Genomic DNA, 110,000 nt, shown 5'->3' on the forward strand with positions numbered 1-110,000 from the left:
TCTCTTATCATCTAGGAGAAGACACAGAGATCTTTTTTTCACTCTATGACGCAAAACAGAGTAGATTTATCAGGTAAGAAATTTTAGATATCATTATCTTATATCTTTCAGCAATTTTCTTATTTTGAGAAATTACCCATGTCTGGGGTATTGGCTGCATGTCATTGTGGGATTAAAAGCTGCTCAGTAGCATGCAGCTGATATTTTAAGGTCTGTATGAGGTGCCCCTATGGACCAGAGCCACACATCATTTTGTCTGTGATAGAGGAAATCTCTATCCATGGAGAAATGATGATACTTTATTATAATGTGACTGTCCCTCCATTATGCTGTCCCCCAACTCTTAATACTGTAATTGGTGAGGAACAGTGTGGATTTAGGACAGGTAGAGGTTGTGTAGATCAGATCTTTGTGGTAAGACAGATATGTGAGAAAGCTATAGGAAAGGGGAAGGATGCTTTTTGGGCTTTTATGGATCTGGAAAAGGCTTATGATAGGGTAGACAGAAAGGCACTGTGGGAGGTTATGCAGATTTATGGGATAGGAGGAAAGCTTTTGGGAGCTGTCAAGAGTTTTTATGCGAGTAGTAGAGCTTGTGTCAGGATTAGAAATGGAGAGAGTGAGTGGTTTGAAGTAAAGGTGGGACTTCGTCAAGGATGCGTTATGTCGCCCTGGCTGTTCAACTTATACATGGATGGGGTGGTGCGAGAGGTGAATGCTAGGGTAGTGGGTCAGGGATTGGAGATGGTTAAAGAAAATGGAGAAAAGTGGGAGGTGAGCCAGCTGTTGTTTGCGGACGACACTGCGCTTGTGGCAGGGTCGGAGGAGGGATTGAGGAAGCTGGTGGCAGAGTTTGGGAGAGTATGTGATAGAAGAAAGCTAAAGATAAATGTGGGTAAAAGTAAGGTGATGAGATGTTCAAGGGGTGAAAGTGGCAGTAGACTGGAAGTGAACATTAAGGGAGAGCGACTGGAGGAAGTGGATAGTTTTAGATACTTGGGTGCAAGTACATACATACATACATATACCAAGGCTTTTCCCCCCTTCCAAGGGAGGTAGCCAAAAAGGGAAAGGCATAAAAACACTCCCACCCATTTCATCCCTAAATACACTCCACACCCCTCCCACCCTTCCTCTCATCTGAGCACCTCCTGGATGACGGGTCATCCCTGCACCCTGCCCACCGCCCTGGGTCAGAAGCAGTGTCGCAAGACACAGTACATCCACAGCAAGGCCGCTTCATTTAATCGGCGACCCCCCCTCTCCGTCCCCCTTTGCATATAAGGAGAGGACGGGGAGAAATCCCTTCGGGCTGCGTCAAAATTTACTCACACATACTACCCCACCCCCCACCCCCCCGCCCATTCCTCCTCATGCAATCACAACATCATCCATATACAACCATTCTCCACTCACCTCTGTCTTCCGTCCTCTCCCTTCCTTCCTCAACAGACATTCCCCTCTTCCCCAAAGCCCCCTTCACCCCATCCATCCACCTCATCCTAGGACGTCCCCTCATGTTCACTCCCTCCACATCTGCCTTCCATACCTCTTTTACTAGTCTTTCTTCACTCATTCTTTCCATGTGTCCAAACCATCCTAATATTCTTTCATCAACCCTATCTCCCAAATCCTTTTTCACCCCTGTTCTACTCCTCACCTCCTCACCAAGTGTAGCAGGAAAAGGTGGAGTGAAGGTGGAGGTAGAATGTAGATTGAGAGAAGCGAGTAAATGCCTTGGTGGATTAAAGAGTGTAATGAGGAATAGACATTTAGGAATGGATGCGAAGAGGAGACTGTATGAAGGAGTGATTGTGCCAACAGCACTGTATGGGGCAGAAACGTGGAACATAAGAGAAGAAGAGAGAAGGAGTTTGAATGTGTTTGAGATGAGGTGTCTGAGAAGTATGGTGGGGGTTACTAGGCTGGATAGAGTGAGAAATGAGGAGGTGAGGAGGAGAACAGGGGTGAAAAAGGAGCTGGGAGATAGGGTTGATGAAAGAATATTAGGATGGTTTGGACACATGGAAAGAATGAGTGAAGAAAGACTAGTAAAAGAGGTATGGAAGGCAGATGTGGAGGGAGTGAACATGAGGGGACGTCCTAGGATGAGGTGGATGGATGGGGTGACGGGGGCTTGGGGGAAGAGGGGAATGTCTGTTGAGGAAGGAAGGGAGAGGACGGAAGACAGAGGTGAGTGGAGAATGGTTGTATATGGATGATGTTGTGATTGCATGAGGAGGAATGGGCGGGGGGTGGGGGGTGGGGTAGTATGTGTGAGTAAATTGTGACGCAGCCCGAAGGGATTTCTCCCCGTCCTCTCCTTATATGCAAGGGGGGACGGAGAGGGGGGGTCGCCGATTAAATGAAGCGGCCTTGCTGTGGATGTGCTGTGTCTTGCGACACTGCTTCTGACCCAGGGCGGTGGGCAAGGTGCAGGGATGACCCGTCATCCAGGAGGTGCTCAGATGAGAGGGAGGGTGTGGAGTGTATTTAGGGATGAAATGGGTGGGAGTGTTTTTATGCCTTTCCCTTTTTGGCTACCTCCCTTGAAAGGGGGAAAAAGCCTTGGTATATGTATGTATGTACCACTTCTCTGAATATTCATTCTATTCTTTCACTGAACCCTATGGTAGGGGAAAAGAATACTGCCACCAAGTGTTCCCACTTGAGTCATAAAAGGTGACAAAACTAGGATAGGGGTAGGGTTAGGCATCCTACTCTGTAGCCCAAAAGGGGATATTTCTAAAAAAAAAAAAAAAAAAAAAAAGCAAAGGCATAAGAGGGTCTGGGAGGAGTTTTCAAACCAGAACCCTAAGGTTTGGGTCTTTTAATGTGTGTGGGTGTGGTACAGATGAGAGTAAAAGGAAGGGATAGGCAGTATGTTTGTGAGAAGATGGATGTGTTGACATTGAATGAAACTCAAGTTGAAGGGGAGGGGTGAGTTAGAGTTTGGAAGTGTAGTTGGGTGTCAGGAGTAGGTGTGGTGGAGTGGAAGGAGGTTGCTTCAAGGTTAATGTGGATAAAGGTAAAACTGGGAAGGGAGATGTGGGTCTTTGTAGGTTTATACTGGCCTGGTAGTTAGAAGAGTGTAGTGGAAAGGGAGGATTTTTGGATAGATTTAAATGAGTGCATAGAGGATCAGGGAGAAATGTCAATAAAATAGTATTGGGAGATATTAATGCTAGGGTAGGAAATGAACCAATAGACAGAGTGGTTGGAGGTAGAGTGTAGATTGAGATAAGCAAGTAAATGCCTTGGGGGATTAAGAAGAGTTATGAGAAATAGACATTTGGGAATGGATGCTAAGAAGAAATTACTTGAAGAGGTGATTGTGTTAACAGCACTGTATGAGATAGAAACATGGAACATAAGAGACGAAGAGTTTAAATGTGTTTGAGATGAAATGCATGAGAAGTATGGTATGGGTTACTAGGCTGGATAGAGTAAGAAATGAGGAGGTGAGGAGGAGAGCAGGGTTGGAAAAGGAGTTTTGAGATTGGGTTGATGAGAGTGTATTGAGATGGTTTGGACACATGGAAAGATTAATAAAAGAGGTGTGTAAGGCAGAGGACATAATGGACATAAATTCATTAGAATCAGTACAGAGAAGAATGACCAAAATGATACATGGACTCGGAGATTTGCCATACGAAGAGAGGCTTAGGCACCTAAACTTACACTCTCTGGAAAGACGCAGAGTGCGGGGTGATCTAATAGAAGTGTTCAAGTGGATCAAAGGCTATAACAAGGGTGATGCAAACAAGGTCATCATAATAAAACAACAGGGTAGGACTCACAGTAATGGGTATAAACTGGACAAAATTTGATTTAAGAAGGAAATAGGCAAGAATTGGTTTACTAATAGGGTGGTCGATGAATGGAATAAACTTAGTAACCATGTAGTAAGCGCTGAAACTATCAGTTGTTTTAAAAAACGATTAGACAACTTTATGGATAGGGATGACAGGTGGTGATGGATACGGAGCTGCCTAGTGTAGGCCTTATGGTCTCTTGCAGTCTCCTTTATTCTTATGTTCTTTTGAGGTGGATGGAGTGAACAGGAAGGGGTTACTGAGGATGGGATGGATGGATGGGGTAAAAGGGGCATTGGGAAAGAAGGTAATGTCTGTTGAGGAAGGAAGGGAGAAGACAGAAAATAGGGATGAGTGGAGAGTGGTTGTGTACAGATATTCCTGTGATGCATGGAAGGGAGTGGCTGGGGGATGGGGGGGAGGGGTTAAGGGAGTATGTGTGAATGAAATTTTGATGCAGCCCAAAGGAATTTCTCCCAGTCTTCTCTTTTTCTGTATGAGGGGACAGAGAGGGGAGGGGGTCACTGATTAAATGAAGCGGCCTTGCTGTGGATGTGCTGTGTCTTGTGACACAGCTTCTGACCCAGGGCAGTGGGTGAGATGCAAGGATAACCCATCATCTAGGAGGAGCCAAGATAAAAGGGAGGGAGGTGGGTGAGTGGGAGTGGAGTTTGTGGGGATGGAATGGTTGGGAATGGATTTTATGCCTTTGTTTTTGGCTACCTCCCTTGTAAGGGGGAAAAACCCATTGGTATATGTATGTACAATTGGAAAAAATAATCATTCATACATGTATATGTATATATTTTTTCTGTTCTCTTCCTCCACATTAGTGAAAGGTTTCTAGTCAAACTTTCCAAAGAGGGCTTCTCCAACTACATTGACTGCATCAATAGCAATTGCACTGTCTTCACAGTAAGTATTTTTCTCAGAATTTTTAAGTTCCAAAGAATACTTGGTCCCAGAAGGACTTGAACTATATTGTTAAAATTTCTATTAGGCTTATTGTAATGGTTGTTCAATATATATATGGATGGAGTGGCAGTGAGGGTAAACATGAGTGCTAGGCAAATGTTTGGAATTGGTGGATAATGGCAGAGGGATGTGGAAGGTGAGTCAGTTGTTGCCTCCAATGAGGCAAAGGCCAGGGATGATTCTTCATCCATGAGTTACTAAAATGATAGGAGCAATGAATGGAAGTTGATGGGCGCTGGGCAGGTGTATGCTTAGGCTTAACCTCCCTGAAAAAGGAGAGAAAGCACCTTTTTTTTTATTATTAAATTATGTACCTTTGCTGCATTCACTGTTGAGTTGTTCTGAAAATATTCTATATATAAGAATTTAGAGATTGTGTGAAAACAATTTGCCTTTTTAATATGGTTTGAATCATGATTGTTTTAGTATATTTTTCCTTCCCCATATAGGATCTAGGTAGTGCAGATCTTGATTCAGAGTTATATATTGTCACTCAAGTTATACGTATTGGAAGGATGATGTTCTCAGAATCTGGCAAGAAAACATCTGTGCAAAACTTCCGAAGACCTTATGGAGTTGCCCTTTTTAAACTAACAAGTTCCTTGCTTAAAGGAAGTGATGGAGAGGTGAGAAGTATTAACTCTTGTAGCTGTGAATATAAACTTTCTGTTTAAAAATGCAACACCACAGGCATGATAAGTGGAACTTATTCATAGGTTAGCCTTTGTCTTTTTCGCAGGTGGAGTTGTCTGGAAAGCTCTTCAGTTCTGATGAAAAAGATTTTTGGCAACTACATGAACTCATACTAAAGAAGCAGTCTAATAAGTATTCCATTCTATCAAATACCAGCTATGGTAAGAGAGAAATAGTTATGATCAATGTTGATCTAGAAATTATTTATGCATATGTGTGGTTTGTTTATATGTAGTCTCATAATAGACTTGTACAGTATTTTGTGTGTGGGTATGGGTAAGTGGGTAAGTGCGTTAATGGATGGGTGAATATGTGGACAAGTGGGTGGTATAATTTCCATGAAGGTTTTTTTTTACAGAAAACAGTAAGAATGGATAAGAAGGCTGACATCACATAAATTCCAATGATAAGGAAACATAACTGTCACATTGAAGAACAGTGTAGTAGAAGATAAGAGTTAGTATATAGACTTGGTATACATACACAATAATTACCCACCACCACAACTATATACAGCAGCCAAACACACAAGTATACCACACTAAACTGAAAATTTACATTCTCTCAGAAATCCACAGTGATACTGCTTACACCAGAAATATCCAACAGTTCAAATTGATGGACAAAACCTTCTCATCTATCTATATACCAAGGGCCTCTTCCCCCCTAATAATGGAGGTAGCCTAATCAAAGGCATACACCCACTCCCACCCATTCCACTCCCAACCACCACCCTTGTTTCCCTCTTATCTTAGCTCCTCATGGATGAAGAGTCACCCCTGTCTCCGGGGCACTGCTCAAAATCTTCCACTGGTCAAAAATCTGAAAATACTGGGACTCCCGTTTGACACCCATAACCTTTACCCCACATATAAAAGACCTTATAATGAAACCAAATAAGAAACTGAATATAATGAGAGCTGTTGGACACATGCACACAATATATATATATATATATTGTCACATATATTCCCATATATGTAAGGTGGGAATAGTTTATTACTTTGGATAATGGCACTTCACGATTACGTGGGGTGTCAAATTACAGGACGAGTACGGGAGGACGCGTGGGAAGGAAAACCTACTCAATGGAGTATTTGTTCTAACACTCAGCCTAGAACGAAGGAGAACGTTTTTAGTTAATTGACCAATGAGATTCAACCACCATAGATGCAATTCCTATGGGCCAATCAGAGGATTTTGTAGAGAAGAACCAGAGCGCCTTGGGCGTGTCAGAATCAGTTTTAGAGTAGAGGGTATGATGTAAAGGTGTCACCTCGAAGGGGTCGTCGGCTGAAGTAAGTCCTCTGTACTCCCCCTGTATTAGTCGTAAGACAATAACTCAGCTATTTTAATCTAGTGTTTCAAGTAGTGGTGTGAAATGTTTATGGTAGTGACTTAGACAGTGTTTTTCGTTGGTAAAGTATTAATTAATTAATTAATCTTCTTTCACCCCCGTTAAAAGTTTTCGAGCGAGAATCTTCTGTTTTGAAACCTATTTACCCATTTGACTGGAAACTTATTTACTTGAATATTCAGTGATTGTAATCCTTCATGTAATCCTATTAACTTTGATAAATGCACAGAATAACGTTTAACACTATTCATTAAAGTTAATAGGATTACATACATACATATACCAAGGCTTTTTCCCCCTTCCAAGGGAGGTAGCCAAAAAGGGAAAGGCATAAAAACACTCCCACCCATTTCATCCCTAAATACACTCCACACCCCTCCCACCCTTCCTCTCATCTGAGCACCTCCTGGATGACGGGTCATCCCTGCACCCTGCCCACCGCCCTGGGTCAGAAGCAGTGTCGCAAGACACAGTACATCCACATCGAGGCCGCTTCATTTAATCGGCGACCCCCCCTCTCCGTCCCCCTTTGCATATAAGGCGAGGACGGGGAGAAATCCCTTCGGGCTGCGTCAAAATTTACTCACACATACTACCCCACCCCACACTTCCCCGCCCATTCCTCCTCATGCAGTCACAACATCATCCATATACAACCATTCTCCACTCACCTCTGTCTTCCGTCCTCTCCCTTCCTTCCTCAACAGACATTCCCCTCTTCCCCAAAGCCCCCTTCACCCCATCCATCCACCTCATCCTAGGACGTCCCCTCATGTTCACTCCCTCCACATCTGCCTTCCATACCTCTTTTACTAGTCTTTCTTCACTCATTCTTTCCATGTGTCCAAACCATCCTAATATTCTTTCATCAACCCTCTCTCCCAAATCCTTTTTCACCCCTGTTCTCCTCCTCACCTCCTCATTTCTCACTCTATCTAGCCTAGTAACCCCCACCATACTTCTCAGACACCTCATCTCAAACACATTCAAACTCCATCTCTCTTCTTCTCTTATGTTCCACGTTTCTGCCCCATACAGTGCTGTTGGCACAATCACTCCTTCATACAGTCTCCTCTTCGCATCCATTCCCAAATGTCTATTCCTCATTACACTCTTTAAACCACCAAGGCATTTACTCGCTTCTCTCAATCTACATTCTACCTCCACCTTCACTCCACCTTTTCCTGCTACACTTGCACCCAAGTATCTAAAACTATCCACTTCCTCCAGTCGCTCTCCCTTAATGTTCACTTCCAGTCTACTGCCACTTTCACCCCTTGTACATCTCATCACCTTACTTTTACCCACATTTATCTTTAGCTTTCTTCTATCACATACTCTCCCAAACTCTGCCACCAGCTTCCTCAATCCCTCCTCTGACCCTGCCACAAGCGCAGTGTCGTCCGCAAACAACAGCTGGCTCACCTCCCACTTTTCTCCATTTTCTTTAACCATCTCCAATCCCTGACTCACTACCCTAGCATTCACCTCTTGCACCACCCCATCCATGTATAAGTTGAACAGCCAGGGATTACAATCACTGAATATTCAAGTGAATAAGTTTCCAGTCAAATGGGTAAATAGGTTTCAAAACAGAAGATTCTCAGGCCTGATGGAGACGGCATGCACACTACCGCCAGACACACCCACATCACTCTTGTCCCTCTCCTGGTACGCTTTCCACACACCGAGGTGACACAACTGCTGCTTCCGTCTCCTACCCGGAGTGACAACCACTTTGTTCAGTTCCCTCACTCGTTTTGTCACGTTGTACGGGTCGCTGAACCTCGCTCCTCGCTTAAACTCTCGCACTTTCGCCTTCACTCGCTCTTGAACACTCTGCCAACATGAGGTCAACCTACTTCTCACTGCCTCCACTGACTTCATCACTCTTGGATCACCTTTATGTCCTGCAAAGGAATTATCATGCCCTAATTGCATAACTCCTTCCCTGTAGACCTTCGGCAACACTATTTGTCGCCTATCAGACCATCCTGTGTCATCAGTAGAGCAGGTACTATCCACCCACTTGCGGAATAGTACTCCCGACTCTAAAGAGTATTCCTCTGACAACTCACTCTCACTCACCACTCCTTCCTTCCGGTCTCTCAAATCGGAGCCAACTCTCTGTAAGCCACGGGGGCTCATTGCCTCCACCTCTTTCTCTCCCATTCCCTGTAAGACACTGGGACCCCTTGTTTCACCCTCCTTCTCTCCAATTCTTTGTGAGTCATTAGGACTCTTTTCTCCTTTCTTCCCACCCATTCTGTGTGAGTCATTAAGACTCCTCCCATCTCCTTTCTTCTCTCCCTTTCTGTGCGAGTCGTTTAGACTCCATTTCTCTCCTTTCTTCTCTCCCTTTCTGTGTGAGTCGCTTAGACTCCATTTATCTCCTCTCCCTTTCTGTGTGAGTCGCTTAGACTCCATTTCTCTCCTTTCTTCTCTCCCTTTCTGTGTGAGCCACTTAGACTCCATTTCTCTCCTTTCTTCTCTCCCTTTCTGTGTGAGTCACTTAGACTCCATGTCTCTCCTGTCTTCTCTCCCTTTTTGTAAGAGTCGCTTAGACTCCTTTTCTCTCCTTTCTTCTCTCCCTTTCTGTGTGAGCCACTTAGACTCCATTTCTCTCCTTTCTTCTCTCCCTTTTTGTGTGAGTCATTTAGACTCCATTTCTCTCCTGTCTTCTCTCCCCTTTTGTATGAGTCGCTTAGACTCCTTTTCTCTCCTTTCTTCTCTCCCATGAACAGACGAGTCAGGTCAAACACTCCCGACTCACTGCCTCGTTCCTCACGGAACAGGAACCTCAAGTCCACCTCTGTCTCGACTTGAGTATTTTCACTAGGGATTCTTCCCTCGGGATTGAGACTGTCCTTACATTTAGGATTTCCACAGCCTTCCCCTCTCGAGACATTTATTGGCCTCACTTGGTCCTTAGACCCTTCTCTCTCTCTTCTCTCCCATGTAGGTGTGGGGCACATCTTCCCACCCACTAAGTCATTTCCTAGAATGACTTCAACTCCTTCCACTGGCAACCGATCTACTAGACCTATCTTTGCCTGTCCCTCATATAGAGGTGATTCCATATCTACCTCCACCAGTGGCACCTTGGCTAGGCCTCCTAGGAAGCCTATAACTACTCTCCCTTTTGCTACAGGTTTTTCAACTAAGCTACTCAGCATTACTGATTGGAGGGCTCCTGAGTCTCTCAGAATGGTCACCTCTTTTCTCTTCTCTCCCTTTATGGTGACTGTTCCTTGAAAAAGGAACGGGTCATAACCTCTCAAGTGAGGTTTCATCTCATCCTTCTCCATGCCGTCTGTGGCAACCTTACTCATGAGGGCCACTACTTTGGTGGTCTCCTCCTCGTCCTCCCCCTCTCAGACTTTACTTTCTATGTGGGTGTCCCATCTATTTAATAATACTATGGGTTTAACCCCCTCTATTTCCCTTCTCCTGTGCCAACAATCCCTCGTCAGGTGGCCTATCCTTCCACAATAGCTACATGAAATTATCTGTGATGACTTACTATAGTCACCTTTCTTGACCTCTAGGGATTTTGTAGGTCCACCTGAGGAGGTTGATTGTGGGATCCTCGGCTGTTCCTCTCTCCCCCTTGGAGTAACTGAGAATTTCCCTGCAGTAGGTTTAAGTATTTCATATTTATCTGCTAATACAGCAGCCTCTTCCAACTTCGAGACTTCTTTCTCCTGAAGATACAATGACACCTCTTTAGGGATGGATCTCAGATACTCTTCCATTAACATTAACTCAGCTAGTTTCCTATAATCTCCATTTACGTTATGGGATCTTACCCATTGGTCCCATAACATTCTTTTCTCTCTACTAAATTCAACGTGTGAGATATTAGATTGCTTCCTTTGATTCCTAAATTTTACCCTATAAACTTCAGGCACTAATTCACAGGCTCGTAGGATAGCTGATTTGATTTCATCATAATCCTTTGTTTGTGAATCCTCTAAAGCACCATAAACTCTTAGCGGTTTCCCTCTGAGGCTTGTTCGCAACAATGCAGGCCAATACTGCTTCGGCCACTGATAATCTTCCGCTATTCCTTCAAACGTTCTAAAGTAAGTATCCACCTGTGATTCATCAAATTCAGGAAGCAATTTAGCGTTATGCACTACATCAAAATTGAGCCTCCTATTCACGAGTTGAGATTCTGATAGCACTCGTCTACTTTCTTGCAAGTTAACTTGAAGTCTAAGGTTTTTATTGTCTATTCTAGCCTTTTCAGTTTCTTCCCTCTTTACTTCAGCTTCTATCTTAGCTATCTCTAACTTCAACCGTAATTCGCTTAATCGAGACTCAGTGTTTTGAGATTCACCCTTCTCTATTTCCTCTTCCACTTCTTCCTCTTCCTCACATTCTGAAGTGACAGACTCTCTATCTGCCCTTCCTTCATCTCTCATTGCCCCACTTTCATCTCGATTATGCACCATTTCTGCAACAATTCTTATTAATTCAGTTTTATTTGCCTCATGTGCGTGCTCAACCCCTAGACTTTGTGCTATGAATCTCAAATCATTAGCAGTAAGGCTCTGTATCTCCTTTTTAGTAGGTTGTTTGTGTACAAACTCCAATACCTCCTCTGTACTTGTCAACTTCATTTTCTCACACTATTGATCCTATTTAATACTAAATATTTTCGTTGGTAATTCTTTCACTTTACCGTTAAAATCCTGGCAAGGTCGCCAATTTATATGTTACGAATCTCGCTCACGTATCTGACTTGCAATAGATTAAGTATGTTAAATGAGTTCCCAAGACCCCATGTCTTTGGGATAACTCAAATAGAAATTGTAAAGTTGTCAGACTCGTAACACATAGTAAGAGTGAATGGGTGACTGAGTTCCGAAGACCCCATGTCTTTGGGATAACTCCAATAGAAATTACAAGGTTGCCACTTGATTTTATATTATCATAAAAATCAAGAAAAATGAAACGCACAGAATAACGTTTAACACTATTCATTAAAGTTAATAGGATTACATGAAGGATTACAATCACTGAATATTCAAGTGAATAAGTTTCCAGTCAAATGGGTAAATAGGTTTCAAAACAGAAGATTCTCGCTCGAAAACTTTTAACGGGGGTGAAAGAAGATTAATTAATTAATTAATACTTTACCAACGAAAAACACTGTCTAAGTCACTACCATAAACATTTCACACCACTACTTGAAACACTAGATTAAAATAGCTGAGTTATTGTCTTACGACTAATACAGGGGGAGTACAGAGGACTTACTTCAGCCGACGACCCCTTCGAGGCGACACCTTTACATCGTACCCTCTACTCTAAAACTGATTCTGACACGCCCAAGGCGCTCTGGTTCTTCTCTACAAAATCCTCTGATTGGCCCATAGGAATTGCGTCTATGGTGGTTGAATCTCATTGGTCAATTAACTAAAAACGTTCTCCTTCGTTCTAGGCTGAGTGTTAGAACAAATACTCCATTGAGTAGGTTTTCCTTCCCACGCGTCCTCCCGTACTCGTCCTGTAATTTGACACCCCACGTAATCGTGAAGTGCCATTATCCAAAGTAATAAACTATTCCCACCTTACATATATGGGAATATATGTGACAATATATATATATATATATATATATATATATATATATATATATATATATATATATATGTAAATACACACACGCGCGCACGCATTGGGAAAGAGGGGAATGGCTGTTGAGGAAGGAAGAGAAAAGACAGAAGATAGAGGTGAGTGGAGAATGCAACAAGATAATGATGCTGGAATTTTCTCTCCAGGTTTGGTAGTGAGTGTAAAGGTTTTGCATGGTGAGCTGGAGCAAGCTACGAAGGAGAATCCACTGTTGCTCAAAAATGTATGCATCACAAAGAAGCTTGGCTTTTCAGATGTTATCATGCCTGGTGATGTTAGGTAAGTCATTTACAATATGTGGTTTAGACACACTGATGTCTTTGCACCTAGATTCTGATTCTTATCCCTGCATAATTGTCTTTTCATAATGTCCCCTACTGCTATCCAAGATTTAGTATTTTACTAATTCATACCTTATCAATAAAACTAATGGTCACTGTATGCATTAATATGATTGCAAGTAATTATATGGATGAGTAAGAGAGAAGTATAAACAAAACAAGCACATTTTAAGTGAAATTTTGTTACCAATTAGTTTTACCTTATAGTGTCTTCTTGCAAAATACATTTTCTTTTTGCAATGTGGGATTATTTTTATTCTTTTCATTACATTTATTTTTCATGTAATCTAATAGTGATTTATATATATATATATATATATATATATATATATATGTATGTATGTATGTAATTTCTATGTACATATTAATTTGTATATTTCAGAAATGACCTCTATATTACATTAAGCCATGGTGAATTTGAAAGAGGTGGAAAATCTACAGGAAAGAATATTGAGGTTTCAGTTCATGCTTTAGATTATGAAGGACAGCCCATTGAGGTATATGCATGTATAATAAAAGTTCTTGATAGTTATAGATTGCTTGTAGTAATTTGTCCTCTCATTTTTTCTGTAAATAGACTGTTATAGGTGATAAAGAGTGGTAAAGAAAGCCCAATACAACATTATATCTTGAATGTCTTGAAGTCATATTTTACCGTATTTCATAACAATATAAAATTGGTGTCTTGTTTTACTGACTGGGAACTCACAACCCCACAATGGCTAGCAACAATTATGGGGCCCTAATGTAGATCTCTTTTGAAGGAAACAAGTTCAGTGTTTCTGTACTGTATCATCAATTTATAATAGGATAGGAATTTATAGTTGTCAGCTTTTCTTATATGAAAAGTTGGATGAAGTACATTTGAAGTTGATAGTGAGAGATCATGGGCACAGTTCAGATGCTCTCAGCCCCATAGAACTGTATCTCTAGATAGAGGTGAGGGTGTTGATGACATTTGATGATGGGCAACAGGGAGATGGTTCTGTAATGACTATCTCATAGGATCACCACTTGCTGGTATCCATTATTGGTTCTTCATATCCCATAACGATACACAAGGTTTCAATTTATTATATGAATGCATGTTCAAATTATTTCTTCTTAATTTCAAGGCAGTAATTACTTTAAACCTGAAGGCCACCTGTTTCATTATTAAGACAGTTTGACTTGCACAGTCCCTGTTTTTGGTATTGACTGCATAAGCTTTTTGCAGTTGATATTTTAGAGACCTCAGTAACATCTCTATGAACCAGTTTCAGGCAGCATTCTATAATTAACAGGGGCTTATCTTCACTTAAAAAAAATTGAAGAATTATCAATATTGATATACTGACTTACACATTATTATTAAGTGTTACAGTTCAGGACTACAAACTAATAGAATCATGTCAAATGAAGCTGAGTTTTAGGTTGTGTGGATGGTAATGTCAGGCAGAAACTTGCATTATACACATGTAGAAAGACAAAGTTAGCCCAGACTCCTATTGAAAGCTAAGAAATAGTAATCAGCATTAATGCTATGTACTCAGAAGTGTGGTAGCATAGCTAATGTTTCAGTGAGAAACACCATCTCCCAGCCTGTTGTTCATTGGGTTTTCTTCACCAATTTGTGCAGTATAAATGTTGTATTTTCCATCAGGGAATATGAAAATTAAGCTCTAACTTTGCTTGTCTTTATACAGTGCATCTACAGTGGGACAGGTCATGATGGCACCACAGAATTCTCATCAATGGTCATGTACCACAATAACTCACCACGTTGGTCAGAGAGGCTCAAAATTGCAATACCCATTGATAAATTCTCAGGAGCACATCTCAGACTTGAATTTAGACACTGCTCAAGTAAGTGGATAGTCTGATACTATTAGACCCCTTCAGCCCAGGGGCAACCCCTAGTATTAAAGGAAATAATTGTTATATTTGCTTGACCCAAATTTATAATGTATGCTGCCACTGAAAGGATTATTCTAAATAGTCTTAACATCAGGAGGTTGTTGTGATGTGAATTAACTCTTCTACACCTGCCATAACAAAGCCTTTGAATAATGATACTTTGTTGAAGGGGACTCATGCTTAATTCCTTAATCCCCCCTATATGGTGGGAAGACTGGACGACATGAAAATAAGATATAAATGTTTTTCTATTTCTCTTCAGCTCGTGAGAAAGGAGAAAAGAAGATGTTTGGATTTTCTTTTGTGCGTCTGATGGACGACGAAGCTGGAACAACTTTACGTGATGGGGCCCACGAATTGTGTGTCTACAAGTGTGATGACCGGTCCAAGCTCTCCAACCCCGAGGAGTACATCACAATGCCTTTCATCACACGGGAGGCCGTTGAGTGCATTTACTCGTTACCCTTTCAGCGATCCACCAAAGAAGTCATGGTTATCAACACATTATTATGTTCCACAAAACTGACACAAAATGGCAAGTTATTTTTTTTATTGTTTTGTATTGATTGTAACTATTGTGTGCAGAAGATCAGTGGTGGAATGTGGGTAAAAGTAAAGTGATAAGAGGTACAAGGAATGATGATGGTAGCAGGATGAATGTCAGTGTGAAGTAATAAGTTTTCATTGTCATTAACCAGGACTTTTGTGTTGTACAAAAGAAGTGGAGTGATAGAGTTGGTCTAAGAAATTTAAGTAGTGGAGTTTAAAGGAGGGACAGTAGACATTAAAAGTGATAAGTAATCCTTTTGGAGGGGAAATTATACTTTTTGTAAAACTGCTCTGTGACTAGGCCATAGGGAAGTCACTAAATTCCCAAAAGCAGTGATTGTATAAAATTTATAGCTTCTCTTCTTGCAAGGGGAGAAAGACTTTTTGGTGTATGTGTGTATGAGACATATGATATCAATATCTTATATTGGGATATGAATGTGAAATGGAGAGTTTTATGTAATTTGGGTCAATTGCCAGTGAATAGAGAAACTGCATTAAAAAATAAATAAATAAATAAATAAATCCACTTCTTCAGCCATGGAATCTGCCACCATCACCACGTCTTGTATATCTCATTACATTACCTTTACCCACATTCACTCTCCACTTTCTCTTCTTAAACACCCCTCCAAACAGTCATAATTTGTTTCAGTCTCTCTCAGAATCAGCCACAAATGCATTGTCATTCAGAAGCAACAGCAGATTATTTAAATAATTCTAAAATGCTTCTCTACTCTTACACATGTTATCACTTGCTTCATCCCAGGATATCATCAGGTCAGAGGAGCTAATTGATTAGTGGTATTCCTCATTCAAGATTCTTCATATGAATTTCATGTACTACATAATTTGTATGAATTTTTCTGTTTATCTCACTGCTCTGTCATTTCTATCTACAGTGGATTTACTGTCGCTGCTGAGATGGAGGTCAGCTCCTGATGGCATCGGCGAAACATTATCTCGTGTTTCACGGGTTGATGGTGCTGAGACTGTGAAGTTCCTCCAAGATGTACTGGATGCACTCTTTGCTATGTTCTCAACTGAGGATGGCAACTCCACCCAACACTCAGGACATGTCTTCCAGGCACTAGTAAGATTTCTTTGTCATTGGTAAAATTTATACATAATTCACCATGATAATGGCAATATTTTCCATAGGATGTAATGGTACTGTATTAGTAAAGCCAATGGGTATCTATAGTGGAAAATTTAAGATGTATTTTCATTGTAGCTTCTTGGAATTTTCTTGCTGATATTCTGTATAATTTTTGTGATCTCTTTTACTGCCTTGTCTATGGAAGGAAACTGGGGGTTACATTAAAATTTTCTTTAATGCTTTTCTATATCTTCTTTGTAGTCTTGCCAATTTGTCTTCTTGTAGTTTATGGGCACATGGAAAGAATGAGTGACAAAAGACTAGCAGAAAGAATGGGTAAAGCACAGGTAGTTGGGAGCAAACTTCAGGGGAAGACTGAGAATAGGATGAGGTGAAGGGGCCTTGGAGAAAAGGGGAATGTCTGTTGAGGAGGGAAGGGAGAGTTCAGAAGATAGATGCAAATAGAGAATAGTTGTGAATAGATAATAAACTGATATGGCACAAAGGAATTTCTCTTCAGATTATTTTATTTCATTTATTTGTTTATTTATTTATATATATATATATATATATATATATTTTTTTTTATATATATATATATATATTTTTTTTTTTTTTTTTTTTTTTTGTGTGTGTGTGTGTGTGAGTGGTCAAAAAGGGAGGGTCAACATGTAGATATATTGGTGAAGGTAAACCAGCTTTGGCTGTTGGGCTGTGCTGTGGAGGTGCTGTGTCTTGCTACATTGCGTCTGACTCAGGCAATGGGATAGCCCCTCATCCACAAGGAGATAACATATTTTTGAAAAGATAGGTGGAGGGTGGGTACATGCCTTGGCTGTTTACCTCCTTTATGAGAGCAAAGAAATCTTTTCATATATAAACAAACGAAAAGTTGTTTGTGTAGATTTTATGTAGATGTAAGCCACATTTTTTCATCAAGGTTTGGTTATCTCTCATAGTGGTTCGAGGGTAGACCATGGATAGTTTCCATGTTGTAGTTAGAGAAAGGGCGAACACATTGTTATATTTGGACATGTTGCTTGTATTTCGAGGTCGTCTAGTGGCATGTTTGCTTGAGTTTATTATGTTTAGGTTGGGGATTTGTTGTTAGGTTGTTTCCTCATTGATCTGCTGTTTGTATATAGCTATGATATATGGTGTGCAAACTTCAAACCCACAACTCTTGAAAAAAAAAAAATTATTAAAAAAAAAAACAATAAAACCAGATACAGATGCCATCCCTTCCTTTTCCAACAAAGATGTACATACATAGCTTTATACCAAAGGGTCCTTTTCTCCTTTTAAAAAAGGATGGCCAAGTCAGAATGTAAACTTGCCTTACACCCACCCCATACCTATCCAGAAGCCTGTTTGTTGTTCTTCCCACCTTAGTCTTCTCACTCTTCCATTTTGTTGACTTCGACAACACACACAAGCATGGTGGCATTGTTTGTATCCTTCCTCATAGACAATAAGAAAATAAAGAATTGAGACTTAGGAGTAGTAAAAGAGGGCTTCAAATGGGACAGCAGGTAGGAGGGATAGAAAAAAAATGGTATAAAAATTGTACATAAATACATTAACATACATAACAAAAGGCCTTTTTCCCTTCATAAGGAGATGGCTGAGTCAAAGAACACACACACCCACTCTACATCCATCCAACACCCATCAGAACCTATTTGTCACCCTTCTCATCTTAGCACCTCATGTATGAAGAGTCAAAGGCAATGCAAAGATACTGCACTTTCAAAACAGGGCTTGACAATCAGATCTGGTTTGCCCACCACTTCATTATAATGTGCTTATTTAATTAGATGGTAAATACTTAATGAATTTTATGATGACATAGTAATAAACCTTTTATGATTTGGTTTTGATGAGTTTTATGAATAATAGATAAGATGCACTTTTTCCAGCAATAATGTGTAGATTAACAAATACCATTTATTGTACTCACAGGTCAGTATATTTAGCCTGCTCGAAGATAGCAAGTTTGAACACTTCAAACCTGTCATGGATGCCTATATCACAGGACACTTTGCTGCAGCCCTTGTGTACAAGTAAGCAAGATGAACTCAGTTTTGTAAAATTGACTGCATAGCATTATTAGAAGGATGTAATCTTTGTATGGTTTTAGCAGGAAGGAATGAAGGATGTATGCGATTGAGGGGAAAAAGGGTGAGGGTGCTCCTTTTCCATAAACGAGTGTAGAGAGTTTTAGGAGGAATTTGAGTGTTGAGGGATCTCAGTGCTAGAGTAGATGAGCCAATTGATGAAATCATAGGGAGGTACAGGATGTCAGGTAAGAACAGTAGTGGAAAGAAGATTGACAGGTTGGTGGATGCAAGGGAGGTTGAGAGGGAATTAGTGGACCATGTAGTACCCAAAAGGAGGATTGGAGAAATTCTGGATGTAAATATTTTCAGGGGAGAGAGCAGAGAATTGTCAGATGATTATCTAGTAGGAGGGAAATTGAGTGTGAAGGTAAACTGAAGAAGGGGAGAAAGGGAAGGAGTCAGAAAAATGCTGAAGGTGAACAAATTAAATGACAAGGAAAAAGAGTAAAAATACAAGGAGAAACCAAGAGAAGTATGTGAGGTACTGAAGGGTAAAAGAGAAATGTGTAGAGAAAGAATGGGCATCTTTCAAGGAGAAAGTACCAAAGTGTACAAAGACTACTATGTGGGGTCGATGAGGATGGGGAGGAACTGAAGCAAAGGCAGTAAATGGTGGGGGTGAAGAATGAAAGGTAATGATGGAGGAAAAGAAGCAAGCATATGAAGATTGGTTGCAAAGTAGAACTAGGGAAGTATTGGAGAGCTACAGAAGGAAGAGTGTAGAAGCAAAATGCAAAGTGAAGGAGGCAGTGAGAGCAGATGTAGGATTGGGTAGTTGTTTGACGGAAAATTTTGAAAAGAATATGAATTATAGAGTAAAGGAACCAAGCCTGGGGGGAATGAAAAGTATTATGAGAAATAGGTATCTGGGATTGAATCAAAAGAGAAGGTTAGATGGAGTAATTGTGTTCAGAACATTGGAGCAAAAACTTGGAATTTGAAGGAAGCTAAAAGGAAGAACTTAGATGGGTTTGGAAGACATTATAAAGATGGATAGGGTGAAAAATGTGGAGGTGAGGCATAGATTGAGAGTAGAAAGAGAGCTGTTGAATAGGGTAGATTAAAGAGTATTGGATAGTTTAAGCACATAGAAAGGATGAGGAAAGATAAGCATAAGGAGAGTGGATTGAGTGGGCTGAGAGGAAGACCAAGAATGAATGATCAGAAGGGGACATTGGATCCAAGAGGAATACCAGTCAAGCAAGGAAGAGAGGTGCAAAAAGAAAAGTGGCGAATGGTTGTAAATGAATGAAAGGATGTTATTGTCTGCTTCATCAATTTTTTCAAGTGAATGAGAAGGGGGTGGCTCTATAATAAAGTGGTGTGGGTAAACCAGTTCCAGTTGTCAGTCCCTGCTGTGGAAGCACTGTCTTGTAGCATTGAGTTTGATGTAAGTAGTGTAGAGAGGGAACAGATTGGTATTGCATGGGTATTGGGTGAGTGTAGGTTGGGTGTATGCTTTGATTTCATCTGTGGAATGATTGATTTCAGATGCATGTTTTCCTACAGTACATACCTTTACCAAGATCACTTCTTCCACAGAGGCTTGATAAGTTGTGTGCGACATCTGTCCGACTTGTGCCCACAGACGGACAAGCAAGATCCCATCCTCAGGTGCTTCCGTTCATTAGAATACATCTTCAAATTCATCATTCAGTCCCGATTATTGTTTGCACGTGCTACAGGTGGCCAGAATGAGGACTCATTCAGAATTGATGTTGAATGTCTCTTCAAGTCATGTGCTACAATGTTGAGTGTTCAGGCTTCCAACATTCTTCAAACTCAAGTATGATATACAGAACTTTATAGCCTCATATAATTCTGAACTATAACACACACAATTTTATTAATATTATTATTTTTTTTTTTTTACATACTTATACCAACAGCTTTTTCCCCCATACAAGGGAGGTAGCCAATGTCAAAAGCATAAATCCACTCCCACCCATTTCATCCCCACATCCCCACACAATCCACTCCCATTTACCACCCCTCCCTCCCTCTTTTCTTGGCTCCTCCCAGATGACAGGTGATCCTTGCATCTTGCCCACTGCCCTGGGTCAGAAGGAATGTAGCAAGACACAGCACATCCACAGCAAGACCACTTCATCTAATTGGTGAACCCCCCCTCTCCATCCCCTAATGCAGAAAAAGAGAAGACAGGGAAAAATCCCTTCAGAATACATCAAAATATCATGCACACATACTCCCTCACCCTCCCATCTCCCACCCACTCCCTTCCATGTATCACAGCATCATCCATACATAACCATTCTCCACTCACTCACATCTTCTGTCCTCTCCCTTCCCTCCTTCCTCAACAGACATTCCCCTCTTTCCCAATGCCCCTTTTACCCTATCCATTCATTTCATCTTTGGTCACCCTCTCATGTTCACTCCCTCCACCTCTGCCTTCCACACATCTTTTACTAATCTTTCTTTTTTAATACATAAAATGTTTTGTTTTTTGTTATGTATCAAAACTTTATAAGTCAGTCTTAGACAAAATCTATTATGAGGCCTATTTAACTTCTCAGTTTATTGTATCTGAGCCTTGTGTAGTACTCTACTTTTATTTACTAATGAAAATATGATGAAGGATTGGTTTGTGATCCTTAATTACTGAATGTATATTTCATTATATATTTGTTTTTTCATGTATGTGATATTTCTACTCAGTATTCTTTCATCACTTTTGGTTTTACAATATTAATAGATACCTGTCAGATTTAGTTAGTATGCTTACATCAGTGGTTTTAATTTAGTTCCTAACCTTGTCTTTAGAAATTTAAAGATGACGGTAGTTCGGACCTTGCCACCAGCAAGTTGGACCAAGGGCATGGCTCATTAAATTCCACTCAACAAAGTCCTCTGTAAAGGGAACTGTCCTAGCCTCCTGATAGGGGAAGTTCATAATGTTAAACTGAATCAGTCATCAATCAGTCATTTATCTATTTATTTGTGTATTTATTTTCTATTTATTTATATGTGTACATGTATTTTTTCAAGGTGACGTTACTTGAAAACATCCATGGAGCCTCTGACCAGTTGGCACGAGTCATGACTGCTGAAGAAGTTGTGGCTCACGTAAGTTCTCTGCTAAATGCATTGCCTCAGGATTTGCCAAGAGAGTTGGGGAAAGCCAAACTAAAGGCAATAAAGAATGCAATCAACTCCACCTTATTTGAGGATGATGGTAAGAGATAAGGAAAACATGGTACAGTAGAAATGTAAGAAAATCTATAAATAGTGAAAAGTTATATTTACTTACTGGTCTCTACTCCCACCCATTTCATCCCAACATACTCTGCTCCCATTCACCATCCCTCCCTCCCTCCATCCCTCCATCCCTCCCTCTTTTCTTGGCTTCTTGTGGATGAGTGGTCATCCCTGCTTCTCACCCACTGTTCTGGGTCAGAAGCAATGTAGCAAGACAGCATACCTACAGCAAGGCCACTTCATCCCCTTATGCAGAAAAAGAAAAATAGAAAAGATTGAAAGATAGAGAATAATAATTAAGGATTAGATGGTTTGTTGCCTCAGATCTTTATTGTGTCAGACCTACAGCCCTGAGCAATCCAACTGCTGCCACTGAGTCGGTACACAGATCACTCATGAAAGATTTTGTGAAGTCCTTTGGGTTGTGAAAGTGTAGGGTAATGTAAGCTAACATACATACATACATATACCAAAAGCTTTTTTTCCCCTTACAAGGGAGGTAGCCAAAAAACAAAGGCATAAAAAAGAGAGAAAGAAATAGGTGTGAGTGGAGAGTTGTTGTGAATGGATGATAAACTGATGCAGCCCAAGGGATTCCTCCTTCTTTTCTTTGATCACTTTTGAGTGAACAAGAATGGAGGGTTGCCATGTAAATGAAGTAGTGGGGGTAAACCAGCTTCAGCTGTTGAGATTTGCTGTAGATGTGCTGTGTCTTGTTGTATTGTGTCTGACCCATGAAGTGGATGGAGAACAGGGATGACCCTTCATTCACAAGAAGCTAAGGTAAAATGGAAAACAAATGTATATAGGATGGGTGGAGGGTGGGTTTGCTGTCTCCTTTAAAAGGGGGAGGAATCCTTTTTGTGTATGAAGAATAAATAAAATCATGTTAATGTACTTATTGGATAACATGATCCAGTTCCCTGCATTTTATGGATTTCAAATTAATATTCAATCTGTAGTTCCAGTTGTAAACTCTGTCGAGATCATTTTACCATAGTTTCCATATTTTCTCATCGGTCTTTATTTTTGCATTGAATTATCTTGGCAACAGACACCAAATGTGTAAGATTCAACCAAATTCACAGTACACCTAATACTACACTTTCCATTGTGTACTATTAGACATACATATACCAAAAGCTTTTTTTCCCCCCTTATAAGGAGGTAGCCAAAAAACAAAGGCACAAAAACCACTCACACCCATTCCATCCCCATCACACTCCACTCCCCTCTACTATTAGACAATAGTACAAAATCTCATCTCTGAGTGAATTATGGGATGAACCAGTGGGTATGGTTGTTTTCCTAGGGGCTATGGGTCTCCTACAAGAGAGAACTCAGGCAGCAGATTGATTGAGTGTAGTATTTTTCGTAGTAATATAAAAGGGTAAACCTAAATCAATAAATGGAAAGATATGAGTATGATTTTCTTTTATGAATAAAACTGTAATTCTTCCTTTTAAGTATATAAGAAGAATAACCACTTATAAATCATTGCAGAAGGACGAGGCCTTCTACTAGAAACAGTGTGTAGCTGTTTGAGGCTTCACCTAGACAGTAGATTAGAACTGTCATTGTGTGCAGAAATCTTGTCAGACATCCTCATTCTTACACACAAGCACACCTTCAGATTTCCTCACAATAAGGTAATTCCAGTTATAGCTGTTAAACAAATGAATCTGTGTTAATAAGCTGATCATCTATGCTCATTATTAAAATGTAGAACCTTAGTCAATTTGGATTGTTATTAAGATAATTAGTTTTAATTAATATTAAGAATTTGTATTTTATTGGTAATAATGTATACTTTATTATACTGCAACTGTCGCTCCGTTATGCTGTCCCCACCCTTAATATTGTCCTGTACCACTTTTCTGAATATACATTTAATTTTTTACAGAACCCTGTGGTAGGGGGGAAAGAATACTGCCACTGAGTATTCTCACTTGAGTCATAAAATGTGACAAAAACAGGACAGGGATAGGACTAGGCATCCTTTTCTCTGTAGACCCAAAGGGGACATACCTAAAAAAGCAAAGGCATAAGAAGGTCTGGGAGGAGTTTTCTTAGTAGAACCCTAAGGTTTGGGTCTTTTAATGTGTGTGGATGTGGTACATATGAGAGTAAAAGGGAAGAAATAGGCAGTATGTTTGTGAAAAGAAAGATGGGTGTGTTGGCATTGGGTGAAACTAAGTTGAAAGGGAGGGGCAAGTTTGAGTTTGGGAGTGTAGTTGAGTGAATGGTTTAAGATAAAGATTGGGCTGCATTAAGGTTGTGTAATGTCATAAAGATTGTTCAATGTGTATTTGTGTGGGATATTGCAGAAGTGTGATGGGTGGAATTAAGTTAGAGTGAGAGGAAGTGGTAGATGAGCCAGTCGTTTCTTGTGGCTGGGAGGGTATGTGAGAGGAAAAAGCACTTGAGAACAATGCCACTCCTCCCTTCCTTCACACCTTTGTCAGTCCTTGTACCCTGCCCACCATGCTCCCAAACTCCAACTTCTGTCTGTATATCAAGGGCGTTTTCCCCCTTACTATGGAGGTAGCCAAAGTAAAGGATATATCCACTCCCACTCCAACTTACACCTGTTTTTATAGTTTTAGGAATAATTTGTGTAATTATTTTTTCAAACTACTTTTTACAGCTTCCCCCTTCACTGCACATGGGTGTGGAGACTGTGATGTTGTCACTTGCTGATGTTGTCATTCAAGTGATTCTCTCATTGGACACAAGTGCACCGAATGCTGTAAGTAGATTTCGCAGTGTAGTTTGCTAGTAGTGTTTGAATTCATACTTTATGTATGAGTCTATAAAGCTGCCATATATAGCACATTGCTTTTGCACTTGGTTATGTAGTGATATAAGATATATATATATACAAGTCTGCAGGAATGTGGAAGCTTTTTTTTTTTCTTCTTCCTCTTTTCTTTTTATTTTCCTGTTTTTCATAGAAAATTTTAAAGATTGATATTTTGTCCCTTTTGGCATTGAATTCTTTCTTCAGTTGGAAAAGATGTCTTAATAATGATGAATGAACTTACCATTCATAAAAGTTCACTTTTGTAATGCCAAAAGGTGTACATCAGCATAATGTTTATTTGTTATTCATAGTATCACATGTAATAAAAAAGCTGTGATGGTTTTTAATTTAGATGTGTACAGTTACTTAAGTACACCTGGCTTCAGTTCTGTGTTTGCCTCTGTTGTTTATCAGTGAGGGCAAGGTTGTGTTAATGCACAATGAACATGCAGTACATATGTGTGTGTGTGTGTATTTACCTAGTTGTATCTTATATATATATATATATATATATTTACCTAGTTGTATTATATGGGAAGGGAGCTATGCTCATGATGACCCGTCTTTGTATCTCTCAGCATGAAGTTTTTTCTTAAAATCTTGAATAGTGTTTGCACACACTTTTTCTTTGTCTAATTTATTCCAAGTATCTATCACTCTGTGTGGGGTGCTATTTTTTCAGGTCTCTTCTGTAATTATCTTTTTTAGTTTCTTTTCATGTCCTCTTGTTTTTCCATTGTCCCATTTCTATAAATCATTCTTATCTAAGATTTCCATTCACTTCATAATTCTATAGGTAGTTAGCAGGTCTCCTCTTTCCCATCTTTGTTCCAGAGTTGGTAATTCTAATTTGGACAGTCATTGTTCATATGTCATTTTGGAAAGAGTTGGTGCCAGTTTTGTTGTTGCTCTTTGTATTTTTTCAATTTTTTTTTTATTCTTTTTGGTACTGGGTGTCCATAGTGTTGCTGCATACTCGAGTTTTGGTCTTATTAGTGTAGTTAATTTTTTTTTTATCATTTCCTCGTCCAAATATTCAAATGCCACTCCAAGGTCTTTGTCTGAGTTTACTTTTTTGACCTCTTCTTCACCAATTTTATAATCTCTCGATATTCTGTTTTTACTTTTTCCAAATTCCATTATACTACATTTCTTGATATTTAATTTCACTCCCCACTTTTGAGTCCATTTTCAGATCTTGTCCAAGTCTTGTTGTAATGAGTTGCAATCCTCCTCAGTTTTTACTTTCTTTAGTTTTTTGCATCATTTGCAAAGAAATTCATATAGCACTACTCCTTCATCCATGTAATTTATGTATATGGTAAACATGATCGGGGCCAGCACTGATCCCTGCGGGACACCACTTTTCATTTCTTCCCAATTTGAGAATTTATCTCTAATTATTACTCTCATTTTCCTCCCAGTCAGGACAGCTGGGTATTAATTTCCTGTCCATTTTAGAAGACCACCACAACCAGGTACCCATCATTATCCCCTGACCCATGTATACTTATATATTTCTTCATACACCCTATATTTACTATTGTCATTTCTCTTTCAGTGCACAACTCCAATATTTTTTCTCCATTTTCCTCCTTTCTTGGCACATCATACCTCTATATTACTCTATCAACTGGCTCATCTCATGCTCGGGTATTTTTATCACTAAACACCATTGCAATCTCATTCCTTCCAGAACCTTTCACACACTCATTTAATTTGTTCCATTGAGTCACACATATCAGTCACCAGCTGTACCACACATTTCTTCCCTCACCCTCTCTCCACTCTCAATATCGTATCTATCATATTCCCAGACTTCACCTTTCTTTTTCAATTTAGTTTCATTTGTTAATATATCCATTTTTCTTCTTATAAACATATTACCAATCTCATTCTGTTTGGTCTCATCTATTCCATATATTTGTACTTGGAAAGTCACAGCTACTAGATTTCTGGTTGGAGTCTTTCCCAGCCCTTCTTTTGCCTTAACTCTTCACAAGAGAAACTGAGAGATGCCTCATCTTGTCACACTGTTTCATTTAGTCACCATGCATAGGATGCCTGAGAACACTTTGGGAGTATTTATATCCCTGACCACAGGAGCATATGATAATGAAGAGATGAAGACTTCAGAGTAGTAAAGGATGGATTGAAGGCAGGCGAAAAGAGGGATATTAAAAGTTAAAAAAGCTGTTTGGCATTTCTCAGTGAATGGAGATTATTTTCTGGCAGAAATGAGTGTATGGTCTGTATGGGTGCCTCTATGGTCCTGATATATTGACAGCATGTAATTATACAGACAACACCTTGGTATAGTATGTATATAGATTATATATGAGGAAAAGTGATTCTGGTATATGGGTAAAGGGCATGGGTGAACCACATTTGACCCTCAAATGAAAGACAGATAAACATGGAGCTAGAGCCAAGTGCATTTTCTAGTCTTTTGCATCTGTGTTTTAGCTTTCAATGCAGGTAAAGCTTTCATTTAGGCTACAGCTTTTCTCATTGTTGTATCAGGCTAAATTGAGACCTTTTCTTCCCCACTTATATAAGATATAAGAAGTTACTAAATTGGCTCTTGTTTATCAGTCATTTTTGTGAATATTCTGCAGACATTAATATTACTTTGTCTTGTTGAAATTTTAGCGATGCTAGAAAGAAGAAAAAGGTAAATTGTTATTCTTAATAGTGATTTTTACTAGACCGAGAAAAAAATATATACCATGTTATTAAGGCCTGCCCATACTGGTCAGACTTCACCAGTAAGTAGAATATTTTCAGTTCATCTCTTGTTCATTACTAATTACCATAAAGGAAATAATTGTAGAGCATATGCTGCACATACTACATTCAAAATTATTTTAGAGCACATGCTTTGTAAATGTTCTGCTAGAGCATATTTCACATGGTTCTCCCTGCTCACTTTGTTATATATAGCTACAAAAAAAAATTATAGAACATACAACGCATTGAAACAGAACATGAACTTAACAAGAGACCAATTGGTAGATAACAAGGTTGAGTTCTATCACTAATGTATATCACAGGGAGAGGGATTTTTTCTCCCTTATAAGGAAGGTAGCCAAAAAACAAAGGCATAAAAACCACTCCCACCCATTCCACACTTGGGTTTTATGGATCAACAAATTACATGAGCATGTCAAAAACAGTGTGGAACATCTCCATCACACCATATTTGCCTTTTCATGGCAACCATTAAGTTGTCAATTTTCAGATTATCATCAATAAAATCCCAACCACTGCCCCAATTGACATGCAACTTGGCATGTGAAGGTTTTATGGGTCAACAAATCACCTGAGCATGTCATTAACATTGCAGGACCTTCTTCTTATACCATTCTTACTAACACCTATCATCTTGCCATGGCAACTGTTGTCAATTTAGAAATAATCAATAAAATCCAAACCCCTAGCACAACTGACATGCAACTTGACATGTGAAGGTTTTATGGTTCAACAAATCACCTGAGCATGTCAATAACATTGCAGGACCTTCCTTTTATACTGTTCTTACTAACACCTTTCACGTTGCCATGGCAACTGTTGTCAATGTAGAAATAATCAATAAAATCCAAAATGCTGGCCCAACTGACATGCACCTTGACATATAAAGGATTTATGGGTCAACAAATGACCTGAGCATGTCATTAACATTGCAGGACCTTCTTATACCATTCTTACTAACACTTATCATGTTGCCATGGCAACTATCATCAATTTAGAAGTAATAAATAAAATCCAAACCCCTAGCACAACTGACATGCAACTTGACATGTGAAGGTTTTATGGGTCAACAAATAACCTGAGTATGTCAATAAAATTGCCAGCTATGTAATAGGCAAAGCATAAATGATAGCCTGTCCAATACCTTAAAATTCATATCATAACAATGTAAGTATTATTTGTGAACAACACCCTCTATGACTATTACGAGACTATCTCTGACATGTCATACGTACATACATACATATACCAAGGCTTTTTCCCCCTTTCAAGGGAGGTAGCCAAAAAGGGAAAGGCATAAAAACACTCCCACCCATTTCATCCCTAAATACACTCCACACCCCTCCCACCCTCCCTCTCATCTGAGCACCTCCTGGATGACGGGTCATCCCTGCACCTTGCCCACCGCCCTGGGTCAGAAGCAGTGTCGCAAGACACAGCACATCCACAGCAAGGCCGCTTCATTTAATCGGCGACCCCCCCTCTCTGTCCCCCCTTGCATATAAGGAGAGGACGGGGAGAAATCCCTTCGGGCTGCGTCAAAATTTACTCACACATACTACCCCCCCACCCCACCCCCGCCCATTCCTCCTCATGCAATCACAACATCATCCATATACAACCATTCTCCACTCACCTCTGTCTTCCGTCCTCTCATGTCGACATGTCATGTATAAACAAAAACAAACATGACCTGGACGTATCACATAATATGCCTACATGTATTGAAATAAAGCTCAACTGTAGAATAACCAACGATCTTAAGCTGCTCATTTCCAGGAGAAAATGGGTTAAAAAACAATATTCTTACATTAAAATATTTTGTTCTTGGTGCCTTACCTTAATATTTTTACTCAGAAAGTTATTTTGCCGAGGTTGATAACCGAATTTCCATTTAAATCGGTGAAAAATTGTATCTAATTGAAGAATTGGACATACACTTGCACAACAACAAGATAATTTGAATACCCTGTGCATGCGCTGAATGCTTCAAGCATTCATACTAAGCCAAACAAAATCCAATGGGCCACAAAAGATGGCGATGTAAACAGTACGTGCGCGATAGTGGCGCTGCATGTAGTTTCACGCATACCTACAGTCTAGAGGCTGGGTGCCTTCAAATGGAGTTGAGGAGGTTGATGGGTTTTGAAAATGTACAGCAGGGAAACGATTCTTTTTTGTTGTCTCTCTTGGAGGACCACCATGAACAAGTACCTGTCATTGGTCCCAGTGATTAGATGATGTGAATCTGCATGCAAATATATAACATTTGGCAGTCTGTTGTGGACTAATTTTTTTTTTTTTTTTTTCTTTTTCTTTTTTCTTTCTTTTTCTTTTTCTTTTCTTTTCTTATGGAAATATTGTGTGGTACTAGAGGTTAGGTTGTTGATGTTTGAGTATAATGTTACAAGATTTGATATAATGCTGCCTTTGTTAGGCTATGTTTATTTGTTGTAATGTAAGGGTTGGGTAGGTTGAAAGGGTCATCTATAGAATTATATACCCATTATTTTAATGTGCTATTCTATAGGTAGGGGATAGGGCGTGAATGGAGGATTGCTGTATATGGATGATATTTTTATGCAGCCCAAAGGGCTTATCTCCTTGTTTTCTCTCTTTTCGATGTCTGTCGAGCAAGAAAGGGAGGGGATGAGAAATAGGAGCAAGTGAGGAGTGATTGTGTGTGGATGATATTTTGACATCCTGAAGGGATTTCTCCCTGTCTTCTCTAATTTCTGCATGAGAAGACAGAGAGAGGGTGATGCTGTGTAAGTGAAGCAGCCTTGTTATGGTTGTGCTGTGTCTTGCTGCATTGATTCTGACCTGGGCAGTGGACAGGGGGGAGAGGTGACCCATCATCCAGGAGGAGCCAAGATGAGGGAAACAAGGGTGGTGGAATGGGTGGGAGTGGGTGTGTGCCTTTGACTTTGCTACCTCCCTAATAAAGGAATAGAAACCCTTGGTATATAGATAGATGGCTAGTCTATAGGGAGAATCTTGATTTTCGAGTGTAGGTGTACATTTATTTTTTTATTTATTTTTTATTTTTTCTTCAGCTATTCACTGCCCTTAAGGCTTTATTTTGTATTGCATGTAGGTTTGGAATATATTATTCTACTTTTGAAGAAGTTTTAGCAGGAAATCTACAACCCTTCAGTGGCTGGCAGCAGCGCTTAGACTGGGAAGAAACATTAGAGTGTTATGTTTGTTGTATTATTGTAGGACTCTATATCACTGTCTTTCAGCAATAGGAAGGTAGCCATTAGCCATTTCCAGTTATCAATTCTCTTTATGTAAATTAGTGGAGATACTGAGAGATCTTGGTCCCAATCCAGGGACTTAGTGTTGGACTCATAGGGCTGTATCTCCAGATGGTGGTGAGGGTGTTGATGGGTTTTGAAGACGGGCAGTAGAGAGATAGTTCTCTCTGACGTCCATATTACAAAACCGCCACTTGCAGGAACCTGCCATTGATCCCTGTACATAATGATCATTCTGAAAGAAATTTAACATTTTTGTCACAGAATTATAAGAAAATATTGCAAAGTTAATTTGGTTATAGAGGAAAGCTGGGACAGCTTTGAAAAAAAAATATAACAATAATTTTGTCACTTATGTTATGTTTTGTATTATATAATTTTTCATGTCATGAAATTATTTGTTAGTTTTACATTGGTGATTTTTTACTTTTTTTTTTTTTTTTTTTTTTTTTTCATTATTGATTTATTTGTGCTCTGTAAGTTATTATTTTTTCAAAGCTACTACTAATATTATTGAGAATTAATTTTGCTTCATTAATTTTATTTTCTGTAATATCCTATGTAATTTCACTTATGTTTTACATAATTTCTCATTAACCATTCTCCTATTACTGTTGTTATGTATTATCACCATGAATTATTTTTTTCTTTTGACATGTGTATTGCCATTTGGGTTGCCTTATTTTTACAATAATTTATTTACTTTTTATAAAATACTTATTTACATTTATTACCTTCCTCCCGGGTTATTTTTTGGTGGAAATGGGTAAGGCTTTTTCAATATATATATATTTTTTCTTATTTCTTTATGTACTTGTTTCAAATAACCTTCTAGTATGAAAACCTAACTAAGTAAAGGCATGTCACAATGGAGTAAGTATATATTAACATAATTGTACTTGTGTAGGAATATTTCTCAGGGATGGCCATCTTCAGTGTTCATGGGTTTTACCTTAGCTACATTAGCATATATGAACAAATACAAACTGAATGAAATGTGGAAGTGAAGGAAGTGCATAAAGTATTGGAAATATTTAAAGCTCCAGGGCCCAGTGAGACCTTAAGTAGGATATATGGGGAACAACTGGTGGACAAGATTTGCAATGTGATTGTGTGTTCATTAAGGAAAGGGGTAGTACCCCAGGACCAGAAAAGAGTTAATGCTGCTCCAGTTCACAAAGATGGAATTAAAAGAGAAATCTTGACCAGTGTCTTTGACCAGCATGATGGCAAAATTGTGTGAGAATGTTAAATACAGGTGAATTAAGTCATCATCATCATCATATACCAAGGCTTTTTTCCCCTTCCAAGGGAGGTAGCCAAAAAGGGAAAGGCATAAAAACACTCCCACCCATTTCATCCCTAAATACACTCCACACCCCTCCCACCCTCCCTCTCATCTGAGCACCTCCTGGATGACGGGTCATCCCTGCACCCTGCCCACCGCCCTGGGTCAGAAACAGTGTCGCAAGACACAGTACATCCACAGCAAGGCCGCTTCATTTAAGTACTTTGAAGAAATTAACATTTTGGGAGATGATCAGTTCAGTTTTAAAACTTTGCATAGTAAATGCATAAGGCATTCAGTAAGAAATGTAAGAAGTGATAAAAATATTCTGTGAGAAAGGTTCCCGAGTCCAGGCACTGCCCCTTTTGGCTACACCTGCTGTAGATGGGGGAGTGGAGGTGTTTTGGATGTTGGTTGGTTGATAGTTCCTCTCCATTGGTGTTGCACCTATAGGAGATCTGTCTTCCTTACATCATCTCAGTGCTGTTTCATGAAGGCACACCTTGTCAATTGACCTATGGGCTGAGCTAATGGCCATGGCCATTGTCTTGGGGGCAGTAGATCTTCTGCAAAAGATTCTCAAGGCAACAGATTGAATGATTGATTGGGAATAAATTGAAAGACAAGCCTGAAAATGCAAAACAGTAAGGTTGTGATAAGATATAGAAAATTCAAGGGGCATATCGTGAGTGGAGAACAAGAAAAATATGCAAATGTTTGTATTTCTAGAATGGTAGAAGTTGTTAGTTGATATGAAGAAAATAGAAGGTATGACAGATTTTGGAGAGTATGGTCTCCCTGCTGTCTTACTGGTCAACACCATCATCTCCACCCAAAAGTGGAGCCCACATAGTCTTAGGATTGAGACCCCAAGATCTTTCTCACCATCAACTTCAACCAACTTTCCACCAGTTGTTCACATAGAGTTGACAACAAGCAACTGCTTTCCTCTTCCTTCCACTGTCTGGTAATATAGGAAAAGCCCAATATTTGCCCAGCACAGCAATCCAACTCATATTCCCAGAGAAATCTATGGCAGGAGTTGAGGACTACTGCTAGCTGCTGTGCTGTGGGGACTCCACAATTAATTGATTGGGAGTTGTGCAATCCATCTGTGGGAGAAGGGAAGTAGATTGGGAAACCTGTAATATTTTTTATTTTCATTCTTTGGCAGATTACACAATGAATGGGAAAGGACAGTAGTTAAGGTTGTAACCTATGGACATGAAGGTATTGGCCATCACTCATTCTTCTCTCTATTATTCTACAGATGAAATGTGATTGAGTAATATGTTGTTTGAATGGAGTTTAATACTTTGGGTATGACTCCAGTACTATGTCAGAATGAGTTTTTAACAAAAGTGATACAACAACAACAAAGGATCAGGGAGCATCACGTGCATAAGTAGTTCAGATTTAGTTTATTGTTTTCATAAGACAAATGAACAAGTTGATGGTCTTTATTTCCTAGTAAATCAATAGAATACCATCTGTCAGCAGAATATGTGTTGTAATGGTGTGTAGATATATCCCCCTATGCAGACTGGTGTTCTGTGGTCAGTAGTAGAAATCTGAACTATTGATGTCTTTTCGGTGTTGCTTTGTAGCTGTGCCTCTAAAATCCTTGTCCCTTTTTCCTTCTGGTTTTGCGTGCTGCCTCCAGGACAGTCTAGTTCCAGGTTTAACGAACTTGACGCAGTTCCTTTCTGCCATGAAGTCGAAATTTGTTCCGACACATGCGGCAATGCTCCTGGGAAGCCTGGGCCCTAGCAGCTCCAATGTAGAAATCCTCACTCTCTCGGTACTACTAGAGCAGGTTTCAGTGCCAACTTATTGTAGTAGTTGGTTGAACTGCATTGTTACCTTAATGCTCAGCAGCCTTATGTGTAAATAACCCCAGTGCATGACCTCACGCTGTCTAACATTGCATGTTAGCCACATGGTGTGGGATCATGAATAGAGTTTGTCTAACCTCTTATTAGGGATGATGTCGACTCTAGAGTCATTTGATGTCATCTCACATTTTCAATTTTGATTGCCTGTGAAAAGTTTATTTCCTTAGCTTGCAACAGAAAGCTGTAACAAGTGTTGGATTTAAATGGGTTTATTATAGTTACTACAGTTTTTTTACATAATGTACTTTATAGGTTAGTCTCAGACTTCTGTAGCCATTAAGATAAGTTAACTACATATTTGTGAATAACTTCACCAGTGAACAGTCTCCTGAAATACAAAACTAACACTGTTTAAATGTGAAACTGGATGATTCTATGTTGTATTGACCTATGTGTACTAAGGAATGATTGTGTTGTCCATGAGAAATGCATAATGAGGTAATGAAAGTGCAAAACATGTGTCCTGTATAAGAATGTTGTAAATGAGGAATCAATTGATAGTGTAATTATAACATTAAATCTACAATTCTTATGCTTATTAAACACCACACACAATTTAGATTAATACATTTTATACTTGTACAAGAATACTGTAAATGAAGAATCAGTTGATATTGTAATTATACTTATAACTTTAAATCTACAGTTCTTGTGCTTATTAAACACCACACACAATTTAGATTTAGAATACATTTTACAGGGGTGAATAAAATTTTATTTCCTAAGATATAGATGCATTTGTTTATAGGTTTAGATTTGTAAGAAATATAGCTATAGGTTTAGTTTTGTATAATTTATTAGTGAGCTTTTATTAGTTTTGTTTTCATTCAGCTATGTGAATATACATTATAGTTTATATATATATATATATATATATATATATATATATATATATATATATATATATATATATATATATATATATATGGGTTCACAGATCTGCAGCATCCATCATGGAAGCTTGCTGATAACAAGTTTCATAAACAGTTCTTTATTGAATCATTACTCCTGCAGGGAACATTCGTGGCTTGCCTGATGGGGGTCTTCCAGTTGATGAACGAAAAGCATTATGCACGACTGTGGGAGTTCCATAGTAACCATGGGACACACAACTTGCGCCACCTGCTACACTCTGTAATCATTCTTTTGGCTGATCTGGTCAAAACTGCAGTGTTCCCACCAGACTGGTTTGTTATGAGAATGGTCACCAACCACACCATTCTTACAGCCATGCAGGAAATTGCTCAGCCACTTATCTTGTCATTCCTCAAACAAGGAAACTTTGATAATCAGGTGTGTGCACTTTTCCCCTTTTTCAGTTATGATGAAATAATAATAATAATAATAATAATAATGATTGATGCTTTAATTTTCACTGATTGGAACCCTCCCATAGATATCTCTGGGAAGGCATATTGGACTAATATCTGTTTTGTATTAGTGTGAGAGTATTTCTAAGTCTTCTCTCCATTCTCCTTTTCCCGTTTTTACATTTCCCTTTCTCCTCTCCCTTTTCCCTTTTCTTCTCTTTGCTCTCATCTTTTTCCCACACCCCTCACTCTTTCTGCTTCTCTCTGTCTCCTCTTTAATGAGGACAAGGGATTCACTAGATCTCAATGCTGAAATATTTATTTTCATGGAATATGAAATGAAATCTATATGTGTATCTTTTCTATTTGTCATATTAAAAGGTTGTTCATGATGCTTGCATTTCTTGTTTTCCCCTAGCTGTGGAGCACTTACCTGAATTTGGCAGTGGGTTTCCTGACTCAGCCATGCTTGCAGCTTGAGCAGTTCTCTCAACAGAAGCGGCACAAAGTCCTCGAACGCTATAATGATATGCGTGTCCTCATGGGCTTTCAGATTTTATCTATGTGGCACAACCTTGGTAAGTGTAAAGAGCATGGTCACTTGATAGCTAGTAAAATCTGGCAGCTGTTTGAATGAATGTATAGCTTGTGACTAACACTCCAAGCAGGAAGAAAGAGTGAATACAGCTATCCCTTATTATGTTAAGACAAGATATGATCAAAACTTCCAGTTCTGTTTCATCATACAATGTTGGGTTGGTGTCACCCAGTAAAGTAACTCATTGTGACCCCCCCCCCACACACACACACACAAATTGGAAGAAACAATACTGTGTGCAAACACTATACATGAATTTAAGAACAAACTAGATGTTGCAAGATACAAAGATAGGACACCACAAGCATAGCTCCCCTTCCCATAGAATACATACATATACCAAGGCTTTTTCCCCCTTACAAGGGAGGTAGCCAAAAAGGAAAAGGCATAGAATCATTCCCACCCATTCCATCCCTGAATACACTCCACACCCCTCCACCCTCCCTCTTATCTTAGCACCTCCTAGATGACAGGTCATCCCTGCACCTTGTCCACTGCCCTGGGTCATAAGCAGTGTCACCAGATACAGCACATCCACAGCAAGGCCGCTTCATTAAATCGGCGACCCCCCCTCTCCGTCCCCCCATTGCATAAATGGAGAAGACGGGGAGAAATCCCTTCGGGCTGCGTCAAATTTTGCTCACACATACTACCTCACCCCCCATCCCATTCCACCTCATGCATCACAACATCATCCATATACAACCATTCTCCATTCACCCCTGTCTTCTGTCCTCTCCCGTCCTTCCTCAACAGACATTCCCTTCTTCCCCAAAGCCTCCTTTACCCCATCCATCCTCCTCATCCTAGGACGTCCCCTCATAGAATACAACTAGGTAAATACATGCACACACATGGGATGGATGGGCTGATTGTGCTTTCCTAGACTTACAAAAATCCTTTGACAAAGTGCCACAAAAAATTATTTAAAAAACTGGAAAACATAGGAGAGATACAAGGTAAACTACTAAACTGGATGGAGGATTTTTTTTTTTGCATGGAAAGAAAATGAAAGTAGTGCTCAGAGAAAAAAGTTCAGCTTGGGAGGAGGTGATTAGTGAAGTTCCACAGGGATCAGTATTGGCTCCAATAATATTTGCCATCTATGTGAATGACATGGATGAAGATGTGGAATGTTACATGAGCTTCTTTGCAGATAATGCTAAATTGCTGAGGAAAGTGAATACTGAAACGGATTGTGAATCACTGCAGAGAGACCTGAACAAAGTTTGGAAATATAGTCACAAGTGGGAAGTAGACTTCAACATCAAGAGATGTAGCATAATGGAATTTGGAAATAGTATAAAAAAGAATATCAGCACTGTATAAAATTGGGACAAAGGAAGTAAAGAAAGTGGGACCTGAAAAAGACCTGGGAGTAATCATTACATGTGATATGTCCCCTAATAGATAGGTAAAAAAATTGTTAGAGAATCCTACAATTTGCTAAGATCAATAAAGGTAGCCTTTACCTATTTGGACGAAGAAATGGTAAAAAGAAATACTAGTCACACTAATAAGGCTTAGACTGGAGTATGCTGCAATACTATGGTCACCCAGTACCAAACAGAATATAAAGAAAATTGAAAGAATCCAGATGGCCCCAACACTTTCAAACCTGTCATATGAGGAGAGATTTTCAAAATTGGATTTACCGACTCTGGAACAAAGAAGAGAGAGAAGTGACCTGCTGACCATCTACAGAATCATGAAAGGCATGGAAGCCCTTGATAGAGAGGACTTACTAAATTGGGATAAGAGAAATACAAAGGGACATGAAAAGAAGCTCTAAAAGGACAGGTATAGAAAAGACCCGAAAAAAAAAGGTTTTCCACACACAGCGTTGGATCTCTGGAACAAACTGGATGAAACAATAGTGTGTGCAAAAATTATACACAAATTTAAGAGCAAACTAGACACTGCGAGGTACAAAGATGGGACATCATGAGCATAGTTCCCTTTCCCGTAAGATACAACAAGATAAATACACATACACACATACACACACACACACACATATATATGTATAATACCTCATTAGCTTCATGACATTGCAAATCCGAATATCCATTTGTTGCAGATGAGCATCGACTTCACTTCATTCCGGGAATGGTGGGACCCTTCCTGGAAGTAACACTTGTACCTGAACCTGAATTGCGTAAAGCCACCCTTCCTATTTTCTTTGACATGATGCAAGCAGAGCAGCAAGCAAAGGGCAACTTTAAGCAGGTTGGTCTTTTTTATATTTGTATTTATATATATATATATATAAATATATATATATGTATATATATATATGTGTGTATATAAATATATATATAAATATATATATATATATATTGCAGTAATTCACAAGGCACACGTGAAAATAATATGCAGAAAAAACCACTGGGAAATAAGAAGCTTAGTCCGAACGTTTTCGTCTATTTAAGACATTATCAAGGAATACACAGTTACAGAGACAAAGGTGGATATATATACATAAAGTAAAAGACAAGCTAGGAACATGGGAAGTACACACAAGATGCTTCACAATCAGGTAGAGCCGATGTTTACATATACGGACGTTTGGTCCATGACGTTACGTCACCCCCGCTTAGTAGCACGTGGAGAAGTTCTTACAATTTTATCAATAACAAAATCATCAAGTTTAAATAATCCTAAACTTAAATTGATATTATGGTCAAAGGTTTGTTTAATATGACTGGATTCGATGATGTTTCTTTCTAATAAGGATCTACAAGAAATTATTACATTCGAATTATCCCAGTCAATAGGATGATTGTGGTCTCTTACATGGACAAAAAGGAGTGGGCAAAGTTCCAGTGGCCTTTTTGTCCATGTAAGAGACCACAATCATCCTATTGACTGGGATAATTCGAATGTAATAATTTCTTGTAGATCCTTATTAGAAAGAAACATCATCGAATCCAGTCATATTAAACAAACCTTTGACCATAATATCAATTTAAGTTTAGGATTATTTAAACTTGATGATTTTGTTATTGATAAAATTGTAAGAACTTCTCCAAGTGCTACTAAGCGGGGGTGACGTAACGTCATGGACCAAACGTCCGTATATGTAAACATCGGCTCTACCTGATTGTGAAGCATCTTGTGTGTACTTCCCATGTTCCTAGCTTGTCTTTTACTTTATGTATATATATCCACCTTTGTCTCTGTAACTGTGTATTCCTTGATAATGTCTTAAATAGACGAAAACGTTCGGACTAAGCTTCTTATTTCCCAGTGGTTTTTTCTGCATATATATATATATATATATATATATATATATATATATATATATATATATATATATATATATATATATATATATATATATACATATATGTTTAGAGACTCCTCATAGAGGAGTTTCAAGCACTTTTTAACTTTTACTCTCCCTCATTCCACTTCCCACTAGTCTCTCCTTTCACTTGTAGGACTCCTTTTTGTTTCTTATGATCCTATAGTAGGGGAATAATAATTTCATTTCACTTAACACAAATACATATATCTCTCTTCTCACAAACTACCAATCTCTTCCCTATTACTGTCATCCATATTACATCCACACACATATGACCTGGTTACTAGGGTTCTAATTGGAGTCATCCTTCTAGACCCTCTTATGCCTTGATATTTCATAGGAAAAGAATATAGTGTCCAAGAACCATAGCCCTGTCACTCTGTCCCTCTCAGTTACCTTTTATGATACACTGGAACATGTTGTGGCATTCTTTGTTTACCACTGCGGGCACTTAGCACAAAGAAGAACATAAGAAAATTAGAAAGAATTGAAAGAGCAGTGAAAAAATGGCATCTACACTGTCAACACTGTCAAATTTGCCATACGAACAAAGATTGGAGAAATTGCATCTGTCAACACTGGAACAGAGAAAAGAAAGAGGTGATTTGTTGACCATTTACAGAATTATGAAAGGGTTGGAAATTCTTGATAGAGATGACTTATTAAAGTGGGACAAAAGAGAAACAAGAGGACACAAAAAGAAACTATAAAAAAAGAAAGACAGCTACAGAAGAGACCTAAAAAAAAAAATAGCTTCCCACATAGAGTGATTGATGTTTGAAACAAACTAAACGAAGAAACAGTGAATCCCCAAACTATACATGATTTTAAGAATAAACTGGATGTGGAGAGATACGAAAACGGGTCACTATGAGCATAGCTCTCGTCCCATAAAATGCAACTAGGTAAATACAGGGGGACAGAAAAGGAAAAGGTAGCCATAGAAGTGGTAAAGAATGGGTTCAAGGGGACATCATAAAGGAGGGACAAGAGAAATACAAAAGCATCAAATCTTTCCTTTATGATTAGAGATTTTGATCTAACATAGACAAATGATATGTGATGTGTGACTTAGGTCCATAAGGTGCCCCAAAACCCATTCCTGAAGTATTTACTGTAATCTTAATGAAGTCAATACCCCAGTATAGTGTTGGTGAATTATATATAATTCTTTGATTCTAATTTACAGGTGGAAACTGAACTTATTGACAAACTGGATATCCTTATCAGTGAAAACAAAGGGGATGATGAATATAGACAGCTGTTTAATACTATGTAAGTCACCAGTTTGAATTTTATTTTTTAACTTTAAAATAGTTATTACTGTTTGCATTTTAACCCACAAAAGCATTGAGGAGATTCTCAATGATGAACAAGATCATCTGGCAATAGCCAGATCAAAAATCCTTGAAGGGAATAGTATATGTTGTATAAGGGGAAGAGGAGGGAGGGTTGCTGTGTAAATGAAATGGCTGGCCCTGATGTGAACGTGCTGTGTCTTACTGGATTACTTCTGATCTGAGCAGTGGGTAGGGGAGAGAGATGACCCTTCATCCACAAGGAGCTAAGATAAGGCATTGGGCTGGAGATAGATGAGTTTCATGATAAAAGGGAAGCAAATGGGAATGGAATGAATGTGGGTGGGTGCATGCCTTGGCTGGCTATCTCCTTTTATAAGGGAGAATAAGCCTTTTCATATATAGCTTTATGGGAGTGGAGTATGTGGGGATGAAATTGGTGGAAGTGATTTTTATGCATGCCTTTGTGTTTTAGCTACCTACCTTGTAAGGGGGAAAGGGTCTTTGTTATATGTGTGTATGTATTTAGATATGATAGGGATGTCATAGTTGGTAAACCTATATATTCTAATCTATTCCAAGTATTTGTGCATCTGTATGAAAAATTGTGTGTTTGTGTAATATTTTATGAACTTTAAGATTTATATGTAATATAAATTGTAAATGGAGCTATGGATGGACTTAAATCTTTTGTTTAATTCCATGTCTGGACTTAGGGAACATTTAAGTGCTGTGTAAGTACAGAAACTGCATCAAGTCTGTTTGCCTGACTAGATCATGCTATTGTAAAGAAATCTGAAACTTTTTGTATGTAACTTGTATGAATCCCATGTATATGAATATTGACATATTCTCTATTTTTAGTGATCTTTATTTCACCTTGATTTTTTTTTTTTTTTTTTTTTTTTTTTTTTTTTTTTTTTTTTTTTTTTTTTTTTTTTTTTTTTTTTTTTTTTTTTTTTTTTTTTTTTTTGTCAAATGTAGAACAAGTGCATGATGTGACCTTATATAAAAGTATATTTCCTTATGGTTAGGAGAATATGATCTCAGTATCATTATAAGATGCTTTTATTTGATTTGCATTCTTTCTATAATAGTCTTGGTAGTCTGTGTAGGAAAGCATTTCTCAAAGATTAGATTTTTTTTTTTTTTTTTTTTTTTTTTTTTTTTTTTTTTTTGGGGGGGGGGGGGGGGTTGCCCCAAGGGCAATGAAGTCTTATGGCAGTTTAAGTAGATCTTTGCCAGAGCTGGGGGCATTCCTTGATGCATTCCTAGGATTGTCCCTCGGTGTCCTGACTGACACACGTATAGTCAGGACACTGAGGGATGCACCTAAGAATGTGCCCAGCTTTGATCTTTGCATCAAAATGGTTAATTTGATTAAATAATTTGGTAGTAGTCAGAATAGATGTTTGACAGTTGTTACACTTACAGGTTACAATGACATTTATTCTTTTGTAAGCATCATAGTGTAGTTCTTATAGTTATATGATAACTAATATCTTCAAAGTATTGTAAAAATATTAGTTTGATTTGGCATTATATTATGTTTTTCTATTTATATAAGAATGTAGAACTGAAACTGGTAGGGAACCATATATTCTGTAAGAGATAGTAGTGGCTTAAGTACTTTAGAGTGATGTTAGCTCAGTTTCTTGAGGAATGGTAGTATTTAACCTTTTATTTTTTATTTATATAATCAAGTATTGACTAAAAAAGTACTGAAATAAACAGAAACTCACTAGTATAACTTTGATTTATTTGACAAAACTTTTTTTTTATCTTGTGTGATATTTACCATTCAAATGTTTTTCAAATCTAGATGACCTCAGTCCTATTAAAACTACAGTTTTGAGCTTTGTCAATCATTTTAAAACATGCTCTTTTACCCTGAAATAGACTTTTGGAACGAGTGCGCTCTGATGACCCAGTATGGCGAGATAGTGGAACTGCTTTTATCAATTCAGTGACAAGACTTTTGGAGCGTCTGCTAGATTACCGAAATGTCATGCAGGGTGATGAGAACTGTGACAAGAGGATGAGCTGTACAGTAAACCTTCTGGTAAGTCATATGGACCAGTTTAGTCTCCTCTGTTTGATCTGATTGACACCCCACCCTCCTCATAAAGGAATAATGATGCTTTTGTACTACAGTATTCCCTCTTTTATGCTATTCCTTTGAATTTGTCCTTTATTACTTCTGTGACTTTACATCTTCTGGATTCCCTTGTGGAGGGGAGGGGAAGAATTTTGCCATCACATTCCCCATGTGTGTCATAAAATGCAAGTAAATGGGATGGAGTGATGGGACTTGGGATTCTGCATTCTATGTTCTTTCTATGAAGATTTCAACCCAAACTGAGGTAATTGCATTATTAATATGTGCAATTGTGGTGCAGACAAGAGTAAAAGGGATGAGATTGGCAGTTTGTGAGAAAGAAATATTAGTGCTAGGTGAAATTAAATTGAAAAGGAGTGGTGGGTTTGAATTTAGAAGTATGATGGGGAGGGTGTCGGGATTGATGAGTGGGTAAGGAAGGGAAGGAGTGCCTCTGCCAATAAGTGACAAGTTTTGAAAGTGTATGGCATAGTTGAGAGAAGTATCTTTGAGGTTGATGTTGGTAAAGGTGAAATTAGGATGGGAGATGTGGTTTTGTAAGTGCACGTGGTTCCGGTGGTAGTGAGAAAAATGAAGAGGAATGGCAAGATTTTTGGATAGATTTAAATGAGTGTATAGAGAGTTTTGGGAGTAATGTAAATATGGTGATGGGAGATCTAATTGCTAGGGTAGGAGATGAATTAATAGATGAAGTAATGGCTGAGGTTTGTGGTGTCAGGTAAGGACTAAAATGGAGTGATGATGGTAATGTGTTTAGAAAGGGAATGATGGTAGGAAATCTAGTGTTTAAGAAGAGAGCCAAGCATAAGTATACATGGGAAAGGGTGGTTGAGAGGGCATTAATGGACTCTGTATTGGTATATAAAGGGGGGATTAGGAGAGTTCTGGATGTAGATATATTCAGGGGAGAGGAGTGTAGTGTTGAATGATTATCTGGTGGAAGGAATATAGAGAGTGGAGGCAGAGCAAAAGGGGGAAGAAAAATAGAGGTGGCAGAGAATTGCTAAAGGTGAGTAAATTAAGTGAAAAAGAAAAAGAACATCTGTTGAAGCTGAGAGAATTTTGAGGTGTACTGAAGGATAAAAAAAAAAATAGGAATTGAGGAGGAATGGGTATGTTCCTGACAGATAGATAGACTGAGCTTTTAGATTCATCAACTGTTTGGAATACAATGAATTGTTTTAAAACTACATGTAACTTTTTCTTTCTTCTTTCAGAACTTCTACAAGAATGAAATCAACAGGCAAGAAATGTATGTAAGATATATTTACAAACTTCATGACCTTCACTTGCCAGTAGGGAACTACACAGAAGCTGCATTTACATTGCAGTTACATGCAGCTCAGTTATCATGGAGCAATCGTATGTTGCATGCAGATCATCTGTATCCTGCTCAGACAGAAACACAACGTAAAGAACAGATTTACAGGCAGATTGTTAATTATTTTGACAAAGGCAAAGTAAGTTTAATTTGTGTTGCTTATGAGTTTTAATGTATGATTGAAGGGAGACATTGGGTACCTACACAAGGTGATTTTGCGAAAAGGACATCAGAGAAGGTCATCTCCCTGTTACCCATCTTCAAGCTCTGTCAATTTCCTCATCTCCATTTGGAGATCCAGGGAGCCATGGGTCTCCTGAAAGAGAGACCTGGTGCAACGGATTGATTGATTGATTGATGGTGTGGGAAGGGAAGTAAATACACAAGTGGTGGAGGGTTGAAATGAGTGAGAATGAAGAGAAGTGGTAGGTTAGCTAGGTGTTATAAGGGGGAAAGAGCTTTTTGGTATACATATGTATGTATAATTATTTTATTTTGTTTGATGATTATGGAGAATGGTTGTATATGGTGAATGGAGAATGGTTGTATATGGATGATGATGTGATTGCATGAGGTGGATTGGGCGGGTGGATGGCGGGTGAGGTAGTATGTGTGAGCAAAATTTGACGCAGCCCGAAGGGATTTCTCCCCGGCCTCTCATTTTATGCAATGGGGGGACGGAGAGGCGGGGTCGCCAATTTAATGAAGCGGCCTTGCTGTGGATGTGCTGTGTCTTGCGACACTGCTTCTGACCCAGGGCAGTGGACAAGGTGCAGGGATGACCCGTCATTCAGGAGGTGCTAAGATAAGAGGGAAGGTGGAGGGGTGTGGAGTGTATTCAGGGATGGAATGGGTGGGAATGATTTTATGCCTTTTTCTTTTTGGCTACCCCCCTTGTAAGGGGGGAAAAACCTTGGTATATGTATGTATGTATGTTTGATGATGAAAACATGATTATTTTCGTTGGTCTTAGTATTTACATTAAAAGAACCTTAACACATTATACTTGACAGTGCTGGGAGGAAGGTATTCCACTCCTGGAGGAGTTGGCAGTCCAGTACAAATTACACATCTTCGATTACAAAAAGCTCAGTGAAGTCTTGAAACAGCAAGCAGAGTTCTACGAAAAAATCTTGAAAGGTGGCAGATATGACAACGAATACTTCAGAGTAGGATTCTATGGATTTGGTCTACCTCTCTTTGTCAGGGTAAGCAGGCAGAAATTTTTGTGATATTAAGATGTATTAACACAATCCATAATAGATTTCAGTTCAGGATAAAGTAAGATGATTCTGTTGTTCTGAGGGATAGTTCCTTGACAGAAAGGGTCTTGATAGAATGTTTGTTGACAGGGTTGAAGCATGTTATTTCTTATTACACTCAGAGAAATGAAAAGCTTTTGGTATTTGGCAGCTAAATAGTTAAATAGACATTTGTTATATTTGTATTCATTAAACCATAGGGCTTTTCTCATGTATAAAACATGAAGAGGAATGAAGGGTTGCTTATATATATCTTCCATTTACAGAACAAAGTCTTCATATACCGTGGACTGGAATATGAGCAAATAACAGCATTTACTCAGCGTATCACCAATGAATTTCCCCAAGCTAAACTTTTGTCCCACAACACTCCACCAGATGATGCCATCAGATCCTCAGATAGTCAGTATATTCAGGTGAGCTTGTTACAAACACCCTGTGTCGAGAGGCCATAAATCCCTTTTCTTGTTATACTTTTAGAGCACTATGCTTTTGGCAGGGTCAGAGGAGAGACTAAAGCAGTTAATGGCAGGGTTTGGGAAGATATGTAAGAAATGAAAGCTGAAAGTTAATTCAAGCAAAAGTAAGGTGATGAGGAGATGTACAAGGGGAGAGGGTGACATTGAGTTGGAGGTGAATTTTAAAGGAGAGTGTCTAGAGAAAGTAATGAGGTGTAAATATTTAGGGTCCCTTGTAGCAGAGAGTGGAGGACTGAGGGTAGAGGTAAATTGCAGAGAAAGGGAAGTTAGTAAATGTCTGGGGGAATGAATTTTTTTATGGGAAATAGGTACATGGGGAACAATGCAGAGGATACTATGAAGGGATGACTGTGCCCACAACACTGGATGGGTAAGACTTGGAATTTAAGGGAGACAGAAAGGAGTACTCTAAATGTGCTTGAGATGAAGTATTTCAGAAGTGTGGTGGAGGGTTACAAGGATGGATAGAGGAGAAATGAGGAGGTGAGTTAGAGAGTGGGGCTGGAAAGAAATTTGGCAGTTATGGTTGATCAAAGAATACTGGGATGGTTTGGACATGTGGAGAGAATGAATGAAGAAACTAATAAAAAAGTGTGAAAGGCAGAGGTAGATGGAGTGAAATTGAGGGGAAGATTGAGAATGGGATGAATGGATGGGGTGAGGGGGGTTTTGGGTACAAGAGGAATATCTTTCAAGCAGAGAAGGGAAGAAGTAAGCGATAGTTATAAGTGAAGACAGGTGAATGGATAAGAAATAGATGCCATCTGAAGGTATATCTTCTTGTCTGCTCTGTATTTGCACGAGTGGATGAGAGAATAAAACTGGGAGTGAACCAGCTTTGGCTGTCAGTCCTTGCTGTGGAGATTCTGTGTCTTGCTGCATTGTTCCTTAACCAACCAGTGGGTGGAGGACAAGGATGGCCCTGCAATTATCAGGAGCCAAGATGAAAAGGAAAACACATGGATGTGAGATAGGTTAGGGGTGGGTGCATGCCTTGGCTGGCTCTCCCTTTTAATCGGGGAAGAGGCCTTTAGTTGTGATTAAAAATATAATGATAATAAGTTAATGAATTACCTTTAATATTTTGTTCAGATATGTGCAGTTAAGCCAGTAGCAGCACCGAAGCCAGAGTTTGATGGTGGAGAAGTGGATGAAAGAATTTTGAAATACTATATGGTGAACCACATCAAGCATTTTACATATGACAGACCTACCTACAGAGGACAACCTGACAAAGAAAATGAAGTCAAGGTAAGATTTACAGCTCTTTCATTCTTGTGTATAATGTATAGTGCATACATACACATGTACATGTGATATGAATTTGAAGCTAGCTATGATGAACTGGAGAGTAGGCAATGGGACCCCATGAGTATTACCCCTCTCCTTCTTACTACAATTAGGTAAACACATAAAAACTTATTTATATACTTACATATACATATACATACATATGCATATATATATATATACATGATGATGATTCAGTTTAGCGTCATAAGCTCCCTGAATCGGTTAGGATGGTGCCTCTTACAGAAGACTTTGTAGCTTGGAATTTAATGAACCATGTGTCCAACTTGATGACTGCAGGGTTCAAACTGCCATCACCTTGACCTCTACCACATGTAGCAATGCATATATATATATATATATATATATATATATATATATATATGTGTGTGTGTGTGTGTGTGTATGTATGTCACCTTGTTCAATTTATACATGGTTGGGTTGGTGTGAGAGGTAAATGCAAGGGTAATGGGTTGGGTATTGGAAATGGTTAAAGAAAATGGAGAAAAGTGGGAGATACGCCAGTTGTTGTTTGCTGGAAATACTGCGTTTTTGGCATGATCAGAGGAGGGATTGAGGAAATTAGTGACAGAGTTTGGGAAGGTGTGTATTTACCTAGTTGTTACAAAGGTTGTTTCACTGTTACTTTTTGTGTAGTCAAAAAAGTATTACTTCATAAAGTTTTCATTTTTCCATGCACCAATTCTCAATGTCTTTTGTATGGATGCAGAATTTATGGATTGAGCGTATCACCTATGTCACTGAAAGTGAGCTACCTGGTATCCTGAAGTGGTTTGAAGTTGTGGAACAGAGAGTGGAGCAGCTTAGTCCACCACAGTATGCATGTGAAACAGTTCATAAGAACAATTCACATATAAGGCAAATGATCAACCATTACAGAGTTAACCAACAGGTGAGTAGGATTTATGTTTGCAAGTCATTCCCCATGTTTGTTTTTCTAGAACCTTAAAGTGAAATGGAAAATGGAAAAAAGTATATATATATATATATATATATATATATATATATCTATATATATATATCTATTGTAAAGAGTTGATGTAAAAGCTAAGAGATGTTTCAAATTAATCATGGTCTGCATGTCAACTGTTTTTAAATTATGTATATATTTATTAAAAATATGTTATGCTTAAAATTCATATAGAAGCTTTACTTGCTGAATATTCACTAATCAAACAACAAAATTAGTGACATAAAGTAGATTATCATATTGATTAGAAGCCAATTTTAATAATCAGATTGTCACTGTCAACTTTTATTTATCCATCTCTATTCATAGAATTTGGAGTACCCTTGTAACTTGAACTATTTGATATTCCAGGATAATATCCAGCCTTTCACAATGCGGCTTCAGGGTACCATTGATGCAGCTGTCAATGGTGGAATTGCCAAATACCAGGAGGCTTTCTTTGGCTCTGAGTACCTTCTCATCAATCCAGAATTCACTGAACATGTTACCAAACTCAAAGGCCTTATTTCAGAACAAACTATGATTCTCGAAGTAGCTCTAGAGCTTCATGGCAAGATTGCCCCAGCAGCCAATCAGCCTCTACACAAGAGATTAATTGAGGTTAGTTGATTAGATGGTAATTGAATTACTTAAATGCATTATTATATGGGGGATACTTGCTGGCTGAATGGTTTAAAGCATCACCACTTGGGTACATAGTGTATTTTGGGATGCCCCTACAGATCAGACACATTCATATTTCTGTTAGAGTTTAACCACTTTGGCACAATGATGTCTGCTTAGGCATCATCAGGTGCGAGTGGCTACATGAAGATGCCAGCATTGGCATCTTAATTATGTACTTTTTTTGTAGTTGTACATGAGTCACCCCTGGATTCTTTGAACTGAGTTGACCATATTTTCTGTGTTTATTATTACTCAGAGTAAAAAAGAATGAGTAATACAGCAGTGACTTTATATTTTAAAATATGAGTAGTGTGATGAATCGGACATATGGCAGCCAATGCTGCGTGCGAGAATTTGACTCGTACTGAAGTGGTTAAAGTCTACTCACATAGTAATGATAGTACATTTCCACTACTGCTGTCCCTTCTTTATGTTGTTCTCTTGACCTTGTTTTTTATAATTTCTGTGACTGTACCTCTTTTTGATCATCCCCTGTGATGGGGGTTTAGATAATTGAAAAAGATTGACAGAGTTGATAGAGAATATTTCTTGATTTGGGATAGGAGGATATAGCAGTGTTGTGGATACAAGTTAAGAAGAAAGAAAACTTGTCTGAAGGATGTGAAAAATAGTGTTCAACACATATACACAAGTTCTTATACTAGAGTAGATGGTACAACTCAAGTTGACACTATACATGAACTTAAAACAAGTAATGATAGTTGGAGAATAAAAGAAGGACCCCATAAGCATACCCCCTTTCTGTACACTACACTTAGGTAGATAGTTTTATATGAAAATTGCCTCTAATTATCTTTTATTTTTATTCAGGTGTTTGAAGGCTTACGTACCAAAGTACGAAAGATGTGCTCAACCCCTCAGTCTCAACGCTCCTCCTCCAGCCTTCAATCGACTCCGCACACCCATAGGCGTGCGGACTCTGACCCAGCCCAAGAATTTAGGAGAATTGGATCGATTATTAAGTATGGGGAAGGACTTTAAGATGGACATTCTTCTTCATTCAAACACTTTTCCATAGGAATGTTATTGTTAGGTCAATTTAGTTTATATTTTGATTGGACTTGAATGAGACCCTCCTGTTACTTGAGGAATGACCTCATGATTAAAGCTTGGGGGTTGTTGTTTCACTTGGTGGCCATGAGGGAGACGGGAGAAGCGGTGATGGGTCAGCTTCATGGCATTTTGAGAAAGACAAGCAAGATTCTGGCAGGTTTGTATGAATTGTATGAGGCGAGATGTAGCTACTATAATACACTGTACACTAACTTGACAGAGGTTTTTCTCCTCTAGTATCCCCATGTAGTTTGTTCGTTGATCTTAGATTTCAGTTCATTGTACTTGTCTTCAGGGTTCTCCAATTTTCTCTGGGATAATTTCCCTACCCTACCAAGAAAATTACTCAGTCATTTGGACTGAGTTTCTAGATCAATTAAATCTCCTGCAAGTTAGTGTAAGGTGGTTATAGTATGATGACCCAGCTTCTGTGATTATTTATGGTGATGGCTACCCCTTCCCCTTTTAGGTATTCGTATGAGACCCCTTTGTTCATTATGCTAGTTTCAATCCCTTCCCCATCTGCGTCTAGTGGTGTTGACCATCGTGCATATTGTGTCTGTCATGCATCATGGGCACTACTAAAATATCCCTTCTGCTAGACCGTTTTGTATCTGTTCTTCATGATAGCTTAGTTTGCTTGTACAACAGTCTTTAACATAAACAGATTTGTGATTTATCCGTGATGTCTTAAGTAATGAAACATGATATATTTGTGATACTTTCCAGAAGAGAATTGTACAGAATCACTCTATGTATGAATATCTTTTCTAGCTCTCCACTTCCTCCACTTCCATCAGACAAGAAGGAAATGTCTGGTGGTCCATCTTCTTCCACTTCAGGTAACTCATCCTTGAGATCCTCTCAAGCTTCATCCTTATATGGGCACTTCCAAGCAGCTTCACATGATGATGATTTGTATGCCAAACCTCAGGTAAGTGAAAGCTATCAAGACAGGATGAAAGAAATTTTATCTTCATTCCTAAAATGAATTATTAGTCTGTATGATTGTAATGATCTAGATATGTATCTGAAAATCATGTTCATGGAAAATTTATGTTGATACTTGTATGACCATACCCCTGTTTATGAATTAATTACTGTTGTGATATACATTAAATATCACCTAGTTGTTAAAAGACTTGACAAAATCACATATCGGTATGATTTAGAAGTTTTGTTGTTTGCATTTGTTGTCGTCTTATTGTTTGAAATTTGATTTGATGATTTTGCTGTCATCATTGTGCTTCTTTATATTTCAAATGGAATTTCTGTGTTTGCTTTATGTGTGTCTTTTCAAAGGATTTTATTTTCAAAAAGTTGTGAAGATATTAATTTTCTTTAATGCTTTTGAGCGATAAAATTGTTGTCGTCTTTTTGATTTACTAATTGGGAATGCATTCACCTTGATGTTTTATTTCTCACAGTAAGCACATAAACCTTTTCCATAATTACCTTCTGCTTCCAATCTTTCTGCAGTAGATGCAGTTCCCAAGTCTGTCAGAAAAGCTACCTACAGACACATAAGTCAAAGCTATAATTTTCAGTCTTTTCCGTGTCAGAATATTTAATTACATTTGAAGTTCTGTAGGTGTTTATGAAAATTATGTTCTTAACATTTTTGTGGAAATACATGTCTGGTTAAGGGAAGAAAACATGGAAGCCTTTTGAATAGAAAAATACATCATCCCAGTGTAATCAAATTCTGAAATTGAATTTATAATGCTGAATGATAGTATACAAGATTGAGTTCACACCATAGTAATTGGATTCATCATGTTGTGTTGTATTATAGTTTTTTTTATAACTGGAAATAGGTGTACAGAATTTTGACTTTTGATTTCTTAAAACCATTGTAGAATATTTACAGCACTACCCTGCACTTCATTTGAATTATTAACTTGATGTATAAGCCCCTCCCTGACCCTCATCAGATGTATGTCATTGGTTAATAGCACTGTGGAAAGGGCTTTGGTCAATTCCCAGCTTACTTCACCCCCACTTCCTACCAGTCACATGCATTGAGAAAAGGGCAGGTGTGATCCCTTTCTCAGGTTGATTGAAATAGATTTGAGTGCAGATCTATTTTTATCATTGAAAGTTAATTACTTAGTGGGTACCTAGACTCATCAGATATTCTTTTCAGTATACCTTAGTTACTATGAATATTGAAAGATTTTTAATTTTAAGTTTGTCATTCTTTGTGTTACTTTTTTATTTTTATATATTTTTTGTCTATAATTTTAATAAGTATTTGAATTGATGAATAGAAATATATATTCATTCAACATCCAGATATGTAATTGGCATTTCCATAATTATTTACTTATTTATATGTTTATTTATTTTTATAAGATTATGCTTCTTAATCCCTTCTGCCATGGTTGACCATATAGATTTTGTTGTGAAAAATGCCAGACAATTTTATTCAGGTGAGGAACAGACACCAGACTAAAGAATGTAAAGATCAAATGAAACTTCATTCTGGTCAGGTGGCACCTCTCTGTAGAGTGAAATCCTGTGTTGCTTCATTTGCTGCAGCAAGATCTGTATGGCATGCCACCAGTTTGAATGGGTTAAGGGAGACTGACTTCTAAGAATTGATTTACTAGTAATGATCACTGGTTGTTATGGTTAGGAGTGGGAGGAGAGCCTTTCTGCCTTCCGCGATACAAGACCTCGCTCAGCTCTCATCACAGACAGCAGAGGGTCATCCCCCAAGTCCCTTACCCGCTCCCTGAATAATGACTATATCATTGTTCCTCCTGCAAGGCTAAGGTGAGTGACAGGAACCTCATGTAGGACTGACTGCTTTGTTATCACAGGAACTCTTCATAGAGATCTAGTTTGTCTCACCTTACCCTTCTAAGTAGAATATGGTAGATGGAAGTGATTTATCTCTGCCTCCTTTTTTTTCCTCTTCCTATCTCTCCTCATCCCTCCCTCTCTCTGTCTCTCTCTCCTTTCCTATATATCTCTCTTGCTATGTCCTTTCCCCCCTACCCAACTTTCTCCCCTCTTTCTTCCCTTCCCTTCACTTTCCCTGTATAGGTTATTGGCCGCATAAGTTTTATGCAGTCAATATTTTAGGGTCTATAATTACTCCTCCAAATGAATGAAATGATAAGTACCACTGCTGTTACAGTAGATTAAACAGAGCTAAAGCTATCAGCTACTTCAGCTACACCAGTAAGATATAATACTTTCCTAAACATACTGCAGTCCTCTGATCCTCATCTCCAGTCTTGCCAAGACAAATTAGACACTGATCAGGATTACCCAGAACTCTTAGTCCTCAATACAACCAGTAGACAATACCCCATATAATCCAATGTGTCTTTAATGTGAGTAGAATTGTCTCCATGTGGGAAACCCTACCAAATGTGGACCCAATCAAATGGATTCCTAGTTGTAGAACTAGTGTCAAAAACCCAGTGCAACAAAAGTCATCCCCACACAACCTTTGTCATACCCCAGTCCACAATGAACCCTGCATGGGTGTGATTAGAGCCCCATACCTACTGCTGTACACAGCATTGGAACTCCATGGAGAACTTCCAGAACAAGGTAACCTGAGAGTCCAATACCAAATGAACAGTTACACTAGTCAACATTCATTATATATATATATATATATATATATATATATGTATATACAGGTAAACGTCGACTTACGATGGCCGCGACTTACGATTGTTCGACTTTACGATGACGACGATGAGGACGACGATATGATAATTTAACCCCTTCCATACGGTGCCGCACACGTAGGCGTCATGAGGAGCAAGTGGATTCGCGACGCTGCCATATCGGCGTCTTGATTATATTTATTGTAGTCGCCCCTGTGTTTTTACATTCTCTCAAATGTGCCCTAAATCCCATTCTCTGTGGTTTTCAAAATTCGCGAGTGAAAGAGAGAACGATCGATATAAGCGGTGACTATATTTTATGATGCGAGTATTATTACGTCACGTCGTACGGCTGGCATTGGCTGCTGCCCGCGAGATTTAAGTCCCATACTGAAAATACATATTATAGTGTTTGAATATGGTAAAAAGGATAAAAATAATTAAATAAACTACTGTACATGTTTAATAGGCTATATTCAGTATCTCTGGTGGTTAATATACAGGTAGGCTAGGTACAGTGACCACGGAACAGAGTGGGGATCGACTTACGATGAGATCGTCTTACGATGGCTCTATCGAAACCTAATGCCATCGTAAGTCGACGTTTACCTGTATATATATATGTATGTATAGATATATATATATATATATATATATGTATATGTATGTATAGATGGATGTCATGTGAATGTGGAGTGTCTAAAAAAAGGAATTACAGTGATGGTGGACTGGCTGGTGAGGTTGTTTACTGTTTGTCTAAAAGAGGATAGAGTGCCAGAGGGCTGAAGAAGTGCCTGTATAGTTCTGTTATACAAAGGAAAAGGGGACAAGTGTAAGTGTAGTAGTTTCAAAGGGATCAGTTTGTTGATTGTAGTTGGGAAGGCTTATGGGAGGGTTTTGATTGAGAGGATTAGGAAAAGAACAGTGTGGGTTTAGGAAAGGTAGGGGTTGCATGGATCAGATTTTTGTGGTAAGGCTGATATGTGAGAAAGCTTTAGGAAAAGGTAAGGACAATTTTTGGGCCTATATGGATTTGGAAAAGACTTATGACAGGTTAGGCAGGAAGGCACTGTGAGAGGTATTGCAGATATATGGGATAGGAGAAAAGTTGTTAAGAGCAGTCAAGAGTTTTTATGAGAGTAGTTGAGCCTGTGTGTGTGTGTGAAAAATAAATTGACGCAGCCCAAATGGATTTCTCCCCATTTTCTCCATTTCTGCATGTGGGAATGGAGGGGGGGGTTGTCGATTTAATAAAGTAGCCTTGCTGTGTGGATGTGTTGTGTCTTGTGACACTGCTTCTGATCCAGGGCAGTGGGCGAGATGCAGGGATGACCCGTCATCCAGGAGGAGCCAAGATAAGAGGGAGGGAAGGGGGTGGATGGGAGTGTACTATGTGGAGATGGAATGAGTGGGAGTGGTTTTAATGCCTTTGTTTTTTGTCTACCTCCCTTGTGGGGGGGAAAAAGCCTTTAGTATATGTATGTATGTATATAGATTCTTCAGAAATGTTTTGCAAACAAATATGTCTTTCAAATTTGATCGTGGGTAAGTCTTTCCTTTTCAAAGGATAACTAACTGCTGCCTGAACAACTCTTCATGGTGACCCCACCCCATCCCCACCTCCTGAGAACACTGCTAACTATGAATTAGCAACTGATAGGCCAAATGCAACTGCATCTGCTGGCAAGAGACAGCTGGGCTGCACACTTCTTTCATCACTTTGCTCCTCAAACAACAATTATATTACACCTTATTTTGGGAGAAACTTCACCTGTCCTATACCTTCCTTCAAAAGGGATCTCCTTTCCACACACCTTTGTAACACATTCCCATATATACCTCACACTTCACTAACCCACACCTGCCACTTTATTGTATGGTCCCATTATGATTGTGGATCTATGCATGATTTTGCCATTAAGGATAGAAGTGCTGGTGAATTGTCAGTGATAATATACAAACACAGTCTCATTTCCTCCCTATCTCCCTCTCTTGCTCTTGCTCTCTCTCACTCTCTCTCTCTCTCTCTCTCTCTCTCTCTCTCTCTCTCTCTCTCTCTCTAATTATTCTGTGTATGTACCTGTAAGTGATTAATCACTGGATTGTGATAGCTTCAGTTAGTAGTTGGACTTCCTATTGCATGTGGCTGCATTATAATTTGAAGCTTTCGTAGCATAATATATGTCATTGGTAGGAGGGTAGTTGGGATGGTGTTAATGGGCTATGTAATGGTGCTTAAAAAGGAGAATTGCAAGAGATCTGGATGTAAATACATTCAGGAGAGTGGGTATTGGATTGTCAAATCATTATCTGGTAAAAGGAATATTGAGGGTGGAGGTTACACAGAGAATGAAGAAAATGGAAGAAGTCAGAGAGAAGTTGAGGATGAGCAAGTGAAATCAGAAGGAGAAAGGAGTAAAGCTGAAAGAGGTGTGGGATGTACCGAAGGACAAGGGAAGAACAGGAATCAAGGAAGGATTGGTATGTTTCAAAGAGGAACTGTTAAAATGCATAGACAGTACATGTGATAAGGATAATAGAAGGAAACTAAAACAGAGACAGTGAATGATGAGATGAAAAAGTAAGGGTGATGAAGAGAGAAAAAAGTAAACACAGAATAGTTGCAAAGAAGAAATGGGAAAACATATGGGAAGTACTGAATAATTAATGGATGCCTCAAATTGAACTAAGTGGAAAATCCGAAGCCCCACAGTGGCTGGCAGTGATCCCCAGGACCTCCCACTGATCTTTCTATGAAGAAATTTTGAACTGTTGTGTTTCTATGTGTGGGGCTGTTTCTATATTGCTGGATGAAAGTAGTAGGGGGGGGGTGAATCACCAGTTCTCAGTTCCCCATGTGTGTAAAAGTGTAAGAAATAGAGTTGAAGTTGATAAAGAGAAACTTGGCCCAGTCCAGAGACCAAATGTCAGCCCCTCAGGGCTTCACCTGATGAGGATGAGGAGGTTGACAGAATTGAAAAATCAGCAGTTTTGCTGTCCATCTTGCAGAACCCACAAAAGTAGACTAAAAACAGTGGAAGCAAAACACAAGGTGAGGGAGACCAAGAAGAAAGGTAAGGTAGGTGTTTAATAGAGTTTTGAATAGAACAGAAATAAAATTTAGAAGTGAAGAGAGTGAATGTAGATTAGTTTGGTAGAGAGAAAGGGTGTAGATGGACAGATGCTAATAGAAGTGAAAGTTGTTAGGGAAAGATGTGTAGAATAGTTTGGGGAATTGTCGAATATAGAGGAGGATAGAAAGTCTGATTGCAGCAGTGGGAGAAGCCAAGAAAATTACTTTGATGGGAGAGGAGAATGGAAACTAGAAGAAAAGAGCAATGAAAAAGAATAAAGTTAATAAGGCACCTGGGGCCAAATATATGAAAGATCATAACCCCTAAGTCTAGACGTAAATCTTCAAAATAGCAGAGATTTTACCCAACTCCCTATGTCAGTGGCCATCTTTCTGTTTTCTGTAGTGTATTTGAAGCTTGTTTAGAAGAAATAAATGTTGATCATGTTACCCTGCTCTTTTGGTGATCGGCTTTTTCCTTGTGTTGCTTCAACTGCTTTATGGGTGGGGTCATGAGGAAACCATCTAGATTAGCATATGCAATTTTTAGTTTCCTTGCATAGTTTTCTGTACTGACTTGTTCTCTTCTCATTTTCAATACCATCTACACTATTTGGTTTAAAATTCTTAAGAAAAAATTGCTTCTTTTGATCGTACTTTTATCATTCCTTCCTTGGCTACATTGACAAGTTCTTTTGTACTCATTCTTCCCCAATTGTGTCTCTCTTGATCCAAATAGTCTTGAACATATCCTTATCATCTAGTTTCTATCTCCTGCTGATTACATATTTTGTTGTTGTGTGTGACCTGAACCTAATCTTTAACAAACATATGCCTCCCTTTTTGCATTGAACCTTCTTGCCTATGTTCACTATTTGTATCGTACTTTACATAACATAATTTGTCCTTGTGCTTTCTGTGTGGCTTCAGATTTATTGCAATAATTTCTGCTCTGTGCATCAAGCAAGTGATTGTATGAGTGTTGTAAACAGTAAAGTGCAGTTTATGTACGTGATCATAGCTGACCCCAACACCTTCACTGCAAATGGTGATGGTGCTGGTGTTAAGCCTGGAAAGGTAATGAAGATCTTGTCTCGTATCAAATAAGATATTGTAAGTGGCACATTGACTCAAGGCACTAATGCCATTACATGGGCCCATGGCTTTCCCTAAGTTGATTGTGATGACTTATCAAAAGAAGCTGGAAATGTGAAGGCTGTTGGAGAGCATGTGTCATCCTTAACCACTTCAGTATGACTCAAATTCTTGCACGCAGCATCGGCTGCCAAAAGTACGATTCATCACACTACTTGCATTATTAAATATAGTCACTGCTGTATTACTTGTTCTCTTTTACTCTGAGAATGAACACAGAAAATGTGATCAAACCAGTTCACAGAATATGGAGGTAACTCATGTACAACTACAAAAAAATATATGTAATCAAGATACTGATGCTGACATCCTCATGTAATTTGTGCCTCATGACACCTATGTGGGCGTCATCATACCAAAGTGGTTAACTTAAAAAAAAAATTACTCTCACCTGTGATTCAGTCATTGAAGAAATAGAGAGGCATCTTTACTATAATCTGAGAACCAGAACCTGTTTTCCTGTCTAATGTTTGTATCCAGAAGGCTCAGTCATTCTAAGAAGATACAAATCCAGAGGCTATGAAGAAGTTTAAGGAGCATTTAGAGCTGGCCCAGGGTGTTTTGACAGTTTCAGAACTCATGTTGGTTTCTATTACGAATAAGAAAACTTGATCATATTCATGAATACATCTCTGTTGAAGCCATGTTATAATGCATTTGCTGTATGATCAGTTTTAGGGAACTTAGAACCAGTGCCCATCCATAGGAGAGACAACAAAGAAAATCTCAAACACTATACTGTAAGCTAGCAAGAAGTGTTTATAGAAGGTTCAAAGAAAATACAACCAGAGATATTTTTCTTCATAAAAAATAAAATAAAAGGGAAACCAAATCCAACAGAACAAGAAAAGAAAAACTACAATAGGTAAAGACATCACAAAACAGCAAAAAGAGAGAAAGAGAAAACACACATCATAGATGGGGAAACAAACAGATGTGGAGTATAATAAAATAAAACTAAAGAATTAACCCAAACCCTACCCATGACCCAGTTGGACAAACTCAGCACAGAATCTCATAAGTAAGATATCAGTGCAGTTTCATCAAAAAGCATACATACATACACCAAAAGCTTTTTCCCCCTTACAAGGGAGGTAGCCAAAATCAAAAAGCATAATCCCACTCCCACCCATTTCACAGCCCTCCTCTCCCATTCACCACCCCTCTTTCCTTCCCTTTTTTCTTGGCTCCTCCTAGATGATGGTTAATCTTTGCATCTCCAAAATTAGCATGAAGCACACAATCCCAGAAAACAGAAAAAAAAATGTGTACAATATAAAGCCAGAGGTGGGTACAGGTTTCTTTGAATTATAAACCAGTGTTTTTTACCATCGTGGTAGTGAAAATATGTGAAAGATAGATTATCAAATTATTGAGAAGAAAAAATCTGGTGGGAACCTGACTTGGCTTCAGGTTATTGTGCTTCCAACTTGAGTTTTTATTCAAGAGTAATCAGTGTGATCAAAGCAAGGAATGGTTGGGTGGACTGTATCCACTTGGATCTAGGGAAAGCTTTTGAAATGGTACCTCACAAAATGGAGAAAAGTGGGAGGTGAGCCAGCTGTTGTTTGGGGACGACACTGTGCTTGTGGCAGGATCGGAGGAGGGATTGAGGAAGTTGGTGACAGAGTTTGGGAGAGTGTGTGATAGAAGAAAGCTGAAGATAAATGTGGGTAAAAGTAAGGTGATGTGTACAAGGGGTGAAAGTGGCAGTAGTCTGGAAGTGAGCATTAAGGGAGAGCGACTGGAGGAAGTGGATAGTTTTAGATACTTGGGTGCAAATGTGGCAGGAAAAGGTGGAGTGAAGGTGGAGGTAGAATGTAGATTGAGAGAAGCAAGTAAATGCCTTGGTGGATTAAAGAGTGTAATGAGGAATAGACATCTGAGAATGGATGCTAAGAGGAGACTGTATGAAGGAGTGATTGTGCCAACAGCACTGTATGGGGCAGAAACATGGAACATAAGAGAGGAAGAGGGAAGGAGTTTGAATGTGTTTGAGATGAGGTGTCTGAGAAGTATGATGGGGGTTACTAGGCTTGATAGAGTGAGAAATGAGGAGGAGAACAGGGGTGGAAAGGGAGCTGGGAGATAGGGTTGATGAATGAGTATTAGGATGGTTTGGACACATGGAAAGAATGAGTGAAGAAAGACTAGTGAAAGAGGTATGGAAGGCAGATGTGGAGGGAGTGTACATGAAGGGACGTCCTAGGATGAGGTGGATGGATGGGGTGAAGGGGGCTTTGGGGAAGAGGGGAATGTCTGTTGAGGAAGGACAGGAGATGACAGAAGACAGGGGTGAATGGAGAATGGTTGTATATGGATGATGTTGTGATTGCATGAGGTGGAGTGGGCAGGGGGATGGGGGGTGTGGTAGTATGTGTAAGCAAATTTTAACGCAGCCCGAAGGGATTTCTCCCCGTCTTCTCCTTTATGCATGGGGGGACGGAGAGGGGGGGTCGCCGATTTAATGAAGCAGCCTTGCTGTGGACGTGCTGTGTCTTGCGACACTGCTTCTGACTCAGGGCAGTGGACAAGGTGCAGGGATGACCCGTCATCCAGGAGATGCTAAGATGAGAGGGAGGGTGGAGGGATGTGGAGTGTATTTAGGGATGGAATGGGTGGGAATGATTTTAAGCCTTTTCCTTTTTGGCTACCTCCCTTGTAAGGGTGAAAAAGCCTTGGTATATGTATGTACCTCACAAAAAGTTATTATGGAAGATGGAATATATAGGATGTCTTGAAGGGATTTGCTGGAATAGATAAGAGGCCGAAAAACTAATTCATTAGGACAATAGTAAACAGGATGGTACTAGTGAAGTCCAACAGAGGTCAGTATTAGAACCAGTAATGTGGTTGATAATTTACCAGTTATGCCAACTTATTTACAGATGAAAGGCTCTTGAAATATTGAGGATTGTAGGTTGCTACAAGACCTGGATAGGTTATACGAGTTGAGCTGGGAGTGGGAAATTAATTTCAATGTTAAGAAATGCAAGATATTGGAAATGGGTGTAAGAATAGGCCTTCTTTGCTCTAAATAATGGATAATCATTTCCTTATCAAAATAATGAAAGGAAAAGGCTTGGGAGTGATAATTATTGGAAATGTCACCAGAAACGCACATCAAAAGGATCACTATGAGCATAGCTCTCTTTCTATAATATACAACTAAGTAAATACCAGAGAAACGGTGGTCTTGAGCTTTCATGGCCTAGATCTAATTTGAGAGTGGGTAGAAACAACTTTACCAACCATGTAGTCAATGAATGGAATAAACTTCCTGCTGAGGCAGTGCAATGTGGCATGGATTGAAGTTTTAAGATTCATTTATATAAACATGTAAACAATATGCTGTAATGCTTGCCAATTCTTTGGTTTGCTTATTTATTGATTTCTTAATTTAACAATCTACTCTTAGCATCTGACCTAGTTATGGACAAAAAGGTCTCCTATCATTATGCTCTTCTTTTGTAATTCTTTGTAATTCTTCCTTTGAAGACCAAAAGAGTAGCATTTTACTACATGGACAAAGACATGATGAAGATGATTATTGAAAACTTCATTTGCTAACCCAAATATTCTACAGCAGTGGTGTGGTCACCACACAGAATGGAAGATATAAATTAGAGTAAATTTAGAGAGCAAAAACTGACTTTACTACTTTTTTTTTGTAGTTACTACCAGACTAGAGTTTAGTGTCTTTAGAAATTGTATATCCCCAAAATGCATTCCCAATATACTTTTAATTACTTCTCCTTATGCGCCTGCCATTGAGTGCTGCTATTATTCTTTTAATTTGTGATTAGTTGAATATTTCATAGTGCATACCTGACATTTATTTTTTTTACATCATACAGCTGATCATTTAGGGACCAACAACTGGTAATTGCAAATAACTATCCTGTGAGATGAATGTCAAAGGAGAACATCTCTCCACTGCTCCCCTTCAAACTTATCAACACTGGTTTACAGTCCTTGGACCAGGCCCAATATATGTATAATTTTAATCATATGTATTTATTTATTATTTAGGAATGTCTGTAGAGGAAGGACGGGAGAGGACAGAAGATAGGGGTGAATGGAGAAGGGTTGTGTATAGATGAGGCTGTGATGCATGAGGGGGAGTGAGTGGGGGATGGGGGGTGAGGAAGTATGTATGAGAAAAAAAATTGACTCAGCCCAAAGGGATTTCTCCCCGTCTTCTCCTTTTCTGCATGAGGGGACGGAGAGGGGGGGTCGCTGAATTTATGAAGCGGCCTTGCTGTGGATGTGCTGTGTCTTGCGACACTGCTTCTGACCCAGGGCAGTGGACAGGATGCAGGGATGACCCGTCATCCAGGAGGTGCCACGATAGTAGGGTGGAGGGGAGTGGAATATATGGGAAATGAAATGGGTGGGAGTGATTTCTATGCCTTTTTCTTTTTGGCTACTCCCCGTGTAAGGGGGAAAAAGGCCTTGGTATATATATGTATGTATGATATATATATATATATATATATATATATATATAATATATATATATATATATATATATATATATAATATATATATATATGTGAAGCAGCCTTACTGTGGATGTGCTCACTGCTTCTGACCCAGGGCAGTGGGTGAGATGCAGGGATGACCCATCATCTAGGAGGAGCCAAGAAAAGAAGAAGGGAAGGGGTGGATGGGAGTGGAGTATGTGGGGATGTAATAGGTGGGAGTGGTTTTTATGCCTTTATTTTTTGGCTACCTTCCTTGTAAGGGGGAAAAAGCCTTTGGTGTTTGTATGGTGTACATGTATCTTTGTTAGAGTGGGGTATGTTTGGCATCTGTGTCTTGATTTATCTTGTCTCCTCAGTTATTTTACTATTTCCTGTTTTGGTGATGGTATTTTTCCTTGGGTTGTTCCAACTGCCTCATGAGTAGGGAGTAGGTTTACTTACAAGTTTTTGATGTTTTTTATAGTTCTCCTAGATGTTAGATTTCCCTACAATAAAGAAAATAGAGACATCCCACAGTCTGCACAAAACAAAACAGCTAAGAATAGTGACAAATCCACTAAAATCACCACAATAGGACATCTACATAATAAAACCAAAATCTTCCCACGGAACAAAAAATAAAAATGACAGCAACAGTGTTCTGTGTAAGACCCCTCAGCTGCACACATCCATACCACTACATAACACAAAGTCATCTAATTGGCCTTAGAAAAAAAAAGAGAGTATACTACTCAAACATCAACAACCTTCTATCAGCACCATGCAACATAGTCATACTAAAATATGTTCATTTAGATCACAAAGCAAGCACTCCAGCCTGACCACCAAACTCCCCAATACTGAAATCACTCCCATGATAAGCAAGAACCACAGTAGCACAATTGTGTTTAGAAAACCATCCAGCTTAACTATACCAGTATAGAATAGGTATAACCACAGATGCAGATTACACCAGATGCAGTCACCAGACAGAAGTTACTGAACACCTCCACGTACATTACACTACTCTTACCTTACCCAGAATGAATGAATTGGACCAATCCAGTGGCTGATGCTGGTTGCCTGGTAGCCATAGGTCTCGTGCAAGAGAGAACTAGATAAGTAGATTGACTGAGTGATGATAATTGTTGTTTTGAATTTCATTGACTGGAAACCTGCAGCACCACAGAAGCTGGCAATGCCCACAGGCCCTCTCATAGATCTCTATGAGAAGGAACTTTGGTGTATTGTTTGTGTTCTGTTTATGTATGGGGCTTATGTGGAGAGGTCAGTACTGGCAATTGCTAGTTATCAAGATGAATAGAGATCTTAAGCCCAATACAGAGACTGAATATCACCCCCATGGGGCTTTAGCTCCAGAGGGAGACAAGGGTACTGATAAGTTTTGAAGGCAGGCATCAAAGAGATAATTCAATTTGATATCTATCTCACAGACCCACCACTTGCAGGTATCCATTAATGGTCTTTCATTTATAGTATTTTACATGTTAATTCGTATATCAAAATGTCCAGATTTCACCAAGACAGATTATGGCTGAAAGTGAGACAACAGTCATTTCATTAATGTGTCTGTACCAATGTAAATGGTTATTACAATGAGATTCCTATTGTGTTTTCTTCTTGACAGGCATTCCTTGACACATTCAAGATGCATCAAAATCCCCCTGCACCCCAAAAGGTGGATAGATGGGATGAAGGGGCCTTTAGATGTACATGGAATGTCTGTCAGGCAAGGAAGAGAGTGCAAAAGATTGGAAGGAGACTGAATGGATGAAAGGATGATGCAGCCTGAAGAAATGTACTTTTTATCTACTTCATAAATTAATTTGAATAGATGAGGAGGGAGGGAGGGTGTTGCCATCTAGTGAAGCAATGAAGGTAAAACAACTTCGGCTGTCAGGTCCAACTATGGAGGTGATGTGCTTTGCTTCATTACCCATGACCAGGGTGATGTGGCAGGGAACCGGTATGACCTTTCACCCAAGAGATGCTGAGCTGGAAGGAATGTTAATTGATTTAATTTTTGCCCCGGATTTCACTAACTGGAAAATCCACACAGTATGTTCTACTTTGCTAGTTTATGCTTTATGATCCTACTAGTTTTCAAGGTCCTTTAGAAAGATGTAATAACTTATTCTTGCAAATTATACTTCATTTATGCCAGTTACTTGGGTGCTATAGATCTCATGCAAGAGATATATGGGGCAATGTATTGAATGATTGATCTTAACTCCTTGAAGGTAAAAGGTAATCCTTCTCCCCTGCCACACTATTCTGGTCAGAAGACAATGCAACAAGAAACAATGCCTCCACAGTAAAGCCTGACACCCTGAGTAGATTCATCCCCTTTACTTCATTTTATGGCAGTCCCCCCCCTCTCACTTATCCAATCAAAAGTCTTATGGAGCAGACAAGAACATCATTCAGCCTGCATCGTTTCTTCATTCACTTGTAATTACAGTACTCTCTATTCACCTCTATGTATTGCACTCTCCTCTTTGTGCATTATGTATTTCATTGCATCTAGTGCCCTTTTTATCCAGTTGATCCACCTCATTCTTGGTCTTCTCAAGTTCACTCCTTCCACTACAGTTTTTGGCACTACGTTTGCAAGTCTTTCATCACATTCTTTCTGTATGCCCAAACCACCTCAGTACTAATTGATCTACCTCATATGACTTCGCTTTTTCCACGCTTGCTCTTTGCCTCACCGCCTACACCAACCATGAATATATATATATATATATATATACACATGCAAAGTAGACCACTTGGAAAAAGAAACTAACGAAGCAGAGCGCTTTCATATATTACATCTTCAGTGCAAAAAGTACATGTACTTTTTGCACTAAAGATGTAATAGACGAAAGTGCTCTATTTCGTTAGGTTTTTTTTTTTTCCAAGTGGTCTACTTTGCATAAGTGAACACACGTACCCATGTTCTTATTAGCATATACATGTATGTATATTTAGAAGATTTTATTTTTTTATATGCTGTCTTTTACAGTAAAAGGAGATTAAGTGATTAATGGCACAGCAAGATAGATGAGAGTATTAAAAAAAAAAAAAAGGGAAAAAAAAGGAAAAAGTCTTAAGAGAAAAGAGGAACCCACCTACAGAGGACCATGATTCCTTTACTCTTTCCTAGCATTGGGACTGGTTGATTACAACTGACCATTGATGTTTCAGTGATGAACGACAACGTTGGCGTCATTCCTCTCGACCCCCGAGCCCTCGTCGTGTCACACAGGATTCTCTCAACACATCCTGGAGTGATTCACATGGATCCCATGAATCTTTGCCGCCACTCCCACCCAGAGGTAAGTTGAGCTTGCAAAGGTCCTATGGTAGGAAAATATACATACATATACCAAGATGAAGGTAAAGGTTGTGATGCATTTTGAAGATGGACAACAGGGGGTGATTGTCTTTGGTACTGTGTTAGAGGATAATTACTTGTAAAGGATTACAAAGGCGGAGCATGCCAACAGGAGACCTTTTGGTCCATACCTAGGTCAGATGTGAAAAAATTATAATAATGATAAATAAATAAATGAATAAATAAAAACTATAATAATGTAAATAATAAATAAAATACATAAATAAGTGCATAGATATAGTTAAATAATAAACTCACCATTGAGCCATGACATGGTAATAGACCCCATATGCACCATTGCTCCAGATTCAGTCACCATACTGAATGCACAGAACAGGTCATCTTACAATGCCCACCATTCACTCAATTCAAACAACAGTACAAAGTTTCTTCTTTGAATGACTTGCAGGTCGATCTGGTGGCTGTGACTGGATACCTTAGAGCCATGAGCCCCCTGAAAAAGAGATCTAAAACTATAGCATGATTGATTGGTTAATCATCTTATTGTTCATGACTAATAAATTTTTTATTTTTATTCCTTCAGGTGGAGAGAAGACAAGTCGTTCTGTGAGTCTTGGAGGAGAAGACGACCAGCCACCCCCAGTTTTGCCTAAAAGAATGGGCAAGAAGGTACTTATATATAACCTGTTTGGGATCATATACTTCCCTTGCCAATTACACCCTTTGTTCCCCTCCTAATCTTCTCAACACCTTCCCATGTGCCTATCCAACTGCACTCAACAGATTGATCCTCCTAAAACTACTACACTCATATTTATCCCCTTTTCCATGTAATAGTGTATACAGTTCAAAATTATACCACAGTTCCACACCCCTTTTTTCACCTTTACTTCATTCAATAACAATTCATCCAGAATTTTTAATTCACAAATTTTATTTAGTCATGCTCAGTATTTCTCATATGCTTCCTCAATACTTCTTTGCAACATGTCTTCATATACTTGCCTCTTTCCTGAATTTGATCACTTTTAGCCTCTTCTATCCCCTTATTCACCTATCCTCTTGAAATATCTCGTCTATCACATGTATGACTCCACCTCTTCAATATAATATTGTCCCCAAGGGTAGTGTTAGGCTGATTTGAAGGCAAACTGTGATGCAGAGAATTTATTTATTTAGAGATGAATGTTGGGTGCCAATAATATGATAGGGCTCCCTCTAAGTGCGAGAAAAGAGGGGAGGGGAAGAGACAGCAAGGAAGGTGATGACTGTGTTTCAAGTCATGCCCCAACTTGGTCTGCTTGCAGGGGAGGGGGGAGGAGGTGAGAAAGCAAGGAGGCAGTGAACGTGGTCTGAGTCTTCGGTATTCATCTGGTCTTTATATACACGGGCAGGTCATGACCCATGCCCTTAATTGGTGAGAGGTCAAAGTCAATGCCTGGGAAGTCTGTTTGAGGGGATGGAGAAAGGGGCTTGCTGATTAAGTGAACCAGCCTTACTGTGTCCTGCTACATTGTTTCCGACCCAGGGCAGTGGATGGGATACAGAGTTGACCCATCATCCATGAGGAGCTAAGATAAGAGAGAGGGAAGGGTGGTGGAGGGGAATTGAATAGGTGGAAGTAGGTATGTGCCTTTGACTAGGCTACCTCCCTTATAAGGAGGAAAAAGCTGTATATAGATTTATTCCACCTTTCAAAACTAGATTTTTTTTTTTTTTCCAAATAAAGAAGTTTAATGTGCAGAGATATGTAAATCAGATGAACCCCCCTAAAATATTTATATATACATACATACATATACCAAGGCTTTTTCCCCCTTACAAGGTAGGTAGCCAAAAAGGAAAAGGCATAAAATCATTCCCACCCATTCCATCCCTGAATACACTCCACACCCCTCCACCCTCCCTCTTATCTTAGCACCTCCTGGATGACGGGTCATCCCTGCACCTTGTCCACTGCCCTGGGTCAGAAGCAGTGTCGCAAGACACAGCACATCCACAGCAAGGCCGCTTCATTAAATCGGCGACCCCCCCCTCTCCATTGGTATATGTATGTATTCATCAGTTTATTTATATATATATATATATATATATATATATATATATATATATATAAATAAACTGATGAATACACATATATACCAAGGGTTTTTTATCCCTTACAAAGGAGGTAGCCAAAGTTAAAGACATAAATCCACTCCCACCCATTTCATCCCCACATACTCCACTCCCATTCACCATCCCTCCCTCCCTCTTTTCTTGAATAAATAGATAAGTAAATAAAGATTATGGCCCTGGTGACAGGATATTGAAGTGTTAATTAAGACTTGTGTACCACACAGAATTTAATCATGAGTTAAATCATTTAGTAGTAACTATAATGGTATTCCTAAAGGTGACACAGGATTTGAGGTATAATTGATTTAGACTATGAAAAATATGTTGTATACTTATCAAAAATCATTTTTACTTTGCAGTGTACCTCACCAGCCATGTTTGGGTCAGATCTTCTCCTCTCTGAGAGTGATTCAGGCGTTAGCAACGGTTTCCTTCCCACCACTCCTGACACTCCTCCATTAGTGTCACCCCGTAACCACCGCACCCCACCACCACCACCTATTCCTCCCAAAACCTCCTCCACACCTCTCACTCCAGTTACTCCTACATCAGGTGCAGGAGAAGAATCAGGTGGAGACAGAACCCTCCTCTCAACACAAGATTACCTCCAAGTTTCACCTCACAGCTCCTTAGATGACTTGACCCCTACAACACCCACAAATCACATTGTGTATGAAGTGGACACCACAAGACACAGTCTTGCTGACAATTACTCCGTGCCACCAAGACTCCAGCCCCCACCTTCCACACATCCATGAGGAAGGGCTCCTCTAAGGCTGTGTTGGCTTTGCTGAACATATCTGTCTTCCTGTGACATCCATTACAAAATGAGTCAAATTGTTATGATGATTTGACATTGATCCTCTTATCACACTGGCTAAATTCTGTAAATAGCAAGTGCTGCGTGTTTATACATCAGTATATATGTAATTGTGTGTATGTGTATGCATGTGTATAGGTGTACATGTATGTATATGCTAGTGTGTGTATAATATGTATTCTCATTTAGGTGTGTACTTTGTATATGGAGTAAATGAGCTCCAAATGCCAGGCCCTCCTATGGAAAAGCTGTGCCTCACTGCATTACCTCTGACCCAAGTAATGTAATGGGGAATAGGACAACTCTTCATCCCAGAGGTGCTGATGTGGGATGGGAGGTGGAATGGGTTTTATTTGTGTATGATGTGGATATATGCTTTGACTTGGCCACTCCCCCTATAAGAGGGAAAATATATGTATATAAGTATATATATATATTTTATGTATATATATATATATATACTGTATATATATATATATATATATATGTATGTGTGTGTGTTGCACATGCTTGTATATGCCTAAATATATGAACTAATAAACACTTTCATCTGAGCATGTAGATACAACTATAGAGAGATGCACTTCAAAAATTACTATGTATGTATTCATGTAGATTTAATAGATTTTAGGCCAATTTTTTGGATGTGAAGAAAAAGGAAGACAGATTTGGTCAGACAATTTTGCCATCAGCCTTACAATAGTTATGTGAAGGAAACTTACTTCTTACAGAGCAAGGGACTCCTCTCGTAAGGTTGATCAAGGAAAGTCAGTACAAGAAGAAAATGGAATATGTTGTGAAAAGTTGACATAGAATTGTGTGCCCGTGCATGCAGAGCTTGTAAGCAACCTTGTGCAGTGCATGTAACATATCAAAAAAACATTGTAAGACAGCATTTTTATATACACACTTTGTTTCCACATTTTATTAAATAATGCCTTGATCTGGTTCTGCTAAACAACTCTAGTCACTGCCGAAGACATACAAATGCTTTCATGATAATTGTAATTCATCACATTTTGTATGCTGAATGCCCGTGGGGAAATTGGAACTCATGAGTAGCCGGTTATATACTTCAATGTCTTTTTAAGCAATACAGGTGCTTTTGGCATAGAGAACCTTGACAGTGAGATAGCATAGTATCCTTTGAAAATAGATAAATACTAAATGGAACCTTGGGAAATAATTCTCTCTTTTTTTTTCAGTTTTGAATGTTTAGATGGTCTAGTTGATTTATTCTTTCAGAGATGGCTTATGTTTGGAGTTGGATATTATAATTATCAACTTTTGATTAAGAGTCTTTAGTCACAAGTGAAGTAAAAAAAGAGTTGAGTTTAGAATCCTATATTTTATTTTATTCTTAGCAATTTCTGTTAATTTCATTTGTGAATTTTTCCCCCCCTTCAAGTTGAACTTGTTTGACAATAAAGAAACCATTAGGATTAGAAGGAACCCTGTTGAATCGTGGTGGATTCAGGAAAAATCTTTGTTCTCCCTGTTGCCCTCCATTGGTAGCGTGGATGACGTTTGTTGTATGAACAGGTGAGCCCATGATGTTTTCCCTATAGACCCACTTATACTCAGTATGAGCACTAACAGATACAGAGATCCCCTGATTTGTGATGATATATTTCAAAGTTGGTGAAGTTTTAGTATCCTCTTCCAGTTCGTTTAATTATTATTTTTTTTTTTTTTTTATGACAAGCTTGGCAGAGGACCAGTTGGTTTTATTCAGGCCGGCTCTCTTGCTGTGTTTGAATGTATTTCCTTATATTAGCAATTTGGAGTCATAATTGATATGAAATATATGTGTCAAATCTAAGATGAACAGTATCATAGAACTAAACTGTGCAGCATAACTACTGTACATATCTTGGTGAAACCCATGATAGAAATTCTAGTTCATTTTTATATATACTTATGTTTCCAAGAATGAAAACTTGTCATAAATCAAGGGATAGCTGTACCAATAGTTCACTCAAGTTCATGCCCTGCTACGAAATAAAGTTTAGGTGCTTTCATTGGCTTGCTGTTTTACTTGTTCATCTGAGCAGTTGCTAGATATAACAGACTCGTATATTATTCAGCTATTGTGTTGATAGATTTTTTTCCTCGTTTTTCTTCCTTTTACTTTTTGAAGGAGTTGCCCATTGCTGCTAGATAATGTCCTTAGTTGTGTGTGCTGGATTGGATGGAAAAGTAATAATTTTTGAAAGTAGGATTTACAAGATGCATATCAATCTTGTGTTTATGATGGGTGCAGAAATTAGTGTATGATTTTTTTATTGAAATTATATTTTGATACAATTGAATATAGTTTTCATAAAACATTGTGTCCTCTATTATAGTTTGATGTGATAATAAGATGTATATTATAAATTAGACTTGGAAAAGAGAAATGCATTTGAAAATTGCCTTGTTCAAGTATGTCGGATAAGGGTTTGCTTGTCTGGATGAATTCTCCATTTTTGTAATCAAAGGTTGTATCATTTACCTTCCTATGTTACCATCAACCTTGCATATCAGTTTCATGTTCTGTGATAGTATGCTGATGATTGCAAGAGGATGTATTGCAGTAGACTGAATATGGAAGGGTAAGGAGTAACTGTCCTCCAAGGCACAATATCTTCCATTTTTATTGTTCTAGGTCAGAGTTCCATTTGTTTATTCTTTGTTACATTTGTTATCATCATAATGCCTCGTTTCCCTCCAGTGGCAAATGTTCACCAATGCACTCATTCACTCCATCATGTTTCTTGGTCTCATTATTGTGTAAGGATGAAGCATCATTTTTCTCATGTAATTTGTATCACATTCCTTGTTGCTTTAAATTCTAGACCTTAGAACAGGTTGTTGTGAAGAACAAGTTTTTATATGTGAATTAAGTTGATTTAAGGAAAAGTCTGGCATTTGAAAGAAATGACGTTTGCCATATTTATTGTATGTTGATGAGATCCAGGGGTGGATCCAAGATTTCTGGGTGGACAGGGAAGACTGAATACATTTCACTTTTGTTAAGCAGGACACTATTTAGATTTGTCTTTGTATTGTACGTCACCAGGTGTATGTTACAAATGCACATTCTAAGGAATTACGACTTCAACTTGTCAGGTTCAGACCTCATCACTATAGCACATAGTTTCCAAGCAAGTTGAAGTAAACTAGTTTCTGCTGTGTAAGAACTGTGCCTTACTACACTGTTTCTGACTCAAGCAGTGTGGTAAGGGACAGGACAACCCTTTATCCCTAAGATGTAGAGACAGGAGGGGTTGTTGAGTTTTATTTGTTTTATGATGTGAGTGGATGCTTTTGACTGTGCCAACCATGTGAAAAGGGGCAACAAAGCCTTTAATAATAATAATGATTGTTGCCACAACTTTCACCAAGAGGAAAACCTGCAGCCCCACAGCTGCTGGCAGTTGTCCTTGGGCCATCCTACATATCTCGCTGGAAAAAAAATCAGACTGTGTTGTATTAGTTTGAGACTGTTTCTCTGTCATTGACTGAAAGTAATAGAGGTTAGGGAATAGTTACCACTTGTCAGTCCTTCATGTATGCACAGGTAGAAGAAATACAATTGAAGTTGATAGGGAAAGGTCTTGGGCCCAAATCAGAGATTAAATGTTAGCCCCTCACAGCTGGGGTAGATAAGTTTTGAAATCAGGCAGCTGCACTGTCTACCTCGCAGGACCCTCACAGACAGGTACCAGTCAATGGTCCCTAGCTTTTAATATTATATATATAAATAGACATCTGGGAATGGATGCTAAGAGAAGGTTATATGAAGGAGTGATTGTGCCAACAGCATTGTATGGGGCAGAAACATGGAACATAAGAGAGGAAGAGAAAAGGAGTTTGAATGTGTTTGACATGAAATGTCTGAGAACTATGATAGGGGTTACTAGGCTAGATAGAATGAGGAGGTGAGGAGGAGGAGAACAGGGGTGGAAAGGGAGCTGGGAGATAGGGTTGATGAAAGAGTATTAGGATGGTTTGGACACATGGAAAGAATGAGTGAAGAATGATTAGTAAAAGAAGTCTGGAAGGAAGGAATATGAGGGGACGTCCTAGGATGAGATGGATGGATGGGGTGAAAGGGGCATTACAAAAGAGAGGAATGTCTGTTGAGGAAGGATGGGAGAGTACAGAAGATAGGGGTGAATGGAGAAAGGTTGTGTATAGATGATGTGATGCATGAGGGGGAGTGGGTGGGGGATGGGGGGTGAGGAAGTATGTACAAGAAAAAATTTGATGCAGCCCAAAGGGATTTCACCCTGTCTTCTCCTTTTCTGTATTAGGGGACGGAGAGGGGAGGGTCACCGAATTTATGAAGCAGCCTTGCTGTGGATGTGCTGTTTCTTCCAATACTGCTTCTGACCCAGGGCAGTGGACAGGATGCAGGGATGACCCATCATCCAGGAGGTGCCAAGATAAGAAGGAGGGTGGAGGGGAGTGGAATATGTAGGAAATGGAATGGGTGGCAGTGGTTTCTATGCCTTTTTCTTTTTGGCTACCCCCCACTTAAGGGGGGGAAAAGCCTTTGGTATATGTATGTATATATAAATGCAAATATATATATGTATGTGTATGTATTTATATACACAACCACAAGAAGCTAAGTTGCAAGGAAAAAGAAGTAGGTGTACGATTGGTGATGGGTGGATACATACCTTGGCTTTCCACTTACCTTGAAAATGCATTTTGGTATATATATATATATATATATATATAAATTTAGGAACAATGAATAGGATTTTAGTTAGGTGTAGGATGGGTGTATTGGGGAGGGGGACAAGTCACTGCATACACATATGTATGATTTAGTTAATATTTAGTTAATGTTATAAACTCCTCTCAGAGAGGACTTGGAGAATGGTTCCTTGCATAGGACTTTTGAAGCATATATATATATATATATATACATATATGTATATATATATGTATATATATATATATGTATGTATATATATATATATATATATATATATACACACACACACGCACACACAGATATGAAAATGGGTCACCATGAGCATAGCTCTCGTCTCATAAAATACAACTAGGTAAACTAGGTAAATACACACGCACACAAGGACATGAAAAGAAACTCAAAAAGGATAGTTATAGAAGAGATCTGAAAAAGAATAGTATGTGCAAAAACTATACAAGAATTTAAGAACAATCTAAATGCCAAGAGATACAAAGACGGGTCACTATAATACAACTAGGTAAATATGTGTATGTATACAATCAACCATCCATTTAATGGACAAATGCGTGCAAGAACCAGTCCATTCCTGCCAAATATAAACTGAACAGAGTGTATCAGTAAATAACAGACAAATGACTGTTGTTGGCAATTTGGTATGGTAAACACTTGTTGGTTTCTTTGATTGTGCTTGAAAATAATATGGTAATATTGTATTTTTTATTAGTTTTAACACACACAACAGGCCTGGCATTGATGGCCCAGACTTGAAAGCGGACAACTGAATGCAACAGACATTCGGGCCATTGTCCAGCTCAGTAACAGATGGAATAATTTGTCCACTAAATCAAGGATACATTGTATTGGGGTCCATTAAAATGAGGGTTGTGTGTGTGTATTTACCTAGTTGTATTTTACAGGATGGGAGCTATGCTCGTTGTGGCCCGTTTTTGTATCTCTCCACATCCAGTTTATTCTTGAACTCATGTATAGTTTTGGCATTCACTGTTTAAATGTTTAGTGTGTGTGCGTGTGTGATTGCTAGTTCTGCTTTTTCGTATTTTCTTTAAGACATTCCCTTTGTGTCTTAAGGTGATCTTATTGTCTCTATTGAGATCTGAGATGATTTCTACATAGGAGGTCATCTGTGGAGAGAAATCATCTCAGATCTCAATAGAGACAATAAGACCACCTTAAGACACAAAGAGAATGTCTTAAAGAAAATACAAAAAGCAGAACTAGCAATCACATTTAACTCTACTTGTTTAAGAGAAAATCTCCTGCCCATTTATACATACATACATACATATATATATACATATTATCCATTTGGACAGATGAAGATAGGAGGGTGGTAAAGAAACGAACAAGTCAGAGCTGAGTTTATTCCTCTTAATGTTTCTGAATGTGTAAAGCTGAAACATTAGAGGAATAAACTCAGCTCTGACTTGTGTGTTTCATTATCACCCTCCTATCTTCATATATATATATATATATATATATATATATATATATATATATATATATATATATATATATATTTTTTTTTTTTTTTTTTTTTTTTTTTTTTTTTTTTTTTTTCCCACATGACAGTCAGAGGATATGTTATGCTGCTGTCTGATAAGGCGAGAGTGGGGCAGTGTAGGATGAGGTGTTCAGATTCTTCTTTGTCCTCCCAAGGGGAGTGTGTGGGGTTGCTCTCAATCACCCCCAACTCTGGGTCCACCCCTGATTAGATCAGTATTCATGTCTTGTGTTTTCTTGCACTTCATGATCCAGAATGTTTATATGTTATTCCTACATTCAGAATTTTATTTTGTTTCCTGTATTTAAAGATGCTCAGCCAAATATAATCAAATATCTTAAAATAGATTGTATAAGTTTGTATATTTCTTTGATTTTTTAAGTTTATTGTATTTCATTTTCTGCATCACCAACCCATATTACAAAAAGTAGTTGTATTAACTTCATTTTTAAGAATAGTGCCCTCAGTATTGTGATTTAATATTTTATGATTGATGGAACTGAACTGGGAAGACTCAAAGCAAATGGAGTTTGGAATATCTCAACTTAGGGGATGTCCCAATGAGTAGTAGTGCTGTATTTCCAGAAATATATTTGATATGATGCTGGACTTTTTCTGTATGAATTTTAGTTAGTTCACCATTTTAAGTATTATAGAATACAAAAACATGATCTAATACTTTATTTCTTTTTGTTTCAGTTTTGATTTGATAAACATTTATTGACCTTTACACATGATTATGATAATTTGTTAGGCTAATTTTTAAATTCTACAATTAGTATAATGCTCACCTCCAAGTGATTATGTTATGAAATAACCAGATATGCATGTTACTACCTGGGATGTCTTCCATAACACTCGCATGTCAATTCCTGGGTCAGCTCTTGGTGTTCCCACTGCTTGCCCGCTGTCTCCACCATATAACTGTAGCTGCTACCATTTCCATCATATAACCATAGCTGCTACTATCTCCCAATTTCTTGTGTATGCTGCACAACACCTCACACTTTTGGCTAAAGGATCATGGTCTTTTGAAAGGTGTAGAGATAGTTGCACTAATAAAAGTATTTTGGCACTATAATGTATTTAGTAATGTGTGTATGTGTGTGCAAGTATATGCTAGTATTCACACACACATGGATATACAGTAATGCACACACTAAGAAGTAATATTAGAATTCCTTTTGTGTGGGAGATCTCCATGAGGGCTGACTACAAACACTTCCTCTCGCAGTTTGACTGTTGGCCATTTGTACATGAAGTCTAGTGCAGCATCTTTACAAGAACAAGGTGCCATGCCCTTCCAGAGATGTTTACAATAAAAAGTACCCTTTTGAAATGAATATCAGTGAATCAGTTTGCAGAAATAGCATATCCATAAAATGTATTAAACTTCTAAGTATGTAGCCTGTATTATTAAGTCCATTTGGCAAACCATATGTATATACTCTGTACAGGACATAAGTAAATAAATGTGCCATTACCCACAAAACTTTGATATTATTTCTACCAGCCTGATATGAATAGTATAAGTTACATTTATTGGATCATTTAATGCATCATTTAGTGTTGTTGTGTTCCAGGGAACTTGAAGCAGAAGTTATATTCTTAGACATCAGATAATTTTTTTGTAGAAAGGAAATTGAATATAGGGAAAAAAAGTTTAGGAGGAGGAAAATGGAGGGAGGTAGAGAGGTGCTAAGAGTAAACAAACTGAATGACAAGGATAAAGATGAAAAATACCAAGGGAAGTGGTGAGGGATAAGGGGGGGAGCAAGAATAGAAGAAGAATGGGTATGTTTCAAGGAGGAAGTGATAAGTGCACAAAGATTGCATGTGGGATGATGAAGATAGGGAACAGGAGAGGTTGAAGGTGGTAGTGGTAGAGAAGTAAGCATATAAGACTGGTTACAAGGTAGAGCAATTGAAGCATATAAAAGGTACAAGAAGAGAGAAGGAAAATACAAGGTAAAGGAGGCAAATGTGAAATGGGAAAGGAGTTTAACAGAGTTTTGAAAATAATTAAAAGATGTTTTGGAAGGAAGTAAAAAAAGTGAGGTGAGATAAGTCAGGTAGAGAGGAAAATGTAAAGGGTACAGATGGACAGGTGTTACTGGAAGTGAAGGCAGTAAAGGGGAGATGGTTAGAGTATTTCAGAGAATGGTTGAATGTAGAGGAAGATAGGGATTGTGGCAGTGGGAGGTGCTATGAAAATGACTGATAGTAGAAGATGACAAGGCTATTGAATAAGATGAGATACAAAATGCACTGAAAGTGCAGAAAGCTGGAAAGGCACCTGGTTTGGACAGGTGTTATGTGGAGTGTCTGTGAAAGGAACTCTTATAGTGGATTAACTCCAGCACTGCCACTGATGAGTAGTTACTGGGTGGGTATTGTAGGAGGAGCTTGCCACTGCACATTGATAAACAAATATAAAAATATTTGGGTTTCCTTGTGCATCCAACATGGTGCAGTGAGTAGGATACTGTGCCCAAGATGCCATTTGCCCATCACCTCAGTCTGATTCCTCAGGGCTGCCACAGCCCTGCGCCCCAACCTGTGGCTCCTCAATACATGATGGCTGCACCTTCCCACCCAAGCCCACTCTGCCCTCCAAAGTCAACAAGAAGCCATTGCTTCTCTTCAGTCAAGGCTGGCATCATTATGCACTGCATGCCAGATGACCCCAGCAGGGGCTACACCAGAAAAATGTGGACTGGAGATGACTTCTGAAGGGTTCAGGACTTGGCTACTCTGTGCCAGTGACCTTTAGCATGCCCTAGATGCCAAGTACATTACAGATTAGTGGCATAACCTAATGACACAGGAGGCACTAGACACCATCAGAAAAGTTGTTCTTCATGCATCAAATCAAGCAGTTTGATGGTCTTGAGTTGTTCAGTGTGAGTCAGGCTGTAGGCAAGCCTGTAAGTGCATCCTATTTGCCTTGCACCCATTAAGCATTGAACTGTGATTTTCAGTGTCCTCAGTGTGAATGTAAGCTCTCGCATTACATGGTCCTATGTATGGTAGGTCTTGGTGATTCCACCATGAGGCAGGTGTTCCAACTGCATGAGAAGTTCGGTGATGTTGATACCTTTTAGGGTTTTTGTTTGTCTTTCAAGGCAGCACAACATGATGCTGCTGTGAGTGGAAAAAAACCATGGGCTCTTGAAATGGTGTACATACCTGAACACGCCAGCAATGATGACGGTCACCCTTCCGCCCCCTACAATTGCTGCCTCATACCACAACTCCACCCACAAACCCTGCCGGAACTGTGGAGGTAGGCACACTCTTGACAAGACCTCTTGCCCTACTAAGGATCTTTGCTGCAGTGGCTGTGGGAAGCAGACACTTTAGGAAGATGTGCAGAAACTTAAGGAAGTGTAAGGCTGATAAAACAGTTAACAGTATCATCATTGGTGTGGTGTAGTGCTTAAAGGTCCCTAGCATTGGATACAAGCAGGGCGCTGCAGTGTCATAACATGCCCAACCACCAGTGATGCTTCCAATACAAGGACTCTGTTACAGCTGACAAGGCCTCATTCATATGGCCACAAGGCCTTATTCATATGTGCATGAGGCATGGCCTCTCTCATTCTGTGCAGCGAGCCAATCCAGTCTAGAATTATCTTACTGTGTGCATGTAGCACCCCATGTATGCCTAATGCCACAATAAAAGCGATTCAAATGTCCCCCAAAAGCGTTTCTGTTGCACACATAAAAGTTGGCACCACCCACATCTCCCCAGAACACCTCCTTCAAGTTGATCTGGTCTCATGGGTGAGTGGTCAATCTTGTACAGTGACACATTCACTGCACTGGTCAACACAGGAGCTCAGGTGTGTGTCCCTGGCCCTGCCATAATGTCACCACTTGGTTTCTGGCCAGTGCTCCTGCAACATCAGGCTGGCATTCGAGACCTCATCAAGACCCTGCTAACCATCCTAGGGATAGCATCCTGCCACATCAGCCTCTCAGGCTGCTCAACACTATAAGAAGTACATTTTGTAAAGTCAGTGGAGCTTCTGTGTCTGTTGTGCACTACCTGCAAGGAACTGGGATTGGTGCACAGGAGCCTCCCACACCCATCACCCACCATTGCCACCAGAGGCAGAAAATAGGCCTGACATCAGCACCCCAGCCAGACTTGCATCCATCATGTTCCAGCCACAAGAGGAGAACATCACAAAGCTAGAGCAGTGGTTACTGGGGAAGTTCTCCTTCACTACCTTCAACACTGACAGACACCCTCTCCTTTTTATAGAAGGTGCTCCACATCAGATACACCTGGAGGTCACACAACCCTACACCTGCCACACATCAGCTTCAGTCCCCAAGCACTAGCAGGCTGAGGTCAAACAGCAGCTCAGCAACAACCTCAGGAGGTTGTAATCCACCTGGTCCCTGTAGGGCAAGCTACAGATGATGGTTGTGGCCAAGAAGTCCGGTAGGCCTCACAGAACTGGTGAATTCCAGACATTAAATGTGTGCTGTCTTCGGGTAACACACCACACACCAGCACCCTTTGAAATGGGGCTCGACCTCCCTCCACATTCCTACAAAACAGTAGCATATGCCCACTAGAGTTCAACGAAGACAGCAGGAACCCCACAGCCATCATCACCCCATGAGGCTGCTACCAGTACTGCAGGACACTAATCATCTCAGCAGACACAAAACACTACAGGAAGCAATATGCATCACACAAGACATACTAGATAGGGCACATGTATAGGAGCAACAGTGGTGCATTAAGATGAATGTGTAGAAGTGCAAAGCTGTATACTTCCACTGCAGGTCCTGGAGCTGCAACATCTACGTCGTGGGACCACCCCCCAACCCCAAGAGTTGGGGGCCAATCAGCAGCAACCACCCCTGGCCATCAGCTCTACGCAGATGGCACCGATCCCCAAAGAGGAGCTACGCCTACCTGGGGGAGTACCACAATCCTTTTTTCCAACACACAATGTTACGTTTTTTCTGCACTGAGGGGTGATTTTCCGGCGATCACCCCTCTTCTTCTACTTTTAGCCGGAGATGTAGAGAGCAATCCTGGGCCCACCACAAAATACACATGCCCAACATGCTCTAAACCCATTACTTCGAGCAGACAGACAAAGGGCTCAGTTCAGTGCAATATGTGCAAAAACTGGGCCCACCTCACTTGTACAACACTTGCTGACACAAACCAATACACAAACACTTGGACATGTTCTACCTGCCCTCCAGTAATCCCACTCCCACCTCCCCAACCACAGCCAACACCCTTACCCACTCCCAATTTCCCTTTGCCCTTACCCCCGATTAGTACTCCCCTTCCTTTGTCCCCGATAGATCCTTTCCCCCCCCGCAGACCCAGAACCTACACCTTCCCCACTACCACCCCAACCTCAACCCCAAACGGCAACATACAACACATACAAAACACACAACATCAACATATTACAACACAACATTGATGGTATTAACACTAAAAAACATGAACTTGAACACTTTCTTAAACAACACAACATACACATTGCGATTTTACAAGAAACAAAACTAAGACACTCACACAAAACACCATCATTTCATAATTACACCACCATCAGACAAGACCGGACTGACGGCAATGGCGGTGGACTCATCACCCTGATCCACCACTCCATCTGTTTTGTGGACACAAGTGCCACAACCAAAATTCTCCTCCCTACCACAGATAACACAACAGAAACCCAATCCATTCGAATCCGCACAGGCAACAATTCAACACTGACAATAGTTAACATGTACATTCCCCCCCAATCATCCCCCACAGTTCCAAACACCTTCAGACCTCAACTTAGCCAACTAACCTCAATCCCCAACCTGATCATGGGTGGTGACTTCAACGCCAAGTCGTCTGCCTGGTATGTCGACAACCCTGACACAGACAGAGGGCTTGATATACAGACTCAATTCGACTCATTGACTATCATGAACAACACGCATAATCATACACATATCCCATACCAAGCCCTCTACACTCCCTCCTCTCCTGATATCACCTTTTGCTCCCCCTGCCTAACCCCAACAACATCATGGAGAGTGGTCGGAGCCCTTGGCTCTGACCACCTTCCAATCATCATCACCACCAAAACAAGATGCACCCCAGCTGGCCACAGACACACTTACACCAATTACAAGAGAGCTAACTGGGAAGCTTTTACTGAAGAGACAGAACAACATTTTGAAACACTTAACAGTACACCAATCACAAACATAAACAATGCTGTGCACGCTTTTAATACAATCATACAAAACGCAGACAAGAGATACATCCCTAGAGGCAACAGAAAATCACACAACCCCAACTTCACACCAGAAATCCAAGGCCTCATCAGACAACGTGACACACTTAAACACGATACCCCCACACCTATCCCTCAAAACATAGCAGACCAAATACAAACACTAAACACTGTGATTGCCAATAAAATACATAAACAAAAAACACAAAATTGGCAAAACTTTATCAATACACTTGATCACAAAACAAACACCAGCAAATTGTACAAAACACTCAACAGCATCACACTATCCAACACTAACACTACACGCTCTCACGCAGCAATAATCACAACAACAGATAATCTACCCTCAAACAGACAACAAGCAAACGCACTCATACGTCATTTTGCACAGACGAGCCATCTTACATCTCACCCTGACGACCGACGCACCATTCGACGTAAGAAAGACTTCCCCACAGACTCAGACTATACACCCTTCATAGACAGTCAGACAAAACTCATAATGCATAATCTCAAGCACTCATCTGCCTGTGGCCCTGATAACATAAGCAACATCCACCTAAAACACATTGGACCACAAGGTATACACGCACTCACAAACATTGCAAACTACAGCTATTCACACAACACTATACCCGACATCTGGAAGCATGGTAAAATAATCACCATTCCAAAACCGAACAAAGACCCAACAATCCCAACATCGCACCGCCCAATCACACTTCTCTGCACCCCCTCTAAAGTCATTGAACGCCTAATACTTAAACTTGTCACACCATATATTCCCCTTGCTGACTCACAACACGGTTTTAGGCCACTACACTCCACAAACACTCTTCTGACAAACCTCACACAAAGAATTTTAGATGGCATCAATTCAGATAGGCCCCACCACAGAACACTTCTTATAACATTGGACATTAGTAAAGCTTTTGATGCTATCCCCCGCCACAACCTAACAAATAAAATATATAACACAGACATGCACAATAACACCAAAAGATGGCTGGCCAATTATCTGGCAGGCAGGAATGCTCATGTGTCATATAATGGCCAATCATCGCACATCAGAAACATTAAGAACGGAGTACCACAGGGCTCAGTTCTATCCCCCACATTATTTAATCTATACATGCATGACTTACCCACACCAGACACCTCAGAAATACAAATCTCTTCCTACGCAGATGACATAACAATCACATGCACACATCGTAACACAGACAAAGCTGCAGAAATAATCCAGCCTTACCTTGACACACTCAACACATGGTTCATCACAAACAGACTCAAAATAGCTCCAACCAAATCTACAGCAACACTTCTCACCAACTGGACAAAAGAACACAAATACATACCTCATCTCTACATCAACAACACTCTAATACCACACACAAACACACCGAAAATTCTTGGTGTAACATACGACACATCCATGTCTTTCAAACAACACCTCACAAACATAAAAAACAAATGCACACCTAGACTTAACGCACTTAAGTCAATCACTGGAACAACATTTGGACAAAACAAAGAAACTAATATAACAATATACAAACAATGCATACGCTCAGTGATGAATTATGCGAGTCCTGCATGGGCTCCTAATCTCAGTGAGACACACCACAACACCCTTCAAATCATACAAAACAAAGCCCTAAAAACAATTACAGGCTGCACAAATACAACACCTACAGACCATTTACACCATGAAACAAAAGTCCTCAAAGTCAAGGACCACCTTGACATGAGAGGCACACAAACACTTGCTGCAGCCACCACAAACACATCACACCCGCTACACTACATAGCAGAACACCCACACACACCAAGAAACATTAAAACAACACCCAAAGACCTTTATTACGCACAGATACTCTCTTCTCTTCCTCCACAACCACCAAATACCAGCCTCCGGAAACATATTCATAATCATATCACTCACCGCTCCATTAACACACTGAAAGACAACACACTGCTGCATGCCAGACCCCCTGATATCCACCCTTCTGAATCCTCTCTCCCACGAAAGGACAGAGTCCACTTGGCCAGACTGCGATGCGGTCACCACCCAGCACTTCTAAGCTACCAGAAGAGGCTGGACGACCGTGTTGTGAACAGCTGCCCAGGATGTAACACTTCACCCCATACCATACAACACATAATGGAAGACTGCATTATACACAATCATGCACGCAAACAACACAACATACACTCTATAAAGGATTTGTGGGAAAACCCAGTTTCGGCTGTGGCCTTCCTTGGGGAGACGGGACTGCTCGGACAGACAGTCTAGGGAACGACAACAACAACAACAACTTCCACTGCAACACAAACAACAAAACAATCGTCGAAACACCTCTCACAATAAGCAACCTACACATTCCAACTAAAGGCCAGGCCACTGTGTTGGGAAGCACGCTGGATCGTGGTCTCACCTGGGGACTACATTTCAGCATCCAGAGAGCAAAATCAAAAGCTACGCTGGGAAAGCTCAGGACATAAATCAGAACAACTTCAGAACCTCTGAATGACTACACCACATGGCTAACATCCATCCATTGAGCCAACACAAAGACACACTGCACACCAAATACCTCAAACGATTTCACACCAAACATAAACACCTGATATGCCACATCACACCAAGGCCACATTCTACAGATTTCTTATATGTGCCATTCCCTCCACCACTGTATACAGTGGCCAGCGAACATCAAATTTAACCAGCTTGGACTGACTATATCATGAGCCTGTCTGGGACCAGCAGCAAACATGAAGAAAGATAGCGGGTGTTGCAAGAAATGCCTGTAGATTGTCATTGATTCACTCTATAGTAGCGTGCACACGCGCACGCACATGCATTAGCTACACGACGTCAGATCTAGTAGTATCAGCAAGCTTCAACGGACCACCCATCGTTTGATCCGACCCGCGGTCAGTTTGGCTTGACCTCAGGTTCAATTGTTAAAGCCACCTGCATTCCGACCGGAGAGTCGGCCATACAATGTTACCTTATGACAAAATATTAATTACGTTGATATGTATCTATAATGTGTACAGGATGCTCACACTCAGTTCTATAATGCACATAAATCAGTGGTTCTTAACCAGAGGTATCTGTACCCCCATGGGTACTATATATTTGCCATGAGAAAGCATAATGTGCATTCATTGTATCCTACTAATTGACATTTTTAATTTGAAATAAAAAAGTACCTTTGTTCAGTAATTGAATATATCTAATAATTTCTCAGCAAGGTTTGTATCACTAATCCTTTTCATATGTTTGCATTGTATTTATACTGGATGGGGGTACAACAATATATTCTTTTTTTAGATAATCAAGGGCTATGGACACTGAAAAGGTTAAGAACCACTGGCATAAATTAAGTCATAAGGAAAATATATTTATGTAATTATACCCATGTTGGCAACCGACATTTGTTCACTTCGTCGCGCCCTAAGTGGCAAGAGTCGGACGAGGCGTAACTACGCTACTGTCAAGACTTACCAAATAAAGAGAAGAACCCAAGTGATGACTTTATCTTAACGCCTCCAAACTAATGCAGAACAAAAATCTACGTGGGTGCTCAGTACATGTGCTATGGTTGGGCGGGATCAGCCCTCATTGAATACATTCATTCTGTTCGACTATATCAGCAGGGAACAGGCTATGACTCATACATTATATATATATATATATATATATATATATATATATATATATATATATATATATATATATATATATACAGTATATATTGTACGCACACCTGCATAGAGGCAGCAATCCTCCCTGCGTGGCACACACACACAAGCGCATTGCAAACACTACAACTACATGCACAAAAATTTACATATGCTTTCCTACTGAAAATAATTTAATATCTAAACTTCTCCCCTGCTGCACCTTCTCATTTCAGTTTACCTACCACTAAAAATATTTCCATCTATTTGGCTGTCTCTACAACTTAGCCTCCGTCTATTTTCCTAAATTTGTCGGTTGAGGTCCTGAATAAAAATCCCCCAAAAGAATTCCCTCACCATTAGTGAAACAAGCCTCGAATTTCAGGTCTCCTGCCCATGCCTCCAGAGCTACAATACAACAACTCTAAAAAAAAAACATCCCTTAAAATGCTCAGTAGCAGTAGCCCCCTTTTATACACAAATATCTTTTCATTTTCCTACAGACTTCTCTTCCCCTCCCACAAACACCGGTCTTGCGCGAGTGTGGCCTTTTCTATGTAGTCCAAAGTACATATGATCTTTTAAAGAAGCTCCATAAGGCGAAACTTATCAGGAAATAGCCTGTTCCCAGTCATGTGCTATTCTTACCACGCATGCACCTGTCATGATGTCACTATATATATATATATATATATATATATATATATATATATATATATATATATATATATATATATATATATATATATATATATATATATATATATATATATATATGATCACCTGAAGAATTGTCACTCCAGAACGTCGACCTTATTTGTTTATTTATGTAATACGCACACAGGACTCCCTCTTCCGTATCATCTACAGCTAACCAGTGGATATCCAGAGGTCACAGCTGTGTAATTTTGGGGTGGGGACGCTTGGCACCCTGTATAGCAAATCGACCTGTCAACCGGAGCGTTTCCGGTAGAATGGCGCCCGCTTCCACAAGTGGCAAATCTCTTTCCGATCAGCATCCTGTTTCCCACCATTGATAATGGTTCCGTCCACCTTACCTCATGTATGCATCTACTTACCCTAATCTTGCAGGAGAAAGGCTAGAGGAAGAGGATATTTTGTATTTAGTGCCACATATAGCAAGGAGTGGAGGAGGTGGACTGAAGGTGAGGGAAACAATTACGTCTTGGGGAATGAAAATGAGAAAGAGGAATCTGGGGATAAACGCAAAGAAAAGACTGTTTGAAGGGTTAATTGTACCTACAGCATTGTATTGGACAAACTTGGACTATAGAGAAGGCAGATAGGAAAAAATTGAAATGTGTCCGAGATAGTGTTTGAGAAGTATGGTGGAAAATACGAGAATGAATAGAATGAAAAATTAGGAGGTGAGGAGGAAAGCGGGGATGGAAAGGGAGCTGGTAGATAGGGTCGATGAAAGAATACTGAGATGCTTTGGGCACATGGAATGAATGAAGAAAGACTAGCAATAATAGTGTGGAAGGTAGAGTTGGATGGTGTGAACGTGAGAGAAAGACTGAAAATCAAATGGATTAATTGGTGAAGGTGGAGGGGACTTGGGTAACAAAGAAATGTCTGTTGAGTAAGGGAAGGGAGAATGTAAGAAATGGATGTGAGTAGACGAAAAATCTACGCAGCCTAAAAGGATTTCCCCTTTTCTTCCCTATTTGCGAGCGAAGGGACGTAAGTGAAGCGGTTAGGGTAAACTAGCCAAGGCTGTCGAGCTCTACTGTGGATGTGCTGTGTCTTGTTGCACTGCCTCTGACCCAGGCCCTTAATACACACCCACCCAACGTGTGGGATGGGTGCATAAGGGCGGGTGCAGGTCTTGGCTGGCTACCTCACTTATAAGGGGGAAGAAGACTTTTGGTACATAGGTAGACTATTCTACCGCCCTCCTTTTCCCTCTCCCCCAACTTCAACCACTGTCCTTACCTTTCCATCCTACTGTCCTTACCCTTCCATCCTACTGTTTGTAGTAACCGCTGAAACTATCAGTTGTTGTTTTAAAAAACTATTAGACAACTTTATGGATGGGGATGACAGGTGGTGATGGATACGGAGCTGCCTAGTGTAGGCCTTATGGTCTCTTGCAGTCTCCGTTATTCTTATGTTCTATGTTTTCTCCTTTTGCTTCGCATCCTCCGTGTCCTACGTACCATCTCTGTTCACTTTATCACTTTCTCCTTGAAGCATACCCAGTCTTCTTCTACTGTTTCCCCCTATTCCTCACCTTCTCCCACACTTCTTTCATATTCTCCGGGTATTATATTTCTTCAGCCTTCAAATTTAATTTATTTACTTTCAGCACTACTTATCTCCCTACCTTTTCTTCCTCCTCCAGTTTCCCACTCTCAATTTCCCAGATAATGATCTGACATTCTTCCGTTCTCCCGTGAAAATATTTCAAGTCCAGAATTCTTCCAACCACCCTTTGAGTATCACTACTTAGTCCATCAATGCCCTATTTTCACCATACTTTCCCTAGTATGATTATGGTTTTCTCTCTTCTAAAACAGTGAATCCTCTATGACCAACTCCCTTTCTAAATACATGTCTAACATCTTCTCTCCACTATAGTTCTTACCTGATACACAGTACCTTCCCACTACTATATCCATCGGCCCATCTCTTACTTTAGCATTTAGATCCCCTTACACCATAGCATTCATATTCACCCCACAAAAAAACTCTACAGTATACACTCATTTAAATAAATTCAAAACGTCTCCCTCTTCTCTTCACTTTTCTCACCACCATGACTGTATGCACTTACAAAACCAATATCTCCCATCCCAATTTAATCTTTGTCCACATTATCCTCGAAGAAACTTCCCCTCACCACATTACGCACTTTCCTGTCTTAACACTTACCAGGAGTACCACTCTTTCCCACCCTAGTCCACTCGTAACCCGACACCATCAACACTACACTTAAAAAAAAAAATCAAACACACCCTCCCCTTTCAACTTAGTTTCACTCAACGCTAACACACCCATCTTTCGTCTCTCAAACGTACTCCAATCTGTGCTACATCTTCACACCTTAATGACCCAATCCATATGTTTCTGGTTAAAGTCCAGTCCCTCTAGTGACAATTTTTCGTAGGAGGAAAATGCGGAGTTGAGGATCTCTAGTCCTTTCACTCCGTTCCATTTAGTTGTCGGACGCGTAAGAACGATATGACAAAATTCTCTCCCCAACCCTTACCCCCGCATGAGAAACCCAGAAAAAAATGAACAACATATGTATCAACATTCAAATAAATACACACTGAACCTGCCATTATAAGAAGAAAGCAGAGAGGGATGACATGATTGCTGTGCTCGCTCACATAAATAAATTATTGTTTCTGCGACGAGTGAGCGACAAGATGTGACGGAATTTTTTTTTAATATAGATGCATTGAGCTTTGGAATAACTTAGATGATGAAACAGTATACCAACAGTCAAATAACCACCCTAACATATATAAAACCAAGTCTGACCTATGGAGTAGACGTGTACCTAGTTTTTATATAAATACAAAAAATACACGCATCCTAACACCGTGTGCTATGGATCATCCTACTTGCAGGAACATCCTAAATAGTAATGATGTTACCACAAGTAGTCAGATAGTTCAATGAACCGATATGGGAATTTTGAACTGTTGAAAAAAATATACGAATTGTAATGACTGAATTGTAAAACTCGTCTCAAGTAACTAGGTAGGTAAATAACTAAATGCAAAGATCTGTATTTCTATAATGTGTATATAGACTTAAGTTAATATAATTAGTAATATATTAAAAATTAATTATTTATTAAATGTTTTTGTTTATATCGTTGTAATTTAGAATATATATTTATATGTTTACATTATTTCTAAGCAAGAACCTCGATATCAGTTTGCATTTGTTTTGATCGTTCCTTCTTCGTGTGTTTCCTCCGTCTGTCGGACACCCGCAGTAAGTGTATAAAGAAATTCTTGTTATACGTGACTTGTGTGTCAGAAGAAATTTGCTTGGGTCGTCATATATGTGTGAGATAGTTATAGTGTAAGTATAAATAGGTAATATAGTATTAGAACTGATATTAATAAAGATGAATGAGGATACAAACAAGGGTTCATGGGCCAGGATTGTCTGTCCGACAGACATAGTCGTGATAAGGCGGTAAGGTAACTTTATATGAAAGTGTATATGAATTGAAAAATGAAGCAGTATGTATATATCGTTCGCATTACGAGAATGGTAACTTAATTTCCGATATTTCGGAGTATACGGCAAACTCTGAAAACCAAGATTTTGTAAGCATTCGGCTCCATGGCATTGAATTTTGTCAAACCAGACTTAAAAAGAACAACTGTAAGAAAATATTAACATGTAGAGGTCTTGCATCATTTTGACACTTATTTTGGTGGGATGTGATCAGTGACAGTTGTTAGAAACTGTTTATAGGAAGCTGCTTTTTATATCAATTTTGTAGGAAGGTGATACTGAGAAATTGTTTCAAATGAAAAGAAAAGTCCAGGTTTTGTTTATAGAAGAATCTCAAAACAACTGCATATATCCCATTTTGATCTTTGTAAAAAGAAAATCATGTCAAAATATTCTATTGTGGATCAAAATCATGCCTCATGCTAACACATTTTATACTTGTTTTGTTCTTGCATTTCAAAGATTATCATTATATATAGAATGATTTGGTTAGGATATTAAGTTTATGGACAATGAAAATTTCATGTTAGATGGCTACGCTTGGTTGTCTGGAATTTACCTTAAATTTATTCTTATGTTAAAAGTTTTTGTTTTAGTTATGACCAATAGAACTGGTTAGAGGTCCTTGAACTGCACTTTGAATTTTCATGGCAAGGAGTGCGGCACACTTCTGTGCATAGTTGAATCAAGTTCTACTTCTGTGGCGCTGCCCACTTCAAAATAGAAATTCAAAGTGGGTGAAGCAAATGAGCCGCTCATGTTGAAATTTGGATTTTACTTCAAATTTATTTCATTTGAAGAGTTAGTGTAGTTCAAATCTATGGACAAGAACAATGTTGTAAACTGTATGTTAGGTTTGGTTAGGCTATTAGCTGATCATAATAGTGAACACAGCAAAATTAATACAATGCTGTATTTACTATTATAGTTCTGAATACGTCAGTGATGTAATTGGTGATGCACTTGCATATGCTCAGAACACTGATGTACTCATAGCCATGATAATTTGGAGTACGACTGTTGTACCTATATCATGCGTATGTTCCCCCCTCCCCTTAAATGTTAGGTTTAAGGCTAAACAAATATACAGTCTATTAACAGTACCTTCACCAGTTTATTTTTTGAAAGTAAATTTATTTAGTTTCATATGTATGTCCATTTAGTTTCACATTCAGTAATAGTCCTTTGTAAAAATGTGTAGGCACGGTGTAGGCATGAATGATAACCGAATATTAAAGTTACTCCATAATTCTGAAGTTAGCTTTATAGTAATAGTGCTAGAGTGTAATTAAAGTATAGAAATATAGAGTAATCCTTGCTGAACCTGGTGATTTCAATAAAATATATAATTAAATAATTGTAAAATAAATGAATTTCTAACATTCGTAAATGGCTAGAGCCATTGTATGTCACGCACATATAATAAATACAAATATGTGTGCAAGTCAAATGTATTCATTGTGTGCACCATGAATTCATTATTTGTGCAACACATTGTATGAGAATATTTGTAATCTGTACAATATGCAAAATGTGCCTGACAGCAGCATGCCAGATCCCCTGATATCACTCAGAATCATTTCTTCCCCGGAAAGGACCACAGTCACAGGGCCAGACTGATGTGGCCATCCTGCCCCTCTAAATTACCAAAAAAAAAAAGGCTGAATGACCATATTGCTGACAACCACCCAGGATATTACTTCACCCTGTACATTATGGATGACTGCATTGTTCAGTCACACACCAACAACACAATATACACACTATAAGGGATTTGTGGGGAAAATCCCCTTTCCAGCCATGATGTTCCTCAGGGTGATGGGACAGCTTGGCCAGACATTCTAGGGAACATCAACAACAATTGCATCACAAAACAAACACTAAGACTTTCCCTGAATTATGTACTGAAGTAGACATTGTGTTACCCAGTGCGTATATTGTTTAAAACTGTCTGTGTGTATGTATAATACGCGCACCTAAACAAACCCAGAAACCCCAATGTCTTGTTTGTCCACCATATCCAAGCTGAAGGAAAGTCATAGAAGTTGAAAGATAACTAATATGCCCACCACCAGCTCACTTCTCGCAAATATCACCCACCAAGTGCTGGAGGGATTGAAATATATCATGGTAGCAGTTAACCAAAATCCTTGTCATATAACACTGCATGGAAGTGATATTCAAATGCAAGAGCCCTCAACAGATTGAATGATGTAAGAATGGAAAATAATTTTAATACCTAAAAATGTAAATTACTGGAAAGGGGCATTAGTCACAAAAGACCATCTTTTAATTATTCCTTGGGGAACTAACCCATTACAAAAGCAAAAGAGGTTTGATGGTTTTTAAAAGACAACCTGTTGCATGGCAGACATATTGGTAGGCATGTGGGAGAGACATGGACTGCTGCAGGATATTAGTGGCTTTTCAATATATGGATGAAGAGGATGAAAAAACTACACTTGTTTGTCCAAGACACCATGTCAATGGTATGGTTCCTATTCAGTGATAGGTATGATGGTCTAAAGGCACCAGATTGCCATCTTTGAAAGATCAGAGAAAAGGGTGATGTGGTGGTGGTTACAGTATTCAGGTCGCTAAAGTGGATGGACTACATTGATAGAAAATATCTTGATTAGGGTTAGATCATAAAAACAAATGACAGACTACATGTGTAAAGGAAGAAATTGTTTTCCATGTAGATTCATAAATACTTTGGAATAGGGTTATAATAGCCCAAGCTTAAACAATTTGTGAATTCGAAATCTATGATAATAGGACAGATGGAACCTCATGAATGTTGCTTCTTTCTTGAATACTATTGTTTGGTTACACAAGCACACAAAAAGGCATGTTACTCAAGTACAAGGGGTCTTAGTTATGACTGAGTTCTGTGCCAATGCAATATTATAAACTGATTTTCGGCATGTTGGAACCAGCCTAAGTAACCACCTTCCATAGTGATTGATTTCCTTTCCATCAATGCATCGCCACCAGAATGTGAGAATAAACACCTTGTGAGATCGAAACCTTTATTGGTACTACGTTTCGCTTGTTACAGCTTTTTCAAGTACAGACATGACACACACTCTGAGCACATGTAAGCCAACAGGGAAGGAACTGGGAGAGGTTATCAGGGAGGGTGGGTGGTAGGTGGAGGGGGACGGGTGGGACTTGGTGTAGACAAAGGAGGACATTTCGGACAGTTTGTTGAAGTGGACTAAGGGGGACATTTCATACATTTATTTAATGCGGGTAACAGATGGATGATAGGAGGGGCGATGTTAAACATGCCTCTGTTCTGCTCAATGGTTTTGAAGCTTTGAATGGCGGCCGCTTCGAGGCATTTTCTCCTCACCCTGTCTGGTTCACTAAACAGAAGTTCTGCGTTATCCCAATCCATCAGGTGGTCGTTGGTGTTCCGGTGGATAACACAGGGATTGGTGGTGATGTTCCGGGAATCGTAGCGATGCTCCCGGATCCGGGTCTTCAGGTCACGGGAGGTCTCGCTGATGTATACTTTATCACATCCAGCACAGGGTATGCGGTAGACACCAGCGTTTTTTCCCCACATCTCGTCCTGGCTGTCACTCCTTCTTGAGAGCTCTTTGATAGTTCTGCTGGACTGGCCCACTACCTGAATGTTGCAACGCCCAAGTGTCCGGATGAGGGTGGCGGTGATGCTGCTGGCTGGAAGGATAAACCTCCTAGCTGGATCTTTTGTTGGTTCCCGCCCTTCCATTATTTTGAGTGCCTTTTTCTTATACTGGTGGATGATGCTCTCTGGATATTTTAATTTCTGAAAAACCTCCTTTATGTGCCTAAACTTGTCCTCTAAGAATTCATACATACATATTCTGAGAGCTCTGAGGTAGAAACCTATGACTACACCTTTTTTAATACTGAGGTCATGGTGGGATAGGAAGTGAGTCAAAACATCCTTATTGGTTGGTTTCCTGTAGACTGTAAATTTAAAAAAATTATCATGTTTGATGATAAGGGTATCCAAAAATGGAAGGGAATCGTTGATTTCTTCCTCCAAGGTGAACTGGATGGATGGCTCAACCTCGTTCAGAGCCGCTTGGAGTTTGGGGATGTCAAACCGTCTGGGGGAAAAAAAAGAGAGAGAGAGAAAGTTGATACAGTAATCCAAAATTGCTCTCCCTTCCTTAATCTAACATTGCATCATGGTGATGTATTACTTTACTATGCTTATCAACTAGTTCTTTGAAAAAAAATGCTGCCAGTGTCTATTGAACGGCAGAAGTTGAGACCGTTGTGAACTAAAGACTCCTGTATATACAATAATCTGCCACCAGTACCACACAATACATCCGCATGAAGCATATACACTACCAGGTGAGAAATCAAGCTCTCCAAGACAGACCCAAAAAATCACTACTCACCCAGACATAACCATCACCAAAAAATCCCTCCCCATAAAGCAAAATCCAAAATCACTTTCATTAAGGGTACATCTAGCACCAAGAAAATACTGGGCAGATCATGCACTTCACTAATTTTTCTAAGACAATAAAATTATAGTATAACTTAAGTGACCTAAAGGGAAGTGGTATTTGTTGCCAGTAACTTGGGAGCTGTAGGTCTTGAAAGAAAGACCTGGGTTGAATAAGTTGAGAGAGCTAATAGATATATTCGATATTGTTTGTTGACATTATAAATATCAATCTTAAAATATATAAGCGACTTCATGATGTGTAGAATATTGAATTACGTAATCCAGTAAGCTGATTAAGCGAGGTGTTTTTTGTGTGGATATACTGTGTCTTCGAGCATTGCTTCTGACCCAGACCAGTGGGTGGGATACAGTGATGACCATCCATGAGGAACTAAGATGAGAGGGAGGAAAGGGTAGAAGAATGGAGGGGAGTAGGTTGCCTTCGACTTGGCAAACTCCCTTATAAGGGGAGAACAATCTTGGTTGATTGCTAGTAAGTTATGAGTAAGCAATATGTATGTTTATGTATTATTTTTGTGATTTAAGTGTGATTAAATGTTTGTTACTTTTCAGATCATGTCGGGAGGACTGAGTGTAATGGGATTAGAGGAGAGTGATGTGTTGCGGTTTCTAGCCGCAACCACACACCTCGGCTCGTCTAATGTGAATTTTCAAATGGAGCAATATGTATTCAAACGAAGATATGATGGTAAGTTTGCTTGATTGGTGTGCATGTATTTACAAATGGATTTGTATTCGAGGTGAATTATACAAATGATGTACAGCCACAAGTAGTATACTTGAAATTTGTGATTTATGACAATTAGAAATAACACAGATGGGTATTATTATTTAATAGCTCTGTACAGAAAATTTTGTTAGTGTAAAACATAATGCTTATGAGCAGAAGTAGTAACACTAATGACAACCCATAAACTTGTTCACTTTCTATATTTGGTACTTCTACTCCTTTCCTCAAAAAGGGATATTATCACACATGCACACCCTTCTTTTCTTCTTTATTATTGTTTTCTCCATTCATTCATAGGATAACATCCATATGTATATTAAAAGCCTTCTCTGCCACACCAGATATCTCTTTTAGATAATCATTGGTGCCAGTGAGGAGGCAAGAGTGATGCACCTTTAGGAAGCAGGTTCTCAAATACTGATTGCCTGTGCCATGTTTAGGGTGGACATGATACGGAGATAGTGTATGTAGTTGAAATAGATCCAGTAGTGGTGGTTTGGTGACCTCATTCATAGGGAAAGATGCTACACAAGTAAATGTATATAGATGGGATAGGTTTCTTTTGGATATTAACTGGGGTTCTACTTTAACCCATCTGAATTTTTTCCCTTCACACACACAGTTTTTCTGCTCCCTTTGTTGTCATCATCTTCTGTTGTGATATTAATACCCGTCACTCTACAAAACAAACATCATAAGTCTGATGCCCTTAGTGTGAGCATACCATGGAAAGCAGAGACCATGTAAAATGGGTGTGCATTGTATCAAGAGCACTGTTGTATGTGTGTGTGTGTGGTTTGTGGACAAATGCTAGGTGTACAGATAGCTTGGGGCTGCAGGCCTCTTTTAAGAGAAATCAGATCTGTTTTTAGGTAGAGAGGGATTAGAGAGTACATCATACTCCAGGTTTCTTGGAGGAGGTTTGGTCACATGAAATGTGAAGTGGCAAGTCTTATGTATTTTGAATAGTACCTTGCATTGTTTCAGATTTTACATACATACACACACTAAAGGCTTTCCCCCCCGTACAAGGGAGGTAGCCAAAAAAACAAGGGCATAAAAAAGCTCTGCCACTCATTTCATCTCCACATACTCCACTCCCATCCACCCCCTTCCTCCCACCCTCATATCTTGCCTCCTCCAGGATGACTGGTCATCACTGCATCGCACCCACTTCCCTGTGTCAGAAGCAATGTTGCAAGATTTTACTTAAAGGAAATCAGCCCCTACAGTGGGTAGAAGTGGGAGGCTTTGCACGAGTCCTTATGTCACTCAGGGAAATATATTGTCATTGTCAGGGACTTGTATGGTGCATTGTATAATGAGGTGTTGTGTGTTCTTTGGTGGTAATATCAAGGAAAGCTTGAATCAGTGGCAGAAATCTTTAGGTGTATATTACATATGGGCAGTTGCATAACTTGATTTTTTTAATCTCTTGGAAGGACTTCAATCAGAAACATTAGGAAGATAACTCAAATTCTGTGTTTCATCCATGTTAACAGAAGTTACTCAGGATGAGGAGGAGAGTGGGGGCTGGAGGGGAAGTTAGGAGGTGGGGTTGATGAAGTGATGGGAAGAGTGAGTGAAGAATGAGAGGTGACAGAGGGTGAAATAGATGGAGAGGATGTCAGTTGAGAAAGGAAGGGGGAAGACTGAGGATGGGTATGGGTGGATAGTGGTGATTCATGGAAGGTAGTGGGGTTGTTGATTAAATGAATCAGCCTTGCTGCATTGCTACTGAACCAGGCAGCAGGTGAGATACAGGGATGACCCATCATCCAGGAGGAGCCAAGAAAAGAGAGAGGGAGAGGTTGTGAATGGGAGTGAAGTGTGTGGGGATGAAATGGGTGGGAGTGGATTTATGCTTTTAACTTTGGTTACCTCCCTTGTAAGGGGGAAAGCCCATGGTATATGTATGTGTACTTAGTATAAGATAAGAAAGGGAACTAATAGGATAATAAGTTGATAAATGTTCTACTTGATTTAAAGGATTTCATATCATCCATGTGAAGAAGACGTATGAGAAGTTGCTGTTGGCTGCCCGTGCCATTGCTGCTATTGAGAACCCTGCAGATGTTTACGTCATCTCTTCCCGCCCCATGGGACAGCGTGCTGTGCTCAAGTTTGCTCGTTACACTGGAGCAACCCCCATTGCTGGCCGCTTCACTCCAGGGGCTTTCACCAATCAGATCCAGGTAAAGGAATGAATCCCTTACGAAACTGGTTACATAGATCATGTTAATCACATCAATGCCTCGTATCCAAATTAATGTTAAATGCTTAATTGCACTAGTGGTTTCTTAATGTTACATCATGATACAAATTTGGTGTACGTTGTTTTCAGGCAGCCTTCAGAGAGCCCCGCCTCTTGGTAGTGACTGACCCAGCCTCTGACCATCAGCCAATCACTGAGGCTTCCTATGTTAATATCCCCGTGGTGGCCTTCTGCAATACTGACTCCCCTCTGAGATTTGTTGACATTGCTATCCCCTGCAATAACAAGGTTTGTTTATTTCCATCATAGAGAGGTATTAATAGTTCAATAACTCATTAGACAATGTGTGTCTGTGGCTATTGGTCCTTCAAATTGAACATCAAATAGTCATCTGCCTATCTACAGTAACCATCAGTTATCTAATTACTGTCTCTTAAATGCTTCATAAAAACCACACTTGGCTCTCCTGTGAGACCTTGGTTCCCAATAATCAGCAAAACAATGACACTAAACAATAAAAAGAAAAGATAGTAAATGCCAAAATCCTCCTCATGGAATATGTGTAATTTTCTTTGCTTGTCATCTACCACGACCTCAAACTCTACTTTCTATTACTATCCATCATGCTGTCATTTCCAATAGCATCTGTTCATGTGCACCCATTTCCTCTCTACCTGATTCACTACCCATCATTCTTTTCACACCTTTCCAGAATGTCTTTTAATCTTTTTGTGATTGCCTAAATTCGTGGTTAAATTACCCCCACACTACATGCACTCTCATGGGCTGTCTTGCCCTACATTGTGCTTCCACCCTGTACACATCTTGTGTTTCCTTATTTCATTTTAGCCTCCTGTTCCCCCATCCTCATCCCACATTGTAATAGAGCATTTTGCACTATATCCTTGCTGTGGATGTGCTGTGTCTTGCGACACTGCTTCTGACCCAGGGCGGTGGGCAGGGTTCAGGGATGACCCGTCATCCAGGAGGTGCTCAGATGAGAGGGAGGGGTGTGGAGTGTATTTAGGGATGAAATGGGTGGGAGTGTTTTTATGCCTTTCCCTTTTTGGCTACCTCCCTTGGAAGGGGGAAAAAGCCTTGGTATATGTACGTTTCTCCATTATCTTGCATCGCATTCCATACTTCCCAACTTCACCCCATATTCTTTCTAGTTTCGTGTGCTCACAATTGGCACCTCTCTGCCTGTCTTCAGTTTCTTCCTTTTTCACTTTAATATCCACTCTTTGATTTCCTTTCCACCGGAAAATGGTGCAGTAATCCATTGGCCTCTCCTGAACATGTTAACCATGGGAATTACCTTCTTTCTGGACACCACTACATAAGTTAATGGCCTCTTTGACTACCGTCCCTACCACTTCAGCTCACATGTACTTATGCCAAATCCTAATGACTGGGAAAAGGAAGTTATCTTAAATGGTTTATCCATCAGGCCCCCCACTCTGTTGGCTTAATGTGGTGGATGCTTGCTCGTGAAGTTCTGCGCCTGAGGGGAACCATATCCCGCAAGATCCCATGGGAAACTGATGTTATGCCCGATCTCTTCTTCTACAGGTTAGTATAAGGTCACATTCATATGGTGTGATTGGTACTAGAACTTAGAAATTATGCAATTGTGCTACAAGTTCTGGGGTGGGTGTATATAAACTTCAAAGCCTGTGTTCAGCAAGAGCAAAGGGATGGGGTCATAATATCCATAGTTCAGATGATGTGCGACCCCTCGTCAGGAGGGTAACAGGTGTAATTGGGCACAGCAAAATTGAATATCTGGGATCAACCGGGTTAAAAAATGCAAAAAGTATGGAAGGCAGAGGTGGATGAAGTGAACTTCGGGAGGAGATGAGGAATGAGATGGAGGGGGCCCTTGAGGAAAAGAATGATGAACAGGGAGTGGAGAAGGGAAAGGATATGTGAGTGGATGTGCATGGACAATAATTCAACACAGTCCAAAAGGATTTCTTCTCATCCTCTCATATTTGCTTTAGGGTGTGGGGGCCAAGGATGGTCAGGGTGTAAATGAAGAGGCTGACCCTGATGTATATGTGCTCTCCTGCCGTTTTGCTTATAACCCAGGCAGTGAGTGAGAGACAGGGATGAACTAAAGTAAAAGGGAAACGAGTGTGGGAGTGCATGACATGACTTGCCTCCCTTATAAGCGGGAAGAAGCCTCTGGTATAGGTTAAAGAATTTTTGCACTAGGGTCCCAAGTCTGCAAGGCTTGAATGTATGGGTTAACAATTTGAATACAACACAGAAACTGCAAATATGCACTGAAAACACCCAGGCATGCTTGAGTAGTGGCTCAGGAACAGCAGAATGAAGGCCTAGCCCCAGAAATTTATATTAACATGGCTTCCTTCAGACAACTAAGAACAACTATCCAAGCAAGCATGGGGATGAGTGGAGGGTGTGTTTTGGCTGGCTACTTCCTTTGTTGGGGGGAGGAAGTATGTATGTGGATTAAGGGCAGCAGTGAAAAATTCCCAAGGGGCTGCCAAGTAAAGAGGTGGCTAACAAGTGTTTAGAGCCATGAAAGTTCTTCATAATGAGGACCTTTAAGTGTGGAAACAAAATCAAAATATGAGATATAATTTGAGAAAGTTATTGGAAGGACATTAAAATTGCACTTTCCATTAATTTGAGAAAGGCATTGGAAGGACATTAAAATTGCACTTTCCATTGAGATTTATTTATTTTGGAATAGATGAATGGTAAAGTATAACACGGGACAATTTGACATAAGAATTGACAATCGGGAATACAGAGCTGAGAGCCTAGGAGCATAGCTCTTTCATAGTATACTACAACTAGGTACATATACACACATGAAAGGCCCACTTGATTTTCATCCTTGGTCATAAACTTTTTTTTTTTCTTTTTTGCTCTCAATAGGGATCCAGAAGAGCAAGAGAAAGAAGAGGCTCTGAAGGCTGATGCTGCCAAGCAAGAAGCTGAGGCTGCTAAAGAACAAGCGCCTGCTGAGAATTGGGGTACTGACACAGTTCCTGATGCTGAAGCTGCTACTACTGCTGCTGCTGCTGCTGCTGCTGCAGCAGCTGCAGCAGGTGCCCCAGCTGCTGCCCCGGCTGGTGCTGTTCCTGCTGCCCCGGCAGGTGCTGTTCCTGCTGCTGCTCCAGCAGCAACTCCAGCTGCACCCCAAGACGAATGGGTCCAAGGAGTAAGCATTATTCATTGTTGTTTGATGTTGGGTATATATAATGATGATTTCTTAGACGGGACGTAATTCTGAAAGTCATGAATGAGTGTCTATCTGAATGATCTATATATGTAAAGGGTGGATGTGTTGAGGATAGTGTGTTAATATTGATACTATTTCTGCAGGCTGATGACTGGGCTGCAGATTCTGCTGCTGCCGCTGGAAGCAGTGATTGGGGTGCCAGTGAGAGCGCCAATGGCTGGTAAACTCGTAAAATAAAGCTGACAACTGCATATAGTATTGTCCTTAACCATCTTTAAATTTGTCTGAATATATCATGAGTATGATATATTATGGACTAGGTTAGTAGTGCTTTCATCCTTGTGGACAGTTGTGCCACTATTTTGCAGAGGCTCAGGGACTGAAAGTCTGGGAAAGGGCCAGCCGGTCCACTACTGTCACGTGGGGCTACTTAGTAGTTGCCATCTCCCACTAACCAACTTTTCCCAACTAATGACCATAAGTCCTCCAGGCCTCTTGTCTTATGTACCAAGGTCCTCTTCCCCCTTATAAGGGAGGTAGACAGCTAACCCATACATTCACCATCTATCATCCAGTTGTGTCCCATCCTCGGCGTTTCGTGAACAAAGGGTCATTACCATCTCCCGTTGGGTGATGGGATTGCCCAGATCAGGAACAATGAAACTCATTCATAGGGCCAGTAAAACTGTTTTGTTTAAATGACAACACACCCTTGTCCCTTCATGCATAGAATTAAGATAAAAAATCCCTTTGGGCTGGGTGAAATTATTGCCCATGCCCCTTCTCCACTCCCACCAATCAGTCCCTTCCCTTCCACTTTGCCATAAGCCCCCTCCATACATTTGCTTCTAGTATTCTACTTGAATTGACTCCATCCACTTTGGTTTCCATACCTTTTGATGATCTTCCTTCTCATTCTTTTGATGTTTCATTCACCCCCACTAATGTATCGTCAGCCCTGCCTACCGTCTCCCTACATATTGCTGTGTAATATTCCTTATTCATCATTAAGGTATATACCATATCTGGAGTACCCCCCATCAACCAAATATCCTGGGTTGGGTCAAGCACGTTTGGTCTTGGGGACATCTTTATTTACAGGCCAGACATTGGTCCAAGTACTTGGACTTTAGTACATATTTTCATATACACAAAGTACTTGAAATATATGAATTATTGCAACAAAGTACATTGTATGTAATCAGATGTTTGTAAATAGAATTGGTGAACTTTGTGATAATGCTATTGGATATACTAGTCTGCTCTCCCTCTTATCATGGTTCCTCTTGGCTGGTTAGTCCTACATCTCTCCCACTGCCTGGGGTCAGAAACAATGTAGCAGGAAAAAGCAAAGCTTCATTTAATTGGCAACCCTCCTCTGTCCCTTCATACAGAAAATGAGAAATCACTTCTGTACTTGTACTTTTTCTTGAAAAAACCAGGTATGTAACTTGGTCACCTGTACTTGAACCTAACCCTGCTTAATGCCCCACACAAGTATCCATATACTGTAGTGCCCACCCATTTTGTCTTCATCTGCCATTAAAAGAATGGCAGACTGTGATTAACATACACATTCTAAAACCATCATCTCAAATTATGATGAAATTTGAGAGGGCTTTTAATACCATCCCACATGAAATACATGTTAAATTAGCTTCATAAGGAATAAGTGGTAGCCCGTTAAGCTGGACTAGTAATCAGTTAAACGACAGTAAACGGAGTAGTTCTAAATGGCATTGCTTTCAGATGAAAAAAATGGAGTAATTCCTCAGGGTTCTGTACTTGGGTCACTGTTCATACATATACATATACCAAGGCTTTTTCCCCCTTACAGGGAGGTAGCCAAAAAAGGAAAGGCAAATCATTCCCACCCATTCCATCCCTGAATACTCTCCACACCCCTCCACCCTTCCTCTCATCATAGCACCTCCTGGATGAGGGGTCATCCCTGCACCTTGTCCACTGTCCTGGGTCAGAAGCAGTGTTGCAAGACACAGCAAGACTGCTTCATTAAATCGGCGACCCCCATGCATAAAAGGAGAAGACGGGGAGAAATCCCTTCGGGCTGCGTCAAATTTGCTCACACATACTACCTCACCTCCCATCCCCCTGCCCATTCCACCTCATGCATCACATCATCCATATACAACCATACTCCATTCACCCGTCTTCTGTCCTGTCCTTCCTCAATAGACATTCCCCTCTTCCCCAAAGCCCCCTTCACCCCATCCATCCACCTCATCCTAGGACGTCCCCTCATGTACACTCCCTCCACATCTGCCTTCCATACCTCTTTTACTAGTCTTTCTTCATTCATTCTTTCCATGTGTCTAAACCATCCTAAAACTCTTTCATCAACCCTATCTCCCAACTCCCTTTCCACCCCTGTTCTCCTCACCTCATTTCTAACTATCCAGCTTAGTAACCCCCATCATACTTCTCGGACACCTCATCTCAAACACATTCAAACTCCTCTCTTCCTCTCTCATGTTCCATGTTTCTGCCCCATGCAGTGCTGTTGGCACAATCACTCCATACAGTCTCCTCTTAGCATCCATTCCCAAATGTCTTCCTCATTACACTTTTTAATCCACCAAGGCATTTACTCACTTCTAATCTACATTCTACCTCCACCTCCACTCCACCTTTTCCTGCCACATTTGCACCCAAGTATCTAAAACTGTCCACTTCCTCCAGTCGCTCTCCCTTTATGCTCACTTCCAGTCTGCTGCCACTTTCACCCCTTGGACATCTGGCCTTACATTTACACACGTTTATCTTCAGCTTTCTTCTATCACACACACTCCCAAACTCTGTCACCAACTTCCTCAATCCCTCCTCTAATCCTGCCACAAGTGCAGTGTTGTCCGCAAACAACAGCTGGCTCACCTCCCACTTTTCTCCATTTTCTTTGACCATCTCCAATCCCTGACCCACCACCCTTGCATTTACCTCTTGCACTACCCCAGCCATGTACAAGTTGAACAGCCAGGGTGAAATAACGCATCCCTGACGAAGTCCCACCTTTACCTCTAACCACTCACACACACCATTTCTAATCCTGACACAAGCTCTAGTACTCTCATAAAAACTCTTAACAGCTAGAAGCTTTCCTTCTATCACATATGTCCGCTAAACCTCCCACAGTGCCTTTCTGTCTACCCTGTCATAAGCCTTTTCCAGATCCATAAAAGCCCAAAAAACATCCTTCCCCTTTCCTCTAGCTTTCTCACATGTCTTACAAAAAAATCTGATCGACACAACCTCTACCCGTCCTAAATTACAAAGGCGGAGCATGCCGACAGGAGACCTTTTGGTCCATATCTAGGTAGGACGCGAAAAAAAAACAACCTAATGTAAATAACAAATAAAATGCATAGGTATAGTTAAATAATAAACAGGTAAATAGAAAATAATAAGTTGACGTAACTGATAATAAATGAAAATCAGACAGACAAATGATAACAAAACAAAAACAATATAAAATAAATTATAATCATTACAGCTTCTTGCTTAGGTGATTATCTAAATGATTCTTAATGCTTCGAACTGAACTACATTGCACTACCTGTGCAGGAAGTTTATTCCATTCATTAACTACACGGTTGGCAAAGTTGTTTCTACCTACTTCCAAATTGAATCTATTTCCGGACAGTTTGAGACCATTGTTTCTTGTCTGATTCTCATTCAATGTGAAAATTTTGTCACTTTTGATGTTATTAATTCCCTTAAGAATTTTAAAGACCTGTATCAAGTCGCCTCTGAGTCTACGCTTTTTTAGGGAAAACATTCATATGTTTTAGTTGATTTTCGTATGATTTATTTCTTATATTTGGAATCAGTTTTGTGGCTCGCCGTTGTACTTTTTCCAGTCTGTCAGTGTCTTTAATGAGATTCTGTAACCATACGGAAACAGCATATTCCAAATGTGGACGAACTAACGATTTTTATAGCTTGTTAATGAGTGATGGACTTTTGAAATCAAAAGATCACGCAATCAGTCCCAGAATCTTATTTGCTTTCTCAGAGGCTGAAATACACTGCTTGGATGATTTGAGGTCGTTACTGATAATCACGCCAAGATCTTTCTCACTATCCACTTTTGTTAATGAATTTCCAAATAACTTGTAATCGTACTTACTGTTATTTTTACCTATGTGTATTACCTTGCATTTACTTGTGTTAAATTTCATTAGCCACTTTTGAGACCATTGCTGTAATTTATCTAAATCTTCTTGAATATCTAATTGGTTTGAGTGATCATTTGCCACTCCGCACAGTTTTGTATCATCAACAAATTTGGAAACGGTAGATTTTAGTCCATGGTCTATATCATTTATATATACAATGAATAGAAGTGGTCCAAGAACGGAACCCTGAGGAACTCCACTTGTAACATTTTCCCATCTAGAAGTTTTTCCATTTAAAACAACTCTGTTTTCGACCATTCAACCAATTACTAAGCCAGCTACCACTTATTCCGTGTAAAGCTAATTTAGTAAGTAGTCTTTCGTGTGGGACGGTGTCAAAAGCTTTTGCAAAGTCTAGATATATTAAATCTATATTGTTTCTTTTGTCATAATTCGAGATAACTGTGTTGTAGAATTCGAGTAAGTTAGTCACGCAAGAACGTTTCTGTCTGAAACCATGCTGGCTATCATTTATCAAACGGTTACTTTCTAAATGATGTTCGATAGCATCTCTGATGATAGTTTCCATTTTTTTTTCCTACGATTGAAGTCAAACTTATAGGCCTATAGTTATTTGGCTTCTTTTTGTCACCTTTTTTTGAATATGGGAGTAACGTTTGCTAGCTTCCATTCTCTTGGGACATCTCCGGATATGATGGATTTCTTGAAAATAATTTCTAATGGAACAACAATCTCATTTTTCATTTCCTTTAAGATTCTTGGATGCCAACCGTCAGGCCCTGGTGTTTTATTAACTTTTGAGTTTATCTATACACCTTTTAATTTTTTTCTTTTGTTATATTTACCATAGTAAATAGACTTTTCACAGGTTTCAGTTTGGATGCCAACTGTCAGGCCCTGGTGTTTTATTAACTTTGAGTTTATCTATACACTTTTTAATTTTTTTCTTTTGTTATATTTACCATAGTAAGTTTACCCTAGACTTTTCACAGGTTTCAGTTTGGAATTCACTTTGAGGTGTTTCGTTTACGAATAACGAGCTAAAATAATTGTTTAAGATATTACACATTCCTTCACCAATTACTCCCTCTGTTCCTCTCCTAATCCTCTCAATCAAGATCCTCCCATAAGCCTTCCCAACTACACTTAACAAGCTAATCCCTCTCAAACTACTACATTCACACTTGTTCCCTTTTCCCTTGTAAAGTGGAACTATACAGGCAGTCCTCCGGCACTCTACCCGCTCTCCAGCAAACATTAAAAAACCTTGCCAGCCAGTCCACCATCACTGTACCTCCTTTTTTTTAGACACACTGCATGGCATCCATCCAGACCAGGTGCCTGCTTTCATCATCTTAACAACTGCCTTCACTTCATCCTTCCTTATTTCTCCTCCATTATCCTCACTCATCACGGTCATTTTCTTCGCATTTCCCACTGCAGCTATCTTTCCCTCCCTATCCTCCTCCACATTTAGCAACTCCCTAAAATATTCTGCCCATTTTCCCCTTACTGCCTTCTCGTCCATTATCATCTCTCCATCTGCACCTTTTACCTTTTCTTCTCTACTTGATTCGCTTCCTCTTCCTCTCTTAATTTCCTTCCAAAACATCTTTTTATTACTTTCAAAATTTTCTGTCATACACTTACCCCATTTCACATCTGCTCTCCTCTTTGCCTCCTTTACCTTTTGCTTTACTTTTCTTTTCTTTGTACCTCTCATATGACTCCCTTGTCCTATTTTGTAACCAATCTGTGAAAGCTTGCTTCTTCTCTTCTACAACCTTCTTTGTTTCCTCATCCCACAATTCACTACCCTTCCTTCTATTCCCTCCTGTCCTTCTTGTTCCACACACCATCTTTGCACACTTTGTGACTCCCTCCTTGAACCATCCCCATTCCTCCTCCACTCCTAGCTCTACTCTATCCTTCACTCCCTCCCACTCCTCTCTCAGCTTCTTCTTGTACTCCTCCTTTTCCTTTTCATTTAAAGAGTTCATTCTAAGCACCTCCCTACCTTTTGTCCTTTTACTCTTTCTCCACCTATCCGCCACTCTCAACTTACCTTCCCCCCAAAAATGATCTGATATTCCCCCACCCTCTCCCCTTAGCACATGCACATCCTTAACTCTTCCTATCATACTCCTATCTACCACTACATAATCCATTAACACTCTATCTACCACCCTTCCTTCCACCACCCTCTCCCATGTGTACTTATGCTTGCCTTTCTTCCGAAACACTGTATTTGTTATCATCAACTCTCCACTACGATTCTTTCCTGGAACTCCACATTTCCCAACCACTCCATCAATTGGATCATTCCCTACCCTAGTATTAAGGTCTTCCAGTACTATTACATTGACATTTCTCCCTAATCCCTCTATGCACTCATTTAAATCTATCCAAAGAGCCTCCCTTTTACACTCTTCTCTCTGCCAGGCCCATATGCACTTAGAAAAACCCACATCTCATTTCCCAGTTTCACCTTCATCCACATTATCCTTGAGGAAACCTCCTTCCACTCCACTACACGTTTACCTATCTCTTCACTTGCTAGTATAGCCACCCCTTCCCTCTCTCGCCCTCTCTTCACTCCTGATAACCCCCCACTTACACTCCTAAACTTACATTTCACCCTTCCCCTTCAACTTAGTTTCACTCAAAGCCAACACATCCATCTTTCTTCTCACAAACATACTACTTATCTCTTCCCTTTTACTCTCATCTGTACCACATCCACGCACATTAAAAGACCCAAACCTTAGGGTGCTGGTCGGAAAACTAGACCCTCTTATGCCTTTACTTTTTTTAGGAATGTCCCCTGTGGGGCTACAGGGAAAAGGATGCCTGGTCCCAATCCCCGTCCCTTTTTTCTTGCCTCTTACAATCCAAGTGGAATTACTTGGTGACAGTATTCTTTTCCACCACAGGGTAGGTAGGCGAAAAAGGAAATGAATATTCAGAATAATATATATAAATTATATACACCACGGAGTGAAATTTATTTTATCCAATTTTGCTGATACAAAATGTAAAACAAGAATTTATTACTTAAGCAAAAGGGATTTTCAAAAATATTTAGATATACTTCAGCACTGGTCTGGAAAGTGGCTGATAAAATTTAACCCAAGTAAATGTAAGGTTATGCACAGGTGAAAATAGCAAGTATGATTAACAGTTATTTGGGAACTTGTTAACAAAAGGGGATAGTGAAAAGGATCTTGTGTTATCAGTAATGGTCTCGATTCCAAATATCAGAAATAAATCTTACGAAAATCTAAAGATAATTGACATCAAAAGTGACGAAAATTTCACACTAAATATGAATCAGACAAGAAATAATGGTCCCAAACTGACGAAATGAATTTAATTTGGAAGTGGGTAGAAACTTCACCAACCGTGTAGTAAATGAGTGAAATAATCTTCCTGCAGAGGCAGTGCTATGTAGTAGTTTGAAGTTTTAAGATTAATTTAGATAAAACCTACACAATGTTGTAATGCCTGTCATTTATTCACGATTATTTATTATTAATATTTTCTTTTATTTATTATAAATTATTATTCCTTCTGACTGGAAAAGGGGTTTAGTCGTCCACAGATGGAAGGGGAACGACAGGACTGCAGCAACTACAGCGGTATTGCACTGTTCTGTGCCGGGTAAAGTGCTTGCCCATCTGTTGCTGTGACGGATTCGTTCTCATCTGAAGTTTTACAGGTCCGAGCAGTGGGTTTACGTCGGGTAAGTCAACAACTGATTGGATCATGGCGCTTCGTATTCTTGTGGAGCCCCGACGTGAGTTTCAAAAAAGGTTTCTTGTAGCTTATGTTAATCACAAGAAGGTTGTGCATCGTGGGGTGTTTTGAGTTCTTGTGTATGTGTGGGATTCCTGCGAGGATTATTGATGTCTGGTTTATACTCTGGGGTACAGAGTGCCGTAAAGTATGGAGATATGCCCAGCTTCCTTCCTGTTAATTCAGGAATAAGTCATGAATTTATCCTCGCCCCAACCCTTATTGCTTAAGCACCTGCACCATCTTCATGAAGTGGTTATTGGACAGAGTCGTCAATCAGTGTCATTGTGGAGCATCTATCGGTAGCACAAAGGTTATTATGTCTTTGCTGATGATGTTTTCCTTTTTGCAAAGTCGTTGGGGGTCCTGTTTGCAGCCCTCAGGTCACTGCACAAGAACCTCTTGAACGCCCCACAAACCACGTGGAAAAAAATATATATATATATATATATATATATATATGTGCATGTGTGTATGTATATATATAATATATATATATATATGTGTGTGTGTGTGTGTATGTATGTATGTATATATATATATATACATATATACAGTCAACTCCCCGTTAACACGAGTTCTGTTAACATGTTTTCGATCGTACACGACTTAAAATTGATTAATATATATTCTGATAAGAAATGTCCGATGTTACGCGAGTTGAATTTCCCACCTACTGTAATTGAATATCTCGCCGCCAGAGCGCGGGAGAGACGCTCTGACTCTCGCGCTCCCGCTCTCTGCCTCTTGTCCTCGGTGTGAAGCCAGCCCTCACAGCATGTGGAACTCGTAATATTTTTTATCAAAGATCTGTGTTGCATAAATTCGTGTACTATGGCACCCAAGCGTCCTGGTACCCCAAAAGAGAGTGCAGCAACAAAGAGGTCAAGAAAACTTGTGACCATAGAAAAGATGTTAGAAGTGTTGGATCGTTATGATCGGGGTGAAAGAACTTCTGTTATTGTTCATGCTACCGGACTGAATGAGAGCACTTTGCGGACCATCAGGGCAAATGCTGACAAGATCGGAGCCAGTTCTGTTGCTGGTACATCAGCCTCCTCTTCACAATGTTTCCAAGCAAGATCCGTGGAGATGGAGAAGTTATTGGCACAATGGATCCAAAACCAAAACAAGCATAATATCCCTATCAGCATGGCCACCATACAAGCTAAAGCTTTAAGTCTCTACCAGGATGTGCAAGACGAGAATGAGGAAGACAAAGCCAAGACCTTCAATGCCAGTTCTGGGTGGTTCTCCAGGTTCAAGAAACGATATGGCTTCCACAATCTCAAAATGACTGGGGAAGCTGCATCTGCCGATGTGGAAGCAGCCAAAACGTATCCGGCTACCCTCAAGACCATCATCGAGGAAGGTGGCTACACTTCCAAGCAGATTTTTAATATAGATGAGACAGGTCTATTTTGAAAAAAAAAAAGCCTAACCGGACCCATATCTCGGTTGAGGAGACGACTGCACCTGGATAGGCCTCCAGGGATCGTCTTACGCTCTTGTTCGCTGCTAATGCAGAGGGAGGCTGCAAGCTGAAACCTGCCCTTGTCTACCACTCGGAAAATCCACGAGCATTGAAGGTGTGTATGTATAGATGTTGATTATTAGTCATGAAAGCTTTGAAAAAATTTACCGAGATTGTAAACGCTCGTTTTTTTCGTGCACCAAAACAAAAAAGAAAATCGTGTCACCAACTCACAATTTACGGCACACTAAACTAATTTTGTTTGTTCTTGTGTCTTCACAGGGCTACGTCAAGACCTTCCTACCCTGCTACTGGTATTCCAACAAAAAAGGATGGATGACGGGGAGCATATTCAAGGACTACTTTGGGAAATTGGAGAAAGAGTTAGAACTTTACTGCGAGAAGGAAGAGATTCCATTCAAGATTCTCCTGATCTTGGATAATGCTCCCAGCCATCCCCCGTCAATAGAAAATCTCTCCAACAACATCCAGCTCGCTTTCTTGCCGCCAAACACCACTTCCATTCTGCAGCCATGTGACCAAGGAATTATTAAAACCTTCAAGTCGTATTATCTACGTTCGACCCTGACTGACATGGTTGAGAGGACACAAAAAGACAAGATGACCGTGAAGGAATATTGGAAGCAGTTTACCATCAAAGATGCTCTCCGCTTCATTAAAGAATCTTGAGAGAAAGTGTCAAGGAAATGACTAAACGGGGTTTGGAAACATCTATGTCCTCAGTTGGTGTACGACTTCGTCGACTTTGATATCCAAGAAAATGTCTCTAAAGCTAACAAGGAAAGTCTTGACAAGGCCAACGAAGCCGGGTTTGACCAACTTGAGCAGAAGGACATTGATGAACTGCTAGAATCGCACACAGTGGAGCTGACTAACGAAGAACTGTTAGAGATGGAGACGATACAGAGTGCAGAGTTGGAGGCAGCTGCATCTCGGCATATATCAGAAACCCCAGAGCCCGAGAGAGTCTTGACCAAAAGTGATCTCGAAAAAGCACTCTCGTTTATACGAGAAGGACTGGATATCTTGAAAGCCAAAAATCCGAATATTTACAGAAGTGCAACAGTGGTCAGAAAAGTTATGTCGGAGCTGATCTGTTACAAAGTGATGTTAGATCAAAAGAAGAAAAAGACGACGCAGACGAAACTCCACCATTTCTCTCTCTCTCTCTCTCTCAAAAAAAAAAAAAAAAGTCAAGGAATAGGAGGCAGGGCGACGCGAGGAGGGAGAGGGGAGTGAGGTTGGGGACGGGAGCACGGCAAGCGAAAGTGATGGTAGTGATGCGTCATAATGTTTACATGCATCAAAAATGTTATTTTACCGCACAATAAATACCGATATAGTAAGAAAGTGTGTTTTTATTGTTTCTGTAACCTTCAAATTTGTTAATAGTGTGTTTGTTTAGGATTTTTAGTAATAAAATCCCAAAATAGACGGACTTTCCT

General features: G+C 39.5%; 2 protein-coding genes across 4 annotated transcripts; both read left to right on the forward strand.

The window, feature by feature from the left end:
- Positions 1-4,648: 4,648 nt before the first annotated feature.
- Positions 4,649-73,944, forward strand: LOC143021898 (dedicator of cytokinesis protein 3-like; the record flags this gene model as incomplete). 3 transcript variants are annotated; one of them, XM_076179718.1, is given in 32 exon segments in its annotated part: positions 4,649-4,730; positions 5,240-5,416; positions 5,530-5,644; positions 12,630-12,762; positions 13,207-13,321; positions 14,510-14,669; positions 14,983-15,255; positions 16,172-16,362; positions 18,331-18,431; positions 20,031-20,274; positions 21,498-21,684; positions 23,211-23,356; positions 24,355-24,456; positions 33,473-33,610; positions 34,719-34,997; positions 35,433-35,592; positions 37,693-37,841; positions 40,112-40,197; positions 40,937-40,954; positions 42,120-42,282; positions 43,557-43,799; positions 44,674-44,868; positions 45,189-45,338; positions 46,494-46,652; positions 47,422-47,604; positions 48,034-48,282; positions 49,180-49,331; positions 50,197-50,356; positions 52,061-52,200; positions 64,956-65,086; positions 65,690-65,775; positions 67,584-73,944. In XM_076179718.1, coding segments are annotated over 32 exon segments (5,266 nt in total), but the record flags the coding sequence as incomplete, so codon positions are not given.
- Positions 73,945-88,181: 14,237 nt separating this feature from the next.
- Positions 88,182-99,362, forward strand: LOC143022095 (small ribosomal subunit protein uS2-like). Its single transcript, XM_076180086.1, has 7 exons — positions 88,182-88,217; positions 93,502-93,637; positions 95,669-95,874; positions 96,024-96,182; positions 97,345-97,466; positions 98,805-99,090; positions 99,255-99,362. The coding sequence occupies exons 2-7, from the start codon at positions 93,505-93,507 to the stop codon at positions 99,333-99,335; spliced, it is 987 nt and encodes a 328-aa protein (XP_076036201.1). The 5' UTR covers positions 88,182-88,217; positions 93,502-93,504; the 3' UTR covers positions 99,336-99,362.
- The last annotated feature ends 10,638 nt before the right edge of the window (positions 99,363-110,000 follow it).

This window comes from Oratosquilla oratoria, chromosome 43 (assembly GCF_046742065.1).
Source record: "Oratosquilla oratoria isolate Oo_2021 chromosome 43, ASM4674206v1, whole genome shotgun sequence".
In the NCBI taxonomy this organism is placed as follows: Eukaryota; Metazoa; Arthropoda; class Malacostraca; order Stomatopoda; family Squillidae; genus Oratosquilla; species Oratosquilla oratoria.

What these genes read in the sequence shown, in the direction of transcription:
- LOC143022095 (XM_076180086.1), top strand. Translation starts at nt 93,505, where the DNA reads ATGTCGGGAGGACTGAGTGTAATGGGATTAGAGGAGAGTGATGTGTTG. An exon ending in ATTCAAACGAAGATATGATG is followed by an intron (nt 93,638 to 95,668) that starts GTAAGTTTGCTT and finishes CTTGATTTAAAG; the next exon opens with GATTTCATATCATCCATGTG. An exon ending in CCCGATCTCTTCTTCTACAG is followed by an intron (nt 97,467 to 98,804) that starts GTTAGTATAAGG and finishes TGCTCTCAATAG; the next exon opens with GGATCCAGAAGAGCAAGAGA.